This window comes from Cupressus sempervirens, chromosome 11, assembly GCF_028749045.1.
Source record: "Cupressus sempervirens isolate cs-2001-9-10 chromosome 11, ASM2874904v1, whole genome shotgun sequence".
NCBI lineage: Eukaryota > Viridiplantae > Streptophyta > Pinopsida > Cupressales > Cupressaceae > Cupressus > Cupressus sempervirens.
In genome coordinates this window covers 442,024,374-442,168,552 of record NC_143128.1, presented here as the reverse complement: position 1 = coordinate 442,168,552, position 144,179 = coordinate 442,024,374, and the positions used below count along the sequence as shown (strand labels likewise).

General features: G+C 33.1%; 3 pseudogenes; all 3 read left to right on the top strand.

Annotated features, from left to right (window-relative positions):
* The first annotated feature begins 10,201 nt into the window (after positions 1-10,201).
* Positions 10,202-10,979, top strand: LOC149530324 (putative polyol transporter 2 pseudogene; annotated as a pseudogene).
* LOC149530323 (putative polyol transporter 4) lies at positions 10,978-11,464 on the top strand (annotated as a pseudogene).
* Positions 11,465-56,693: 45,229 nt separating this feature from the next.
* On the top strand, positions 56,694-128,151 carry LOC149530322 (polyol transporter 5-like; annotated as a pseudogene).
* Positions 128,152-144,179: the final 16,028 nt, after the last annotated feature.

Genomic DNA, 144,179 nt, shown 5'->3' with positions numbered 1-144,179 from the left:
CTAATCAGTTTACCATTTGTGTCATATATCTTAGCAGTCTTGTTCAATTCAACCTTGCATCCCAAATTATTCAATTCTGACACACTCAACAAGTTATAGTTTAGTCTTTCAACATAGTAAGCATTGTCACATGGAATCTTATCTATGAGTTTGATAGAACCTTTTCCTTTTATTAAGCATGGTGCATCATTACCAAATCTTACACTATTAAATCATAAAAATTCAAGGTAATGAACTTACTTTTGTCTCTAGTGATGTGATGTGAGCATCCACTTTCAATGATCCATCTATCATTTTTGTTCACGCAAGTCATAAGTTTAGTTACCTCATCTTCATCAGATTTGTCCTTCATTACAACATACAACACTTCATCATCATGTTCATCAGAATCATCCCTTGTTTCCTCTTTAGCAATGTAGCATGACTTCTTGCCTTTGTCTTTGTAATCTTTGTTGTTATCTTCTCTTCTGATTTTGTACTTATCACCACCTTTGTATTTTTTCTTCTATGTACATCTTGCAACAATATAAGCAACCTCATTACAATTGAAACAAATGATGGATAACTTACCTTTGAACTTTCCTTTACCTCTATGAAATATTTTTGCTAGTAGTGCTTCCAATTGTTCAACATCCTCCTCATCTATATCACTGTCATTGGATGCATATTTTATCTTTCTCTTCTTCTTCTTTTGCTTCACTTCATCAAAATCCTTCAATAACAACTTAACTTTGAAAGAAGATTCAAGACTCTCAAGTTTGTAATTATCAAAACTAGATATCTAAAAAGCAGTGAGTCTACCTACTAGACCTTCAAGAGTTAGATCATTTCTTGGATACATCTTAGTTTTTGAAATGTAGAAACTCTAATAGCATAAATAGGTAGTAGTGTTCTCAAGACTTTTCTTAACATAGTATCATCATCTAGATGACTAGTAGTTCCTCTTATTGCACTAACAAATTCTTTTATTCTAGCAATATATTGAGCAATATTTTCACCTTCTTTCGTTCTCATATCATCAAACTTACCTCTGAGAGTCTTAGATTTGGCTCTTTGAATATTTTTGTCTCCTCCATAGATGATGTCTAGGGTATCCCACATTTTATTTGCAGTATCAAGACATTTGATATCATCAAATTTAGCATAGCTTAGGGCGGAGGCAATTTCCAACATCGCCTAATTTTGTTCTTTCTTCTTCTTCATATCTTTAGTAGTTAGAACTTCAACTGGATCAACATGTTCCACATGAATGGTAGATTTTGCATGATCTCCAAGTCCTCCAAGGTGTAGTTTCATCAAACTTTTCCATCCAATAAAGTTATCTCTATTGGTCTTGGGTACTTCTCTTTTAGACATCTCAATCTTTGTGCTTCTAGTACCTTAAAACTAGTCCTCTTAAGTAGATGGCTTTGATACCAATTGTTGGAATACTTTAGAATAACTGAGAGGAGGGGGGGGGGGGGGGGCTGTGGGGGGGGCAGGGTGAATCAATTATCCAGGGTCTAGATGTATAAATAAAACTTTTTACAACTTAGTGAACCCATAAAACATTCATATCCATGCATGCATTCAACTAGATTGTGCAATCACTAAAACTTGTAGGTTACTATCAAATCAACTTGCAGAAATGTAAAGCATGAAACATAGTAGACTCATCAACACACTTGACATAATGATTTACATGGAAACCCAATTTGGGAAAAACCACCAGTAACCTGCTACTCTTTTTCACTCTTTTGAAGTGATGCTCTGTGAAAGGCCAACCCTGTTAAAGGTTACAATACAGACTATTAAATGCGACCCGGTTAAAGGCTTTCAATCATCCTATTAGAAGTGAGCCTTTTTAGAGGACTTTAGGCCATTCACTTGGAATTCCACCCAATTGAAGGATTTACAAATGATTGTTAGGTCAACCTTAATCCAAAGGATTTACCCTAGATTAATACAATTGTTAGAGAGTAACAGTAGAGCTTTGATCTTATACAACTTACAACTTTCTTGTAGATTACAGATCTCTTATTCAGTCCTCAATTCTTCTTGGCCTTCATACTTTTCAACTTTGAAAGGTTTTTCACCCTCCAAGCATTCATCTCCTTAAGCCTTCTTGCTTAACATGCCATTGCAAATTCTCCTCTTAGGTCACTTGATGAAGCAAAACCCCTTAACTCATTCTCTTCCTTAGGTTCTTGCACATGATAACTTTTGCTTCATGACTAGACATTCCTATAAATAGGAAATTAGGATATTTTTCTACTCATTTTCCATCATTAAATTTAGGGTGGATGGATTAAGTAGGATACAATTTACTACCCCATATCTTGTATTTCTTCTAGAAACTTCTCCTAGAATCCATTTGAATTTTTCTCAAAAATAGTTTACATCAAGTTTTGTGCCACCAACTCATCAACCTTATCTCCCTCCTAGTTCACAAGTTTCAAGAAAATAAACTTGTCATCTTAGATTTAGTGAAACTTTGATCTTTAACATAATGCAACAGCTCGACATTATCAACCTTCTAATGCTTGCCACATACTGTGTTGCTCAGAATCAACTGTAAAATCACTTAGCATCAACTAAAGTTTATTGATGCTCAGAATCAACTAAACTTTACTCATCATCAACTATCTTGCTCACCTTTTACTAATTTTGTTCAGCACCTACTATCCACTCAGTCAAGCTTGGCAAACACACTTTGTGTAACTTGTTCTTCTAAACTTTCTTAGTGTAGCCAACATTTGTAACCTTAAGTAGATTATAAATACATCATGTCATCACTATCTTAACTAATCCTTGTACTTCATTATATAATCATAACTCAACCTTTCCTCTAGGTGCTATTGTTACATCTTATTGATCAAATCCTCTTAATTAATCAACTAAGTGATAATACTTAAACCTTATAAGTAGTTGTCTTACCAACAAATAGTAGGTTTGACATCAATGACAAAACAATGATTGAAATACATAGTCTTCTTCAACAATCTCCCTCTTTCAATAATTTCTCTCAACAATGATATTTTCAATCAGATGTCAACAATACAATGCTCAGTTTATTCACAACACTTAACTTCAAACTTGTACAAAAAAGAGAAGATTGGTAATGTTTAAAAAAAAACTCGTACCTTCAAAATTGTGCACACAATAGAAGATCAATAACATTTTTTAAAGTAAAATTTACAATTTGCACAAAACATGAAAAATAAAGCATGTTTAGACATTTCTAAATGTACATAGGAATACTACATACCATGGATACATGAATGAAAATTAACACATGTGCAAAGAAATTTTTAACCAAATCCTCCGAAAAACTACATGTACCTTGTCAAAATGGAAACCTAAATCCTTAATGTGCAATTATATGTTTGTTGACAACACTTTTCTTCAAACTTGTACACACAGGAGTAGATCAGTAGTTTTAAAAAAAATTTAAAAATAAATGTGTTACACAAAACACACAAAATGAAACATCTCAATATATTTATAAAGGCATTGATTTGGATGCAAGTCTACATTTAGGACTAATATATACATTTTTTTATAAATCAAGACTACTATATATCATTGATACCTTATCCAACATAAAATATAGTAAAGATAACTTATAGAATAAGTGTTATAACAAATTGCCCTTGTGAAAATGGAAACCAAAATCCTTAATGTGCAATTGACAACCATGTAGCTTCAAACCTATGCACACAATACCATATCAGTAAAAAAAATTTTGAAAAATGAGAGTCATGAATTAAGAAAACATGCATAATGAAACATGTTTATACATTTCTAAATGTTGTTTACTAGGTTTTCATTTTTCCTTTTCAATTTGGATTTGTTTTGAAAAGAAATGGGATGTCATGAGAAACTTTTTAATTATTCAATGCTTGACTGGATTGATATCTTGAGTTTGCAACCGTCAATGGATTTTTAGGTGCACAGGAGAAGATTTTGGCTAGTCCAAGTTTTTTTTATGTGGTCCATGCATAGAAATTTATGGATTTCAATGTAGAGGTTTTAAGGTATATTTTTTATTAAGTAAAATAGGTTTTACAAGGATCTTGAAACCCAAATGTTTTACATAATATCTAAAATATAAATATAAAGTAAAGTCCAACTAGTATGCATCTACTTATAAAAAGCCAAAACCAAAAGACAGGCCCGCTGTCAAGAAATAAAAAACTAGTAAACCTAGATAAGGATGAAAGAAAAAATAAAAACTAAAACTATTAGTTCTCCCTATCTAGAACTTGTAGAGTCTCTGCAGCTTCATTGGCCTTCCAGTTGTCTGTGCCTACTTGGTCCTGGTTCTAATCATCCACTGATCCCCTAGTGTCTTTCTTTTCTTCCTTTTTTTTCCAATAGTCCATACTAGCCTTATCTTCTTTTTCCCTACCAAAGCCAACTTCCTTTGGATAATCATAAAAACTATTGATATTCTCATTCAAGGTGTTCAAGGTTGCAATCACCTAATTAGCCAAATTCTTATTAGAAATCTCCATCCTTATGACTCTTTTGTCAACCATTGAGATATGGTCCTCCTAGTCAGCTTGGTGTCCCTGGTCACTGCTTCTCAATCTTCATGAGTTTCTTCCTTTCATCCTCATCCTTTAAAAAGTCCTTGACTACATTGGCCAACATTTTCTTGTCTCTAAAGAATTTTATCCCCTCCAAGGAGATTTTTGCAACTTGGGCAATTAGTTCCTCATTAACCTGATGTGAAACCCCATCAATTTTAACTTGTCCATCCTTCCAAGATTTCACCATAGTCTTGGTGACCTCATTATCAAAACCATGGAGTTTTTCCATGAATCTCATAATTCCACCCTTCTCTAGCTTATGCCAAACCTTCAAGTTATTCCTCTAGTTATCCACCTCCCCCATTGGCTCCTTCCTACTTCTCTCCCCAACCATAATTTCCTCTGGTTCAAAAAACTTGCACCTGCTTCTTGTTCTCTTGCAAAATTTAACTTCCTTCTATTTTTGAACCCCAAAAAATAGTTTACATTTGGAAAATAAAATGATAGAAGGAAAATCGATCCAAAAAGTGTGCCACACGTACTTGATCTAATGGAAAATTAAAAACTTTGCATGATTCTCATTTATGCCTTGTCTGACATGCAATCTCACAAATCTTTCCATAATTATAATTAGATTTCCTTCGTACTTCCTTGGATATGTTCCAGAGATATTATTTCTTTTACGGCCCCCCAAAAAGCTTTTGTCATTATGCCACATCATCGATGTGTTTTTTATTACTGTTTCATTTGCAAACCAGTCTATGGCTGAGTTGGCCTTCCTATACACATGGCTTATATGGACCTTTTTAAATTTGCCCAGGTCAGATTTGATCTCCTCCACCACATTTGCAATAGTCCAAGAGGGTAATGATTGATCGGTTAAACAATCAATAATATTTAAAGAGTCCCCCTCCAACCAAAGGTTCTCAATCCCAGAAGTCAGGGCCAATTTAACAATGTGGCATGCTGCATTGACCTTAGCAAAATGGTTCAACTAAGTCCCAAGAGGATAAGAAAAAGCTACGACACCACCCCCATGACTGTTTCTGATGATTCCTCCACAACTAGCAGGATCAGGATCCCCTTTGGCTACCCCATCAAAGTTGGCTTTATGCCACTCTTCAGGGGGAAGAAGCCACCTTACCTCCTATCTTTTCCTATCCGTATCCTTTTTCTTTTCTATGTTGTTACCTCCTTCTTCTATATCTCCTCCCTTTCTGATTGCAAAGTTCTCCTTCATTAAACCTTCTATTTTTTTTGCAATAATAAAAGCTGGGGATTCCCTGTCTCTGAAGATATGATTATTTTATTCTTTCCATATTCCCCAACAGAAATGTGAAAGAGACCAAGAGCATAACATCTGAGTCTTTATTCCGATATGCACACTTTTCCATTATCCAAAGAGCTCTTGGATGTTAGTCGGTATGCATGTTAGATAGATAGTTGTGGAGATTATTCTTTTGGAGTCTTTGGAAATTATGTGATGGCTCTTTTGTCCATTTGGAACTTCATTTGAGGGTCATGTAAAGTGTTTCAAGATGCTAAATATATCGAAATTGGTTTCATTTCACTAGGCTCCTAAATAGAAGAGTTCAGATATACAAAAAATGTTCAAAGATTCCTTAACCATTTTCCATAAGGAAAGAAAATGAAATAAAATCCCACTACTATTATTGTTACCAAGCTTCTCCTACCATTATTTGGCATATTTTGTTTGTGAACCCCATTGAAATCAAAATTACAAATAGAAAAAAATAATCATAGGCATATAGTTTTCCTATGCTCTTTGGTTGTGATGTTATAATCAAAATAAGGAAGCAATAGAACATTATGCAACAATTGGATATGCCTCTGCACTTCTTTAAAATTTTCAATGCTTGTCACACCTTAAAATAAAGAAAAGTAGGAAAAGGAGAAAGTAGGTATTTTAGTGCATTGAAAAATGAGATTTTGATGACAAATGGAGGGTTTTTCTCTATATGCCCATGAACAAAACTTTTTCCATGTAGGAAAAACCCCAAATAAAACAAAAAAAAATTATTAGACATTAGTGCAATTTTAAAAAAAAGTCGTAAGCCTCAACAAAAAAAGAAAACCATAAACTATAAAGGGGAAAAATTAATAGCAGAAAAATAGAAGATAGAGTTGGGAATTTCAAAAACAATGGAAGCCGCCCTAGAAGTGATGTTTGAAAAGCATATTGTTCTAATGTTAAAAAAATGCATAGGTATGTTTGATTATGTATTTTTTGAAACAGTTATAGTGTTTGAGTTGTGTAGAACTATTTTGAAATGGGTTAGTAGAGATATTAAATTTCTAATTGGCAACCTTGACCCTATCATTAGAGATGACATAAAGACCACCTGATTATATTACATTATAAAAAAATGCAACCACATCATTAAAACATGTGACATGTATCACAATGTTTTCTTTGTCAATAAAGATGAATCTAAATACTTTTCAATCACGTCCACCATTTTTAAATTTATGAATGGGATTTTTACTCAGTATCCTCCCCTAGATTGTTATTTTTAATGATACAAGCTCAATTCTTTAATGGGGGTTACTGTTGATGCTAACCAACTTTGTTCAGTTGTAGAGCTTGCATCTATTCTATCCTAAGGAATTTCTTTTGGAATTATCTCTATTGGACTTTGGTTTCTCTATGATAGTATTTTTTTGGTTTCTTTAAGAAGAGAATTTGGTGTTCTAGTTATTGTTTCAGAAGTTGCTATTACTTTAAAACTAGTTACCAAAATTGAACTGCAATTAAAAAAAAGTGTACATGATTTAGTTTGAACATGAAAAGAGAAATTACAACTTAAGACCATATAGTGAATCTTGTAATGTATGTTAAATTTAAAACCTTTTTGCATTTGTAATATGTAAGGCAGCTAGTTGATCCTTTTTACAAAGTGTGGTCTTCAACAAGATTGTTGAATTGTTGAGGAATTAGGCAAGGATGTGTGTGTATGCCATCAGAGAGGTATAGATGGTAAGTAACAATCATGGAACATTTTTGCTCCATTGACTATATAGTTGCAACTTGTAAAAAAGGGTCTTGAATTTGCATTTCAGCTAGAATATCAAGAATTTAGGATAGCTTATATTTAGATAATTTAACATTTGTAAAGAGAGAAAAATAACACAATAAAATCTTTTTTTAATTTTCAAATTCAAAATTAATATTTATATACATCATTATTTACAAGTATACACTCTTATTGGCCATTTAAGTGTGATGGTAGATAGACTGCAACATGGAGTATGCAGTATTCTAGTTGCTTGTTAACTACAAAGTAAGTTTCTCTTTGTTATCTAGTAGCATTAAAATAAATATTTTCAAGTTCAAATTTTTCTTTTATGTACATCATTATTTATAACTATATGCTCTATTCACAACTACAATCACTTCTTGTCATGGGCTCTTATTGGCCCTTTAAGTCTAATGTTATTAGCCCGTATCCTGGAGTGGGTATGGGATCTTTTAGTTTTTTGTTTGTTATAGTTTATATTTTTGTATTTGGTGGAATACAATGACATTCATTTCATTTTCATGTTTCAATTGATGGTGCATTTAGGGATGAAATAGTAATTGTCAACTTTGGTAAGAAGCCAAACAAAATAGATGTAGTAACTATTTTTCTACAATCTCTAGTCCACTTCTTCATTTTTCTCTTCATGTGAACCAACGATTCTACCAAAATTTTATTTTCACAAGGCATATCACACTCTTGCAATTATTGTCTTCACTATTTGAAGTCCATTGTATATTTGAATTGCACATGTTTATAAATTGATAGCTAAAATATAGTTACAATGAAGTGGACAATCAAAATAAATTACCAATAACCTTGTACTACTAATAAACTATAAACATTAATATCAAAATACTTCAATCCTTTCAAAGATTTATGTTGATATCAAATATCTAGGTGCAATATTTTAGACAATAGTTAATTCTATTTCATATTTTTATTTCTATTGATAATTTATGTAATTTCTCAAACCTTTTGTAATATAATCAAATTTAAGAAACTCATAGTATTTGTGTACCTTTAGGATATTGAGAACTTGTGTTTGTTGTATCAAAAAATTTCTTTTTTGATGACTATGTGAGTTGGAACCTTTGTGCAAGATATCAAATCACAAAATATTTGGTAAATATTCATGATTCATGAGGTGAAGTAAATGTAATATCACATTATAAAAATATCACTCTTTTACATATGTAGTATTAATGACACAAATAAAATATAATCTACACAACATCTGATCACAAATTTTTCATTAAGCTTTCATTAACACAAATTAAAAAGTGTGTGTTTATACTAAGAAAAGACATATCATTTAGGTGAACTTATATTGTGTGTATGTGTACCTTTTAGTGATTGAAAATCTCAATCTGTAATATCAACAACTGTTTTTTTAGTGGTATGTGGGTTGGAACCTCTGCACAAGATATCAAAGTACAAACTATTTGGTCAATATTCATGAATCATGAGGTCAAGTAAATGTAATTTCATATTCTACAATTATTACTCTTTTACCATATGTAGTATTCATGACAAAAAAAAACATAATCTACACCACATCAGATTGGAATATTTATATTCAATTTTCATTAAGACAAATTAAAGTGTGTTATGAAAAGACATAACATTTAGGTGAACATGTATATCAATGCTATTATTATAGAAAATCATATATTTTTTAGTAAATAAAACTAACCAAATTCTCACAAAAGCTTTATGTACTTTGTAGTTTCAATCATGTGCACACAATAGTAGATAAGTAGTGTTTTGTTGAAAAATATTGTATGTCACTATTTATTGAAAACATGTGACAAACTTAAAATATACAAATGTTAAATGTCAAAGTAAGTAGACCAACACAAAAAATTTTGGGTGTCATTTGATCCACAAAGATGTTAATACTACATTTGTACATGTATTTAAAAATTGTAACTTTGAGCACAAACAATGCTTTGACTTTCTTAGAGAAACCTTAAAGTCATAAGAGACATGGAAATGAAAGAGTTCAAAAATGATTCCATCCACAACACTTTCTTATTTCTACCAATTTCTTTGTTCACTGAACAAGGAAACTCAATGTAGTCATTTGAGAAGGAAGGGCCCTATCAATTCCACATATGTATTCTCCAACCAATATAATCTCTATGTGATATTCCATCACTCAGTTTCATAGATAAGATGTATGTACTACCTCTAATTGATGACATTAAAACATTTTTGAATGGGTGGCTTTCATAGTATAAGGTATACTCCAAATTATATTATGCTAGAAACAATTTAGGAACAAATAATCTTCAACAAGTTTTGGTTACATATGAGTTTATATTAACTTGTAGTTGGGAAATTTTTCATCATTCATACACATAAATAAGATAAATATTTTAGCTTCTTATGAAGAAACCTCACTAGATTATGTAAGTTTTTCATTTGGTTATGGTAGAGTATTTCAATCTTGTTCATACTTGGGTTTAGAAGAAAGAAGTATACCCTTTTCTCTTTTCATTTACTTCTTCTTGATTACATAGTATACATAAAGGTAATTGATACTCCATTTTCTATTATCTTCTTGTTTCAATTGTTAGATTTTTTGATAATTCCCAAAGCTGATAAATTAGACAAGTCTTTTGATGCAATGTAGATGTTGGAGATATGAGTGGAGTGATTCTATGTATTCAAGAAGATTTATGCATGGAGGAAGAACAAACAAATTTTTCTTGTTGGATCTTTGAGCATGATTTCTCTTCTAGGAGTTGTAGCTGTAAGTGGGACCTCAAATGCCATAGGAAGGAGAAGTATGATTTTGATAGGTCTCATATGCATGGTGGGTGGAGGCATAAGTTTTTAAGCTCTCTCTTTTTGCATTTTGATGGTCGGCAAATTTCTTGGTGGAATTGGGGTCAGATTTGGCTTAATGATTTCCCTAGTATACACTACAAAGGTTTCCCTTGCATCAAGCCGAGGGGCTCTTACATCCTTTTCTAATATTTTTATCAATATTGGAATTCTTCTTGGTTATTTTTCTAATTATCTTCTCTTCAGATTACCATCTCATATAAGTTGGAGGTTGATGCTTGGAGTGGTATTGGTTCTATCTGTTTTCCTTTTATTAGGTGTCCTTAGTATGCTAGAGTCCCTTAGATGGATTGTCATGCAAAATAAGATTGAAGAAGTTTCTTTTATATTGGAAAGGATCGCAAATGATCAAGATGGGGAAATTTGAGACTAGAAGATATTATGGAAGCAACATGTATTGGAGGTAACCAATCTAATGATAATGTTGAGAAATTGGGGGAAGAAGATGAAAAATATAGATGTACTAAATTTTCAAGTTCTCCAAAAGAAACACCATAGGGAAGGAGTTTGGAGAGAAATTTTATGGCACACTCCTCCATTGAAAAGGATGTTTATCATATATTTAGGGGTTTAGTGTATCTCTAATAACCTTAGCATCAATTTTTTCCTTGATAGAAAATGCATTAGGTAACCACCAAGGATTTTCTATTTTTGGATATGTTGGCAGTCTACTCGAATGTGGCATTTTTTTTCCATTTGGATTAGGGCCAATATGTTGTGTTTTTTTAGTAGATATGTTCTCATTTAGAATAATGGCACAAGCAGGTAGTCTAGGTGTGGTAGTAAATAAATTTGGAGGTGGAATAATCTCTATGATGTTCTCAAGTTTGTCTCATTCAATCACCATAGCTTGAATATTTTTACTCTTTTTTTTGTGTCTCACTCCTTTTTGTAGGTTTTGTATATATGTATATACCTAAGACAAAAGGAAAAACTCTTGAAAAGATTATGTCTTTTTTTGACAAGGAAGAATTGGAAAGAATTTCACCACGTAGTGAGTTGGAGCTAGGGAACACAATAATGCTAGTTGAGAAATCTAAAATACCAATAGCCTATTGAGTTTTAGCTATAAATGAATTTAAGGAATTATAATCTACATGTGAATGAAGAGAGGTATAATGAGTTACTATCAGAAGATGGCTAAAGAAAGAGAAATTACTAATTTGCATTGCATAGGTGTAAGTTGTGCAGAGGTTATAACTTCTACACACTAAAATAAATGTTTTATGATTTATTTATTATTCAATATATGAAGTGAAATTCATGTTTGACAAGAATGTATGTATTTTCACTTTTCACTATGGCTCATAGTTCTAGATTTTGTTGAAAATTCACAATTTAGAATTTCTAAAATGATAACTTGAAAATTAAAATTCCTTAGAGAATCACTTTGAGGGTCCATTGTTATCATTCTTCACAATCTAGTCTTATTTTTTCTTGCACATTGAAGATGCCTCAATTCTCTAGGGTGTAGATATGGGCATGGATTTGCAATTTTGAGGATAATAGCCTTCTAAACTTTCGGGATACAATAGTTTCAAAATTATAAATCATAACAACCTAAAAGAATAAAATATATTACATAATCACAAATTTTCTAGTTCTAAAATAACATTGACTTGATTTTAGAACCTTCAAGTGGTTGGGAATGGGTGATAAAGATTACTTGATTATTATAAATCCTACAAGGAGATGAAGGAAAAACATGCATATGGGAAAAAAGGACATCAAAGACTGTAGAGGAATGGATGTCTGGGATAAATGCCATGTACAGTTTCAACCAAGTGAAAAACATGTGTTATATAGCCATGTAGAAACAAAAGAGGATGTATAAATATTTTAACAACCATTCGAAAGGTTTATTTTTGTCAAGAATGTTGAGTCATTTTTCCTACTTTTAGAGGTTCTAATTTTTTCAATGAAATTATGAGAAGAAGAAAAAAAGTTTTGCATAATGTTCTTTAGCCTTGAAAATTAGATGTCCTTTTCCAAGAGACATATTAATGTCATTTGATCATCAAGATGAGGAGTGCAAGAGAATAGAGAAAAAAATGAAATAGTTTTGTTTTTGAAGATCCTTTTACTTCACTTGCAACTCATGATGGATGTATTTTTTGTGAGATGGTTCCTCTTCTAGATTGAATTAGAAAGGTGTTAAGTGTGATACTTGTGTGCTTAAGGGAGTGAAATTTTCTAATGATGCTTTGATTCTTGTAAACAAGATAATAATAAACAATTGGCAAAAGTAGCAAGTGTAGTGGGAAGAAAGTTGTGCATTAAAGAAAATAAAATTTAGATAATTAGACAAAGGGTTACAAAGCAACATGAGGAAAGTATAAGGGAGCTATGTTTATTCCATTCTCTCAAAAGTAAGGCCTTCAAGTGACATGTAATACAAAACATTTGAGTTTATTTGCTTACTATTACTCTAAGTTTTCCAAATATATTATTTTTAAATTAAAGTGGGTGATTTTGTGAGTTGTTTTCTTAAATTTGTGTAGATATCATGTTTATAAAATATTTCCTTCATTAGTGACTAAATATTGTTTGTAGATTAATTATTTAGAAGAAATCTATAGAAAAGAATTACAACTGCTTTCTAAAGATATAACAAGAAGAGAGCAGGTGTTAGAGAAGATGCAAGAGGATTTTAGTAAAGCATATATGGATCATTTCCATGAACTTGAAGTTGATTATGTCAATCTTCCCCAACATATGAAAATTGGGAAGTTGATTTTCCATTTGTCAATCCAATACAATTCTAAAAAATGTGACAAGTTTTTTAAGCTAGTGTTTAACTATAGTAGAGCACAAAATTGCAAATGTAATATTTAACTACACTGGACCAAAGAACTACAATAGTCATATCTATTTTTTCAAACAATATGATTCTCACAAAAAAAAAATTATTTTTGGTAAGTCAATTGTTTATCTAGAATAATTGATAGAGATGCATATTGATAAAACGACTCAAGAATTCAATTGAATACCACTTTTAAGGACTTCAAACAAAACTTTTATGTCAAAAATTTAGAGTAGGCTTGAACTGAATTTACTCTATATGAAATGCCTACTAGCATTAAGTACTAATTTATTGAGAAGCAACATATGCTCCAAAGGCAAATCAGTTTCACATTAGTAACCCAATTTTGCAAAGTCTTTAGAAGAGAAAATTGCAAAAGAATATTGTGCTAATGAAAGAGGAAGAAGATACCACAATCTTTCTCTTATATTAATCATAATTTAAGACATAGAAAGCATCTAAGAAGTAAGGATAAAGATAATATAGATCAATATTGATATAAATAGCATATATAGTGATATGGATTATTAATGATAACTCACCATTCGTGTATGATAAAAATATTAATTATGGATAATTTTCATCTATTAGTTCTAGAAAAAGAGGATGATCTTTTAAGATAATACATGTAGCAAATACAAGGAGATTAGCTTAGGCATCATGAGATTATGGTTTCAAACTCATGTTTTAAAGGTCATGGTGAAATGTGTATCTTTGACTGAAATAATTAACTTTTAGACTATAAACCACAAAATAAAGACTTAATAAGAATCATAAAAAACATGATAGTGATTTCAAGTAAAGGGCCAATTTGTTATAGAATAGTATGATGATAGAACTGGTGTGTAATAAAGGAAATAAGATTAGTTGTGGATAATGATGATTATGATAGTATATGGGACAACCCTTTACCACATGCTTTATTAGTTCAAGCACATGGTATATGAAGATAGTTCCATCATCTAGCAAATGGGAACTAAACTCCAAATAATGATAATAATCACTCCATTACCATATATACTATTGAGAGAAAAAATATTCTACACAACATCTGATCAAAAAACTTTTATTCAATTTTGGTGAACAAAAAATAATGCATGTGAAGAACTTTCTAACCAAATCTTCTAAAAAGCTTCGTGTACCTTATCAAAGTGGAAACTTGAATCCTAAATGTACAATGTTATGTTTTTTACAACATTTGCATTCAAACTTGTGCACAAAAGAGCATATTAGTAATGTTTAAAAAAACCATATGCCTTCAAACCTATACACACAATAGCATATCAATAACATTTATTTGAAAAAAAAAGAGCGAAAATCATGATTTACACAAAACATGCAGAATGGAACAAGTCTAGACATTTCTAAATGCATACAAGACTACTACATACCCTATAGCTTCAAACTTGTGCACACAATACCATATCAGTAACATTTAAAAATAAAAATTGAAAGTCATGATTTACACAAAACATGCAAAATGCAACATGTTCATACATTTCTAAACATTGTTTACTTGGTTTACATTTTTTTCTTGTCAATTTGTGTTTGTTCTTGAAAAGCAATGGGGTGGTATCAACAATTATTTTGATTGTTCAATGCTTAACACAATTGATATCTCAAGTTTGCAACTATGAATGGGTTTTTAGGTGTACAAGGGAAGATTTTGGCAAGTTGAGGTTTTTTTATGTGGTCCATGCATAGAAATTTATGAATTTTGACATAGGGGTTTTAAGGTATGTTAGATAGGTAGTTGTGGGGATTATTCTTTTGGAACCTTTGGTATTTCTATGATGGCTCTTGTGTCCATTAAGAACATCATCTAAGGGTTGCCTAAAGTGTTTTAGGATGTTAAAGATATTGAGATTGGTTTCATTTCTCTAGGTTCCTAAAAAGTCGAGTTTAGAGATACAAAAAATGTTGAAAGATTCCTTAACCATTTTCCATAAGGAAAGAAGATGAAAGGAAACCCCAACACTATTGTTGCTACCAAGATTTCCTTGTCATTATTCGGCATATTCTCCTTGCAAACCCCACTAAAATCAAAAGAAAAAAATGAAAAAACCACCCGCATATAGTTTTCCTATCCTCTTTGGTTGTGATGTTAAAATAAAAAAAGGATGCAACAAAAGATAATGAAACAATGTGATATGTCTTTGCACTTCTTTTAATTTTTCAACACTTGTCACACCTCAAAATAAATCAATGTAGACAAAGGAGAACATAGGCATTGTAGTGCATTGAAAAATAAGATTTTGATGACAAATGGAGGGTTTTTCTCTATATGTCCATGAGAAAAATTATTTCCATGAAGGAGAAACACCCGACATAACAACAAAGTATTTATTATCAGACATTGGTGTAATTAAAAATAAATAAATTTGTAATCCTGAACAAACAGAGAAAGCTAGAAACTAAAAAGGGAAAAAATTAATAGCAAAAAAATAGAAGATAGAGCTAGGAATTTAAAAGCAATGGAAGCCTCCCCAGAAGTGGTGTTCAAATCACACAACTCACATGTCATAGGTCTCTCTATCAATGTGAAAAAGTACATGCTAGACATATGTAACCCACTCATTCTCCTTCTGGCAATGAAATCTTAGTTTTGATGGCAGTTTTAACCTTGTAGTATGAGTGGGGCAACATTTAATTCACTAGAGCCATGCTTTCTATGTCTTTGGTGACAGAGATAATTTTTTCAAAATCAACTAGTTTAATTCTTCATCAAACATGGTAAAATATAAATAACTTATCTCAATGTTTATATGCACATGTAAATTTTACATTAATTTTATTATAAATGTTTACATTATTGTCAAATGATATTTATAAGTCTAATTTCTAATTGATTTAAAATTATTATTTTATTTATAATTTATTCTTTTATAATAACTCTTAAGTATGTATTATTATTAGTTCCCATCAATACTTACACATTCATTCAATGTGATTTGTTTATATAACTAGATTAACCAACTACTCACAATCAAGTATTAAATTTTTTTGATGTGATGATGAATGTAGTAGCATTCTTAAATGATGTGATGGTCATAGCCAATGAATTAAAGAAGGCATAAAATTTTGTAGGACTCAGAATTATTTCTCTTGTTCAAACATTTAATTTATTATTTTGTATCTAATGTAAGAGCATCCTAGGTTATCTTTCTTATTCGGCTTGATTCATTTAGAGCTACTCAGTTACTTCTTTTTACTTACACAATAGTTGGTGTTTTAGTTGGCTTGGTGGATTCAGTATATCTTCTTTCACCAAGTTATCTTGGCTTGGCTTGTCTTAGTGCTCATGTTGCCAAGTGATCCTTTTCGCCATTCATTGAGTCATTCTTTTCTTCATTCACTAAGTGTTCTTGATGAATTGTATGAGTTTTTTTGTTGATGCTTTGTTCCTTTGTTCAATGATTTATCTATTTCGTTCTTCTTTGAGAGATTACATGTGTATTTCATTTGTGTTCTAAATTTAATGTATGGGATAATCATTGGGAAGCATGTGGACCTATTTTGGGGTTTTATTTTTATCTAATGCAAATTTAGAAACTTTTATAAGCCATTATGGCAAGTATAAATAGAGATATGAGTCTTAAGCTTAGGTAGCCTTCTGAAGGATGGTAGAAGTTAGAGTCTGCAAGATCAAAGATAATAGATCATATGTAATGCATGAAGAATCTATTTTAGTACTTGAATATTTCTAATTGGTCTCTAGCCTTTCTAAAGTTTCAAAACTTCATTTTCAAAGTGATGGCATAAGATATCTAAAAGACTTGCAAGAGAATTGAAGAAACAATGATCATTGATTAATTTTGGTTACACTAACTTAAATTATGCAATCTCTCACGTTTTAAAAAGTTGTGAAAAGGTAGTCATTTATCCAAATTTATGTTTGTTTGATAAGAATTAATCTAAAGACTCTTGTCAAATCTCATTAAACGTGTCAAAATTTAGAGGACACATCTTCTATAATGCACAATTATCAAGTTATCTTATGGATCTAAGAATTTGTGTGATGGTTATTTATCTCTGTATGCAGGGCCTCTATCCTCTTTTATCCTAGGGTGACATTCACCAACTCCACATCAACATATTTATATTGGTAATTTTTTTAGATACCTATAATTGTCTTTTGAGATGGAAGTGTTATCACAAAAGTTTGCACCATTGCCTAAAGTTTGACATAAAGGAAACCTTGTGAAACATGGAAATAATCTCCAAGTTGTGGGACTTCAACAATGATATTGAGTCTCCAGAGAAGGTTGGTTTCCTTACTTTCAAGATGCACCTAACTACTTCTTTGAAGGAAAAGGGAGAATAAAATGCATGAAATTAAACTACCTAGTCTAATCTAGAGGGGTGATACACCAAATAATATGTTCAGTCTTATCTCTACCTAGAACTACATAGTTCATCAATATAATCCCAAAGTACATAGATTCAATCTTTTCTTTAACTCAAAAATCACATACAAATAAAAAACCAATGGAATTTTATAAGGAAGGAACTTCACTCTATATCATTCAAAGGAAATATAGATACAACATACAACTTGAAGAATGAAAGCAATACATTAACAAAAGGCAAGAAGTTTTTGTACATGTACTAATGGAAGAAAGAGGTACAATAAAGAAGTATATTCACTCAAAGGAAAAGGATATTATAGTATCAGAGTATGCAATAAAACTGATACAGAATTAGAGAAAAATATTGACCCTTTGAAAGAGTTAGAAAAGTTTCCTTTATAGCTTAGGCATACTGAGAAGACTTTAACTAAAACCCTAAAACTCAACCATTGTCTTCAAGTTGCAAAAAAAAATAACTACTAATCTAAGGAACATTTTATTGAATTCACATCCATATGTAGAAAATTTTATCCTTATGTGAAAACTTGAGCCCTGAAGAGACAGGAACGATGACCAATAATTGATTTGACTGGTAGATGGATAACCAAGGTGTTGGTAGAATGAAACTTGCATTTATCAAGTGTTGAGAACACCAAAAAGACGGTTGTAGGTGATCAAAGGATTTTTTTTGCCATCAATAAGTCACTTTGATAGTGTTTACAATAGGGTTAGGCTAGCTATAACATCAAGTCAACTGGCTTCAATAGTCAACCTCTCCACATGGCCTTATATCTTTGAAGTGTTTCCAAGAAAAGGGAGAAAGTTTTTTCATGTCTCACTTTGAGGGCTTCTAATCTTATGATCAACTTTAGCATCCAAACCCTTCATATCATCTTAGGCAAGGAAATTGGTCTTTATAATCTTACGATCACCTACTTATCACATGATCAAGGATTCCCTTCAATTCTTCTTTGATCTCATGACAATAGTTTGTCGCAAGATCAAGGCATTAGTTGGAATTATGATCTTATGCTTAGCATTTGTAACCTTTTCATAGAATCGCCAACATCTATCTTATCCCCTTCAACCATATGACACAACTTTGCATAGCATCAAGCCTTTCCTTTTCTTTCCTTACAATCTCTTGGTTGTAGCTAACTAACCTTGTCATCACTTCAGAAGTTTTCTCTTAATTGTTGCCTTTGACTCCTAATCACACACTATTTATTTTCTCTCCTTTGTCATAACTTCAGAGACTCTTGGATTCACTTTATGTTATGCCTTAAAACCATATGCTACCTACATTTCATGGCATCAAAAGCCTTTTTTTTTCCTCCTACAATCTTATGATCTACAATTTGTTGTATCTTCAGAAGATTCAATTACCACATGTTGCTACGTCACTTTCTTGGTTTGGATAAACTTGACATAGGAGAATCCTAGGTGTAAGAGCAATCTTGCATCACCCAAAAAATTTTCTTTTTAGTCTTTTCTATTTTAACAAGGACTAGTATATAGGGGGTTGCTATTTCTAGGAACTTGCTATTTTTAGTAATTTTGTCATACAATCTTAGAATATTCTCATTTTTTACATGAAGGTCCATTTTAGAGTTATAAGCCTACCATAAAAATCTCATTGATCTAGCTTAAGTATTGGAGAATTTATTGTGGATTTTCAGTGGAAAATTTAGGAGAAAAATATTCAAGGTCACTATTGGAGGCCTTAGAGTGCTCGGATGAGGTCTAAAAACTCAACGAAAGGGCATTTGTGCAATTCCAAGCCTATAGATTGGGAGCTGACATTTTTGAAAAGTGATTATAATAGGCTATCAGAGAAATGGTTTGAGAGTTATGCCCTTTCAAATTTGGGCTACCCAAATTTCTAAAATAACTGTCAAAGATGTATTTATCTGACTCTATATGTATTGCTAAGGTCTTTTAGCCCTAGGTTTTAAGTTATAATGTCTAGAACCTTCCTAGGAAGCATAAAATTGCCTATTTAAGAAAGGCTTGATCATTTTCTAGGAAAACTCTAGGTGGTAGTTTGTCGCTTAATCTTGCAGATTACTCTAATGAAGGTGTCCATGTAGCTTAGCATATTGTACTTGTGAATTCTGTAATTCCACATTTGCAACAATAATAAGAAGTCCATTTTTTTCTTGCATTTGTTGTTATTTCTTTGTTTCTATTATGGTTTTATGGTATTAAGGGGAGAACCCTTCATCGAGTGGTATCAGAGCTAGAGGTCTTGAGTGTATGGATAGATCACCGACTATGAGGTAGTTAATACCAAGATTGTGGTTTGGGCTGAACATCTAGACAGATTGTCGATTGTGAGGTAGTTTGCACTAGGGTTTTAGAGAAAGCATGAAAAATGCCTCTACAAAGAGAGCATGGTAGAAGAGTTGTAGGTGTTACACCTAAGGATTTTAGAGCCCTCCAAATACAAATGTAAGAATTGGAAGAACAAATGCACAAAGGAATAGATATTCTTGTAAGAGATGAAAGCGAGGATGAGGATGAAGAAGAAGAAAATGTTGAACCAAAGGAAATTCTAAACCTAAAGGAGCTGATTAATTGGATCAATGAATTAGAGGAGTACTTTGAGTATGAAGATATTGAGGATCCTAATAGATTCAAGTTTGCAAAGGCAAAATTGAAGGGACATGCAAAGATTTGGTGGCAGGAGGTTCAGTTGGAATGAAATAGAAAGGGAAAGGAAAAAATCACTAGATGGGAATAGATTATAGCTAAACTAAAGTGACAATTCATTCTTTTGGATTATGAGCTTTATCTGTTGAAGAAAATACAAGGGTTGAAGCAAGTGGGAAAATATTTTCAAGAGTATACTGAAGAGTTCTATTGAGTTCTCATTAGAACTGACCATGCAAAAGATGATAAGGAGAAAGTGTTCTGTTATCTTAATGGGTTAAGGCCAAGTATTTATGATAAGCTGAGTTTGGTTCAAATGAACTGTACTAAGGAGGCATACTAGTTTTCCCTAAGAGTTGAGGAGAAATAGAGCAAGAAGTTTGACAACAAGAATAGTGGAAGAGGTCACGATGGAAGATCTAGCGGATGATCTTATGGAGGCCATAATGATGATTAGAAGAACAAGAATGAGGCTAGAAGTAGTAGTTAGAACCATAGAAAAAATAATTCCAATCATTTCCATGATCATAAAAATAGAGATTAGAGAGGAAGAGCTAAAGGAAAATGATCTGGAAGAGGAGGCTTATGTGAAATGTTTTCACTATGAAGAAGAAGGGCATAGAGCATTTGAATGTTCCCAATGCCAAGGAAGGACATATCAAAGAACAAAAGGCTAGGCAAAAGTTGCACATATTGATGAAGATTCCAAATAATCACATTCTAAATATTTTGAAAGAGAAGTCCTAATTAACAAAAGTGTCCTACTTGGTGGTGAGAATGAACCTAATCAAAGAAGGATCTTGTTTTGCACAAGGTGCAGATGTGAAGATAAGTGTTGTGATGTGATCATTGATGGTGGAAGTACTAACAATCTGGTGTCATAAACAATGGTGACAAAGTTGAAGCTGAAGAGATAGAAACACTCATGTCCATAACATATTTCTTGGGTGCAAGATGACCACAAGGTCATGGTCAATGAGAAGTGCTCATTGAGTTTCAAGATTGGAAGATACCAGGATGAGGTATTATGTGATATCATACCTATGGACATATGTCATATGTGGTTGGGTAGGTCATGGTAGTTTGATAGGCATGTTGTACACAATGGGTGAGCAAATATCTAAACTCTAACCAAGGATGGAGTGAAACATAAGTTGAAGCTATTGAAAGAGAAAGAAGAAAAGGTGTGTAGTGCTTCCAAAATATGTTTTGTTGATGGAAAAGACTTTCTCAAAGGTATGAAGTGTGAGCATATGTGTTTTTCTATAATTCTAAATGATAGTAAAGAAGAAGTAGAGGAGGTACCTAAAGAAGTTATAGATATGTTGGGATATTTTTATGATATTGTGTTGAATAATGTACCTAATGGATTTCCCCCAATGAGGAAGATTAGTCACCAGAAGAATTTGGTTCTAGGAGCTAGTTTTCCAAACAAGGTAGTGCACAGAATAACACTAGCAAAAAGTGAAGAGTTGAATAGACAAGTTAATGAGTTGTTGCAGAAGGGATTGATTCAAGAGAGTCTAAGTCCATGTGTTGTACCTACTATATTGGCACCAAAGAAGAATGGAGAATGGAGGATGTGCAAAGATTCTCACACTTTCAACAAGATCACAATCAAGTATAGATTTCCATTGCCAAGGATGGATGATATTATGGACTATTTATGTGGGGCTAAGTATTTCACAAAGATAGATCTAAAGAGTGGGTACCATCATATTCATATCAAAGAAGATGATGAGAGGAAGACTGCTTTCAAGAAAAAACAAGGACTGTACAAGTGGTTAGTCATGCCTTTTGGGCTAACCAATGCACCAAGCACTTTCATGTGGCTCATATATGAGGCACTAAAGGAGATGTTGGGTAAGTTTGTCATTGTTTACCTAGATGATATTTTGATCTTTAGTAAGACATTGGAGGAGCATTTGAACCATATTTTGCAAGGTGTTTGATAAGTTGAGGAAAGAAAATTTTTTGATAGATGTAAAGAAATGTAGTTTTGTAAAGGAGTTGGTTTACATCAGATTTGCAGTCTTAGCAGAAGGTCTAAAAATGGACCCAGAGAAAGTGAAGGCTATCCTTGAATGGCCTACTCCAAGAAGTGTGATAGAGGTAAGATCTATTCATTGACTAGCTAGTTTTTATAGAAAGTTCATAAGAGGTTTTAGCAATATTTGTGGACCCTTGATTGAAACAATGAGAGGGGATAGGAAAGAATTTAAGTGGACTATAGGAGCAGATAAAAATTTTAATCTGTTGAGATAGAAAGTTAGTGAGCAGCCTATTTTAGCACTTCCTAATTTTAACAACATGTTTCAAGTAGACTATGATGCTAGTGGTACTGTAATAGGAGTTGGTTTGAGCCAAGAAGGTAGACCTGTTGCTTATTTTAGTGAGAAGTTGAATGATACAAAAAGAAAATATTATGTTTATGATCAAGAATTTTATGCTATAGTTCAAGCATTGAAGAAGCAGATACACTATCTTCTTCCTAAGGAGTCTATTTTGTATACTAATCATCAAGCTTTTCAATATTTGAATAGTCAAGGAAAATTAAACCAAAGGCATTTGAAGTGGGTTGAGTTTTTTTAGAGTTATACATTTTTTTTGAAACACAAGAGTAGGAAGTCAAAAAAAGTTGCAAATTCTCTTAGTAGAAGACAACTTTTACTAATAGAAATGCAGATTTAGGTGGTTGGGTTCAAGGAACTCAGTACTCTGTATCTAGATGATCCTAATTTTGGTGAAGAGTGGAAGGCTTGTACAAAACTTGTTACACTTGATAAGATAAAGTGGTTTTATTTCATGATCTAGGATAGTATGTTGTGCAAAATAAGCTAGTTTTGCATTACCATACGTTCAATGAGAGAGAATATCATCAAGGAGAAGCATAGTGGGGGATTGGTTGTATATTTTGGCAGAGATAAAATCATAGCTTTAGTTGTTGAGAATTATTACTGGCCATAGTTGCAACAAGATGTGAAGAAGTTTGTATAGAGTTGTAAAGTATGTCAGATGGTGAAAGCAATGAAGTAGAATACAGGATTGTATCAGCCATTATCTATACTAGAGAAGTCATGGGAGGATGTCAGAATGGATTTTGTTCTTGGATTACCAAGGATGCAGTAAGGGCATGATTTTATTTTTGTGGTGGTCGACAGGTTTTCAAACATGGCACATTTTATTCCTTGCAAGAAGACTAGTGATGTTGTTCATATGGTAAAGTTTTTTTTCAAAGAAATGGAGAGACTACATGGTCTGCTAGTGAGTATAGTTTTAGATCAAGATACCAAATTTGTCGAATACTTTTGGTGTACATTGTGGAATAAATTAAAGATGGGGTTAAAGTTTAGTTCATCACATCATCCACAAACTGATGGACAAATAGAAGTTGCAAATCATAGTTTGGCAAACTTGTTGAGATGTTTGGTTGGAGACAAACCGAAAGAATGGGATCTAATTTTACCACAGGAAGAATTTACATATAATAATGATATCAATAGGAGTATTGATAAATCACCATTTTAGATTGTATATGGGAGTAGTCCCAGAAATGTTTCTAAATTATGGTAGTTGGATAAAGGAGCAATAAGTAGTGTTGAAGTAGAAGAATTTGTTGAACATTTGAAGAACATCCATGAGGAGGTGAGGAAACACATCATAAAGATGAATACACAGTACAACAGTAAGGAAGATGTGAAAAGGAAGTATAAGGAATTTTAGATTGGAGATGTATTCATGGTTTATTTGGGAAAGGATCAATTTCTAGTGGGAACATAAAATAAGCTAAAGATGAAGAAGTTTAGACTGTACAAGATAGTAAAAAGACATGATTCTAGAAATTCTTATGAAGTGGAGTTGCCTGTTGAATTGAATGTTCCACCAATATTTTAGATTTTAGATTTGATAGAGTATTATGAAGGAGGTGATTGATATAAAGTTGTAGAAGCGTAGTGGAGTATTCCAACAGTTAGTTTGGCTACAAAGGAGATTGAGGAGATATTGGATAGTTGTGTTGGAAAAAATTACAAGAAACAAAACTTATGAGGAATACCTAGTAAAATGGAAAGAAGGGCCAGTAGAGGATTCATCATGGCTAGCAAGGGAGGAGGTTAATTGTCTTGGTTTTTCTCTCAACACCTGAGATGTGATGGGGTCACTTCTCAAATCACCCTGGGTGTCTGATGCAGGAGCATCTTGGGTGTAAGAGCAATCTTGCATCACCCAAAAATATTTTATTTTTAGTCTTTTCTATTTTAATAAGGACTAGTAGAAAGGGGGTTGATATTTTTGGGAACTTGCTATTTTTAGTAAGTTTTTCATTTTCTACATGAAGATTCACTTTAGAGTTATAAGCCTACCATAGAAATCTCATTGCTCCAAGTTAAGTATCAGATAAGTTATTGCATATTTTTGATGGAAAATTTTAGAGAAAAATCTTTAGGGTCACCATTGGATCCCTTAGAGTGCCCAAAAGAGTTCCAAAAACTCAACAAAAGGGAACTTACACAATTTGGAGATTGTAGATCAAGAGCTGGCATTTCTCAAAAGTGGTTATAATAGCCAATTGAAGCAACGGTTTGAGAGTTATGGCCTTCCGAAGTTGGGCTACCCAAAATTTCTAAAATAATTGTCAAAGATGTATTTGGCTGACTATATATGTATTGTTAGGGTCTGTTGGCCCTAGGTATTAAGTTTCAATGTCTAGAACCTTACTGAGCATCATAAAATTTCCTATTTAAGAAAGGCCCAAACATTATCTAAGATAGCTCACGGTGGTAATTTGCAACTTAGTGTTGCAAATTACTATAAAGAAGGATCCCATGTGGGTTTGCAGATTACACTTGTGAATTCTATAATTCTGCATTTGCGGTGATAATAAGAAGTCCATATTTAATTCTTACATTTTCTATTGTTTCTTTGTTTCTATTATGAGTTTATGGTATTAAGTGTAGCACCCTTCATACTTAGGTATTTTTCCAATCTTGGAGATGGCCATAAAAAGCCTCTCTTCCTTTGGATTTAGAACTGCCTCTAGTTTGTCATTTTCTTTTTCATCGTCCTCATCCTTGCTTTCATCTCTTATAGGAAGATTTATTCCTCTACGCATTTGTTCTTCCAATGCTTGCATTTGTCTTTGGTGGGCTCTAAAACCCTTAGGTGTAATACCTATAGCTCTTCTACCATGCTCTCTTCATGGAGGTATTTTTGTGCTTTCACTAAAACCCTAGTACAAACTGCCTCACAATTGATGATTTGTCTACATGCTTAGCCCAAACCACAATCCTAGTGCAAACTACCTCACAATCGACAATTTTTCCACACACTCAAGAACTTGGCTCTAATACCACTTGATGAAAGGTGTTCCCCTTAATACCATAAATGCATAACAAAAATAAAGAAACAACAACAAATATGAGAACAAAATATGGACTTTTTATTATTACCACAAATGTAAAATTATAGAATTCACAAGTACAATATGCTAACGCACATGGGCATCTTCATTATAGTAATCTGCAAGACTAAGCTTCGAACTACCACCCAAAGTTCTCCTAGACAATGTTTGGGTTTTTCTTAAATAGGCAATTTTATGCCACCCGAGAAGGTTCTAGACATTGAAACTTAATACCTAGGACTAATAGACCCTAACAATACATATAGAGTTGTTTAAATACATCTTTGACAATTATTTTAGAAATTTCAAGTAGCCCAACTTTGGAAGGCCATAACTCTCAAACTGTTGCTCCAATTGGCTATTGTAACAACTTTTCAAAAATGCCAGCTCCTTATCTACAGGCTAAAAATTGAGCAAATGCCCTTTCGTCACAGACCTCATTTGAACACTCTAAGGCTTCCAATGGTGACCCAAAAGATTTTTCTCTTAAAATTTCCATCGAAAATCCACAATAAATTCTCTCATACTTAAGCTAAAGCAACGAGATTTTTATGGTAGGCTTATAACTCTAAAATGAACCTTCATGTAGAAAATGATAACATTCGGAGCTTGTATGACAAACTTACTAAAAATAGCAAGTTCTTAGAAATAGAAACCTCCATGTCTTCTAGTTCTTATAATTAAAATAGAAAAGACTACAAATAAAATATTTTTGGGTGATGCGAGATTGCTCTTACACCCAGGATGCTCCTACATCAAAACTTCATGCATCTCTATAAAGAAAGAAAGTGACAACCATTGATCTAATAAGATTATTTCTATATAACTAAAGTTCTTTTGTCATAGTCAACACCTTTAACCAACTAGAACATTCCACTCTAGCACTTGCTCTAACACATTCCCTTTCATGGATGTAGTTGTGTCCAGTCCCACTACATCCACATGTTGAATGATCGCTTTCTTGCTTTGGCTATTCTTCACACAACTTCAGAAAGAGAGAATATGACAAGCATTGATATGCTTCTAGATCAACGGTCATGATATATCACAAGATTTTGAGACATTTCTTCCTTTCTTACAATCTTATGATACTTACCTTTGTAGCTTCGAAAGTCCTTTTGGGAACACTTACACTTACATGATCTTCCCCTTATCATAAGATCATAACCCTTCATAACCTCAACAACTTATGTTCTTATGATCTCACAATCTCTTTGCTCTTGTATGGTCATGGGTTCCCTTTTAGGCCTTTATGCTTATATGCCCTTTAGCTTGTTGTAACATCGTATCACTTGCCATCTTACCATAAAACACTTGCGATCACATGATATGGGATGATCATAAGATCACAAACTTCAAAACACACACCTGCAATGCTATGATATATGGGATATCATAAGATCAAGAGACTCAACATTTTCCTTTATGATACCCCACTATCATTTGCCTTTACAATCCCCCACTATCCTTTACTTTATAACATCAAAAGAGGGAAAATTCAAGGCTTATGAATAGACACTAAAAACCTTGATCATAAGATCATAACACTCAATGGAAAATATGAAAATGACATAAGATCTCCCACTTAAATAGTACAATCATAACATTGAAGGGGATAACTAGGGTTTTAGTTAGGTTTTAGCCACATGCCTGGCATAGTGTACAATCTTGATGCCATGAATAGATATCTCTGATCAGATTTCAATGATGATGACAAGGGATCAAAGGGGGGGGGGGCGCTAAAATGGATAATCAAAAGATAAATGAATTTTCAAATATCAATATAAGAGATCACCCAAAAAAATGTCTCAATCGAGATAGATTCTACTTTTCCTTTTATTTGCTAATGTAGTGTGTTCATTGCTTTATGTTTTTGTAGCCTTTGATAGAAAACTATATGGTTTTAGTTATTCTTGTAAGATGAAGATAGTAGGATGATCCTTCTTCCTAAGGTATGTAACTTTGGCACCATTTTAATATATCAACAAAGTTCACATATCCTCATTGTTGGGGTTATTCACCAGGGATTTACAATTTAAGATTAAAGGGCTAGCAAATACTTAAATTAAAGGTTGTGATGCTACAGATATATTTGACTCTCACATTATAGATGTGTATTATGCTTATGCAGAGTCCACACTATGACACACATGCATATGTCAAGTGTGTTTTATCTTCTATAAGGTGAATAACAATGCCCTATATGAGATGAAAGTAGTGGTATGTCCCTACCAAATGAAAATAAAGCTTTCGATAAATTACACCTCTCTTTGCATCTCCTACATCTCGAAAATAACAACTTGTAAAGAAATGGATGGAAATTCTCTTTTAATAAAAAGGTCTTGGTGGGGGAAATAATAACTTGTGCGAGAGTGGATGACAATGATGTTAAAATACCAAGGACTTGACTCTGAGAGGAACATTAAAAAACCTACATTTGTCAATAGCGATGAAAATATTAGGAGATATTATAATGCATATATCAATTAGGTATTATATATCAAACTACTATCCAACATCCCCTATCACGTCACACAATTTTCTAAACTTTTCTTGTATTTTATACAAAAAAATGGCTTTTTTGTGGTATCTTGGATGATAGATATTTAGTTTTCCCTTGGCCTCATCCATTGTCATTATAATTCCTCAAACTTTTTTTCAAATGAGGGATATGTGATATTTAGATTCAAACTACACATTAGAGGCATACTTCTTAGTTTTGGAATCCTTAAAACCATAATGTACACATACTATTTTAACTTTTTTGTTTATGAATTATGTCACTTTATTTTGTCTAGACTAGGTTAATCATTATTTTCAATCACTTATTCAAGTTATTGTATTTATGGATTCATTATTTAATGTGAAGTAAGTAGATTAGTTACTCATAGTTTTACCCTTGGTGGTGTCTCATCTTGATTGCCTCCATGCTAACCATTTTAAATATAAAAGTAGAAACTCTACACTAGTAAACCTAGAAAGATGATAAGAACAATGATTTCACCACTAGTTCTAGTTCCACAAGGTCCTCAAGTAATGATTGGATATGTCCATAGGATCAATGACCATTTCTTTCTTTTTGGCTTGAAGTAGAAATCTATACTTTTTATGCCTTTAACTATAAAATAATGGTGTATGCTAAACAAAAATATATCATTTGAATAGTGTCTCAAATTGATTATTTTATCATATATTATTTTTTCAGAAGAGTAATCACATAGACAAGATTTTATTTCTCAAGGTTCTTAAATGATAGTCCTGATCTATGGTTTTCTTTTTAATTTGTACCCTATATTTTTATTTTATCACATACAAACTAGTCATGTACTATTGTATTGAGGTGCCAATAATGGCATATGCATGCCTACAAGGTATGGATACTAATGCATTTAGGTTTCTTATCTTCTTCCACTAGAACATACATTGACAAACTTAGAGCTTCCTTTCTCCATGAAATTCCTTCATAGTTTGTAGCAAGAAGTAATTTTACCGAGCTTCATATCTCAATCTAATTCTTTTGCATTATATAACTCTATTGTGGCTCTTAATATATTGTAGAATAGGCAGTTGTGAGGTCATCCCCTGAATTAGGTTTTTCTTGGAGACCTACAATTGGTTATCCTTGTGGAAAACAAAATATCATTTATGTTATACAATCTAAACATCTTTAAACATTGAGGTAGGGTGGAACTCATTACTTCTTAAAGGAGCATAAATTTTTCATCATAACCACCTTCTAGAAAAAATAGTTGTTAGTGATTGGAAAGAAAAAGTAGTCAGATGAATTATACTATTAAATTATTATTTTTTGTATAATCAAGGCCAACATATTTTTCCAAATGTTATGAGAGTCTAGACCTATCTGATTCTATAATAATATTCTTACCTAACCAATTATGAGGACTTCTTGAAATTTTAAAAAGCCTATACATAGTTCTAGACATGCTTTATTACCTCCTTTGGATTGCATTTGGGTTTTATAATGCTCCAGCGGCCTCTAAAAAAATACTAAAGATAAATCTTCCTTACCCTTTCTTTTACACAATAGATTTTAGTTTCTTCTTCATGTATGTCTCTTACTTTCTAACAAAACTAGATAATGTTCAACATTCAGGACTAAGGCATTGTGACTTTATGTTGTAATGCATACTCTTTCTCTTTCAATTATATGCAACTTTTGTCTTTCTCAGATACAATATTAGCACAATGCATTTCTTGCTCAAAAAGTAGAATATGTTTTATTTTTATTTTTATTTTTAAATCTTTGGTTCTCTTCTTCTATTGCCAATTGATTTCCTATAATAGACATGCATATGATTGTCACTAATTAAACTCATCATATGACTCATAATTAGATTGTTTACCACTTAGCAAGAACTTCCATAGAGCATGGTTGGTCAAGTCCACCCTTATGTAAGGTAAGGATTTTTTTTAATGAATCCTTGTTTAGGCAATGGGGTTTCTACATATGTAAAGAGACCCTTTTTCTTTTGCACTCATTATTCATGCCATAATCCTACATAACTAATATCTACAACACATCTCATTTTTGGTAATATGGATTATATTCCACCATAACCTAATACTATATATAAGAAGTGTTCTCTATTTATTTCTAAGAGGGAAAGCATATCATGTAGAGGTTGTATAAACATAGGTGCTCATTCTATGAAATGATAACTGAATATTGTTGAGATGGTACAAATGTAAGGGTTTTTCTTTTTAATAATACTTGAACATTTTGATCCAAATGTGTACTATGTTCAATTCTATATTAGTGTTCCAACTAGAATGTCATAATTAGGAAGTAGACTCTCTCCAATCTAAAGTGTATTATTGAGATTACTGATCCCAAGTATAATTTAATAAGAAGGAACTAGTGTGTACTATCAAAATCAAGTTTGATTCTCTTTCAACATGGGTGTTCATTCATTCTCTCCACTTCAACATGACTATAAAGATTTTTATGGTATTAAGTTTTTGGCAAAGCCTAAGATTCTACTTCTTGGAGGGGTTTTCTTGTTTGTCTCCTCCTATTATGTTGATGTATTCCTCTGGTATTCTCAATGCATGTGTACTTCTTTGAAATAAAAATATTATTAATGATATAATATCTAGTATGCTTTACTTTGGGTCTCATAGCCATGATGGTAGAAAATTATCAAGTACACATATGAACTCCTTATTGTGCCTTTAATAAAGAGCAATTACTGACAAATGAAAACTACTAGTTGTATTGATCTACACATTAATTTTTTTATATGATAAACCATGTTTTAATAAGTTGGATTGGGTTTCCTATAATAATGAAATAATTCTTAATGGAACCCTAACTCTAATTTTACTTCCTTTTATAGTTAATTATTTTAAAACATATCGATATTAAATTTTCTTGATACTACTAACCCAAGTCAAGCCAAATTGGTGAAAGAAGATAGATTGAATCCATTGAGCCACCTATAACAATAGCTATTGAGTAGATAAAAAGGAGTAATCAAGCACCTTTGTGTTAATCAAGGAGGATAACTAAAAAAACCTAGTTTGCTCCTAGATCATACACTCGAGGCTGAAATAAATGATTCTCTAAATCATAAAGGTGTCACAAATTGAGATAAATTCAACTCAAATTGAGAAATCCATGCAACATATTTAATAGGTTTGTGTTTCCACTCGACCAAATACTCCATGTAATCCTTTCCTTTTGTGCTCTTACCAACTCTCATGTTCAAGATCTATTCAATCTCTTCTATCTATTTCTTGGGACAATCACTTAGTACCATAGCTTCTTCATTAGGTTCATGATAATCATACAAATCAAAAATATTAAATATAGTTGATATATCTATGTCAATAGTGTTTAATATAATTATTTAATTATATGTTGTCTTTAATGTTATACAAATTTCAAGTTTTGTTCCTTTTAATTTGATCAATCTCTTCATTCATTGCCTCAATCCATCTTTCATTTTCTTATGCATCTTTGAAAGTTCTAGGTTTAAATTTAGTAAGAAAATATGTACCATTTAATTTGCTCCTTGACATTGTGCCTTTTGACTAATCTCCAACAATTTACTTGAGTGCATAATGCCTTCTGACATATCTAGCAAGTCTACGCTCCTCTCAAAATTCACTTAGTTCACCATGATCTTTTAAATCATGCTCAAGTCCCACTGTCTATGGCTTGGGTCCATTAGATGACTTAGTTTGCACTGGATGTAACTCAAGTCCTTCTAACTATGACCCAGGTCCTTTAGACTATGACTCAGGTTGCACTTGCTACAATTTGGGTTGAACTGAGAATTTTTAGGATCTGGTGGTGAAGATTGTTGATTTTCTTGAACTTCAGGAAAAGTATCAAGTTCATAATAATAATAAAATCTATAGTTTTTAGATCTCTGTTCTGGCTTCAATACTTCATCCTTCTTGATCAAAATGTTCTTCCCAACTTGGTCAACTTGGATACTCTAATATCCTTCCAATTTGCTTCCTTGATTTATCTTTTCAATCCCATTCTTCTTCACAATTCAATCCTCAACTTGGACATATATTTATATGTTTTACCTTATTAAGTCAACTTGAATACAATTTCAAACAAAAGAAATCCATCCTATGAGTTGGCTAGAACTAATCAACAAAGTGTCAGATCAAATATACTGATACAAAAAAATCCTTCATTAGTTGACCCAATATGATCAACACTAACTCATAAATGACTTTCCTTTGGACTTCCTTTAGTAACCAAGTGAGCTCAGTTAACATTGGTTCCATGCCAACTTCCTTAATTTGGTAACCGAGTGAACTTGGTTAACATTGGTTTTGTGATGTCATCTCTAGAATGCTCGACATACAAAAGAAACTTCCTTCAATGCCTGAGTGAACTCGATTGACACTAATTTCTTGGTAAAAGATTTGACATTTGTGTAACATCAAAGCTAACATATAATTAAATAATTGTATTCAATAATCTCCCTCTTTAGTATTGATGGCAGCACAAAGAAATTTTTAGACCAAAATATAAGTAAGGATAATATTCTTAGTTTCATTCTGATTCTCATCCATGAGTACTTCCTCTATTAGTGTGAACTCCCTCTGACATCAATCTCATGAATTTCTTTGATTGAAATGAGTATAATTTCTCCTTCTCACAACAAACTCTCTTCTTTGACATCTGACTCAAAATTTCTCTAAATTTTGATATGACAAACTCTTCCCCTTTATTGATAGAAAAAAATCTCTTATATGAAAAAATCTCCCTCTTTGACATCTCATGCCAAAGAAAATGATCATTGTAGTTTTTATGTACTTGATATACTGATTCATATGCAATCTACTTAGTCAATACTGCATCAACTTGTCTGATCTTCAAAGTGCTTGGTTGATGCATCACTAAAATCTAATTAGTGAGCTTCAAGTAGGAGAATGACCCCTATCTTACCTCTTAGATACAAAAGTACATCCTTAGGTATTCACATATTCCAATCTCACCTCCTTGTCTTGCACCAATTCTATTAAGAAATAATATTTTATTGCAATGTACTTGGTCTTGGTATGCATCACTAGATTCTTAGATATATTGAATGCACTGGTGTTATCATAGAAGATAACAACTAGGTCCTTTATCTCCTCCTTCATACCTAACAATAGTTGTTTGAACCACACAATTTTGGAATAATTGATTGCTATAACAAAATAATTTGTTTCTGTTGTAGATTGAGAGATACAATTGTTCCTCTTGCTTATCCAAGATACTAGCCTCATTCCTAGAAATAATGCTCCACCACTAGTGCTCTTCCTATCATCAAAATTTCCTACCCAATCAGAAAAAATGAATGCTTTCAATTAGAATTTTCCTCCTTTCTTATACCAAAAAACATAATCTTTAGTACCTTTTAGATATGTTATGATTCTTTTTGTTACCATCATATGATTTTCTTTAGGATTAGCAGAGAATCTAGCCATCATACCAACTACTAATGCTATATTAGGTCTTGTGTGCACTACATACTGAAGTTTTCCAATCATTGATCTACATGTAGTCTAGTCTACCTCCTTGGAATCATCATTTTTGTAAATCTCATGTCCAATAGACATAGGTATTCCAACTGGTCTAGAATCCTCCATTCCAAATTTCTTCAGTATCTCCTTGATTTATTTTGACTAGGTAATCTAAATACCATCCTTCATCTATTGAATTTTCAAGCCAAGAAAAAATTTAATCTCTCCAAACATTGACATTTCAAATTATTTACTCATCTCCACAGAAAAATATTTGCATAAGTCATTATTTCCAGTAAATAATGTATCATCCACAAAGATTTTTTCCAACACTATCTTCTTATCTAGTCCATCTTTGATGTATAGGTTGTTGTTATCATTAGTCCTTTGAAAATTAATCCTTATGAGATAATTATTCAGTATTTCATACCAGGCTTTGGGGAGCTTGTTTGAGGCCATACAAGAATTTGTGTAATTTGCAAACCATGTCCCTTTTGCTAGGATCAGTGAAACCTTCTAGTTGCTCAATCTAGACTCCCTCTTCTAAGATTCCATTCAAGAATGTTGATTTTACATCCATCTAATATAATTTGAATCCTTTGTGTGTTGCATATCTAAGTAATGTTCTAATACCTTCTAGTCTGGCAATAGGAGAAAAATTCTCTCCATAATCAATACCTTCTTCTTGAGCATAACCCTTACAAACTAACCTTTCCTTGTTTCTTGAAACTTCTCCATTCACATTCAACTTATTGCTGAATACCCATTTTGTGTCAATTACATTCTTGTCCTTGGGTCTAGGAACAAGGGTCCAAGTTTTGATCCTTTCAATCTCTTCATTCATTGCCTCAATCCATCTTTCATTTTATAATGCATCTTTAATTGTTCTAGGTTCAAACTCAATAAGCAAACATGTACCTTTTAATTTGTTCCTATTCATTGTGTCTTCTAACTAATCTCCATTGATTTTCTTAGGTACATGATGTCTTCTAACATATACATCAAGTCTAGGCTCCTTATTTCTGAATTCACTTAGTTCACCATGATCTTCTGAATCATGCTCGAGTCCCACTATTTGTGACTCGGGTCTATTAGATGACTCAGTTTGCACTAGCTACAACTCAAGTCCTCTGACAGTAACTCGGGTCCTTTTGACTATGACTTAGGTTGCATTGGTTGCAACTTGGGTTGAATTGGGGATTTTGGGGGCTTGGGTGGTGAAGACTGCTGATTTTCTTTAACTTCAACTAAAGTATCAAATTCATAGTAAACAAAATTTCTATAGTTTTTAGGTTCTTTTTTTCTTTTTTCTTCACACTCTTCTACAAATTCATCAATCTTTATATGTGCACTTTCTATAAATTTGTGAGTAGATATATTCAAACATTTGTATGCTTTTCTCTTATTGGAGTATCCCAATAATATGACTTCATCACTTTTCACATCAAATTCTCCTTTTCTTGACTTTGCTTCCAAATACTTTGAAATAAAAAACATTAGGTTTATAGCTATACCATAATCTGTAAGGTGTTTGATTTGAGTCCTTCTTCAGCTAAACTTGGTTCAAGGTATAAACTATTGTGTTGACTACTTGTAGTATTTGATAGCAACATTCTTCTCTATAATTAGTTTTCTTGCACAATCCATAATTGATCTATTCCTATTGGAAATAACAATGGGAAAGTAAACTCTGAGAGGGGGCAAGGGGTGAATCAGTATTTTAAAACTTTAACCATAAAACATTCACAATACATCCATCTTACAATTTAGAATGCAAATTAAAATAGCTAACTACACATGTTCATCCATAACATGAAACAAATTACATATATCACAATAAGTTTGTTACCTAGAAACCTTCCAATGAGAACGTAAAACTAGAGTGGGAATGACATCCACAAATCTTTACTACTACAACTGTAAAGCATAGCCAATGAAGCTTATAAGAAGTTTGACCATAAACTATGATCTACCCCATGAAAGGTATTACGTACTAAAGGCTTAAAAAGATAGTGAGGACTCACCCTATTAAAGTATTTAAACACCTTGCTAAAAGTGTATCTTGTCAGAGGACTTAAACTTGCAATAAAACAAGCACTCAGTTAAGAGATTTACACAAGCCTATTAGGAGATTTTCTCTACATCACTTACTAGAATGATTCAACACCATTATCCTTTGGTTAGCACTCTCTTGCTAGATGTTAGATCTTCTCTTTCTTGGTGTCTAATCGATCCTTCTGATGAGATATGTCTCATCCATCCTCTCTTTGCTTTCCTCTATACTTCTCTAACTAATTCTACAATTCATGACATTGTCACAACCTCCATAACCATCATGAATGCTCTCTATACTTAGAATTCATCTCTCTTGTGTCTTCTTCTCTTTCTTCATGCAATAAAAACTATTTAGGGTTTGTCTCCTTAAGTAAACACAAGTTGGATAGGGTTAGGTTGGGATCAATGGCAATGGTTGATCCATTTTTTCGCTTAGAACATCCCTCAATTTTATTGGTTGCATGTACTTCATAGAGATTCATAATATAAAACTATATACATCTTCTAGAATCATAAAATAATCAGTAAGTTGGCCCAAAAATGGTTTACATAGAAGTTTGTGCCATTAAAAACAACTATGTCCAAAATTGTTCACTCAACAATTGAAGTCTCTGATGCTCAACATTCAATGTATCTTCATTAATGTAACTTGGTTCTTAAATTACTATACATACTCTATTTTCTTGGCTTTGAGTGACTCGACACTCACTATCTACTCAACACATACTAGTGCTTGACACTAACTATGTATATTACTTAGCATGTATTGTGTGGCACCTTATGCTTGGCATGCTTTGATCACTCGACTTGTACTGATTACTCGACTTGCTTTGATCACTTAACTTTATTTTTAATTATGCTAAATAATGACTAAGTGTGTTGTCACTACCTTGTCAAAACCAATCTAATATTGACAATCTCACCCTTTGACATGAGTGGTAAAAACATGTTGTCATGCATATACAATTTATATTATGAGCATAACTCAAACAATATATATTTGTGACTTGGTTCTCATACAAAATTTCAAAACTTCAAAATTTTGCAAAAGGGATGACTAATAGTCATGCCTCATTCTCCATTACTCCCCTTGAGTAAATATTTCCTTTCTGTATTTGAATCTTATACTCCTGAGTATATTTGTTGTACCTTGTTTTTGCACTATATTATCCCTTATATTCATTTCCCTCTTTTTTGACACTTATGTCATGGGTGGTGATGAGGCTAATTATTGCCTCTATTTTATGTTAATTTTAATACTCTATTTTAATACTTCCAAGACATTTGTGAACTTATGCTTAGTTGAACTTATGATAAAATCCAGATAGAACCGTTAACCCATAGGTAGATAGTTATGTCATGTTTTGCCAATATTATACATATAATGTAGTATTTCATATAACCATCAAAATGTGTGTTCTAATATTTTGATTTAATTTGGTTATGCTTATTTGCAATTATTTTTGCATCATAGCTAAATTGTTAAGGAAGAAGTTGGTGGATGGTCGACAACATTCAAGGAGGAGCATTAAGGCCCAACCATGGTGGAAGAATCATAATGGTATAAAGAGACATAGCTAGTACAAAGGAAGAGCTATTATTCCAAATATGTAGTGATGAAGTGTTGCTATATTCCCTCTACGTTTACTATTGTGTTGAATTGGTTATCCAAAATTTATTGCTCATACCGTAAGCTGTTATATTTCCTTCTTCTTCTCTGGCAGATTTTTAGTCAATTTTTTTCCTTTCTTGTTTTAGAATAAGTATAGATCCTCTATTTATAGGGACTAGATCTATAGTTTTTCTATTAGAGAAAAGTTTATGGAAAAAAATTGTTGACTCCCATAGTGAGTTGTTTTATAGTTTTATGCATTGTTCTTATGTAAGGAGTTTTGGAATATAATAAAGTAATTCTTGGTTTACATTTTGTGTTAGTAGATTAGTAGAAGCCAACCAAGGGGGCCCATTTGGGAGGTGGATTAAATTAGAATAGTGTACATTTACTTCTAGCATTTCTAGTATTTTAGGTAGAAGTTATAAGTTTCTTCCTGTAGCATCATACATTGTGAGTGTTCCTGCAACATCTACAAGAGTAGTTATAGTAGATGATCTGAGTTGAAATATAGGTTAGCATATAGTTGTATTTCCAATATTCATTTTAGTAAAGAGTTAAGTGTGTTACTTTCCTACAACACTAGTGTAGGTTTTTTTTTTCATTTTACTTTCCTACAGCATAAGCATAATGAATCCTTAAGAAACTTAGAGCACATACCATGTTGGCCATTTCAAGTATACATCTCTGGGTTGACAAACTAAATGCACCTCATGGTGGTGGAAGTAATCCTTAGATTGAATAAACTATTCCTAAGTAAGGCATTGGGCATGATTATCACACACCTATTTTGAGGTGGACCATTTCTAGCACCATTACCGGGGATGGTGTCAAGCTAGGAACATCTTTTGGGGTCATAGTTTTTTTATAAGTTTTTAGAGGTTTGTAGTCCTAAAAGTTTCTTCATAAGTGTGAAGAATTCAATTGCATGCATCAAAGAGGAAGACAATGAAATGAATATGGTAGATTGCTTCCACAAGAGTCTTTTAATTTGAATGAAAAAATTGAAGAAGATGTTGAGTTTCCTTTTGAGGACACAAGCCTTGATTTTTCTCTAGGATCTTCCTCTAGAGCAGAACCTTTGGACACAAGCAATCTTCAGCCTTTTGCTAAAATCTTGACTAGCGTTCTTGAAATTTCTTGTCCAAATCCACTTGTTGTTAACAATTTCATAGCCAATACTCCTTTTAGTAGCAACTCCATAATCAAATACCTCCAGGAATGGCACACCCTCCTTTTCCATTTCCTCTCCCAAGCCTCATAACTAATGCTAATCTTAAAAATATACCCGCAACTTCTCTTCCAAAGTCTTATGGCCTTGTAACTAAGGATCTTAATACTTTCTTGTTTGAATTTGACATACTTTGTCATAGATTTGACTATAACACTAATGCCCACAAGCTCAAGTTGTTTCTAGTAACATTGAAAGAATTAGCCTTACAATGGTTCATGGGCTTAGGAGCCAATGCAGCATGTACTTAGGATGAAATGTAAACTCTATTTCTAGAGAAGTACAAAGAATACTACAAGGGAAATGATCCAAGAGGAGATGACATTTTTAGAATATCACAAAAGGAGGGTGAACATTGGAAGACTATGTTTCACCTTTCTTGTATATAATGTAGAAGAACCCCCAACATGTGCTGGCAGAGGATTCATAGAAACTAGTCTTCTTAAGAGGGGTAAATGATAATTGTCTAGAAGCACTAGACCTGATGGCTGGTGGTGATGTGTACCAATCTTCTTGGGATGAACTCAAGAAAATCTATCTTAACTACTCAAGGTCAACTATGAAGAAAGGTAGGTAGAGGATATCGGTCCACAACCACTAAAGGGATCAATCAAGGTATTTCAAAGCTTTAAATGTCTAATCTACTATCAGATTTCAAGTAAGACATCAAAAATGATGTTGCTACACATCTTGATATAATGACTGCAAAGAAGAAGAATGCAAAACATGAATCATGATTGGTGGAGTACTATCTCACTGCCACAAATGGAAGCAAGACCGTGCACATAAATTGGTGGCAAACCTAGAGAATCTACATTTTCTAATGGAATACATGCAGATAGATAGGGATAATGATCAAGTGTTCTCCATTTCTCAATGTCAACCATGGTCTTCAAGACAAGGCATGCAAATCCCTTACAAATTTTAAATCCTTACAATAGTCAATGGAAAAACCAAAGCTATCAGAATCCTTCTTAGTACTCCCAACCTTCCTGGAAAAACTAGTGGCCTAACCAAAAAAACCAATGGCAAAAACAAAAAAATAACCAATGGAGGGGGCGACCTCCATAATGGCTTAGCCAAAATCTTGGTAGCCTGCAATTATTGCCTCTAGTCCAAAAACTTACAATAATGCCACGTCCTATGGTAAATAATACTAATCCTAAGCTTACCCAATTGCTGCTTAGTCTCAACCAAATCCAAACAACAAGCAACAACAATAGAAAATGTACACTATGGATACTCAACAGTGCCCTACATATTCACTAGAGGTATCTAATATCCATTTGAGATTAGGTACAACTTTGCCTACACCAGAATATCCTATTATCACGAAAGTTGCAAACACTCCTATAGCACCCCTTCCAGAAGCTACATTGCCAAATACCAACTTGCCAACTGATGTACCTAGTAGGACTACTAACCATACCACTATGAATCATCCCTTTCCACATAGGCTAAATAAAGAGAAACCTATATCCCAAGAGGAAGAGACATTTGACATTGTTGATCAGCTAAAGAACATACATATCCAAATTCCTCTATTCCAAGCTATCAAAGATGTCCCTCTTTATGGAAAGGCTATTAAGGAAGCATGCCTTAAGAAGTTGGGGGCAAAAAAGAAATATCCTCAAATAGTCCATGTTGTTAGGCAACTGGCAAATATCATGTTAGGAAAGGTAGTGATACCAAAGTATTCAGATCATGGTAGTCCAATAGTTAACCTCATCATAAATGGATAGGCTATGAAAAATGCTTTAGCTGATCTAGGAGCAGCAATAAATGTGATGAGTAAAGATACAATGCATAGGTTATGTATGGAAGGCTTAAGAACAACACCCACAATGTTACAACTTGTAGACAATTCAACTGCCACTCTAGATGGTCTCGTAGAAGATGTGATAGTGACCTTAGATTCATGGGAATACCCTACTAATTTTCTTATCTTATCACCTAAAGTAAGACTTTCTTGCTATCTTATCATATTAAGGAGACCCTAGTTAGCCACCACTAATGCTAAAATTAGTTGTAGATCAGGTAGTATGACAATTTCAAATGGTCAAACTACAAGGGAGCTAGAGCTATATCTACCTACCCAACCCCAACCAAACTTGGGAGAACCTATTTGGCTAGATTTAGAGAATGAAGAGGACGAACTAAATTTTGTAGCTCAACTCATGATGTTGCATAAGAAATCTTTTTTGAAAATTCAAGAAGAATGTGATGTAATACAAAGCATTCTTACCAATGAGTGTATAGTGGCTAGAGACATTGTTGAAAGTTCTATCTTAAAGCTATGTACCTATGAAGATTTTGTCTACCTAGAAAACCCTAAAATAATTGACCAATTACTACCAAGTGAAGTAGCTACAAGTCCAATACCAGAAGTGACAATGGTAGAATTAAAAACTATTGTAAAACTCTCTCTTGCCCATAATCTCCATGTAAACAACAAGTTGTCCCTATCACAATTAGAATTGTTAACCAAGCTCCTAAATTAGCATGAAAAATCCTTTACTTTAGATTATAAGGATATAGTAGGATTGAGACCTAAAATTTGCACCCATAGGGTATACATCAATGATGGAAGCTTGCTACTCTGTCAGCCTTAGAAGAGAATAAATCCAACATTGCACAAAATAGTTAAGATTGAGTTACAAAAGTTGTTGGATGTTGTATTCATCGATCCAATCTCTAATAGAAAATGGATATCACCATTAGTTATTGTACCTAAGAAAGGAAGAAATTGGTGGATATGTGTAGATTATAGATAATTAAATAATGCCACAAAGAAGGATCACTTTCCTTTACCCTTTATTGATTAGGTTTTGGATACTTTGGCTAGAAAGAAATACTTCTCATTTCTAGATGGATACAATGGATACTATCATATAAGTATTGCTCTAGAAGATCAAGAGAATACCACATTTACATGTCCTTGGGGGTACCTATGCCTATTCTATATTACCATTTGGCTTATGCAATGCACCTGCTACTTTTCAGAGAGTTGTAATCAACATCTTTGCTAACATATCACATGATTACATGGAGATATAAATGCATGACTTCACTACATTTGGTGTTACATTTGAGGAAGCTTTGAAGAACTTGGAGAAAGTACTAATCCAATGTGGGGAGCACAAATTGTCTCTCAATAATGAGAAATTCTTTTTGATGATGCAAGAAGGTATGGTATTGGGACATTTTATCTCTAAAGTTGGAATTCAGGTAGACCTTGTGAAAGTAGAGGTAATTCTCACACTCCCTACTCCCACAAAAAAAAAAAAAAAGTTAGATCTTTCCTAGGAAATGCTAGCTATTATAGGAGGCTTATCAAGAATTTTAGTTAGATAGCTAGTCCTCTTTATACTTTGCTTACCAAAGAGGTTGAATTTTCTCAGACAAAGGAATGTGATGACTCCTTACAAAAGTTCAAGTCATTATTGACAACTGCACCAATACTTAGGGGTCCAGATTGGACTTTTCCCTTTCAAATACATACAAATGCTTCTGACTATACCATAGGTGTAGTCCTAGGGAAAAAATCTCAACATCTTGAAAATACAATCTACTATATTAGTAGGAGCCTTCATGGACCAGAGTTAAACTAGACAATGACTGAAAAAGAACTGTTAGTCTATACTATGAACAAATTCTAGCATTACATAACTGGTTATCTCATATTTGTTCATACTGACCATGCAACAATTAAGTATCTCATGAACAAACCTACTATTACAGGCAGCTTAGCAAGATTGCTACTTCTTTTGTAGGAATTTGATATCACAATCATTGAGAAACCTAGAAAAGAAAATGTGATAGTTAATTATCTATCTAGAATCCACCATGATCAAGAAGATACTACTTTGATAGATGATGCATTTCCAGATGATCATCTATTTCATATTGTTGTCCAAACCCCATGGTATGCAGACATTACTAATTACATTATAGCTAATAAAATGCCAACACATTTATCTTACAAGGAAAAGAGGTTCCTTGTAGAGAAAAGCTTCCATTTCTCTTGTATTGATAATATGCCACTTTACACTAGACTTGATCAAGTTATGAGGAGATGTGTGAGAGAAGATGAGACATATGACATTCTACATGCATGTCATAATGAACCATGTGGAGGGTAATTTGCAGCAAAAAGAACAATGTTGAATATTTTAACAACTAATTACTATTGGCCTACACTTCATAAGGATACAACCAATTATAGACAAAAAGTATGATAAATATTAGAGGATGGGCTGACCAACAAAAATAGATGAAATGCCTCTCAATCCACAAATGGTGTTAACATCATTTGACAAGTGGGGCATGGACTTCATTAGTCCAATAGACCCTCCATCCAATGGAAATCATATATCCTTATATGCACTAACTACTTGAAAAAATGGTTAAAGTCAAAGCCATGAAGCATGCCTGTGACCATAAAGTTTCCAAATTTCTATATAAAGAAATCTTTACTCAATATGGCATACATAGAGAACTTGTTACTGACTAGGGTGCTCAATTCACTTCCAATCTAAACTCAGAATTCATGAAGGAATATAATATTAGATACTAAAAATCAAGCCCCTATCACCCTTAAACTAATGGACAAGTAGAAGTTACAAATTGGGAGATAGAAGCCATCTTGACAAAGATAGTTCATTTGCGCTATAGGGATTGGAGCAACAGACTACTAGAAGTTTTCTAGGCATACCAAACAACATGAAAGACCACCATAGGATTCACACTATGTGAACTATTATACAGAAAAATAGCAATGCTATCCATTGAGTTTGAACACAAAACTTTAAGAATAGCACTAGAGTTAAACATTGACCTTCCTATAGCACAAAGAGAGCACCTACAACATCTTAATTATTTGGATGAAATTCACAAGTCTACCTTAGGATACACAAAAATATACAAAAGAAAAGGAAACAATGGCATGACTCCCACATTAAGAATAAGCAATTTCAAATTGGTGATTGCTCTATGATTCTAGATTTAAAGACATGCCAGGCAAGCTATAGATACAATGGATAGGTCCCTATGAAACAAGCCATGTGTTTACAAATGGAGCCATTTAATTAACCATAATTGATCCAGTACACTTTAAGTCATTAGTTAATGGACATCAGCTAAAGTTGTATAAATATCCCCAAACAAAAGAAGACTTCCTGCAACAATTTCAATAGTCGATTTCAAATGCACAATAGGCAACACTTCCTATAGCAAAAGGTGCTGACCCTCTACCTATAGCTCTTCAATAACAATTCCTTTGAGAATTCCCATAATAAAAAATTTATGTCCACATAAAGTTCAAATTCTCAAATCACTTTCTAATTTCTTCTCTTCAACTCATCTCATTTCTTTCTCTACCATCCACCCATCTTCCACGTCATTATTTTACAATGCTTTCAATAAAATGGTGAGTTTACTGACGTATGCTATCACTAATGACCTTTGACTCTCACCACCTTTATATAGAATGTGCAATGATCAAATTGCATATATTTTGTTGGTTATATCTATTACTGCATTAAATATATTGTTGTGGCATTATGCTAGTTCTATAGCTTGTGCCAAGTATGACAAGTGAGGAAAATTGTCCATATTTTGTAGAGGGTAGGAAAGGTTACTAATTCCTAATGATATTTCTATTTATTCATTAAAATATCCTCAAATCTATACTCTCTCTTTGTTTGATTAAAATCTAGTTGCCATAGTACTCAAGTGTCAAGTGGCATACCTTATTCTTGAATAATTTCTCATTGTCAGACTAAGATGTGACCCAAATTCAATTTCAAAGTGATTCTCATATATCTATGATTTATTTCCATTAAAGACACATTATTATTTCTCATGACATATTGTTCATGATCGAAATTCATAGAAAAGAATGTGAAAAAGGTCTGTGATTTTCAAAAAAAAAAAGTCTCTAAATTCACAGAAGGGAAGAAGATAATTGTGCAAATAGAGTAGAGGTTGAAATTAGTAAGCACAAATGGGAGGACAATTAAAATTATGAGAACTAGTGGAACATAGTGTTTTACTTTCTAATGTAGAAGCAGTAAGAATGTTTAATGCATGTGGTTGGCTAGGTTATTTCTTGAAACTAATAGAGTTTGATGAAGAAGCAGCTACTAAATTTATATGTACATTTCAGGAAAGTGAAGCAATAGTATGGGGATTGATAGTTGTTGCCACAGAGGAGTAGATAGCGAAAGTAATCAAGCTACCAGTAGTAGGAGAAAATTACCCCAATGCACATGATGCTAGATTAGCTAGGGCCTAGTTTTTCATACCCAGTGACCCTCCATTGGATATAACTAAGTAGGGTTGCAAAAGAATGTCTCTTCCACCACCATATAATGAGTTGGCCATACATATTACCAGGTATTTTACCTGTGAAGGAAGATTTTCATATTTTCATGCACATCATTTTAAATTAATTAGTTAGGTAAGACATAATTTTCTAGTAAATGTCCCCAATTTCTTGTATAATATGTTATGTATTAGTGCTAAGGAAACCCAAAAAGGAAAGGAAAATTGTGTTACTCACCATGCCCTAATCAAATTTCTTATAGAGAGATGTCTTAGAGATGTCTCTCCCATGTCATGTTATAATTTTTCCAATATAAATCCCTACAACCTCATACTGCCCCTAATGAATAGCCCAACAAAGATAATATAGTCCCTACTGAGCAAAGAACCCAAGGTGCATAAACCAAAAATGTGCAAGAAAATGTGCCTTTACCCATTCAAATGAGAAATGTACCTACCTATACCTAAGCAAAGAGAAAATAGAAATTACCAGAAGAAACCTTGGCTTTAGCAGTAGCAAAACAAAACCCTACAATCTCAAAGCAAAAGAAAACAAAGTTAGCTCCTATAGCAGAGACACTAAAAAGGGTTAGTAGGAAAAGGTTTTGGTTCCTAAAGAAACCCTTGTCCAAAGAAGCCCAAGAATGAGAGGGAAAACTCCTAAAGTGACCACAAGAACCTAGTCCACTTCACCCAAACTATCTAATGAAGAATCCCTAGTACAAGTTGTCCTAGATGATTCCCCCGATCAACTTGAAATTCCAGACATCCCTCAAAACCATGATGAGGAATGTAAGGTTGAGATGAATGAAAGCCAAAATAATCCTCCAACAAGTCAACAAGATATTCCAAGCCGTAAAGAAGAAAAATCCCCAATAGTGCATCAGTTAGCCTCTTCAAAAATTGCCCTAGTTCCCTATAAGAAAATATGGTTTACAAATTTTTTGGAATAGTCATGGAGGGAACAAAGGAAGAAAAATAACTGGGAAGAGAAAAGTGGCCCAATTACCTTGCAAATGCTTCTTCTTTGGTTATATAATAAATATGCGTTAACAATAGCCCTATGGAAAGAGGAAAAAAAGGAAATGAAGAAGGTAATAATAGACCAAGGTGAAGAAATTGCAAACTTAAAAGAGCAATTGGTAAAATAGAAGCAAAAGATGGATCATGCCCTTAAATTTGTTGATCAAATAATTACTTGTAGGCCACCACCTAGGATCTATGCCATTTGTTTAAAAGAATCATTCATTTTATTCTAGCTCATGATGACCCTCAGAGATATAAATACAAAATTTAGGTTAGCTTAGGAATTCTACGGTTTGTACCAAAATCTTCCATCATCGTAGAAAAATTTACTCTGTAAATTATATGTGCACAATTTCATTATCCCTACAAAAACTCAATGGAATCGTTTACTTTACATAGGGGATATATGAACCCTTTACTTTACATAGGGGATATATACCTTAGGGACCTAATGTCTTGGATGCTCAATGACACTAATTATGATAGATAGTTAAAAATTATAGAGATGAGGAGAGAACAGAATCCCTACCATTAAGAGCAGAGAGTAGTAAACTAGAAGAAATTCTTAGGGATTGGTTCAGGCTGACCTATGGGGATGTTCACAAGGAGATAAGAAAGAAAATATTTGAGGCTAGAACAAAGGTATACATCAAATATGATAAAATGCCTTACTTTTTATTTCAAAGAGCCATTGTTGGTGTTAAAAGAAAATGGGGTAGATTACCTAAGGGAGTCAAAAAATTAGAGCCACATAGTCCTATCAACCTAGAGGAAACCCTTCATCGAGCTCCAAAATACATATAGCTGGGAAGGAAAACTAGACCATAACTTTGGTGTCCATTAACAATGTAGTCACCCATGCTTCTTTGGCCCCTGTATGACATCAACTCTGAATGACTTGACAAGTTACAATAGGATCATAGAAGGGAAGTCTAGGAAAGAATAAGAGGATTTTACTACACCTTTAGGAGTAGCAGGTGAGGGAGGACTAAAGTTGGAGACTTCTAATCAATGGCTAGAAGATGCAATTCTTGAGGATAAACATTAAACTTACTAGGGGGAAAATGATGAGGCTAATTATTGCCTCTATTTTATGTGAATTTTAATACTCTATTTTAATACTACCAAGACATTTGTGAACTTATTCTTAGTTGAACTTATGATAAAGTCTAGATAGAACCATTAGCCCATGGGTAGATAGTTATGTTATATTTTTCCAATATTATACATATAATGTAGTATTTCATATAACCATTGGAATGTGTTCTAATATTTGGATTTAATTTGATTATACTTATTTGCAATTATTTATGCATCATAACTAACTTGTTAAGGAAGAAGCCGGAGGCTGGTCTATAGCATTCAAGGAGGAGCATTAAGGGCTAGCCATGGTGGAAGAATCATAATGGTACTAGGAGACATGACTACTACAAAGGAGGAGCTATTATTCTAGAAATGCAGGGATGAAGTTTTGCTATATTCCCTCTGCATTTACTATTGTGTTGAATTGGTTATCTAAACTTTATTGCTCATACCACGAGTTGTTATATTTCCTTCTTCTTCTCTAGTAGATTTGTAGTTAGTTGGTTTTCTTTTCTATTTTAGAATAAGTACCAATCCTCTATTTATAGGGATTGGATCAATCATTTTGGTGTTAGAGAAAATTTTATGGAAAGACATTGTTGACTCATGTAGTGATTTTTTTTACAGTTTTATGCATTGTTCTTATGTAAGGAGTTTTGGAATATAATGAAGTAATTCTTCATTTATATTCTATGTTAGTAGATTAATAGAATCCAACCAAGGGGGCCCACTTGGGAGGTAGATTAAATTAGAATAGTGTAGATTTACTTCTAGCATTTCCAATGTTTCAAGTAGAAGTTATAAGTTTTTTTCTGTAGCATCATACATTGTGAGTGTTCCTACAGCATCTACAAGAGCAGTTATAGTGGATGATCTAAGTTGAAATATAGGTTAGCATATAGTTGTATTTCCAATTTCATTTCAGCAAAGAGTTAACGGTGTTACTTTCCTGATAGTGTGCTTATCCAAAAATGATTTATGGATCTCCATTATGATTTTTAATGTTGCATGCTACCTCTAGAGATTGATATTGGATGTCTAGCTTAGTAGCATGGTCAACTAGACCATCATGTGTTGAAAGTTGATTATCTTTCTTCATCAATGTTTCAACATAAGTTAGTTCCTTGTGTAAAAATTCCATCTATGGGGTCAACGTGGCTTGGATGCTAATCAAGGTAGCACAATTGTTAGCATCTTAGTCTGGCTTTGACCAAAAGATAGTTTCAATATTGTATCTATGGATTGTAGATCTCCTTGCAGTTGGTCAATAGCCCTCTATACTTCTTGTATGAATAAATTCACATCACAAAGCTTTGTATATAGAGAAAAGATATTCCCTAACACCTTTTTCACATCCTCCATTTTGGTTTCTAAATCAACCTATCATAGTGAAAGGGCACTAGATATCTTTTCAAGTACCTTAGTGTGAAATTTTCTTTCAGACCATTCTAGAAGTTTAACATTGCAATCTTGATCTTCATCACTATTCTTATCCACAATATGTACCAGTTGCTTAATAATTAGTTTATCTTCATTTGTAGCTAGGAGACTAAAAGCATCAAGAAATATGTCTTTGATGTCATAAAGCACTTGCTTTTTCTTATCCTCCCTTCTTAGAAACTCTTACTGTTTCTTCCTATGTAGATCTTCTTATATAATGCTCATTTGCTCAATAATGATTGTGTTAAGATCAAACTTGGGTATATAAATCACCACATCTAGGCTCACATCTTCATAAGATATTTCTTCTAAGATCCTTGATGTTTTTGTACTAGGCCTTGATATCTACAATGGTGTGGCATTAGTGCTTAGCCTCTGAAGATCTTGACTACTAGTAGAAGTCACAAAAATTGGTAAGGTAACTAGTGTCTAGATGGTAATTTGTTCCTTTGTAGTAGTCACCTTCAATAATTTAGACCTATCAAATTTCATCACTTCCTATTTATCTTCACCTTGAATTTGTGGAGGAGGTACAAGACTGGATTCCTGACCTAATTTGACTTTTGTTACATCTTTCTCAACTATATTAAAGGCTTTCTTAGTTGAAATGAGTGGTACAAGATATAATGTTAGCAGTGTTCTAGTAATAACACTTAGTTCTTTAGTACTTGAATTTGGATCTTCTATCTTTGTAGACGTAGGGTGCACACTAGATGTGTCAATTTGTTTCTCCCCTGGCACTGCCACTTCACAATTATCAATTTCATCAATTATCACCAATACAAGATTTGTGCATAACTATGCTACCATGGTGGAACTCTTCAATATTTTCTTCAAGTCATCATTAGTCAAAGGATTGATGTTCTGAGTAGAATTTTTAGGAACATCCTTGATTTATATTGAGTAATATTGAATCACTTGGTCTTCATGTGGAGGAATAACATTTGACACTTGCACATCTTGTACATTATGTTCCTCTTGTTGCTCTTCTTCAATTTTGGCCTCTCCTATTTCTATTGGTTCCTCAATGCCTTCCACACTACCATCCTTTACTGATATTTCTTGTGCTATTTTTGTCGTCAATTGCTCAACTTGCTTAGGTTCTTACAATTCTTTCTCACCTTTCTCTTTTATTGTAGGAGTAAGTAACCCATAAATAGATCTCCAAATAGATGCTCATTTGGTTATCACGTCCTCAATCTTCTTATTTAGTATATGGAAAGCTCTATATTTTGGGGAAATTTTTTACTTGTATTTTTCCATAGCTTTGGCAATCTTCCTTTTATCCAATTCTAGCATTACTTGGGCTAGAGTGGATTTCCTGATATGTCTCTCTATGTGTAAATTGTATTATCATTTCTGCTCAACATGATCATATAGACTCTTAGGTAGTGAGTCAGAAATCTCAATAGGAATTGATTTGAATGTAGCCATCATCACATATGTAGCTTGCTCTACAATATTTTGTTCAACCTATACTAACTTATCAAAATCTTTGTATGCAAAACTAGATAAATTTACATTTGGTTTTATACTGGCATACAAATTATCTAGGTTAGAGGAGAGATTGTGGCTTACCACTTTGAATTGACTCATGTTATCATATTTTGTCTTTTACTCATTTGACTCAGCTACTCGAGTGTATTTCCTACTTGCATATGTCTTTTTGGTTGGTTGGATCAACTTTGTTGAGGCAATAGCCCTCTTTCCTTTAGGTTTCTTAGCAACCTTGACTTTTTTAGTGGCTTCCCTTGTGCTAGACCTTATAGCAGGTACTGTTGGCTTTTGTTGTGAAAGTTTCACAAGCTTCTTCTTGGGTTTCTCCACTTTAAGCTCCTTATCCTTTCTCTTCTTCTCCTTAGAAGGCTTGGGTGCTTCCTCAACTTCTTCTCCCTTGACACCTTCTTCATCTACTTCCTCATCTTATCCTTGTCCTTGAGTGATTTCCAAAGGGTTTTGGACTATTTCTTCCTCTTCATCTTCTTCTTCTTCTCCTTCTCCCCTTTCCCCAAATCTCTCCTTTAGCTTCTTGGCAAGTTTATTCTTCTTTCTTACCATAGAAGTTGTCTTCAAGTCAATTGTAATTCTAGACTTGGCTTCCTCATATTTTCCAAATGAGGTGACACTTTTATCTATTTCTTCTACCAATAGAAATGTAATAGTTATAGATGCCTCATCAACACTGATCTCATATGGCAAGGGCTTAAGCCATCTAACCCTAGGAATAGTTGCCTGTACACATGTATAATCTACATCCACTAAGAAGCAAACATCATTGTAATATTTCTCCACTAGTGACATAGGAATCCTTAGTCTTTATTTCATGGATTTCTTAAATTCCTCAAAATAACTAGTCATCACTAACTCGAAGTTATCTCCAAGTTGCTCTATGAATTCTGCAATCTAAACTATGATAGACCTATTGGTCTTCTGAGTAACCTTTCCAAATGTAGTAAATGTGTTCTACTCATAAAAGAATATACAAAATATTAAAGAACGAAATTTTCAAGATGCAATCTTTGTTTTCCTTATGGCCTCCAAGTTTTTAGACAGTTGCTAAAGTTATAACTCGGTAAGGTCATAGGTGTGGTCTTTCTTCACTATTTTTGTATCCCAAATCTACTACCATGCAAGACACATTGTTTGGTTTACTATATTGAAAGAACTTATGAGATATTACTCTCATAGAAAAGGTAATTAAGGGGTCTGAGATAGAATCTATAGACATTCCCCTCTTATTCCATATTGCACCTGTGTTCTTCTCAATTATCTCTTTTGAATCACTTCACATGCTCTTAGGTCTGTCTAAGGTAGGATACCCTATCACTTGGTTGATGAACCTTTTAGTGATCTTAATTGGCCCAATTTCCAACCATATAAAGTCATTGTGTATTCTATTGAGCATAAATTTTATCCATTTAGTCTTGAATACATTAGGGACATCTAGGGCACGGGTCAACCCTTTCCTTTCTACAATTTTATTATATTCCCTCAGGACTCCATCATCGCAAAGTTGACTAAAAAAATCTCTCATCTCCATGTCTCTTATACTTCTAAGTTTTCATGTATAACAACACCTGATATCCTAAATCATTAAGACTTTTAGTGGTATCATTGATAGTGCACTAGACAGGTCTCCTTTATATGCAATTTTAGGTATTTCTCAAAAAGGTGGTTGTCTTACATCATTACTAATTAATTGTACATTAAATACTTCATTTCCTTCCTTCCTAACACTTATAAAAGAACTAGCTACCATATTTGATACTTAGGGTTAACAAAAATTCAAATAGAAAAACTCTGCACCAGTAAAATACCTTTATAATCTGATGAATATGTTGAGTTGTAGTTGAATTTAGTTTGCAAATGCAAGAATATCCTATTTCAATTCACCTATGTGCTCTTTGTGCTCTCTTTGATTTTTGGTGAATGAAAATGAGTTTAGAAATTACTATATAACCCTTAAAATTCTACAATAAATTCTTAATGCTTACATAGTTGTATGCTCAGTCAATATAGGGTTTCCAACTCACTCATCTTACACATGATTTTCATTGAACTCAATTCACATAGAAAACTTAGTCAAGACTACCATACCTTTATATCTTGACAAAAGCTAAAATTCCATTCATGCTTGGTAGTAATAGTGAAACCTTTCATGCTCAACAACCACATGAAAACTAAAAAATTATAGATTTCTTCTAGGTTCTCACCAATACATTGCATCTTAATTCATGCTGATATGATCTTTTTAGAACTTAGATTCTTGGAACTGATGTAAAATATATTATTGAAATATCAGTCCCACACATACCTTTTGAATTCCTAGTTAGGGGCAATGTGATCCCTTGATCCATTGGATGAATGAGCCTCACCAGAACTTAATGTGCTGCAATCTTCCCTCTTCTTCCATGTCTTGTTCGTCTACACTTTGACCTTTTCTTTTCCTTTATTGTTTCCATTACTTGGTGTTGGTGATTCGGTTGGACAAATTTTGCTAATATGTTTAGTCTTCAAAAAACTAAAGCATGTAGTTTCATTCAACCATCTATTGTAGTTGCCTTTGAAATGTTTTCTAATGAAATTCTTAGGAACATGTCCATACTCTTGATAATAGTGACAATTGTACCATGTGTTGTAATCCCAATTGTAGGATTTCCATTTTTTTGTACTTTTGTCTTCTTATTTTATGTCCAATTAGCATTGGTTTTGCATTCATATTCTTTATGTCCATACTTCTGACAATTGTTCCAATATCCTTCAAATCTTTTTGTGCTTAAGGTTGTGATCTTACATTCATGTGCCTAATGTCCTTGCTTGTTGTACTTATGATAGTAACCCTTGAATTTTTACTTTGGGTTCTTATTTGCATTGTTGCTCCTATAAACATATTTTGTATGACCTAGCTTTCCACAATTATGACAAGTGGGTTTGTAGTTCTTACCTTTGTTGTTTCTTTGTTCACCAATTTTAGATGATTCTCCTTCCTCAATACTAGTGTATCCTAATCCAATAGTATCATTGTTATATCCAAGAGATCTCATCAGTCTCTCAATGTATTTGATGGTTTGACTAGGTTTTATGAAACTTTCAGCAAATTCCTTTTCTTTTCTTAGTTCATACCTCAGTTGTTCATTTTACAACTTCATGGTTGTGATCTCAATATCCTTACCATTCAATTCATGATTGGAAATCATCACTTGATTCATTATTTATAGTTGTATGTTAGCAACCTTTGTACCTCTAATGTGTTCTCTTCTAGTCTATTGGTTAGCATTCTTTTGTCATCTTCAATCATGACTTTGTCTTCTTCATCTTTCTTTTTCTACTTGGTCACCTCACATAGAAATACTAATTAAACTTCTTGTTTTATCTTAAGATTTTTGACCTCTTCAGTTAGGACACCATTCTTTTCCATCAAATCTACAACTATTGCATCAAACTCACTTGAGTTCTCATTCTCAAATAGTCTAGTAGTGTCTTCCCCTTGGTAATGAGTGTCATTTCCCTCAATAGCTATCACTTTCCTTCTCTTCAATGAATGTTGCAGTTCATCTCTTGCTTCCATGATTTGGTGTATGGCAAGATGGATTTCAATCTTTTGGTTCTCAATAGTCTTTCCCAACTTGTAGACTTCCATCTTCAAGATTTTCCTCAAAGCTACAAATCTTTCCTTTCTAAATAACTAGGCTCTAATACCAATTGTTGGAAATAAAAATAGGAAAGTAAATTCTAAGAGGAGGGTATGGGTGAATTGTTACTTTAAAACTTTAAGTGTAAAACATTCACCATACATCCATCTTACAATTTAGCATGCAAAATTAAATAGCTAAATACACATGTTCATCCATAGCATGAAACAAATAACACATAATAGAATAAGTTTGTTACCCAAAAACCCTCCAATGAGAAGGTAAAACTAGAGTGGGGATGACACCCACAAATATTTATTGTTGCAACTATAAAGTGTAGCCAATAAAGGTTACAAGAATTTTGACAATAAACTATGATCTACCCTATGAAAGGTCTATCCTATTAAATGCTTACAAAGTCTATTAAGTCTCACCATGTTAAAGGATTTAAACACCCTACTAAAAGTGTGCCTTGTTAGAGGACTTAAACTTGCAATAAAACAAGCACTCAATTAAGATATTTACACAAGCCTATTAGGACTACTCTATTAGGAGATTTTCTCTACATCATTTATTAGAATGATTCAACACCATGATCCTTTGGTTAGCACTTTGTTGCTAGATATTATATCTTCTCTTTCCTAGTGTGTACTTGATCCTTTCGATCAGATATGTCTCCTCCATCCTCTCTCTTCTTTCCTTTATTCTTCTCTAAATGATTCTACAATTTATAACATTGTCACAACCTCCATAGCCATCATTAATGCTCTTTGTACTTAGCATTCATTTCTCTTGCATCTCCTTCTATTTCTTCATGCAATATAAACTATTTACGATTTGTCTCCTTAAGTAAGCACAAGTTGGCTAGGGTTAGGTTAGAGTCAATGACTTTGGTTGATCCATTTTGCCACTTAATACATCCCTTAATTTTATTGGTTGCATGTACTACATAGGGATTCATAATATACAACTGTATACATCTTCTAGAATCATAAAATAATCATTAAGTCAACCCAAAAATGGTTTACATAGAAGTTTGTGCCATTACAAACAACTAAGTCCAAAATTTTTCACTCGGTAATTGAAGTCTCTAATGCTCGACATTCATTGTATCTTCAATGTTGTAACTTGATTCCTAAATAACTTAGCATACACTTTTTACTCAACTCCTGAGTGACTCAACACTCACTATCTGCTCCACACATACCAATGATTAGCATGCCTTGATCACTCAAATCATACTGATTGCTTGGTTTGCTCTGATCACTCAACTTACACTGTAATTCTATAAAATAATGACTAAGTGTTTTGTCACTACCTTGTCAAAACTAATCTAAGATTAACAAGTCCTTTTCTCTGCTATGCCATTCTACTGAGGTGTACCAAGTGTAGATAGCTATCCTTTTATTTCTCTTTCATTGCATAACTCATTGAATTCATTTGAGATTAATTCACCTCCTCTATTTGACCTTAGACACTTCAGTTTTGTTCTTGTTTCTTTCTCAACTCTTGCGAGATACCATTTGAACTTTTGAAAAGCTTCTAATTTATCCTTTACATACATAATTTTATCATCCTAGAATAATCATCAACAAACAAAATAAATTACTTATCTCCAAAGTAGTTTTGTATCCTAATAGGTCCACAAGGTCTATATGAACTAGCTCCAAGACTTCTTCAGAAAGATAATTCTTACTTTTAAACCTTGTCTTTCTCATATTTCATGTTTGACAATTTTTGCACATGCCCATATCAAGTTTCTTTAAGCATGGAACACCTCTAACCCTTTTATTATTTCTTATGTTGACCAAGTTATCAAAATTTACATGACACAACCTTTTATGCCATAACCATCTTTCTTCTACTTGAGCTATGAAATATGAATTTTCAATTAGATCTAGGTAGAATAGATTACCTCTTTTTTTATTACCAGCCCCAACTAGATATTATTTTCCATCCAACAACATGTCTTTCCTATTCATGAATTCTATCTTGAATCCAATGTTATTCAATTATACGACACTGAGGAGATTATGCTTTAGTCCTTCAACCCAATAAGCATTATCACATCTAAGATCATTGGTTAGTGCAATACAACCTTTTCCCTTCACATATCAAGGTTCATCATTTCCAAATATGACACTCCCACCATCATAGTATTCCAAGTGCTCAAATTTAGATTTATCACCAGCCATGTGGTGAGAAAAACCACTATTAATAATCCATGTATTATTTTGACTAACCTAAGAAATGATGGTCATCTTATCATTCTCCTCATCTGATTCATCTTTTACAACAATGTAAACCATTTCATCTTCATCACTACTATGAGAATCTTTAGCCATGTAACAAGATTTTTTACCTTTATCCTTGTAGTCTTTGTAGATTTTGAAATATGTCTTGCTTGTTAGAGTAAATAATTATTTATTTATTCTATTTACTTAAGTTTACTTAGGTTTACTTAGGTTAATGCATTTATTTAATATTTAGTAGTTAATAGTTTTAGAGATGAGTTGTTGACAACACAAGAGTTTGTTCCCTTCTAGCATGTTCCACCTTTTTGTGGATGCTTGGTTGTCAACCTTATCTTCTACCACTTTTTAGCTTGTTCTACAAGCTTCCATGAGGCCTTTATATTCAGGCTCTCTCTTTGTATTTTCTCATTCCATTTTTCATTGTAAATACATTTTTGTTGTTTTGCAATGTTCTCTCTCAAGTCTGTTTAGGTTTTTTCCAAGCTCCACCTCTTCCTTCTTAGTTTCTCTTCAATAGGTTATTTGCACGTTGGTGATCTTGGTGAGCTATGGAGTTGGATTTCATCAACTCTTACATGGTATCAGAGCCTCCCTGCTATTTCTTGCTGGAAGAATTTTTGAAGCCATGATTCGAAGACACAAACCCTAGTTTGTTTGTGCTTTTTTCTTTAAATTGGGGGGAGAGCATTTTTTTCGAAGCATCTTGGGCCCAAACGGACATTGCCATTCGTTCAAAAGGTGCTTTTCAATTAGGATCCATATAAAAAAATTTGATTTTGGAGACCAGGCTCCGGGGGGGAAATTCTTTTTAGTTTGAGGGGGCTTTCGTACGATCATATGGATGATAGGCATCAAAAAAAATTTTAAAAAAAATATAAAAGGTAGGTGTTGCTACCATGCCACCACAGGGCTGCCACCCGCACACTGCCTACAATGGCTATAGCTAGTAGTGCTGCCCCGAGCTCCACTTTGGCCAGTGCTCCACCCACCCATCACCTCTATCGGTGCGTTCAGCTAATGCGCAACCTCCCCTAGTGTTTCCCTCTGCCACTCCTACTTTGTTAGCACATAGTTTTTTGCATAGTCATCAGTACCGGTACACTTTGCTGATGTGTGGAGGCACAGTCATAGGTAGTGAGGACATTTAGGTACAGTCAACACTGAATCTGCATGTGACATGTGGTAGGGTTACCACATGGCACTTTGCTACGTGGCCCCTACCATGTTAGCCTCTGCCACATTAGCGTCTACCATGTGGCACCTTTTTTGTATTGACAGCTGGGAAGCACTCAATTTTAAAGAAGTCTTTTGCTGACATCACTGCATCATCCTCTTGCACCTCTCCAGGGTCCTTTTTGACATACCTTCAATTTTTTGGCCATAACTTGAGCATACAGAGGTATTTTTTCAATCTGAAAGAAGTGCCCAAAATCTAGTTTTGAGATGGAGACATTGGTGTAAGTATTTTTAGGTTTTGATGCAGTTCTTTTACCTATTTTTAAGTCAAAGTCCAAAGTTCTATTTTTGACTCCAACATGCATATCTTTTGTGTCCCATGTTAGTTTTTTGGAAACATTATATTTTTGGAAAGTTGGTTTTGTCATCTTTTCAAAAATGCTATCATTTCCTTTAGACTCTAGCCCATGCTCTTTCTATTATATTTTTGGCATTTTTTCTCTATGGTGGATATCTTGGGTGTTTCAGGTCTGAGGATTGTTTTCCTGGCATGGTTTGTTTTGTTTTGGGTTGTATTATCTTTTGTGTCAGCTTTTTTCCTTTTATGATCATTGTAGACATCATTTATAAGCACTTTTATGTATACGCATTGAGATTAAGTGCCACTTTTGCATTTTGGGTTCATAAACATTATTTTTGAGATAGTTGTACTTGCAATCTTTTTATAAAGCACCATGGGATGGATAGTTGTTTGCTATTTTAGGCCTTCTTCCTTTTCTTTTTCTATGTAGCATCAGAGTGACCATGTCTTTATAGGTGTTTGTACCTCTTCCTCTCTCATCGTTCTTGGTTCTGTCTGCAGAGGATTTTTTCCCATCTTCTCAATTGCTTGTCATCTCACCCCATTTGCATTAAGGGGGGGTTATGTTGTTGTTCTAATGCATCCGTGGTTCAATGGTTTGATAGTGTGAGCTATGTATTCAGTGGTTGATCCTATATACGAGGCGATTGCAGTGGCTGGCTACCTATGCATTTCAGTGAAATGGATCATCTACCATATAGACATGCTCAGTTCATGCCTTGTTCTTCCATGGATGTTCTTCAGATTAGTAGTTTTTTTTTTTATGGAAGATTTTGTGGCTTCTTCATGCTTTAGTGATGCTCTTCATGATCACTCTTTGTTCCTATTTTAGGGGACATTCCCCTAGTTGGAGGCTTCTTCAATTCTTCATTAGGTTCTTACCTCTTTTTGGGGAGGGTTTTTTCCACGTAGTTTTCTCTCTTTCCCCCTTTTCAGAGGTTGCATTATACATGGATACCTAACATGGCCTTGTTGTCGAGACCCATTCTGCATTTCATCTTAGTTTTGTGAGCTTAAGGCATTCCCCTAAGTTGCACTTAAGGGGGGGTGTTAGAGTAAATAATTATTTATTTATTCTATTTCCTTAAGCTTACTTAGTTTAATGCATTTATTTAATATTTAGTAGTTAATAGTTGTAGAGATGAGTTGTTGACAACACAGGAGTTTGTTCCCTTCTAGCATGTTCCACCTTTTTGTGGATGCTTGGTTGTCAACCTTATCTTCTACCACTTTCTAGCTTGTTTTAAAAGCTTCCATGAGGCCTTTATATTCGGACTCTCTCTTTGTATTTTCTCATTCCATTTTTCATTGTAAATACATTTTCATTATTTTACAATGTTCTCTCTCAAGTCTGTTTAGGGTTTTTCCAAGCTCCACCTCTTCCTTCTTGGTTTCCCTTCGATGGGTTATTTGCATGTAGGTGATCTTGGTGAGCTATGGAGTTGCATTTCATCAACTCCTACATTGCCTTTGTACTTTTCATTCTTCTTTTCTTCTTTTCCTTCTTTATTTGGACATCTTGTAGCAATGTGACCAACTTCACAAGAAAAATAGATCAAAGGAATTTTTCCCTTGTACTTTCCTTTTCCTTTGAGAAATATTCTTGCAAGAAATGCTTCAATGATTTAAAGATCATCATCAGAACCATCTTCTTCTTCACCAATAGACTAACCTCCAATATTGTATGCCTTAGCTCTCCTTACATTATCATCAACTCCATAGATATCTTTCATATTGGTCCACATTTCATGAGAAGTAGCACAATCTTTGATTTTTCTGATAAAAAAGGATCAAGTATTCAAGTCAAAATAGAGATCTAAAATCAACAAAGGAAGTTGCATCAACAATCAAGTCAATTCATTGTTACTCTCTAATAATTGTAGTAGTGAACCAAATCTTCTAATAGAGTTAGCCTAACAACTATTTTCCAAATCTTATAACAAGGTGGCATTTCTAGTTTGAAGTGTCTAAAGACCTTTAACAGAGCCACTCCTAATAGGTTGAACAAAATCCTTCAATAGGGTCACAACTAACAATGTGTTTTGTAACCTTTAACAAGGTTGGCTCCTAATAGGGCTCACTTTAGAAGAGTGAAATATAGTAAATAGTTGCAATTGATGGTTTTCCCAAATTGGGTTTCCATGTTAAATTTTGGTGTCTCTTGTGCTCATGTTATTTTCTTTATGATTCTACAACTAAGTTAAATAAGGTTAAAAGCACTAAACATCTTAAGAATTTATTATTTTAGTGTTTACTGAGTGATAGTAATTCTTAGTGTAAACCAAGTGTTCCTATATAAACCCAGTTACATTAGTATTTCAGTTTCAATAGAGTATTGGTTTTTTGAATTGTACCAACATCTTAAGGGATCTATGATTTATTTTTGTGGTAACTGATTCACCCCTCCCCTCTTAGTTACTCATCTTATATTTCCAACAAATAGGTAACTCTACTTCATAAGAATTACCACTATTAAATCTCCTTAAGATATTACAAGGACCAAACTTCTTCATCTTCAACTTATTGTATGTGTCAATAGGAATTCTACCCTTCAAATAAATCATCACCTCATCAACAACTTCAAAAATATTGTCTCCTTGATCTATTTTCATTATCCTTGTATTTATGATTACTCAAGTCCAACTTATTTTTCACTTCCTAATTCAAAGGCTTCATAACTTCCAAATTCCTCTCCTTCAGCACTCTTCTTCTCTTCTCCAATAATATCCCTAAAATCTTATATACCTCTAGGCTACATGTTAGTAACAATCTCAAAAGGTGTCTTTCTAGTACTCATATTCATAAAATTATTATATGAAAATTGTTCTTGTGTCAACACCAAATCCCATTTACTTGATTTATCTCCAACTAAGAATCTCAAAAAAATACCCAAACTCTTGTTTATAACTTATGTCTATCCATCAATTTGTCGATGAAATGTAGAACTAAACTTCAACTTAGTATCCAGCTTCTTCCACAAGATCTTAGAAATAACCTAAAAACTTACTATCCTAATTAGATATGATGTTCCTTAGTAATCCATGCAATTTGACAATATGCTTAAAGAAAATATCCTTAAAATGCACAACATATAATGTCTTCTTACAAGGTATGAATTGTGCCATCTTGGAAAATCTATCTAGAGAAACAACTACAAAATGATTCCCTCTTATTGTCCTCTATATGCCAAGCTTAAAATCTATGCTGATATCACTCCAAGGTTTCTCAAGTATTAAAATAGGTGTATACAATCCAATATTCTAATTACTCCATTTTCAACTTGAAAAACTCCACAACTCCTTAAAAACTTTTCAACATCTTTACACAATTGAGGCCAATAATACTTCTCCCCTAAGAAAACTAAATGTCTTATAAATACCAAAATGTCCATCCAAGCCACTACTATTTTTTTCCTTCATCAAATTAATTATAATAGATCTCCTCATTATACATAACTAAATTCCTTTGAACAACTTACCTTTCTAAATGAAATAATCTTCATTCTTTCTTAGTTGATATTAGGATCAATTTCATACAAAGATTTCATCTCATAAAAATTAATAATTTCAATCTTTATCTCATTCAAAAAATATCTCCTTTTATTCAATGCATCTACAACTCGATTTGTGACTCTACTTTTATGTTTTTGATTATAAATGTAAAATTTTGCAAATACTCAGGCCACTTCACATGCCTTTGATTCACTCTATGTTGACTTCCCAAATATTGTAAATCCTTATAATTAATATCGAAAATAAATTCCTTAGGTACCAAATAATATCTCCACATTTTCAAAGCTTGAAAAATAGCATAGAATTCCTTATCATACAAAAATTACTTCTTTTTAGCATCACTCAAATTCTCACTAAAGAAATCAATATGTTTACCTTCCCAACTCAACACAACTCCAATTGCTAGCATGCGTAAATCAGCAATGTCCTATTTCAAAGTCTCCAAACTCCTATCATATCTATGTGTCAACTAGAATTATTTCTTATCTCCTCACATTGTTTCAATCATAGCGTTACAAATTGAAGTAAAATTTCTAATGAATTTCCTATATAAACTCACCAATCCATGAAATTATTGAACTCCCCCAACATTCTTAGGTGTAGGAAAATCAAAATTTTCTTTTACCTGTTTAGGATCCATCTTCAAACCAACAATATAAATCATAAAACCCAAATATATAATTTCCTCCTTCATGAATGAACACTTTTTCAAATTAATTGAAAACATCTCTTCTGTCAGTCTCTCCAACACTTGCCTAATATGCAACAAATGTTATTCTCTAGTCTTAGTGAAAATCAAAATATCATCAACATATATGATCACAAACTTGCCCATGAATTTCTTTAAAACCTCATTCATCAACCACATTAAAGTACTTGGTGCATTAGTTAAACCAAAAGGCATAACCAAGCACTTATATAAACCTTCTTTTGTTTTAAAAGAAGTCTTCCATTCATCACCTTCATATTCTAATCTAATGATATCCACTCTTCAAATCAATCTTGGTAAAGTACCTTGCACCACTTAAACAATCCATTATAGGATCTATCCTTGACATAGGAAAACTATACTTCATTGTTATCTTATTGACTTCTCTAGAATCATTACACATTCTCTATTATCCATTATTTATAGGTGGCAATACAGTAGGTATTGTACAAGGACTCAAACTCTCTCTGATCAAACCTTTTTTTAATAATTCAAGTACTTGCCTATTAAATTCTCAATTCTTATATGGTGTCAATCTATAGGGTGCTTTGTTTAGAAAACTAGCTCTATGAATTAGGTGCATATAATGACTTATACTTCTTATTGGTGGTAAACCATCAAGTACATTCTATGAAATAATCTCCTTGCACTCGATGAGTAACTCTTTAACCTCTACTAGAACTTGGTCAATACTACCACTACTCAGTGTATTTGGGATCACACCAAAGAAAACATTATGTGTCTTCACATCTCTAACAAATTGATTTCCATTCACTAAGAAAACCCTAATGGTTGTATAGTGATCTTCATCTAATTTCTCTATCAAAGGCAATAACACTTGTCTCTTTCCATTAGCCAAAATGGTATACTGATTCAATCTCCCTTTATGCATTACTTGTCTATCATACAACCATGATCTAGACCCAAAAGAATATGGAAACAATCCATGTATGATATCACATAGGACTTCATCATAATATCTCTCAATATTAAACTTCACAAGGCATTATTCACTTACCAACAACTTATGCCCATTGTTGATCTAACCAACATGGTATGGTTTAGGATGTCTCAACCTTTGAAATTGCAAATTATTAGCTAAATCTTTAGATGTCAAATTTTCTAAATTTCCACTATCATTGATTACCTTGCAACATATTCCTATAATCTTGCATTTTTTCTTGAATATACTTCTTCTTACAATAGGTTCCTCGTCATCTTTTTCATTCCACAAGGTTCTCCTCATCATCAAGTTTCTTCCATTTTTAGATTCATTAGGTTGACTCAAATATTCTTCTTGAGCCAAAGAATTATAGCTAATACATTTTTTCTTCTTTTTAGAGTGAGTACAATCAAAGGCTCTATGACCCTTTTCTCCACACTTAAAATTAGTTCCATAAAATCCTTCTCAACTATAACCACTTTGGTAAGAACTACCTCTTCCTTGATGTGAACTACCACCTTTCCAATTGGTTTTTGACTTTATCTTCCTCTTTCCATTTACTTTTTCCCTTTATCCTATAGTGTACCATCAGATCTCTTAGTTTCTCCATAAGATTTTACTCTATCTCTCTAAAATATTCCTCCTCTTCCACTTTGTCTTTGTGAATGTCTCTTTGTCCAAACTTCTTCAACTTTCAAAGAATACTAGTATGCTTCTTCCCCACTATCCATCTTTACACAATTGATCTCATCTTGAATTGCAATCTTCAATCCATTCAGGTATCTAGCAACTTTCTCAGCCTTGTCATCCATATGTCTAGATCTAATGTCCAACTTATAAAATTCTTTAGTATAAGCCTTTACAATCATGTCTTTCTATCTCAAATTCTACTTTCTCCTTAAAAAATTAACTTGGTAATTAGAAGGAATGAACTTCTTCTTCATTTTACCTATCATCTTTACCTATGTCTTGATCTTCTCTTTCCCCATCTTTGTCTATCTATTTGCAAATGTTCCCACCAAAGTGAAGCATGACCCTTCAACTTGGTGACTGCTATCTTCACTTTTCTATTTTCTAGGGTTCCTTCATACTCAAAGAACTTCTTCATCTTAGAGATCCAATCTGGCAAGGCATTGGTATCAATTTTCCCATCATAACTAATAATTCCATCAATAGGTTTAGAATTTTCCCTTGAGAAACCCCTTAAAATCCTTTCTTTATCTTATTCTACTTTAGGTTCAGGATTAGATGCTACCACAATTTCATCATCAATAACATCATCAAGTTGTACCTCTCTCCTTTGGGTTATCTCAATAGCATCCAATCTAGCTACAATTTGTCTCAATGTGTCCATCCACCATTTTAAAATTTATGAATGGGTGTTTTAGTTAGTGCCCTCCCCTTGACTATCCATTTTTTATGATATGGGCTCAATGCTTTAATGGGGGGTTACTATTGATGTCGGCCAACTTTGTTTAGTTGTAGATCTCACATCTCTGCTAGTAAAAGGAATTTCTTTTGGACTTCTCTCAATTGGACTTTGGTTTCATTGTGACAAGATGTTTTTGGTTCCTTTTAGAAGAGGAGTTGGTATTCTAATTATTGTTTCAAAAAAAAAATTACTTTCAAACTAGTTACCAAAATTTCATTACAATAAAAAAGTGTACACAACTTAGTTTGGACATGCAAGGAGAAATCACAACTTAAGACCAAACAGTGAAGCTTAGAACGTACATGAAATTCAAAAATGTTTTACATTTTTAATATGTAAGGAAGATGATTGATCCTTGTTGTAAAGTTTTTTCTTCAACAATCTTGTTAAATTATTGAGGAATTATTCAAGGATGCATGTGTATGCCATCAGAGAGGTGTAGATAGTAAGTAATAGTCATGTATTATTTCTACTTCATTGAATGTATAGTTACAACTTGTAAAATAGGGTCTTAATTGGCATTTTAGCTAGAATATCAGCAATATCATTCACAAATATTATTATCATTTTGTCAACATTATTTCACTGACAAAAATTTGTCTTAGTGAGAAATGTTTTTTTTAGGATATCTTATATTTAGATCATTTAACATTTGTAAAGTGGGAAAAACAATCAATACATTGACAATAACAAGAGAAGTACAACACAACAAAAGATCTATTTTATTTTCAAATTCAAAATTATATTTTATATACATCATTATTTACATGTATATTCTCTATCAAGATCTACAATAACTTCCTGATGTGGGCTCTTCTTGGCCCTTTAACTATGATGGTAAATAGATAGTTACTTGAAGTAAGTATGCAATAATCTAGTTGCTTGTTAGAGTATGTTGCTATTTGTTATATTACAAAAAAACAAAAATATTTTTGAGTTCAAAATTATCTTTTATGTACATCATTATTTACAACTATATTATCTATTCACAACTACAATCATTTCCTATTATAGACTCTTCTTGGTCCTCTAAGACTAATGGTATTAGCCTATATCCTCGAGTGGGTATGTGATGCTCTAATTGTTTGTTTGTTATAGTTTTTGTTATTGTTTGTGGTGTAAAATAATGTTGTTCATTTAATTTTCATGTTTCAATTGATGGTTCATTTATGGCTAAAATAGTAATTGTTGGCTTTAGTAAGAAGCAAGAGAAAATATATGCAGTAACTATTTTTCTACTATTTATGGTTCACTTCTTTCTGTGTCTCTTTATGTGAACTAATTCTTCTGTTAGTGTAATTAGTTCTAACAATGCAGTTGTCTTCTATTTAATTCATCATGGTATCAGAGCTAGATCAAGATAATACTCTCTTTGTAGGGATCTTGCCTTACTTTTCTCTCTAATGACACACTATTGTTGTGGATTTGTCATGCCTCTTGGTGGGAATGCTTCCTTTGCTTCCATACTTGATTAGATTTATAGATAATTGGCAACTATATTATCAATCAAAAATTTATTCTCACATGGTTGAGTAGTGTCGTTAGGGTCACTTGAACATAATCATGTGTTAGTTACATTCTTATATGATAGATGTTTTGCCTCTATTTTCCATCTATACTTTTTTTGAGGGAGATATGCAGATTTTTGTCTACTATATCTGTGATTTGATTAATAGATCATTTGCCTATTTTTCATCTATTCATTTTTTGAGTAGTGTCATTAGGGGCACTCATATAGGTTGATTTTGATCATGATCATGGTTTCAAAGAAGATTCTTCATTTTGCACCTTGACAGTTATGATTTGATAGATGTTCGCAATATTTTTCATGTCAAGGAAGAATTTATCTATGTAGATTTTGAGGGGGGGGTTTATACACACTTGGTTTTCCCTCTTTCCTCATTTCTCCATTAGCTCTATTCTCCTTGGTTAGAATTAAGGGGGGTGTTAGATTAATTAATTCTAACGATGTGACATCTTCTATTCAGTTTATTATTTATGCATGATTCAGGTTGTTATTGCACTAATCAAGGGTGATTACTTTGATTGTAATAGCTTCTTATTGCATGTTCATTGTAAATTTTCTTCTTAAAATAGTTTAGAATTGTATAAATCATGTGCCATATGCATAATTAAATGAATATTGAATACAATGTTATCAATACTTTTTAAATTCTTGCCAGCTCTATATTTCTTCAATATTTTTTCCTTCATGTTGTTTCAATTCCTAACTAGATCTATTGCAAAATTTATCAACTTCTACCAAAGTTATTGTTGTCGAGGCCAGGTGTTGAGGCTTTTTCTTTTTTTTAGTTATTGTTTTCACCATCTAAAGTCCATTGTGAATATAAAATGTGTATGTTTGTAAATTGATGGCTAAAATATAGTTGTAATAAAATGGACAACTAAAATAAATTACCAATAACATTAAACTACTAATAAACTATAAACATTAATGTCAAAATACTTGAATCCTTTCAATGTTTTTTGTAGATATCAAATATCTAGGTGCAATACTTTGGAATGTACTTAATTTTATTTCATATTTTTATTGCTACTGATAATGTATGTAATTTCTCAAACCCTTTTAAATATAGTTTAATTTTGAAAATTTGTAGTTCTTGTGTACCTTTTGATGATTAAAAACTTCAATTTGTAATATCAACAACTTTTCTTTTTTAGAACTATGTGAGTTGGAACCTCTACACAAGATATCGAAGCATAAAATATTTGGTCAATATTCACGAATCATGGGGACAAGTGAATGTAATGTCACATTCTACAAATATCACTCTTTTACCATATGTAGAATTCATGACAAAAATACATAATCTAAACTGCATCATATCATGATATTTGGATTCAATTTTCATTAACACAAATTAAAGTGTGTGTTAAGAAAAGAGATAACATTTAGGTGAACATGTATTTCAATTCTATTATTACATAAAATCATACATTTTATAGTAAGTAAAACTAACCAAATCCTCCCAAAAACTTTATGTACTCTTCAATCCTGTGCGCACAATAGTAGATGAGTAACGTTTTACTGGAAAAAATTGTAAGTCATTATTTATTGAAAACATGTGACATGCTTCATATATACCAATGTTAAATGTCAAAGTAAGTAAACTAACACGACAAATTTTGGGTTTTATTTTCTCTACAAAGATGTTAATACTACATTCATACATGTATTTAAAAATTGTAATAGCAATTTTGAGCACAAACAATGTTTAGAATTTCTTAGAGAAACCTTAAAGTCACAATAGACATGGTAATGAAAGAGTCCAAAAATTATTCCGTCTCCAGCACTTTCATATTTCCACTAATTTATTTTTTCTTTGAATAGAGAAACTCAATGATGTCATTTGAAAAGGAAAGGCCCTACCAATTCCACATATTTTTTCTCCAACCAATATAATCTCTATGTGCTATTACATCACTCAATTTCATAGATAATATGTACTTGCTACCCCTAATTGATGACATTAAAACATTTTTGAATGAGTGGATTTTTCTTATAAGGTGCATTCTAAAGTATATTATACTAGAAAAGCTTTTAGGAATAGATAATTTGTAGTAGTTTTTGGTTACATATAAGTTTATATTAACTTGCAACTAGGCACTTTCTCACTGTTCAAAAACATTTTAAATATGATACATACCTTAGTTGCTTACAAAGCAAGCTTACTAGATTATGTAACATGTTAATTTGGTTATAGTAGAGTATTTCAATCTTCTTTATACTTGGATTTGGAAGAAAGAAGTGTCCTCGTTTATCTTTCCATTTGCTTCTTCTTGATTGCATAGCATACATAAAGACAACTAATACTCCATCTTTTGTTATCTACTTGTTTCAATTGTTGGATGTTTTGATAGTTGCCAAAGATGACAAATTAGACATGTCTTCCGATGTGGTGCGAATGTTGGAGTTATGAATGGAGAAATTATATTTATTCAAAAGTATTTTCACATAAAGGAAGAACAAAAAAAGGTTCTTATTGTATCTTTGAGCATAGTCTCTCTTCTATGAGTTGCAGTTGTAGGAAAGACCTCAGATGTTGTAGGAAGAAGATGGAGTATGGTTTTGACAGGTCTCATATGATAGGTGTAATGGGTTTAGCTCCTTCTTTTTCCATTTTTATGTTTAAAAAGTTCCTTGGTGAGATCAAGGTTGGATTTGGCTTAATGATTTCCCCAGTATACATTGCAAAGGTTTCCCCTACATTAAGCCAAGGGGCTCTTACATTCCTTCTGGAGATTTTTATCAATATTTCAATTCTTCTTGGTTATATTTCCAATTATCTTCTCTGTGGATTACCAACTCATATAAGCTAGAGGTTGATGCTTGGAGTGGGATTGGTTCCATTGATTTTCATTTCATTGGGGGTCCTTGATATGCTAGAGTCCCCTAGATGGCTTGTTATGCAAAATAGGATTGAGGAAGTTCTTTCTATACTAGAAAAGACCTCATATGATCAAGCTGAGGCAAATTTGAGATTGGAAAAAATTATAGAACCAACAAGCATTAGATGTAACCTATCTAATGATAATTTTGACAAATGGGCAGAACAAGATGAAAATATAGATGTACCAAATTTTCAAGTTCCCGAAAAGAAACATCATAGGGAAGGAGTTCCAAGAGAGATTTTATGGCCCACTCCTCCACTATAGAGGATGTTAATGATAGCTTTAGGGATTCAGTGTATCTCTAGTAGCCCTAGCATCAAGCTTTTCCCTTATAACACATCAGGTAACCACAAAGGATTTTCTTTTTTGGTTATGTTAGAAGTGTTCTCAAATGTGGAATTTGTTTGCATTGTATTAGGGCCAATATGTTGGTTTTTGTTTGTTAGAGATATTCCCATTTAGAATTCTAGCACAAGCAACTAGTTTGGGTATGGTAGTAAGAAAGGTTACAAGTGGAATAATATCTATGATGTTCTTAAGTCTCTCTCATTCAATCACCATAGCTGGAACATTTTTACTTTTTCTAGTGTCTCACTACTTTGTGCAGGGTTTGTATATATGTACATACCTCAAACAAAAGGAAAAACTCTACAAGAGATTATGTCATTTTTCAACGAGGAAGAGTTGGAAAGAATTTTGCAAGGTGGTCTAGAGGACACAATAATGCTAGTTGAGAAATCTAAAATACCAATGTCCTATTGAGTTTTAGCTATAAATGAATTTAAGGAATCAAAATCAGCATGAAAATGAAGAGATGCATAATGAGTTACTATCACAAGATGGCTATAGCAAAAGTAAATGCTAATTTGCATTGCACAGTACAATTTGTGTAGAGGTTATAACTTCTACACATTGAAGTATATGTTTTCATGATTTATATATTATTCAATATATGAAGTGAAATTCATGTTTGACAAGAATGTACGTATTTTTAACTTGTCCATATGGCTCTAAGTTCTAAATTTTTTATAAATTTGTAGTTTAGAATTTCTAAAAATATAACTTGAAAATTAAATTTTTTAGAGAATAACTTTGAGGGTGCACCATTATCATTATTTTCAATTTTATTTTATTTTATTGCACATCAAGATGCCTCAATTCATTAGGGTGTAGAAATGGGCTTCAATTTTCATTTTTGAAGATGAGAGTCTACTAAATTTTTGGGGTATATTAGTTTCAATATTATAAATCATAATAGCCTGAAACAGTAAAACATATTTCACAATCATGAATTTTCCAATTCCAAAATAGCATTGACTTAATTTTAGAACCCTCAAGTGGCTGGGAATGGGTAATAATTAATTACTTGAATATTTTAAAACCTACAAGGTGATGAAGACAAAGCATGAATATGGGCAAAAAGGACATTGAGGAAGGTAGAGGAAAGGATGCCTACAACAAATGTCATGTATAGTTTCAACTAGGGGAAAACCATGTGTTACATGGCCACATAGTAATAAAAGAGGACATAGAAATCTTTAACAAGCATTCCAAAAATTTATTTTTGTTAAGAATATTGAATCATTTTTTCTACTTTTAAAGGTTCTCATTTTTTCAATGAAGTTAAGAGAAGAAAAAAAGTTTTGCATAATCTTCTTTAGCCTTCAAAATCATATGTCCATTTCCAAGAGATATATAGTTTAAGTTTGAAATAGTTTTGTTATTGAATATCCATTTACTTGACTTGCAAATCATGATAGATTTATTTTTTGTGAGAAGGTTCCTCTTCTAGATTGACTTAGAAAGGCATTAAGTGTCAAACTTGTATGCTTAAGGGAGTAAATTTTTCTTATGATGCTTCTATTCTTGTAAAAAATAGCATAATAAATATTTGGAAGAAATGGTTGGTATACTAGGAAGAAATTTATGCATTAAAGAAAATGAAATTTAGATCATTAGAAAAAGTGCTACAAAGAAACATGAGGAAAGCACAAGAGAGGTATGTTTATTTCATTCACTGAAAATTAAGGCCCTCAGGTAACATATAATACAAGCCATTTGAGTTTATTTACCTACTACTATTCTAAGTTTTCCAAATATCTTATTTTTCAATTGAAGTGGATAATTTTTTGAGTTGTGCTCTTAAATTTGTATAGAAATCATGTTTTTAAAATATTTCCTTTATTAGTGACTAAAAATTGTTTGTAGCTTATTTTTTTAGAAGAAAGCTATAGCAAAGAATTAGAACACACTTTTAAAGATATAACAAGAAGAGAGAAGGTACTAGAAAATATGCAAGAGGATTTCAAGAGAGCATATATGTATTTTTTCCATGAACTTGAAGTTGAATGTGTCAATCTTGTCAAGCATATGAAAATTAGGAAGTTGATTTTCCATTTGTTAATCCAATATAATTCTTTAAAATGTCATAATTTTTTTAGCTAATGTTTAACTAAAGTGGAGAAAAGAATTGCAAAGGTAATATTTAATTACAATGGATCAAAGAATTGCATACACTCATATCTAGTTTTGTAAATAATAAAAGTGTCACAAAAAAAATCAGGTAGGTTAATTGTTTATCTAAATGAACTGGCACAGATGTTTATTGATAAAATGACCTGAGAATTCAATGACACATAACTTCTAAGGAGCCAAACACAAATTTTATGCCAAATATTTAGAATAGTTTTCACCTATGTTTATTTTGTGCAATACGCACCAGCATTAAATACTAATTTATTGAGAAGCAACATATGCTTCAAAGGAAAATCCCTTTCATAGTAGTCACCCAATTTTGCAAAGTTTTTGGAAGGGACAAAATTGTAAGAGAATATTGTGTTGATAAAAGAGGAATAAGATATCACAATATTTCTCTTATGAAGTCATGATTTAAGACATAGAAATCATCTAACAAGTAAGGGTAAAGATAATATCCAACAACTTTGATATAAATAACATATATAGTGATATGGATCATTAATGATACCTCATAATTCATGTATGATAAGAACATAAATTTTGTACAATTTGAATCTACCATGTCTAGACAACAACGATGATTTTTTAAGATAGTTAATGCAATGGAACTAGTAGTGGGTTTCAACAAGGTTCCTAGAATCCTCTTCACTAAAGGTTATGAAACAATTAATGTCTTTACAATGCCAAAATACCCCAAACACTTATCACAATTGTTACACAAGATGGATAAGTTTATCACAACCCAAAACCACTCCTCGGCAATCCCAATCACAAGGAAGACCTACCACAAAGACAACTAATCACTAGTTTCTCTTAAGGGCATTAAAAGTCATGTTTTGACACAATACTCCCCAAAAAATATATAAGGACTAGGGGTGACCCTAAAGCCTATACCTGGTCTATTTAGGTCCTAAGAAACATGAATCAAACATTAAATTCAAACTATGCAACAATTATTGAATAATTGCTTCACAAACCTAAGGCAAGGCTTGTAGCCCTTAGAAAACTAAAAACTTGATTTAAATCCAAAAATATCCACACAAACATGGATTTAATCATATATTAAGATACCCTTTTGGGGTTCATCTAACACTTCAAGGCACTAGGATACCAAGATGAGAAAGATGCAAGTAAAACTTGAAGTCTCGCTTGGTGTAATTAAGTAATTAGGCCTCCAATAACAAAGGAAGTACCAAAAATCCTAATCAAACCCCAAATAAAAAAATTGTAACATGAGGGGGTTCATATGACATGATCACAAACCAAATCACAAGCCTCTAAACCTTCAAGTTATGCGAGATGTTACTATGAATTCCTAGCATGCACATGAATCTTGCATGCCTAGGGCATCAAGTTTCTCTCTCATGTCTACCTCTTTTTTCCTAAAACCAAAAGAATCTTAAAATAAATTATCTTAATTTGGATTCCACCTAGGGATTTTAAATTCCCATGGTGGAATCTCAAGATATTAGAGAAAATTAGTGAAACCCTAGGTAGATAAGCAAAACTATGATAACAGTCAATAAATTCAAGATATCTAGAGTTATACAAGGAGTTAGGACCTCATTCCAAAATAAAATGAAATATTATTCACCAAGATATCCAACCATGTTATAATTCCATATGTATGTGTCAAAGGACATTCGTACAACTTGCTATAGAATCAAAATTGGCAAAAAACTTTGGTATTTTATTGATTTAGAGAAAAATTAAACGCTATGTGTCTACCACCCACATAAAATGGATATGTAGAATCTACCAGTGGTTATAAAAAACCATTTGAACCAAATATGGCTGTTGGGAGTTCAATTTATAACTTTTGCAAAAAGTTACTAATGGTTGTTTGATAACTTTTTAGCAACTTTGCAATTTTAATGCAACTTTTGCCTATAACAACCAAATTGGTTTCAAACTAATCCAACATGGATAAAAACATGTTAAAAAATAAAAACTTAATCTATCCTAATATCTTATGCCATTTGACACCTTTTACCATAGTTGACCAAGGGCTTATAGGGCATCAATCTTGGAACTAGATCTCACAAATGGGTCAATATGAAAAGCCAATAATCCTAATCAATCCTAAGGATTCAAAAGACTTCAAAATATTCCTATCAATGCATTTTATTAGGGTGCCCCTGCACCAATAGTACATGCAACAAATACAAGGAGATGAGCTCAGGCATCATGAGATTATGGTACTAAACTCATGTTTTAAAGATCATCAAGAAATGTGTCTCTTTGACTATAATAATTTCCTTTTAGACTAATCAAATTATTAAGATGAAAATATTGGAAAATTGAGAAACCAAAAAATAAGGACTTATGAATAATTACAAAACGTATGATGATGATTTCATGTAAAGAACTTGTTAATTATGAAAAAGTATGATGATATAACTATTGGTATCTCTAAGTTTTTTTGTCTATTAGTGTCAAACACTTAGTCATATATAAGGTAGAGTAAGTTGTTCATCACTATGACCAAGATACTCTATATAGGTTGATTCATGTAAATACTTGTAAATAATCATGTATAAGCCAAGCTCTATAGGAGTCAAGAAAGTCTTTGGTCATCGAGTACTTCTATATAAGCTAAGTTTAGTGAATGTTGAGAACACATTGCACATATGTTGAATCATACAAAAGGAGTTAAGTAAGTTAAGATCAAGCAATAGTAGGTAGAATAATTACAAATGAGCATCAGAGACAATATGTGTCGGGTAACACATAATGAATAAATTATAGGGTAAACTTTAAGAAATCCCCCTCCAGAAAAAGATATAAATTATTGGTGAATCTTTCATTATTTTGAATTATTTTTATCAATGAATCTCTCAATTGTTTTATTTTTAATATTATTTAAATTGGTGATTATTTTGGAATCACAATTTTTGAGTAGAAAATATTGGTGAATTTAAATAATAATAGAAATTTTGCTAATTATCATGGAATATTACAAATCAAAATTGATTATGTTTTATCTCATAGAAATTATGAGGATAATTACATTATATTTTAAATCAATAGTGAAAACTAAATATTGGTAAGATATCCATAAAGTAACTAATAATTATGAGAGGATCAATGGTGAGCAGAGTGAAGCAAGGTGAAATTTTGAATCGAAAGTTGGACAGGAACATGGAGAAGACAAGAAATGGTGATTAGATTGCAAGGTCAGAGCAGGAAAAGGATGGGAAAGATGTTGATGCTACAAAGGATGGGGACCCATGTGATTTGCAGTTGCATCTAGGAAAGAATAATAATTTTCATCCTTTTCCTAGGTCTTTAGGAGGGGCCCTGAGAACATGGGGTCGATGGACAAATCTCTTTGGATTCAAACCTTCAGTAAGTCAATTTTCTCCTAGGTCATTGATAAATCCAATAAGGAAAAGGGGATCTTTTGTCTAGAAGTACCCATCAAAATTATTGACCACAACATCCTAAGCATGGAGACTACCCTAGTGGGTAAATTTATTGGACCCAGACCAAACATTGATCTAGTTAGGATTTTTGCAAGGAATAGATGGGAGCTGAAAGGGTAAGTTGAAGTAATGGCCATGACTAAAGGTTTTATGTCTTTTGAGTTCTCTTGCCCAGAGGATTACTCCAAAATTTTGTGTGCAAGAAACTAGTTGATGGGTAAGTCTTCTCTCATCCTTCAAAAGTGGACTTTCAACCTTGACCTAAAAAATGACTTCCTCACCTAGGGCTTGATTTGGATAAGGTTGCTAGAGCTGCCCTTAGAATATTGGCATGAGGATGTTTTTGATGGCATAGCTAGATCTTTTGGAGAACTTCTTTCAATTGATCTTGTTACTGTAGCCAAAAAAAAATTACATATGCTAGAACATGTGTTAGGGTGGCTAAGGGTTAAGATAGGCCCCAAGTGATTGAATTTCAGTCTCAACTAGGAAGAAGGGTTCAGCAGATTGACTATAAAAATGTTCATTTTTCTTGATTCCATTGCAAAAAGGTAGGACACAAAGCAAAGACTTGCCCAATATTCAAAGAGAAGGTTAAGGTTGGTAAAGCCTAGAACAAACTAGGTAAGAAAAAAGTAGGTGCACCTAAAAAAGTGTGGAAGGAAAAAGCCTTAGAAGTAAAGAACCCAGGGGGAGATGAAGGTAAAGAAAAGGGGGATTTAACAAAGGATAGGAATGATCTGGCGAATGTCAAACAACCTGAGGAGTTGGATCACTCTATGAATAGCAATGGCTTATTTTTTATTCCTAAATCAATTAACTCTATCATGTAGAAGGGTGGGATCCCCTCTCCTAAGATGGGTGGGAAGTGCTCTACTTTGGATACCAAAGAGAAGGAGATTGATATCTCTGTTGTTCCATATTCTCAGGCAGGGCCTATTGGAGAGCTGCAAGATCGTCCTCTCTCTCAAGAATCAAATATTAGCCCTAATAAAGGGGCTTCCCTAGTAACTATGAGCAGAATCCTTGAAAGGTTGTCAGCTACTACCCTTGGGAACCTCTCTTAGTTAGAGGCTCTCTTTCAAAGTTGTAATAAGGTAAATGAGGCCCTTTAGATATCTGTCAAGAAGAAAAAGAAGCACATTAGGGATCCTTTCCCAGTCTCTCTAGCTACTACTAGGAGCAGGGTGAAAGTTGATCTTGAAAAAAAATCCAATACCCCAAGAAGAAAAAGCAAGAACTAAATCAAAAAGGAAGAAACAAGGAGGAATCTGATGGATGGGACACAAAGAACCATCTAAGAATCATGCACCTCAATCAAAGCATGAAGATCATTTCCTGGAACATTCGTGGGTTCAATGGAACTCTCAAATAGGAAATTGTCAGAAATATGGTAAGGGACCATAGACTAGATTTTTTTTAATCTAGGAAACCAAAATGAAGAAGGAAAAGACTGAGATGATTTCCTTTGTGAAAGGTATGAAAAATGTGGCTACAAACTCAAAGGGGGCTTCTGGGGGCTGCTTACCATATGGAAGGACTCTTTAGAGGCTAGTATCTTATTTAATGAAGGTAATATTTTGCTCATGATTTTTTTTAATCCTAAAAATTATATGAGGTGGTTTTTGTTGAATCTCTATGCTCCTAATACCAAGAATAGCAGAAGGATTTTTTGGATCAAAATTTGGGATTTGGTTAGTAATTTAAATGATACCAAAAGCATTATTATGGGGGATTTTAACACTCCTCTCTTAGCTACTGATAAGTTAGGAGGGCTTTTGCCTAATGTTGAAAGTAGAAAACACTTGGCTAATTTCATTAGGGATCTAGCTCTTCTGGATGTGGACCTTAGGGGATGTGAGTTCACCTAGTCCAATAGGAGAATTGGCCAAGATTACATTTAGGTAAGGTTTAGATTTGTTGGGAAACTTCCACTATAAGCTCTTTGGTCTTGTGAGGCTTGGTTCAAACCATTCTCCTATTTTTCTTATTCTAGACAAAATCAATAGAAAGAAGGCCTCCCCCTTTAGATTTGAAAAAATGTGGTCGACTCACCCTAGGTTGCATAACAAAATCAAAGAGTGGTGGGATATTGAGGTGGATGGGACTGCCATGTTTAAGGTTGCTAAGAAACTTAGGCTCATTAAATCTGAGATTCACAAATGGAACAAATTTGATTTCGGTAATTTTTTTAGGATAAGGAGAGGATCATGGGGAACCTAGCTGAGGTTTAGAACAATATCTAGACTTGGGGTTATGATGATATCTTTCTTAACTCTAAGAAGGAAATCCTAGCTGAACTACACAACATTTTTGGGAAAGAGGAAATTTTCTGGAGGTAGAGGTCAAGGTCAGTATGGCTCAAGGAATGGGACAAAAATTCTAGATTTTCCCAATTGTCCACTATGAAACACTAAGCTGCAAATAGAATTAGTGAGATAAAAAAGGGTAATGATACTTTAAAATAAGATAATGAAATTGCAAAGGAGGTTATCAAGAATTTCTCTGCAATACTCATGAAAGATCTCAACTTGGATGGTGAGGATTAGAATGAGGTTGTTAGCTCCATCTCCAAGATCATTGGTAATGCTCAAAACTAGGCCTTATTGGCTATACCTAAGTATGATGAAATTATAAAGGTAGTTTTTTATCTTTTGGTTGAGAAGGCCCCTGGCCCTAATGGTTTCCCCACTTTCTTCTTTTAGTTGTACTGGGATATTATTCATGTTGATATTGTTAAAGTTGTCTAGGAATTCTTTGGTGCTAAAGACCTTCTGAAAGAAGTTAATGCTACTTTTCTAATTCTAATTCCTAAACTTATTGGGGTGGATTCCTTTGGCTCTTTTAGGTCAATCTTTGCAACTCTTTTTATAAGATATTTGCAAAAGTTCTTGCTAATAGACTTATCAGTCTTCTTCCAGAGATCATCTCACCCCAACAGTCGAGCTTTGTTCCTAGTAGGAAAATTATGGATTCCATCATGGAAGTCCATGAAGTTATCCATTCTTTGGAGGTGGGGAAGCAAGAAGGATTTATTTTCAAGCTAGACCTTTCCAAGGCTTACGACAGGGTGGACTAGGGATTTTTGGATAGAATTCTTGATGCTTTTGGTTTTAATGCTAAAGTGAGGAAGTTATTATCCCAACCGGTTTCCACTCCCACCTTTGTGGTCCTTGTGAATGTGGCCCCCTCTGATTTTTTTAAACCCTCCAAGGGTCTTCACTAGGGAGACCCTTTATCCCCTCTCCTCTTCATCATTCTAGCTAAAGGCCTTGGCAGACTCATAAACTCTAGTAGGGGCAGAGGGGCTCCAGTGGGTTTGAAACCATCTTTTAGTCCTTCGATGTTTACACACTAGTAGTTTGTTGATGATACTATTATGGGGGGTGAGTCCTCAATGAGGGAAGCTAGATCTATTAAAAAATTACTCCAGGGCCTTTGGGCAGCTCATTAACTAGGAAAAGAGCTCAGTTTTGTTCTTCAATACCCCAATTAGAAGAGAGAAGAAAATAGTGGAGATTCTAGGGTGCAAGGTTGGATCTCTTCCTTCCACTTTTTAGGGATTTCTTTGGGACTTAAAGCTCCATAAACCTTCTAGGATAATCTAGTGGATAGATTCAACAAGAAGCTTGCTGGTTGGAAAAGTATTACTTTGAGCCAAACGGGTAAGGTGACTCTAATTAAATCTACTTTATAGAATTTACCTACTTATCCTCTTAGCATTTTTTTCTATTCCTTCCAAGGTGGTCGACCACCTTGAAGCTATACCAAGGAACTTTATGTGGTCAAGCACTGATGAGAGCAAGAAATACCCGTTGGTGGCATGGGATTTCATTTGCAAATCTAAGAAGCAAGGGGGGTTGGGGACTTGTAACCTGAAATAGTTCATCTTAGCTCTTCAAGAGAAATAGATTTGGAGAATTTTCAACAACAAAGGTGAATGGAGAGATATTTTGATGTCCAAATATGCCAATGATCTAAATCTTAAATAGTTCATTAATAGGGATATTAAGGTCCTCTCTAGGAAAATGAGGCTTTTAGCAGATGGGATAATTTTTCATTGAAAGATTTAGGAGCAAGGTTAGTGACTACAAAAAATTCACAATGGGTGGATTAACCTGGTAGAGGTGTCTGAGGAGTTGAAACCACTAATGGATATGGTTAAACATATTCCTCTTTCCCACAATAAAGATGTCATTGTCTAGGGGGAGACTGTGCATGGTCTTTATACTATGGCCTTTGGCTATGAGACACTGCAATTTCAGGGTCAGGCCCCAGTATGGGCCAAAGCATGGTATCTGGGACTTATCCCAAAGATCAACATTTTATTTTGGATCTTGCTCCAAAATCATATTCTCACAGTGGATAACCTCACCAAAAGAGGTAACATGATGCCCAATAGATGTATCTTATGCAAAAATAATAGTGAGAGTATTGACCATATGTTTATTCATTGTCCTTTTATTTATTCTATCTAGTCTATTTTCCTATCTTTTTTCAATCTATCCTAGTGTTTTCCATCCAATATTCTGTAGCTCTTTGTTCAGTGGCAATTTGGGATGGCTAAGAAGGATTCCAAGACTTTATGGTCTTGGGCCTTACCTCATGTGTGTTGGGGATTTGGAAAGAGTAGAAAAATCAAATCTTCAGGGATAAGGAGTCTAATGCCAAAGTGGTTTTTCAAAAATGTCTCAATGCTTTAATGAAAAATTACACCAACACTAAAGGCCCCATTCACCCTATAAATACAATGGTCAAAGACAAAAGGGAGGGTTGTAGCTAGTCTTTCCTACTTGAGGGTTTGCTTAAGGCCAATTTTGATGGGGCAAAAAAAGGTAACCTAGGAAAGTTTAGGGTTGGTGGCATCATAAGAAATGAGCATGGGAAAGGGATTGTTGCTTTTTCCACCCCCCTTGGGATTCACACTAATCATTAATTGAAGGCCATTGTGGTGCACTAGACAATCAAGCTAGCAAAATAAATTGGAATGAATTTCCTTTGGCTGGAAGGAGACTCTAAAAAAATAATTGATTGCCTCAATGGGAGGAACAAGTCTACTTGGACTACTGCAAATATTATTGATGAATGCATCTAGTACCTACAAACTTTTGAAAAAACCTATGTGGCACATGATTATTGTGAGGCCAACAATGTGATAGCCAAGTTGGAAAATTGGGCAGTCAAGTATAATGAGGTGGTTAAGTGGATGAATGGACATGATATCTTGTCAAAGTTTAATGAGTTCATGAAAAGGAATTGTATCCCAAGTAGATTGGGTATAATTAAATTCCATAATAAAAGTTAGTTAGTTGCAGGCTATGGTCAATAATAACATGTGTGGATTTATTATGATAATAATTTATTTATGGGGAATATACAGAGTTGTGAGGTGGAAGTATGATATTTCTTGTACTTCTCATATCTACAATATCCATCAACCTATGTCAAGTATTGATTGTGGGAAGAAAATTCACAAGGTGAAAAGAAGGTGTAAGAAAATGAGGAGAGCCGAAGGCTTATAGGTTTTGAAGGGTTCTGATATTGACTACAGAGACTACATTGAGAAGAACACCATGGTTGGAGAAAGACACGGGAGGGAACCAGAGGATGAAGCCCAAAAGTGGAGAAGAAGATCCAAGGTGTGGAACATCCTAAGGAGAGGAAAAATAAAAAATTATATTGAATGCCTCCATAGATGGAAAACCTCTATAACCAAAACTATGGTTAGAAACTGGAATGAGGGCATAGTTAAAATCGATGGGATTGAGTTCTCTATTATAATAAACAACTATCTCCTAGATAAGTGGCATCCCTATTATTAGGAAGAAATTTTATAGAGACCATAAAATTAATGTGCAAGCAGTGGTGGAGTTTACTAAGAACCAAGAAGAGAAGGATGTGTTGGTGAAGAAAGGTATCCATTATCTCCTAAGCTCCATCAAGCCTTTGTGAAGATTTGTGCTCTGTGTCATTATCAAATATATCACTCTAGATACCAAGTTTGATCGCAAATGCACTTACCATTTCATGCTCCTCAATCATTTTAGGTATGGGGAAAAAATATCTATCCCCTTCTACCTTTACTCATCCATGAATGATAATATTAATGAGCATAAAGAAAAGAAAACTATAAATCTAGCACTTTATGAGGGGTTATTGTTGTTAATCTATGAATACTTTAAATCTAGGACTATTCGTAAACAAATCAAAGACAAGAAAGAGGGCAAAAAAATAAAAGGGGATTCTAATGAGTCTAAGGAGACTTATTCACCTACAGATATAGAGGAAAGCCTTGAGATGCACATGGATTCAAAGGACTTTGAGTCTTTGCAATGTGGCTCAAGGAAAAAAGCCCTCAAAACTGAAAGCAAGGATAAAATTGTGTACCCTAAGCCCACACAAGACATTGACACTTCTTCAGACAAGATTTATAATGAATGAGCTAGAGGGATGTACACAAGTGAAGAAAGTGTTGGGGAAGAGGAGAGAATAAGGGAAGGGGAAGGTAAGGAATGAAAGAAGAGTAAAAGGATCATCACTATCAAAGTGCCAACAAGAAAAGAGAAGGAGGCCATGGTGTCAGGGAATTAGAAAAGGAAAACCCCAGATGACAACAAAGACAAATAGGGGGAGGAGAGTGAGAAGGTGGAAGGGGACACCATTGATAGGAAGGGACTCAAACAAGGTTATGAGGAATTTGGCACTAGTACCTATAGATGCTTAGTCATGGGGAAGGATAGAAAGGTGGTGTGGAGGAACTTTGACTCTGCTTTGGCCAATATGGGCATTAAATGGGAGCTAATCAGAACTCAGGATAAGGAAAATGAAGAGGGTAGAATCTAACTGGAGGAGTTGATCGATCCTACTCTGGTTATCCTTAGTGACATCACTAAGGAGAACCTTGACATGGATGTCCTTAACAATGCAAAGAATAGCATGGTGGATATCTTTCAAACCATTAAGTGACTTTTCCATGAAATCCTTGACCTCAAACATAGAATGAGCACTCTGGAAAGGGAGACCTATAGCTTAAATAATAGGGTCAATGAGGATGAAGAAAGCATGGAAAAAATGGCGGAGGAAGTCAAAAATATAACTCATGTGATGGATAGGAAAATGCAAGGTATAGTTGAGAAGAACTCTAGCATCCTCAAGGACAATGAGAACATCAAGAAGTTCATCCACTATGCGAATGATTAGAGCATCAGTAAGGAGCAGGACCCTAAAACCCATAGCTTAAAGGATAGGACTTTGAATGAAGGTGCAAGGAAGAAAACCAGATCTAGCATTAGGAAAAAAGATACCCTGGCCCCAGATCAGGAGCTTTCTGAGATGAAGGAGGCATTAGGCAAGCTATCGAAGCTGGAGATCAATGTAGTTGAAATTTTGAGAGACATCATCTGAGCACCTTGACCTTTTTTGGGCTGCCCTAGTTTTTGGCATCTCTCCCTAGCTTTATTTCTATTTGTATCTTGGTTTAGGGAGATGCTCTTTCTTTTTTCCTTCAGTCTTGATTTGTAGCCTTTTGCACTCTGTTGTAGAATGATATTTTATGTTAAATTTTTAGGGCCCTTTTAAAGCCTATTTTCCTTAATCAAAAACTAATAATTATGAAAAAATTGGTAAAATTCACAAAATTACAAATATTCACCACTAAAAAACACATTACAACAAAATGTTTGGAATGGTAAAAAATTTGAGGTAAATTATTTTGAGATAAAATGTAAATAACATTTAGTTTTCATAGAGTTTGTTGTGGTGATTGCTACCCTTTCTCACATGGATCATCAACCCCTATGAGGAATGAGCAACCAATTAGATGAAGAAACAAATAAGGGAAACATCTAGATCATTGATCTTATTGTAGAAGACTCTACAGATGTCTTTAAAAGGGTAGATCCAAATCCTATTTCGCTATAGTGGATAATAATGCAAAGTGTGTGAAGGAAGTGATGTATTGTGAAAATGAATTAGGTTTTGGATGCTACATGAAAAAGTTGTAAAGAAATAGAGTTAGCATCATAATGAAGTAGTGAAGGACAAAGTAAAGACATATTAGATAAGAGATCAATTCAAATATTGGAAGGAGGAGATCCATAATTAGCAATTATAAGTGCAGATTGAAGGATAAAGTATTGAATCAGTTTTGAAAGATTGAAGCAAGAAAAATCTCTTAATAGTGGTTTTAACTTACCTTTCTAAATCTCTTAACTAATTCCTTGCTTAATTGTAAGCATTAAATCCTTTAATAAAGGTAGACCTAATAATCATGTAAATTTTCTAATAGGGAAGACCCCTCATAGGGTAGATCATCATAAGTGATCAAATTTATAGTCCTAACAAGCTAACTTTGTTACTGCAGTACTGAATATTTGTGGGTGTCATCTCCACCCTAGTTTTACCTTCACCTTGGAGGATTCCTGGGTTATCGAAATCTTTTGTGTTATTTTTTTACATTTCATGGATGTGATACTTAGCTAGATTTATTTCAGCATTTGATTTTTCAAGTTATGATATGCATAAACTAGGTATGAGATGGTTAATGTGGTGAATAGAGTCAATTTTTTTTGAAAGATAAAATTTTCATAGATCTTGATTCCTCCCTCCTCACCCCCCTCAATATCTTAGTTTCCTAATAAGACAAAAAATTGGTATCAAAGCATAGTTCTCTTGAAATAATTTTAACAGCTTAGGAGATCAGATCTTAGAGATAGAGGCTTACAAATTGGGAAAGATTATTTATAATCAAGTGATTGAAATCCAACTCATTCTATAGAAACTTGAAGTAGCAAGAGTAGAATTGAGGAAATCCCTAAGAAAGAGAAAAGATATAGCTATTCAACAAAATGACACACTTTACCAAGAAGTTGATTCTCATGAACTACTTGATGATGGAAATTCCAATGAAAGTGATGCAACCATTGAAGATCTATTGGAGAAGAACAATATTCTAAATAAAGAAGACAAAGGATTTAAAAGAGAACATGAAATCCAGTCAACAAGGCTATGTGAAGTGACCAAATGAAAGAATAAAGTTGAAGTAGACAAAATTGTGACTAAAGAAGAAAAAAGACAAATGACAATCAAACTTGAAGAAATATCATCTGATTTACAAAATCTTACAAACACTTAGCTAGATATGATGAATTAAATTATGCTTGCAAATAAGGAGCTAAACAGGAAAAACATGGAGATAGAAAATCTAAATCATAGAGTGACCTACTAAGGAATTAGTTAAGATCTAAAAGAACTTGTGCAAAGGATGAACAAGGCCAATGAAGAAATAAGACATTTTGAAGAACTAATGAGATCGCCTAGGTCTTCTAGCAGCACTTCTAGATTGGAAAATATAAAGAAATATTCATCTATTGAAAAAGAAGAATCATCCAAGAGTGGAGAGATAAGGAATGCAAAGTTAAAATGCAAACCTACATGTTATCATTGCAATAAACTTGGACATACTACAAACATTTACAGAGGCAACAATGGTATGCAATACCCTAAACCTAATTTTATTGGTTACTATTTGTATTATAAGAAGCAAGGACATAAAATATATGAATGTAGATAAAGGATGAAAAATACATCTACTTCGCCTAGATTTGAGGGATATTTTTATAGTTGTCAAAAGTTTGGACATAAAGAATATGAATGTAGATCATAGCCAAAACCTAACTAGACAACTAGAAGGTAGGTCAATGCACCTAAGAAATTTTATTCTAATTGCCACAAGGTTGACATGTGAATAAGAACTATAGGACCCAAGCACCAGTACTAAGTAATGAACACATCAAAGGTAAAGGTGAAGTGGATGTTGAAAAAAAAAATAAGGAAATGAATCAAACCTAGAAGAAAAAGGTAGAAACTGGAAGCGATGGAAAAAGTGAAGTCTAGATCACCTAATCCAATAGAGAAGGTGATCACACCACCTCAAGCTGCTCAAGAAAGGTATCTAAGGAGCTATGTACTTAATGACTTATCTTACATCAGTTCCTAACATAAATTTGCAAAAGTTCATATCTACATTAGATAAGATGCATTATAACATATTTATGAAAAAGATAGTGCAATAGAATCACTTACATTCTAGGTGTCGAACATTAGTAAAACTATTTGTATTGATTGAGTATTGCAATATGGACCTATGACCCCCAATAACCAAACTAATGTACATGTTGAGTTGGATGGAATTGACCAAGTTGTATAATTGAGATTGAGTTCAAAAGGTTAATGAAAATTGAGAGAACTATATTCCACCTAACAAGAGGACATACCACTAATAGAAGCCCTAATTTGAATTAATGGAGGTATGTATTGAGAATTTGAAGACATTTTACACACCTTGCATTCAAATGTTGAGAGCACAGATTGATTTGCGCAACTTGAAAATTGACTTTTAGGTGATTGAAAGAAAATTGAAAGTGGAAGTGTGATCGAGTGTTGATTTTCAATTGTGTTGAGTTGTTCAAGAAAAAAAAAATTTAAAACCCTAACACAAAAAAAATGGCATCTTCATCATCATTTGAAAACAAGAATCAAAAAGAAGAGGCAAGCAATGTTAAATTAGTGAAGAGTGACACTTGTCCTCCACTTAAGTATCATGTTATTCCTAAAATTACTATGAAAGGAGATTCAATGGGTGTGTTATCATCAATACAACCTAAGGTTATTATGATCCATGATGTACAAATTTTTTATATGTACAAAATTGGTGAAGTTAGAGACTATGAGATTTGTGTAGCATATCAAAAATTGTATGATGAAGGAATATTAAAGGATGGTTTTAAATTTGTTGAAAGGAAAGCATTAACTTCTACCCTAGATTTCTAATAAATTTTAAGATTGAATGGATCAAGGTGGTTCTGAGAAGAATTCATGACATGGAGTTATGGTTAGAGAATGGGTTGATCAAGATTACAAAGAAGATAATTCATGTTGTTACAGGTTATCTAATATTTGACAAAAAGAAGACAATTCATTGTCAAAGAAAAGAAGTTGTCGAGGCAAATACTAAAGCTAAGTGGAATGGATGCAGCATGTCTATTTCAACCATCATTAATCCATTGATCAAGTTTACAATGAGAGTGATTTCTCATAAAATTTATCAGTCAAATTGATTGAATAGTGTGTCATTTATGGCAGTTAATCAAGCATGGAAGATTGTGATAAAAAATCATCAATATGATCTTATTAAGTTACAACTATTGCAATTGGCAAAAAACCTAACATCAATTAGGAAAGCAAAGAATTCAATGTGTAAGTTTGGATCATTGATTAAGTGTATTTTCATTTACACTCAAAATTATTTTCTGACTATTCAAAATGTTGTATGGGAACTGTAATCACCTAAAAATGGTCATCTAGACTATTAGTCCCCTTTTCAATATTTTGACTAAATTAATTTATTCATTTACCTAGACCAAATTGCTAATAATCAATTTATTTGATTATAACCTATAGTTTGACTATGCTATCCTAAGTTCATTATTTGATTAAAAGAACATGTCGCCTTTTAATTAAATAAAAGACCCCATTCTTCTAACCCACTTAAAGTGCACACATAAAGTCCTTTTTCTATTTTTCAATTAAAAGAAAAGGATTTGTGACTTTTGTCTTATATGACAAGTCAACTTATATTCTATTGGTTCACTTGTGTGTGCACAAGAATCACTCCTCTTTCAAATTCCACCGTTGATCATCCACCATCTTCATCTTGATCTCTACCATCCATACAACTTTAAAAGGAAGAGAGATTTCCCCCTCAAAGGATCAATCCTCATTTTGAATATTGTTATGTTGCAGGTTTTCTAATAGGTTTCTTTGGAGCTTTGTGGAGAACTTCTCTTTCTTGTCTACATTCTCTCATCCATGGTATTCTAGCTTAGCTTAGCTTTCATTTTCACATTTAGCTTAAATCATATAGTCTAATAGTTGGATTGTAACACTCTCGTACATTTTTTAGCATAGCTACATTTTGCATTTTCATCTTAGCTTAGTTTCCATATTTGCATTACATTCATGAGGAACTCCTTGAGATATTTGCATTCTTGCATCTTGTCTTTGGAACCTCCCATTGCATGGTTTACTAGCAAGAAGAGTATTCCTAAGGCTTAGCTGAGAGCCCTTGAACTTGAAATACACTCTCTTGCACTCTGTGGATAGGGAGCTCTAAGCCGGCATCTAAGCATTCCAAACTCATGGAATCGTTTGGATAGAATGGTTTAGAGTGTGACACATTTCTAGTGTACATTTTTGGCGCCCACCGTGGGGCTTGAATCAAGTTTCTAGCTCCATTTGCTTTCAGTTCTTATCTCTAGTTTTTTACAGCAACATATTGGATCTAATCAAGTGCTTTTGTAGAATTATCACTTTGGTTTTAAGGCCAACCCATAAGTAGATTGGTTTGAAGGCCAAAAATCTAGTTGGTTTAAAGATTTGATCATATCTTTTAAACCAATTTGAGTTTGGTTTTGATTTTTTTTTTGCAAGTTGGGTATGTGTCCATCATGTCTGAGTCTAATTTTTAGAGAATTTTGACATGATTTATGGGAGCTAATTTTTTTTCTTTGTTTTTCATAAAACGTCATTTCTGATCTCAAATCAGCACATTTTTTGAAAAAAAACATACATTTTTAGAAAGGTTTGAATTCTAAGAGGGGTAATTTCTTTGTGTTTTGACTTTTGAGGTCGTATTAGGGATCAAAAATCTGATTTGATAAATCTAGCCTATTTTGACAAAATGGGTCCTTAGGGTACAAATAAAGAGATTTTTTGAATTTCTTACATTTTTGGAAATTTCTCTGATTTTTATTAGGGGTATCTTCTTTTAATTAATGTTTTTGAATCCAAAATCATAGCAAAAAATTCTAATCTTGTTGACTAGGTCAAAAGCAAAGAGTAAAAATGAGAGCATTTGTGATTAGTTTGCACTTTCTTTGCATACACTTGATTGGAAGATAACTTGGATATTTGAGGCAACTAACCACTTTTTATTGCATTATTTTATGTTATTTCACACTAACTTGTGGTGCTAACAAGTTTTGATTGAACTTTGCTATCCTTATGAAAAAAATTGAAACATTGCATAAAAAGAACGCATGTCAAAGCTTCAAATGCACAAGGGCTACTAATGATTGTTTGTAGGGCTTCCCAACGCATAAAAACCCAATTTTCCTTGTTTTTTACTTTTACATGTGTGGCATATACTAGTTGTTTATTTTTAGGCACATTAAAACTTACAATTGAGATCTTTTAGTGATAGGAGAGTATGCTCTTCACCCTTGTGGTGAATCAAAAATCTTGACTTACCATTTGGTTTCAAGAGTAAGAGGCAACTGAATCTTCTTGGCATGTTTGGGAGAAAATGATTGGAATAGGAGAGTATGCTCTTCACCCTTGTGGTGAATTAGAAATCTTGACTTCCAAAAGTTGATCTACTCTTTATGTAGTTTAGAATCCTTTAGAGGGCCTACTCTCAAACAACTTGAGAGGAACAACCCAAGTGGGGACAAGCAGATTACTCAGATCTTCCAACCCACTATAAACTCAAGGCTATCAAAGACACAAAACCTTGGTAGACATAGTGTTTTTCTTTTCTTATTGTAATCACTTATGGGATTTTGACCATAGGGAGATCACTAGGCAAGAATGCTTAAGGTACTCTTGTGGTTGCGAGATCAATTACTCATCGCAAGGTGAGGTGTCCCATAATTGGGAGCAAGAGGAACACTATGAACGGAAGCCCTATCTAAACACCCTAAGTTAGTAACTACCTTTTTTATCCGCTCAACTTCTTGGTGCAAGGATCGATCCTAGTGGACTACTTGGATCACCCCAAGATTTTACACTCACCATCTCTGTTCCCTTGGTTATGCTTATGGCATTTCCATGACAAAGCCAATATATCTTGTGGGCAAAAACTTGGTGTGAGGCAAAGGAGCATCAAGCGTGGGCCAAGTTTTTGAGTAATGAACCATGTCCTTTAGGTAGATATTGCTTGATTTGTTCTCGAATGTGCTAGACCTATGAAAATCTTTTGAACATACACATGACGATAGTTCTAGGGATTTCTTTTAAGACGTCACATATTCTTGTATCATGCAAGGTTGCTTTGTCCCTTGCTTGATTGTTTGAAGAATACTCCATGTGTCACTATCTTTCTTGGAAAAAAATTGCTTTTGAACATCACATTTGCTATGCTATCAATTATTGTCAAACTTTGTCAACCAAGTCAAAGCATCAAGTCTTAACATTTTTCTTGTATTTCTTGCTAAGGGGAGTCTCATCATTTGATTTTAATTTTCTATGTCTCTAGTTCTTGAACATGCTTAAAGTGGCTCTTTGGTCTTAGTGCTCTTGGTCTTTTTGTCTTCATGGTCTATGTCTGCTTGATAGTTATCCTTTTGCTGAAATGGTTACCTTGATTTCTTGACTACACTCTTGGGTTGGAAAAGTTGTTCACTTGTCAACCCACTTGCTCTATCTACTTGGATATTGGCTTCTTGCCTAGCTCTTGACTTGATTCACTAGTTTCATAAGTAACTTGGACATTTTCTTGACAAGTCATTTTACTCTATCTTTACTATATTGGCAAGTGAATAATCTACCTCTCTAGTTTGGACATCAAGTTATCTTGTGTCACCTTATTAGCTTCCTCTAGTCTCCTTCATCTTCTAGATCTAAAGACCTCTTTAGAGAACAAGCAAGTGATACATCCTTTGAGCCTATGCTAAAATTTCATGATGGACCTATCTTTGACCAAGATAATGATGAAGACATGGATGCATAACATTCACTTGAGAAACAACAAAAGGACTCTAGACATACTTCTAATAGAACTTTTTCTCCCTTGGAAGATTCTTATGATGACACTTTGCAAAAAATTCTTGGCAATAATATCATCATGTTACCTAAGTCTAGCTCATATGGAAACCCATTATTGGACATCTATTGTGCTTATCATCAACGTAATGACCATGCTACTTCTGATTGTATAGAGCTTAAACATAAAATCCAAGATCTCATTGATGATGAGATTGTTGATCTTGGAACCTCTAGTGACTCATGTGCTGAGGATACTTTTCTTGAGAAAGATCATATTAATGAACCTATGTCTAGTGATGGTTTCCTTGATACCTCCACTTCTTCCAAAACTCATGCATCTCCCAACGCTTCAAAGCTTTCCAACATGCCTCCATCAAACAAAAAACCTAGCGCTTTCCATATGCAATATGTGTACCCTCAAGGGCTACCTCTAAAAGAAACTCAAGCTAACCTTCACTTGGCTGCAAACCTTTTCCATGCTACCAATCCTAAACATCCTCAACCTTCATGCACTACTATGCCTAATCCAAGCATTACTCCATTCACTCTTCATTCTCCCTTGTCCTTAGAAGTGGCTCCATTTCAAGAGGACTCTCAAAAAGAAAAAGCTATAAATGTTAAGAAAGATCAAGATCAAGCACCCTTTCATCTCTTTCAAGATTTTTCCCCTCCATATCCTATATCTTGTCCACCTCCTAAGTATGATGAAGATACCACTTCCATTATCTCCCTTGAGCTGACTGAAAATTATGAGAAAAGTTCTCTTCATATGCTATCCAAAGCTACTTGTCAAGATCAAAGCATCCCCTCATATTCTACTTCTCCACATCCACTTCAAAATTGTACTCAAGCTTCAAGTGCTTCTATTAAAAATGTTGTTCCTATGAAAGGTACTCATGAGTCTATTGATGGCTTTGACCATGTTGCTCACTCTAAAGATGTTGATATCCCTTTCCACTATCCCTCTGCATCTTCTAAATCTATCCTTGGTCCATATCCATCTAAGCTAAAGCATTCAAACCTTCCATCCATATTGGGGTGTTGTGTTCCTCCATCTCCTACATTCACTCCTAACTCATTTCCTAGCTCTCCTATAATACCTCAAGATCAACAAAGACACTCATCCTTGATGAATTTTCACCCATCTATACATCTAAACCAGTCATATCATCCTTATTCATCCACAAATCCCAAGTCCTTTGGAAGTGAGAATAAACATAAGAATCCATTAAAAAATAAAGATCACTATGTCCCATCTAATCGACATGTGAATGCTAAGAAGGAGAATGCACAAAAGAGACTACAAAGGTCCACTATTAAAAAAGCTAAATCAAAGAAAATATGGGTTCCTAAACCCATTATTGAAGAAATGTGTTTTGAAGTATCCAAAGGAAAATCTAAAGCTATATGGATTCCCAAGTCTCTTTTAAAAGACTTGAATATTGAAAATACTTCAAAGTTGACATTCAAGCTTCCAAAGGCTTCCATTCCATCTTCTTCCAAAAATATTTCTAAAAATATTCCAAATCCTTCCACTCCACTTTTTTCCAAATCTCTTCTACCACCTCATACATCTAAACCTCAAGCTACTTCATCCATGATTCCTCCATCATTCCAATACCCTTCAAGGTGTGTGTCAACGTTGATCTTGTCTAATATTTCAGCTACCCTCATGAAATCTTCTAAAACTTACACTTGCTATCCATGCTTGTTCATTTCTCTCAAGACATGAACCCTTATCCTTCATATACTCCTACTATCATCTCCCTTTCATCACCCTATCAACATCTTTGAGCATACCTTTCTATGGTCTTGGCTTATCATGGCTTATCTTTCCTATAGGAGCACTATCTAAATTGACAAAGCTTGAGCTCTTTCTAAAAATTCAAAAAAAAAAAAGAAAAAAAATGAAAATGTGCCTTGGTGAAAACTACTTCTTGTGGCACCTTGGTAGCAAAAGTAAAGAGAAATAAATGCATCCTATGGTAAAAAATACTTCTTGTGGCACCTTGGATAAGTACCATGATGAAAACTTAGTAGATAGGCATCATGCATAATTCTTCTATCATCCACCTATCCCCTCTTCTCTCTTTGATCTTGACAATGTTGAGCTATCTTTGCATATTGGCTATCTTATCCAAAAGATTTTCTATTGTTCTCTTCCATTCACTCATAGCCTCCATCTTGAGCTTTATTCTTATAGCTCTATCCCATTACTAGCCTATCTAGTTGACCTCATGAGTCTTGATCACAATATATAAAACATGGTTCTCGTAGGCCTCTTGACATGTCTACTTTCTTGGATTGCACGCTTTCATGTTATCTTACTCATTGGATTCCATCGCTTATCTTATATGCTATTGCACTTGTTGGCTTCACTGCTTATCCTACATGCTATCTTTCTCATTGGCTTCCATCACTTATCTTATATGCTATCACACTTTTTGGCTTCACCGCTTATCCTACACGCTATCTTGCTCATTTCTTCCATTGCTTATCCAAAATCTACTTTATATGGCTATCTTTCCCTAGCTTGGGTACTCTTGAGGAGTGTGTCCTTGAGGATCACTTTCACTTGCTTCACACTCCTTCCTTATCCATCTCTGCTTATCCACTAGCTTGTTTCTCCATCATGTCCTATACCTTGCTAGACATCGGGAGAAAATGATGTGATCTTGCTTGAGAACTAGTGATCTCTAAATTATTCTAAAAAATCCAAAAAAATCATATATGATGCTAAAAAAATCCTAAAAATCAGAAAATGTCCTAAAAAAATTATCATCTTGGTGAAAACCTAGCAATAGGTACTTTGATGTATCACCAAAAAAAAATTAAATTAAATTAAATACAAAAAAACTGAAAAAAGTCCTGAAAAAATCTTTCAAGTGGTGAAAAGCTAGAAATAGGCACTACTTGAAACCCTTGCACCTATGTCTATCAGTCTCAATCACCTACTTCGCTACACATTTCCTAGCTTGGAATTATTTCTTGTCCTCATCTTGGGGGCACAACTACTTAGCCTATTGAGGTATTCTCGTGCATTAGGGTTTCTTTGACAACTCACAAAATAGTGTTTCTCAACACTTCCCCCACCTTGACATCAAGTGTTTTTCAACACTTTTTAGATAGTCTACCTACGATCTCCGATGTCATGATATTTCTCACTATCAGAATCAAATCTTGAAGAAATGGCCAAGTGACTTACACACACACACTTTAACACTTAAATGACTAAGCTATGCTAATCTTTATCCACTTTGTGTGTTGTCTATGATGATTTCTTTATGTTTCATCCCTAATAGTCTTTCAAGGATGTCATTGACTAGAAGACTGGGGGGATGAGGCATGTTTTCTTGATTTTTGCTTGTGGGTATACTTTGTTTGTCTATAGTGTTATAAGAATTTATGCTTGACCTATTCAACATTTTGACTTACAAAAGTATCATCCTTGACTGTTTCGCAAGACCGCACTTGGGGTTTATCCTGGCGCTTATGCCTTGATACAGGTGTAATCTTGCTAAATTAAACTTAGGGAATATAATCACGTAGTTATCTTGACTTACATGTCTCTGATGCTTAGATTGGATTTCCACATACCTATCTAATATCGATCATATTCATATCCCCACAGTTATACTAGTGATGGTTGTATGATCTCATGATGTCCCTAATAAATGCTCATGATGAAATTAAGAGTCTAAATTCTATACACTTCTTGTTGGTAAGCCACTTTTCATATTTCTTTACTTTCTTCTTGTTCATGTCTTTTCACCTTCTTAATCTTTCACTTCATCTCTTTTCTATCTTATCATCACACTATATAAATTTTTGACCTCTTAATTAATTTCAACGTCCTAGATTCATTTTCGAGATCGAAATCCAAATTTCAATTCATCTTGATGGTCAAAATTGTCTTTTAAAATTCTACTTTCTTCTGAGCAGTTAGCTGACCTTTTGAGGTCTAATCTCTGAATCATCACTATGGCATCTTCATTTCTTCATATCTTCGTCATTTCCATACTTCATATCTACTTCAATTCAATATTTCATGTCTAAAATCACCTTTCTACTCATTTTGACCTAATTTTTATGCTATATCCTTCAAGGTCAACTCTAGTCAAACTGGGGCATTTTATCAGTTTTTTTATAGTCATTCTTTGGTTCTAATCATCTATCTGTCATCTTGGACATTGCTATATTCTAATTTTCTCATGTTTAGATAGTTTTTGTATCCCCTTACCTCATTTCAATTTTGATCCCGAGGGGGCAGAAATAATCTGTCACTGATTACTACAACTATCCATTTCTTAGGAGCATTTGTTTGATCTTCTCACTTGTTCTCGATCTATCTACTTTGCTAAGTGTTAGCATTCTTCTTGAATTCTGACATCATCTTTTCCTAGTGTTCAGTACTACCACTATCAGGCTGCACATTTAGGACTTGCTATCTTTTTCTACATTTCGTTCTTCAAAATCAGATATATATATCTATCACCACCTACTTGGCTTTCTATTTTCTTTGACATAATGTGTTCCCAGATCGATCACACATTAGTCAAAGAGGGGCAAGTGTAATCACCTAAAAATGGTCATCTAAACTATTAGCCCCCTTTTCAATATTTTGGCTAAATTAATTTAATCATTTACCTAGACCAAATTACTAATAATCAATTTATTTGATTATAACCTATAGTTTGACTATGTTATCCTAAGTTCATTATTTGATTAAAAGAACATGTCCCCTTTTAATTAAATAAAAGACCCCATTCTTCTAACCCACTTAAAGTGCACACATAAAGTCCTTTTTCTATTTTGCAATTAAAAGAAAAGGCTTTTTGACTTTTGTCTTATATGACACGTCAACTTCTATTCTATTGTTTGACTTGTGTGTGCACATGGATCACTGCTCTTTTCAAATTCCACCGTTGATCATCCACCATCTTCATCTTGATCTCTACCATCCGTATGACTTTAAAAGGGAGAGAGCTTTCCCCCTCAAAGGATCAATCCTCATTTTGAATATTGTTATGCTGCAAGTTTTCTAACAGATTTCTTTGGAGCTTTGTGGAGAACTTCTCTTTCTTGTCTACATTCTCTCATCCATGGCATTCTAGCTTAGCTTAGCTTTCATTTTCACATTTAGCTTAAATCATATAGTCTAATAGTTGGATTGTAACACTCTCATACATGTTTTAGCATAGATACATTTTTCATTTTCATCTTAGCTTAGTTTCCATATTTGCATTGCATTCATGAGGAACTCCTTAAGATATTTGCATTCTTGCATCTTGTCTTTGGAACCTCCCATTGCATGGTTTACTAGTGAGAAGAGTATTCCTAAGGCTTAGCTGAGAGCCCTTGAACTTGAAATACACTCTCTTGCACTCTGTGGATAGGGAGCTCTAAGCCGGCATCCAAGCATTCCAAACTCATGGAATCATTTGGATAGAAGGGTTTAGAGTGGGACACTTTCAAGTGTACAGGAACAAGATAAACCTGCTAGAAGGAAGATTAGTGAGTATATAAAAAGTTTGGGAGAAAATTTTGAGAATTTTCTAGATGGATATTTTGAAGAATTAAAATGCAAGATGAGAAAAAGATTAAGGATTCTTGCATCCTTAGTTGTAAAGCATTATAATGATGTGTGTTTTCTAGTAGATACGGATTACACATATGAACAAGTAGTTAAGTTGGGGTAGCCTAGCTTAAACCTTTTGGTTATGAAATAGAGATTGATGATGTGAGTGTACCCATTACTGTAGTACTTAATGAATAAATTGATACAAAATTTGAGTCCTTTGGAAAATATGAAGAAGAAAAAGCCTAATAATTGACATTAAGATTGCTTCTTCTGATAAGAACGGGGAGAAAATTATTGAAGACCTAGAAGTAAATATAGGCACACACAAAAAAAGCAAATAACCTTTAATTCTAACTCAAGGTCTTAGAGAAGATCAATATAATGAAATTAATATAGAGGAAGAGGAAGAAAGTGCAAAGAAATAGGGTAAATCCCTAGCACTTGTCACCCCACCAATGAAAAAGGCCAAATGAATGAAAACTATTAAGCCTAAGGTGAGGAAGAATGCAAAGAAGGTAACATCTAAGCCCCTCTCTCCTCCTACACCACAAATATTGAGGACCAAAGTAGTAGTAGTAGCCAATGTTGAGCCACCATTAAAGAAAGGAGTGGTAAAGCTCACAAAATCAAGTGGCACAAGTGCACTGAAGAAGAAAGTGCCAACCACTAAAGGTCAACAGAACAGAAGAAGGTTGATTAAGAAAAAAGATACTAAAGAGGAAGATGTAGAGAGAACTAAATCTAATGAACCTGTCACCACTGGGTCATTATTCCTACAAAGCCTAGAACTATTGACAAGGTATGTGCCAACATCAAAAACTTTGCAGGCTTATCAATTTTTAGATATGTAAAGTATGAGACATTGAGTAATGATGATAAATCCAAGGTAGAAGAGGCCATATTGGAAATGATGACTAACAATAACGTAGCACCTATAGAATTTGAAAATAAGAATCCAAATGATTTGTATAGTAGACTTGATGGCAAGTGGGAACAAGCAACTAAAATTAAGAAGAAAATTAGAGAAGGTGCATTAGCCAAATTTATGCCTAAGTTGACAAATAAGCAAAAGAAAAAAAAATTGAAGAAGTATAGGAGCTAATTTGTTCCTAAATTTAGAGAATTTATGATTTTACAAAATAAAATTGAGGTTTTTGTACCTCAAAATGAATTATTGCAGAAAGGCATTTTTGAACTAACCACAAGAGGTGTTGAATAGGAGAAAGAAGTGGAAACTTTAACTATTGAAGATTATCAAAGTGTTGAAGACAGTTCAGGTGTGTCACGCGCACATAGCAATGTATCACCTATTCATGATACTTCACCTAACACTCTTGTATTACAACAAATGAAGGACTATCTTAAGGTAGGAGAAAAGCCAATCCAAATTGTCAATTTTAATGAACAAATAAAATAGATGGAGCAACAACAATAGGCTTCTCAAACTAAAACATTGATAATAGATGTTGAAGATTCAGTAAAAGAGAAGCAAGTACAAATGAAACCAAAAAAGGAAACAAATGTAGAGCCATACACTACAGGTCAAACAAGACCACACATCTCAGGACCTTAAGATGAGGGAAATAAGGAGACTATACAAAAGTAGTAGACAAAGAAAAAGAGAATGTAGCATTGAGTTATACTATTGTTGTTCCCAGCACTGAAATACAAGTTAGATCGAGTGATCACACCCCCTCACCTAGTCTATCTCTAAATGTATCAAGAAAAAAAACTCCAAAGAAAGGAAAAGGAAAGAATAAAAATAATACTTCTCTAGGTAATATTGCTACTTTGGATGAAGTTATTGAAATGCCAAAATGGGATCTAAACAATCTCACATTCAAACAAATCATCATCTTGAAAGATATTTTAGCAAGAAAGAAAAGACAAGAAGAAATAAAAAGAGAATAGAAACATAAACAAGTGTTGCATGACATCAAAGATATATTTTTGATGTCTTTGGTATACAAGTCATTGACGAATAGGCCCCCATTATCTTGTAGCTAGTGCAAATTATTGAGAAAGTCAACACTAAGGATATTGAAGCAAATGAAAAATGAATGGCCTAGTTTAAAAAGAAGTTTGAAAAGAAAGTGTTAGAGAAAGTTTCTATTGTCATTGTAGTAAGAAAAGTACAGTTGCAAGAACTAGTACCAAATCTAGAAGAACTTATAAAGAAGGTACAATATCTATACAATATTCTTTGTGATGTGCCAAGATTTACTAATGACTTTCAAGAAAACATTTACAAAATTCAAGTTGATATGAAGCTATCAGGAAGTTCTATCCCTCAGTCAGCTTAATCCAGCTTAATTCATTATAATAGATTATTGTTTACACAAGTCAAATTGGTTGAGATACATATAGCGGATATCAGAATGAGGGCCAAATTTATCTCCATCTAGTCCATGTTGATACCTCACTTGGAGGTTATGCAATGTGAGTTTTCTTTAGCAAAGGATCTAGTTCAAAGAGATCATAATCTTTCTATTGTTGATAGCTTAACTTAGTTGTCAATTTGGAGATAAAGATTCATGTTTTCAAATTAGTGAGAACCACATGGGATCATACTCTTTCCATGATCATTCAAACTCACAAACTATTTATCAAAAAATATGGTTTGATTTCACCTACTCAACCCTAGCAAAAAATGCACCAATAATAGACATAAGCATCCAAAACAAGGGGGAAAATACAAGAATGAAATGAAATAAGTTACAAGGAGTAATGTTAAAATAAAAGAATGGTAAAGATATAGAGATATGAAGCTCATAAAGAGAAAAGTTAGACAAGGTATGACAAGATACATCAAACTATTTTGAGTCATGTAAAATATGTATTGTGTAATTGTATTGTAAAAGAAAGTTTTGAAGTTATATAAGAACCAAGTCATAGGCTTAGGGGGAGTACTATTATTTTTATACTATAAAGATGTAATCATGACAAAGTGATTTTTCCACTAATGTTAGAGGGGGAGATTGTTGGTATCTCTAACTTTTGTTGTCTATTAGTGTCAAACACTTAGTCATATATAAGGTTGAGTTAGTGGGTCATCACTAAGACCGAGTTACTCTATATAGGTCAGTTCATGTAAAGACTTGTAAATAATCATGTATAACTCAAGCTCCATAAGAGCAGAGAAAATATTTGGTCATCGAGTACTTCTATATAAGCTGAGTTTAGTGAATGTTGAGCAAACAATGCACGTAGATGTTGAGTCATACAAAAGGAACTGAGTAAGTTAAGGTCAAGCAATAGTAGGTAGAATAGTTGTAACTGAGCATTAGAGATAATATGTGCTGAGTAATATAGAGTGAACAAAAATATCTAGAATGGTAAAAAATTTGAGATAAACCATTTTGAGCTGACATGTAAATAATATTTAACGATTGTAGACTTTGTTATGATGGTTGTTATATGTTCTAACATGGATCATTGATCCCTATGAGGGATGAACAACCAATTAGATGAAGAGGAAAATAAGGGAAACATCTAGATCATTGATCTTATTCTATAAAACTCTACAAATGTCTTTAAAAGTGCATAACCAAAGCCTATTTTGATATAGCAGATGATAATGTGAAGTGTGTAAAGGAAGTGAAGTATTGTGCAAAGTAATTAGGTTTTGGATGTTGTATGCAAAATTTGTAAAGAAATAGAGTTAGTGACCTAATGAAGCAATGATCTAGGTGGATCTTGAAGACCTAAAAAATTCAACCCACTCAAAATCCCCCAAGATTGGCTATAATGGATAAAGCATGATGAAACGTTCCTAGCACAACTTGAAGTGTGTCCAAAGGAGTCTGTTTGCTCAAGATATACTTGGTCAAAGTTTGGGTCAAACTAGTGAGCAAAGGGTTGACCAAAAAGGTGAAATTGGACCATCTCAAAAGTGGTCAACAATGGGTCTTAAATTAAAGAGCTCATTGAGAGCTTTCCAACGGCGTTCATTTTGTTCAAAGTGGAGTTCATAGGTGAAAGTTACAGTCATTTGAAATAGGAGGAAAAATGCAAATTTTGATGATGTCATCATGATATCATCATCCTCATTTTACGCTCTTAATAATATAAAAAAATTTAAAATAACATATGAATATAATATGTGGTTAATATGAACCATATATTATTATGATTATTATTTTATAGAAAAAGGGGGATATATATTGTTATTTGTTAAGGGGTTGGTTTATTTTGTATGGCTTAAAATTATAAAAGCCAAAAAGGGAGAGGTTATTTACTTTTCTTTTCTTTATTTTGGGGTAAATGCTTTGACCTTGAGCTATGAACCACTGAGGCCACAAATGGAGGAACTCATCCTTGTGAGATTTGAACCTTGATGGCAAGGATAACAACTCAACTACTTAACCATCACAACATGACACTATTGGCAAGGGAGGTTATTTACTTGGATATGATTTTGGATGGGTTATTATATTTTGGATATTATATTGTAAGTCCAAAATCATAAGGGCCATTCTTTTCAAGGATAGTAGTAAAATTGGGAGGTTTGAGTTATTTGGTTATTTTAAATAAGGAAATTAGTAATTATATTGGTTATATGGTTTTAAGCCAAATATAGCCAATATCAAGTATAAAAGGGGAATTATTTTCCTTTGAAAGACAAGCCAAAAGAGGAGAAAACTCTAAGGAGAAAATTCTTGTAAGAAGCGAGAGTATTCTTATTTCTTAAATTCTTGGAGAGTTATTATACTCTTGATAAAGAGTTTTGGGGAAGTGAGAGTTTTTCTTGTAAGTAAGCTAAGTGGTCTCTTGAGAGATAAAATCTTGGTGAGTTCCTTGAGAGATTTTTCATGACTTTTAAAGTCATTTTTGTAAAGGCTTAATGCCCATTGAGAGAGAGCTGCAGTTTTATTGCTTAGCATTGTAAAATGTGGCGAAGGAGTTATGCATGAACATGTTGCTAGCAAGTTCCTATCATTGTAGTGTGGAAGCGAGAAGCAGATTGTAACTCCATGGAAGACCATGGTGATGTATGAGCTTTTCATCATAATAATGGCATCAATCTTGTGAGTTTGCAAATTTGGAGACGTACACAAAGTCCAGTGAACTTTGAAATCAAATCTTTTGTCTCTTGTTCCTTCTGATGCAATTTTTGTCTAATTAGTTATTTTCCACATTTCTAAGTATTATTTTCTTAGTTCACAAGAAAAATCAGTTATGATCTTTCTATTATATTTGTATCCTATTGAATCTTGAAATTCTAAGTGATTCATAACAAGGAGTTTACAGATCAAGTTTGGTATCAGAGCTAGTTTGACAACTTGCAGGTTGTGAGATACTTGGAGTAAATTCAAACAAAGTGAGGCAAGATGGCTTCACATAAGGAAAATCATTTTCCTTTTGTATTTGATGCATAATTTTACAAGCTATTCATGGTGATGAAAGCCAAGGTTGATGAGATGTACGAGGAATGGAAGTCTAAAAAAGAAGGCTTCTCAAAGGAAGCTAAAGATGTAGACTCGATGGAATCTCCCCATTCTTCATATTCTCTTCATTGTTCTCTTGGTGATTCTCATAAACAATCTCAAAATGGTGGATTGAGGTTGTTAACAAAGATGGGCAACAAAGGAAAGGGCCTTGGAATTCATGAACAAAGTATTGTTGAACATGTGAAGGTGAAAACTAGACCTCTTGATGCAAAATTTGGGGTTGGTGAAGGAGAATGCTCCCATGTAGTGGATGCAAGAAATTCTCTAAAAGAATAATAGTCTAATGGAGGCAGTGGCACATTATCTTCAGGCAGTGGTGACACATGCAAGATGTCCAAGAGAAGAGTGAACACAGATTCTTATCGGCATGCATTTACCAAAGTTGACCATGAAATGTATAGAAAGCCTAGTAAATCCAATGTTTCTTTTGATTTTAAGAAAGTTGGCAATGTAAATAGTTTATGGTTTAGAAAACTATGCACATTTTTTGGGTTGAATAACCATAGTGTTGCCAAGTGTTGGAAAAGAATGACTTTATACAAGAAGGTCAAGTCAACAAGTAAAGAGACAGTGCATCAAGAACCATCTCCAAATCACAAGAAGGAGAAGGGTAAGAAAGGTTGGATGTCAAAAATACCTTTCTCTTATTGCAATAAAGGTGAACATCAAAAATATCATTGTTGGAAGCTTCATCCAGAGCTTTGTCCAAAGAAGGACAAGAAGAAGGTTGTAGTTGATTCTCTATTGGTGAACACTAGGCATATGAAGAGGCTCATTTATGTGAGAAAAACTTCTTCACTCATGTCTATAAAGGTGGGAAAGCAAGGTCATTCAAAGCATGAAAATGATATAATTGCTTGTATGCCTAACCATCATGTGCTTCAAGGATCATCAATACCACAACATGAGGATTTGTCATGGAAACCTATTAAGAGGATCAAGAGTATTGTTAGCTCATTATCATTATCATCTTTGTATTTGTTATTGTTGCTAATGTGTTATACATGGATAGTAGTTGGGGTAATGAATATAGAAAGATGTGGGAAAATGCAAATGGGTAGCAACGTGATTGTAGTTTTCATAATTATTGTACAGCTTTTTGGTGAAGCAGGTGCACAAATAAGGTGGATAGATACTGGATAAGAGGAAGAGTATTTTTCTCACTTATTATCTGGTTAAGAACCTTTTGGAGGTCCAAAAGTTCCTTTAGTGGGGAGGAATGATCCAGGTGGATCTTGAAGACCTTAAAAATTCAACCCACTCAAAATCCCCCAAGATTGGCTATAATGGATAAAGCATGATGAAAGGTTGCTGGCACAACTCGAAGTGTGTCAAAAGGAGTTTGTTTTCTCAAGATATGCTTGGTCAAAGTTTGGGTCAAACTAGTGAACCAAGGGTTGACCAAAAAGGTGAAATTAGACCATCTCAAAAATGGTCAATAGTGGGTCTTAAATTAAAGAGCTCATTGAGAGCTTTCCAATGGTGTTTGTTTTGTCGAAAGTGGAGTTCATATGTGAAAGTTATAGTCATTTGAAATAGGAGGAAAAATAAAAAATTTGATGATGTCATCATGATATCATCATCCTCATTTTATGCTCTTAATAATATAACAAGTTTTAAAATAACGTATGAATATAATATGTGGTTAATATGAACCATATATTATTATGATTATTATTTTATAAAAAAAGGGGGGGGATATTTATTGTTATTTGTTAACGGGTTGGTTTATTTTGTATGACTTAAAATTATAAAAGCCAAAAAGGGAGGTTATTTACTTGGATATGATTTTGGATGGGTTATTATATTTTGGATATTATAATGTAAGTCCAAAATTATAAGGGCCATTCTTTTCAAGGATAGTAGTAAAATTGGGAGGTTTGGGTTATTTGGTTATTTTAAATAAGGAAATTAGTAATTATATTGGTTATATGGTTTTAAGAAAAATATAGCCAATATCAAGTATAAAAGGGGAATTATTTTCCTTTGAAAGACAAGCCAAAAGAGGAGAAAATTCTTGTAAGAAGAGAGAGTATTCTTATTTCTTAAGTTCTTGGAGAGTTATTTTACTTTTAATAAAGAGTTTTGGGGAAGTGAGAGTGTTTCTTGTAAGTAAGCTAAGTGGTCTCTTGAGAGATAAAAACTTGGTGAGTTCCTTGAGAGAGTTTTCATGACTCTTAAAGTCATTTTTGTAAAGGCTTAATTCCCATTGAGAGAGAGTTGTAGTTTTATTGCTTAGCATTGTAAAAAGTGATGAAAGAGCTATGCACGAACATGTTGCTAGTAAGTTCATGTCATTGCAGTGCGGAAGAAAGAAGAAGATTGTAACTCCATGGAAGACCATGGTAATGTATGAGTTTTGCATCATAATAATGGCATCGATCTTGCGAGTTTGCAGATCTCGAGATGTACCCAGAGTTTGGTGAACTCCAAAATTAAATCTTTTGTTTCTTGTTCTTTCTGATGCATGTTTTGTCTAATTAGTTATTTTCTACATTTCTAAGTATTATTTTCTTAGTTAACAAGAAACATTAGTTATGATCTTTCTATTATATATGTATCCTAGTGAATCTTGAAATTCTAAGTGATTCAGAACAAGGAGTTTACATATGAAGTTTAGTATCAGAGCTAGTCTGACAAGTTGCAAGTTGTAAGATACTTGGAGAAAATTCAAACAAAGTCAAGCAAGATGGCTTCAATTAAGGAAAATCATTTTCCTTTTTTTTTTTGATGAAAAATAGTACAAGGCATTCATGGTGATGACAGCCAAAGTTAATGAGATGTACGAGGAATGGAAGTCTAAAAAAGAAGGCTTCTCGAAGGAAGCTAAAGATGCAGACTCTGTAGAATCTCCCCATTCTTCATATTATCTTCATTGTTCTCTTGGTGATTCTCATAAACAATCTCAAAATGGTGGATTCAGGTTGTTAACCAAGATGGGAAACAAAGGAAAGGGCCTTGGAATTCATGAACAAAGTATTGTTGAACCTGTGAAGGTGAAAGCTAGAACTCTTGATGCAAGATTAGGGGTTGGTGAAGGAGAATGCTCCCATGTAGTGATGCAACAAATTCTCTAAAAGAAGAACAATCTCAAGAAAAATTTGAGGGAGGCAATGGCACATTATCTTCAAGCAATGGTGACACATGCAATATGTCCAAGAGAAGAGTGAACATAGATTCTTCTCATCATCCATTTACCAAAGGTGACCATGAAAGGTATAGAAAGCCTAGTAAATCCAATGTTTCTTTTGATTTTAAGAAAGTTGGCAATGTAAAAAATTTATGGTTTAGAAAACCATGCACATTTTGTGGGTTGAATAAACATAGTGTTGCCAAGTGTTGGAAAAGAATGACTTTATACAGGAAGGTCAAGTCAACCAATAAAGAGACGGTGCATCAAGAACCATCTCCAAATCACAAGAAGGAGAAGGGTAAGAAAGGTTGGATGTTAAAAACACCTTGCTCTTATTGCAATAAAGGTGAACATCAAAAATATCATTGTTGGAAGCTTCATCCAGAGCTTTGTCCAAAGAAGGACAAGAAGAAGGTTGCAGTTGATTCTCTATTGGTGAACACTAGGCATATGAAGAGGCTCATTTATGTGAGAAAAACTTCTTCACTCATATCTGTAAAGGTGGGAAAGCAAGGTCATTCAAAGCATGAAAATGATATAATTGCTTGTATGCCTAACCATCATGTGCTTCAGGGATCATCAATACCACAACATGAGGATTTGTCATGGAAACCTATTAAGAGGATCAAGAGTATTGTTAGCTCATTATCATTATCATCTTTGTATTTGTTAGTGTTGCTAATGTGTTGTACATGGATAGTAGTTGGGGTAATGAATATAGAAAGATGTGGGAAAATGCAAATGGGTAGCAACATGATTGCAATTTTCATAATTATTATACAGCTTTTTGGTGAAGCAAGTGCACAAATAAGGTGGATAGATACTGGATAAGTGGGAAAGTATTTTTCTCACTTATTATCTGGTTAAGAACCTTTTGGAGGTCCAAAAGTTCCTTTAGTGGGGAGGAATGATCCAGGTGGATCTTGAAGACCTTAAAAATTCAACCCACTCAAAATCCCCCAAGATTGGCTATAATGGATAAAGCATGATGAAACATTCCTAGCACAACTCGAAGTGTGTCAAAAGGAGTCTGTTTGCTCAAGATATGCTTGGTCAAAGTTTGGGTCAAACTAGTGAACCAAGGGTTGACCAAAAAGGTGAAATTGGACCATCTCAAAAGTGGTCAACAATGGGTCGTAAATTAAAGAGCTCATTGAGAGCTTTCCAATGGTGTTTGTTTTGTCGAAAGTGGAGTTCATATGTGAAAGTTATAGTCATTTGAAATAGGAGGAAAAATACAAATTTTGATGATGTCATCATGATATCATCATCCTCATTTTATGCTCTTAATAATATAACAAGTTTTAAAATAACGTATGAATATAATATGTGGTTAATATGAACCATATATTATTATTATTATTATTTTATAAAAAAAAGGGGGATATATATTGTTATTTGTTAAGGGATTGGTTTATTTTGTATGGCTTAAAATTATAAAAGCCAAAAAGGGAGGTTATTTACTTGGATATGATTTTGGATGGGTTATTATATTTTGGATATTATAATGTAAGTCCAAAATTATAAGGGCCATTCTTTTCAAGGATAGTAGTAAAATTGGGAGGTTTGGGTTATTTGGTTATTTTTAATAAGGAAATTAGTAATTATATTGGTTATATGGTTTTAAGTCAAATATAGCCAATATCAAGTATAAAAGGGGAATTATTTTCCTTTTAAAGACAAGCCACAAGAGGAGAAAACTCTAAGGAGAAAGTTCTTGTAAGAAGAGAGAGTATTCTTATTTCTTAAATTCTTGGAGAGTTATTTTACTTTTGATAAAGAGTTTTTGGGAAGTGAGAGTTTTTCCTGTAAGTAAACTAAGTGGTCTCTTGAGAGATAAAAACTTGGTGAGTTCCTTGAGAGAGTTTTCATGACTTTTAAAGTCACTTTTGTAAAGGCTTAATGCCCATTAAGAGAGAGTTGCAATTTTATTGCTTAGCATTCTAAAAAGTGGGGAAGGAGCTATGCACGAACATGTTGCCAGGAAGTTCCTATCATTGAAGTGTGGAAGCGAGAAGTAGATTGTCACTCTATGGAAGACCATGGTGATGTATGAGTTTTGCATCATAATAATGGCATCGATCTTGAGAGTTTGCAGATTCAGAGACGTACCCAGAGTTCGGTGAACTTTGAAATCAAATATTTTGTCTCTTATTCTTTATGATGCATGTTTTGTCCGATTAGTTATTTTCCACATTTCTAAGTATTATTTACTTAGTTCACAAGCGACGTCAGTTATGATATTTCTATTATATTTGTATCCTAGTGAATCTTGAAATTCTAAGTGATTCATAACAAGAAGTTTACAGATCAAGCAATGAAGGATAGAGTAAAGACATATCATATCAGAGATTAGAAGGAAGAGATTTGTAACTAGTAATTCTTAGTGCAAACTGAAGGATCAGGTACTAAATCAGTTTTGAAAAATTGAATTAGGGAAAATCTCTCTTAACATAGTGGTTTTAACAAACCTTTGTAAATCCCTTAATTGATTCCTTACTTCATTGTAAGTGTTAAATCCTTTAATCAAGGTGGACCTAACAGTCTTGTAAAGTTTTTAATAGGGCAGACCCCTCAGAGGTTAGATCATCAGAAGTGGTCAAATTTGTAGTTGTAATAGGCTAACTTTGTTACTACAGTAGTGAAGATTTGGAGGTGTCTCCCCCACCCCAATTTTACCTTCACCTTGGAGGGTTTCTAGGTTACCGAAATTTTTTGTGTTATGTGTTTACATTTCCTGGATGTGATACTTAGCTAGAATTATTTTAGCATTTAATATTTCTAGTTATGATATGCATAAACTAGATATGAGATGGTTAATGTGGTGTGTTGACACCTAAATTTTCAGGTGTCAAATTTGAAAGGGAAGTACGTTTTTCTGCTAGAAAGCTTGATTATTTCATTAGAAACTATATTTAAAAATTTAAAATAATGTTTTCCCTTTTCATACATATGAAATGTCTTATTAGGGTAAAGTAAAATAGAAGACAGAAAATATACTTTTTATGAAAAAGTCAAATATTATTTAGATGCATATTTGATTAATTATTCTCTTTTTTAAATAAAAAATATTTTTATGAAAAGGATGGGGAGAGGGAAAGGAACTATAGTGCTCTCATGTTTGCAGTCTATACCTTGTTATATTTTGATCCGAGAGATACTTGTTACTCATGTTATTTTTGCATTTGAGATGACCTAAGGGTCGGATGTTATACTTTAATTTCCAGTATCATAGATGCTAGATTACTATGTTGTTCAGTTGATCATATATGCATGATGATGTTATTTTGAGATGACAATAGGTTTTATGATGATATCTGATTATCCAATATTTGGATATATCTCTAATTATATTTATGTGTTGGATTTAATGTTATGATAATTTACTTCATTCTTGCTTTGTTATGCTTTATGTGAATGTGAGTGATGTAAATGGATTATTTAGGTATAACTAAATAAATGATTAAATTAAGATATTTAATTTGCTTATTTCTTTGGCTAGATGTTATTAGATGCAATTCCACTTGATCATGTATTTTTGTGTGCAGGATTATATCCCTAGTAGTGACACATGGATTTAGTGATCTAGTTGTTCATTTTAGCCAATGTCATCCCTATATGGTTGACATAACTTATTTAAGTTTTTAAACTAAACCTTTGAGTGATTGTTAAATCTAAACTCATTTTCATTATGTGACTAGACCTATGAACGTATCTGTGCATCTAGAGGTTCGCATTTGTCTTGAAAGTTAGTAAGATTTTAATGTGATTTTGTTTTAAGGGTTTTCGGGCTTTATTTTAATTGATTTTAATTTTTGATAGCTTTTCCATAGATGAATTATACTTACATGGAATAGCATATTTTCATTTGGGTTGATTCAAGGTTTAACTAGGTTACCTTGTTATTTACCCTAATTGATTATTCACTCAGAAAGTGAACAAATATCCAAAGAGGAAATTTATTCCTCACTTCTCACCTTTGGAAATTGGAGATTTGAGAGTTTTTCCAAAATCCTCTTCTAGACGATTGTGTTTTTGTTTGTTTTGAGAGCTATGGGTGTGGGATCTTCACAAGATCAGTCTTGTTGGATCTATCTTGGGGAGACCTTAGTTTTCCATGACTTTCAACAGCTTCCATGAGATATTTATTTTATTTGGCTAATTCCCATTTTAGCCCTTTTGCCTGTCAAGTAGGGCTCTCCCATTTTCATGTTTCAACTTCATTTCTATTTCCATTTCTGGTAGTTCTATGTTAGGAGACTGAGAACTAATGTTTCCCTCCATTTTTATTGCTAGTACTGTCTGGTTGGTCAGGTATGAATGTTTAATGATTTTCAAGATGAGGGTTTGGGGTTTTGCATAGTTATGCTAGTCATTTTTGCATATAGTGTCTAAACCTGAATTTTATTGGATTTTCATGGCTTGTATGCCCTAAGAAAAAATGGATTTTAATTTTGAAGTTTTTGAGATTTGAGGTTTTTACCTCAATTTGTGTGTCGCTGAATTTTCTTGGGCTTTATTGGCATGATGTGCATTGTGGACTTGGATTATCCATAGGATGTCAATCAAACCATTGTTACACTTTTATGTTGCATTTGGATGTACGCTACATCTTTCATCCTGAGCTTGTATTCAGTTGAGTGTTATTTTTCTTGTGTTATCATTTAATCCTTGTGTTATGACCTTCATGATGGTGGTGCGCCACACAAAAGCATGTGCGCTTGCATTTTGTCGGGTGACTTATGAGGCCCAAACTCTCATTCATACCTTGCTAGAGTTATGTTCATTTGGCATTGGGTTGGGAATATGAATGCCTATGGGCACTCATTGTTGGATGAGTATGGGTAGGGTAGGGTAGCAAGGAGGGGGCTTCTATCTCGTAGCCTAGTGACTATTTCCTAGAGGGTTGACGTGAAGAAGTTCTAACAAGTGATAACTAAATAAATTAACTAGGTAAATAATTTAATATAATAAAATAATATATGAGCACCCTGTATTAGTCTGAGGATATAGTGTGTGCACCTTCCATTGGGGAGTTGAGGAAAAAATTTTAAGTAAAATCAAAAATCTTTAAAATAAAAAATAATATTTTCTTGATATTAGGGCATTATATTTTTACCCTAAATTAAATAAAAATGGATTTGCATTAGGGTAAAATTTTGTTTTGAATCATACATAAAGATTTTATATTTCTAATGTAATTTACTAACAATTTTTTTTGTACAGGAAAAATACATAACATTCTTGACATTAAAAGAAGCATTCTCTTAATCAAATCAAAGAAGCATTATGGAAATGAAATGATTATCAAGGAGGTGATTTTGGATAAGAATCTCACAATACTCGAGAAATATCAAGTACATGAGGAGGAATGTCAAGAATACCGAGAGGATTAACACATTTATTTATGTTGAGAGTTTAGTATAAAGTCGTAGTGTTTCATAATGTATCGAACATCACAGCTTTTCAAAGTTGTAATTGTTTCAGGGTGTCTACTTATATGCGGTCTGAAATCAAAGAATATTATCATTCACGGTCACCATATTTATAATCTACATTTTTTCAATTGAGAAGGGATTCTTTTGAGCATTCTGGATTTAGTTGTTATCTATATGCACAAGAAACACAAAATTTTGTGGTGAATAATATAAAAAGCAATACAAATATTTGATATGCTTGTTTGATCTTTTGGTGATATTGTCTATCTATTATTTAATTCCTTAGATAAATTTTAGATTTTTCTTTAATTGCCTTCTGATTTGTATGTTTTTTTTTAAGTTCTTCAAATTTTTTTAAACAAAGTTACTATGTTGATTGTTCAGTATGTAACTTTTTCTTATTGGGTTCCTGAGGGGAATTAAATTCAATAGGACTTAGTATTGAAGCTATTCTAATCCATTCGTCAATTTGAAGCATTATAATGATAATAGTTGTCTTAAAGGGATCATTGATTTCTCTAAGGGTTACTTTAACATTTTAAGTAATTGATACTAATGTGATGAATATTTCATTGGTTAAGGCATTGGTTTGTTGATTGCTAATTAATTTTTTGTGTTGATTACAGAAAGGGCATAGATCCACTGACGAACATCCCTGACCATTACACATTAGACACATATATATACAACATAAATAAATTTGTATTCACCTTTAAACTTCATTTATCTTTTGTTTAACTTTTTAATCAACACACTAGATCCTCAAATTATATGCTCTAAAAAGCCTCTAGGGTGTGAGGTATAGGCCTACTAGCATTGGTTCTACATAACCAAATTGTAGAGGCTCGCATCCATTTGAGTGGAACCTGTCATTTAGAAAATTTCTATTAGGAATTCCCATAATTGGATCATCATTCCATAGGAAGCTTAATCTACTAGTTTAGGCCCCAACAAATTGGTGACTCTACTATGGAGCTATCTACACAATCAAGGGTTTGTGAAGTAACCTAGAAAATATTAGGTTTTAGAAGATTAGATATATAGAACAAGGATTCGATGCACTCTATTGGAGGTAGAACTCAAAATATCATCAAATTGATATATTCCTCTTTAAATGAGGTTGCAACTCTACTTTAAAATATTTTAGTTGGCAGCTCTAATGAGGGAAAAGACTCGGAAGGAAATGGTTTAAATTATATTGTGATCTAGAAATAGATTTGTATTACACCGTAAAGGAAGTACACAAGCACTTTTGGGATGCATTTTTTGATTTGGAAATATATGAAGGAGAATCCTCAGCACATTTATTTATAAAGATGGCCAATATTTTTTGGAAACCACCTTCAGGTGTCATGCCTTTATCCAAGGAATTAGCAAGAAGATTTAGTGAATTGGGAATCTCAATATGATTTAAACCTTATTTTTCAAATATTACATGAATATGATGAAGGACCAAATTATATATCTCCTTTGGATGTATTTTGGGACTTAGAAAAATAAGAGGATGAATCTATAGTACAATTCTTTATAAGGATGTTCAATAACTATCAAGAAATATCTTCAGAATGTAGACCTCCATCCTCTGCTCTTATCAACAAAATACAAGAAATATGTATCTTATGTGATCAACAACACATTACCTCTCTCAAATTGAATAGTGAACTAGATGTAGAGGATAGTGAATATATGACTGAAGCAATATATGAGTCAAATAAAGTTTCAGATCAGGATGGAGATGAAAATATTGGACATTATGAAAAGTAATATGTGTCTAAATATATTTGTATGACAACAGATGATAGTGAAGTATGAAAATAAGGAGGTTTATTCTCTTAGTATGGAAGAAATCTTAGCCTTGCTAGATATGGAATACATAAAATATGTTGAGATAAATGGCTCAAGTTATTTCTCAATCCAAATGATGAACAAGTTGATGGATCAACATATACTTAGGAGATTCCAAATGAAAACAATAATTTGCAGGAATCATGTAGTAAAGATGAAATGAAACTACTTACAACATGTAAACATGAAGAAGTTTCAGAAGAAAGATTTCACAGAGATATGTGTTGAAATCTTTATGTTCCTAAATCCTTTGTTTGAAGAAGAAACTTGTGAAGATGTGTATGAGTTTTCTATATTCCTGAACCCATTATTTGAAGATGAATCCTTATGCAATCAAATCCATAATTATCATGATGAAGATATTAGGTTTAATGATAATGTTGAAGTTAATGAAATTCATACATGTTCTTAGAAAATGATGTTTGCACCAGTTCATCATGTGAGTAGGAGTTATTTCAAACTTTTGAAAATGGCATGTGTTATCAACATCAAATTGAGATAGGTATTCATGAAAAAAAAAAATTAGAAATGCCTTTGAGTAAAATGTTAAATGAAAAAATTATAATAAGTTTAACATTGATTCCTCTATTTTTTCAAGTTTAGTGGATACAAAAAAAAATACCATATCAAATTTTTTTTTAAAAGAAAAGATTATTCTTAGATTTTAAGGAGATAGGGATAGATAAGTTTGATAGTTTTAATCCTAATAAAATATTTCTTTGGAATATTAGAGTAGATAATATTAATTTAAGAATGACTTCTAATAAAAATTTGAAGTTTTTGGATAGGTTATTTTTTAAACATGAATATGACTTTTTTAAGTTTCAAGAGACATTACTAGAAAATTTTGAAAATTTTATATTTAAAGAAGATTATAATAACTTAGATGGATTTGGAAATCTTAGAGAATATTTGATGATTAATATCAAGTGACCTAAATATTTTTGAATTTATTATTTTGTTGCATGATCAAAATAAGGCTTTTATAGAAGGAAAACTAGACATTTCCTCTTGGGGGGCCTAGAGCCTCCTTGTTTTGTTCTACAATAGATTAGATTTCATGGTCTTCTTCCAAGTATGAATAAGGAGAGATAAAGACATCTCAGGCATCACATTTCTCTACCATAAGTATAATATCCCATGACCTATTTTTAAATAAAAAATTTAATATGGGCATATTATTTCTTATAAAAGAAAAAGTATATGATGATTTATTTGACAATGTTTTTCTGTTGATTATTTTAAAGCATAAAATGATATTAGGGTTGTATTAAAGATTAAAGATATTAGTTTGCCCTAACATTTTGACTGCAATGTTCTTTTGTAAAGAATCAATAACAATAATGTCAAAATAGTATATTTGATTCTTTATATGTTCAATATATTCAATGTTCTGGAAGGCAAGATGCAAATCTAAATTTTAAAAAGAATATAATTCATGAATTATGCCTAATGTATATGTTGAAAACCTATTATGACAAATCATTGTATTGACTTTTTAACTTAATATTTTACCTGTACATAATAGATTTTCCACTTTACAATGATATTAAGATTGAGCTTGTGAAGAGGAGAATTAGGGCAAGGAGAGGCATTGGCTACAAAAAGATAGAGGTTCACGATATGTGCAAAGTTGGCGAAACCAAGAATATGATAGCTTGTACCACTGGCAATGCGATTCGATTTATTTTTCGCGGTTGTATGAATAATCATAACTTGGATGCCCTCATTAGATAATCATATTTGAGCAGCACGCTAGATATGTGATGTCACCTGTGGATTACAAAATGGCATTTCGTTCTCAGCATACTTGTTAATAATATGAATCTTCAGATTGTCACATATGGAAATCATCCACCACAAAGTCAGCTAGCACAATTCTCGCACTCCAATGATATCGGATTATGATATTTATAGTCGTTGATGCCTTTGGTAGAGCCATATGACTGCAGTTGGGACTGAATGTTAGATTGGACAGAGCGGTGATGAAATTATGCTGATGGAGAGAATAGGAAAGCATAAGAGATTATGCAATGACAGGCAAATGGGTTCAAACATCTCCAAATTCCTCTATTGTTCTCTTTCAGGAAAGCTCACATCTGACCTAGTTAGAATAGGCTTTATAGAAGCATTGAAGAATGGCTTGCCAAATATAACATCCATTGTCCCATCGCGGGAAGACAAATCTCCTGCAATCTCATTTCCAACAAAAAGCTATAGCTTCGGATAAACCAATGGAAGAGATTTTATTGTGATGACATGTAACAGACTACGCATTATCTCAAGTTGTGTGAATTATAGACACAATTGGTAACTTTGAGAATTGGATCCTTACAAGGATCTTGCAGGATGTGTAGCTCAGAATGTGTACAATTTTAATACCGATAAAGTGCAAGAAATGGAAAAATTTTGGGAACCTATCCCTCCTCTATACTTACAGCTTGACATATCGGCTTTATTTCACAATGACAATTTAAATGCACAAATTATCACTGAGGAATGTAGGAGTGGTGCAAGTTAGCTGATGTATGTGCCTTCCTAAAAGATGAGTACATGATTGTTGATAAATAGAAATAAGCATGGCCACTATAAAAGTTCTGATAGATGATGCGATAAGATTTCCATTAATTATAAGTGTCTCCCAGCCTGATCTACAACAATGTCAGTAAGAATACATGTCTTCATCCTTCCCAATTAATTCATACAGTCCATTGCTTCTGAGACAATGTCTTTGGAGTATCAAAACTCTATTAGAAGTCCCAATGGATATGGCACAAGAAGTAGTGATTTCTTCCGGAACAAGAGCCTGATGGTTGAGCACGTACCTCAATGTGAGAGATAGTTTGATTAAACTTTTAAATTCATAATATCACCTGTGCATTTTTATAAGAAGGGATTGTGCGTAGCATCGCAATATTGGTAAACGTTGTGCTCGGCATAGTATAGATTTTTAAATAATTACCCCTTATCCAATATGAATTGCACTCCATATTGTAAAGTATGTGTGAGATCTGATGATAGGAAGGATAGAAATTGACTCCTACAAAATGGTTGTCAGAGTGTATAATGTGTGCGAGGGCAGGGAGTGGCATGAAGGTGACTCTCAAGTCTTCGGCCTCCAAGACTTTCCCAGGTCTCTCTATCGCTGACTCATGTGAAGGGAGGAAGAATATATTAAAATGTGGTCAGAGATATTTTCCCAGTAGAGCAATGATGATGTACTTTATTCTAAATTTCATTTACGTTGGCAGCACATCTTACATGAATTAGTAACATATGCCATCGATTTCATGAATCCTGGGCAATAAAAAATGTATGATATCAATGGAAGAATGCAATGGGAGCAATACCAGATATGAAAAATGTAACAACTAATGATCCTTAGTCACTAGATAAAAGAATTTGGAAATAAAATGAAGTTGTGGAAACCCTAAAACTAATGCTATCACGGATCACAAATGGGGAAAAAGAGATATAGCGATGAGCGATGGAGGAGATGATCACTATATTATGCAGTGATAAGGTAGTAATGTTTTAAAAGGGTATCACCATATACTATAGCAATGGATTGGGAACGATTGTGGATCGCATTTTTAGTAATAGAGATATAGCGATTACCAGTAAGCTTTCATATATCTCTATGTGTTATAGTGAAAGGATAATCACATCCATCAGATATCGCATATAGAGTGTTTTTCATATAGTGATGAGTGATATGAAAAGGTTGGATCGTTGTAGCAATAATGGTAAGGTTTGAGGTGAGGAAAGGTATGTAGTTTACGTTTGATTTTATTTATTTTTATAAAGAAGCTTTATTGCAATTAAATTATTATCTTTTATATCAAATATTAAGAGATTATAAAGCTTTAATTGGAGTTTTGGTATGATTTTATTGGATATATTGCCAAATTATTGATCCAAATATTATAAAAACATTTATAAATTTCTCTTAAATTGTGGGATAAATCTTATAACATCACATCCATCGAGGATCGCTATAACACGTTTCAAGCTTTCTCAGTAATGGTTTCTATGCCAATGAGAAGTCAAGTAGGGCCCTAGCTTTTATTCTTTTTATTCTTTGTAGGACCAAGGAAATATGAGGGTAAAAAAAAAACTATTCAGGGAAGTATTTTTCTCCTTATATTATGTTCTTATTTTTCTAATTTTTTTCTTAAATACATTAAATTTTTACATGTTGTTAATCTATTTTATGCTTTTTTACGTGGTCTTCTTCTTCTAGAGAATGTTGGATTCTCTTTGTGCCCACGCATGCACACACACACCTAAATTTATAGGTGTCAAATTTGAAAGGGAAGTACTTTTTGTGCTAGAAGGCTTGATTATTTCATTAGAAATTATATTCTTATATTTAAAAATTAAAAATAATATTTTCCTTTGTCATGCATATGAAATGTCTTATTAGGTTAAAGTACAATAAAAGAGGAAAACATACGTTTTATGAAAAAGTCAAATATTATTTAGATGCATATTTGATTAATTAAGTATTCATTTTTTGAAATAAAAAATATTTTTAGGAGAAGGAGACCTTGTCCTCTTTCCTATCCTAACTACCCTTTCTACCCTAACCAATTGTTCTGTTATAGTCCTTGAGAATGGTTGTTAGAAAGGAAAAATATAATTGAAATTATTTTTTCAAGTAAATAAAAGGGATAATTAATCTTTTTTATGGGTTATTTTAGACAAGTGAAAATATTTACATTAATACTTATTTTAAAGGGAAATTAAGTGAAAGTTTAATGTAAATGATCATTATGGTGTATTTTGCTTACCTTTTATCCAAGTATTATTTCTAGGGAGATATATTGATAAAGTATTATTATAAATAATATTTAAAATCTTATATTTATTCCTAGATCTTTAATATAAGATATTACCATTTCATGTTTCATGTTAAGGAAAGTTTTTAAAGTAAAATCAAAATTCTTTGAAATAAAAAATATTTTTTTTTTTTATATGAGGGCATTATATTTTTACCCTAAATTAAATAAAAATGGATTAGCATTAGGGTAAAATTATGTTTTGAATCATATATAAAGATTATATATTTATAATGTAATTTATTGACAAAGATTTTCGCACAGGAAAAATACAAACCATTCTTGACATTAAAAGAGGCATTCTCTTAATCAAATCAAAGAAGCATTATGGAAAAGAAATGATTATCAAGGAGGCGATTACACATAAGAATCTCACAATACTTGAGCAATATCAAATACATATGGAGGAATGTCAAGAATACTTGGAGGATTAACATATTCATTTATGTTGAGAGTTTAATATAAAGTCATATTGTTTCAGAATGTACCAAGGAGTCACATATTTTCAAAATAGTAATTGTTTCGATGTCTACTTATATGTGGCCCAAAATCAAAGAATATTATCATTCACGGTCACCATATTTATAACCTACATTTTGTCAATTGAGAAGGGGTTCTTTTGATCATTCTAGATTTTGTTGTTATATGTGTGCACAAGCAACACAAAATTTTATGATGAATAATATTAAAAGAAATACAAAGATTTAATATACTCATTTAATCTTTTGGTGATATCATCTATCTATTATTTAGTTTGTTCCTTGGACAAAATTTAGAATTTTCTTTAATTGCCTTCATATTGTATGAATTTTTTAAAGTTCTTCAATATTTTTAAAACAAAGTTTTTGTGTTGATTGTTCAATCTATATCTTTATCTTATTGGTTCTTGAGGGAAATTAAATTCAATAGGACTTATTATTGAAGCTAATTTAATTCATTTGTCAAATGGAAGCATTAAAGTGATAACAGTTGTCTAAAAGGGATCGATGATTGTCTCTAAGGGTTACTTTAACATTATAAGTAATTGATAGTAATGTGATAAGTATTCCATTGGTTAAGGCACTAGTCTATTGATTATTGGTTAAGTTTTCATGCTGATTGCAAAAAGGGCATAGATCCAGGTGACGAAGATCCCTAATCATTACACATCACACATATAGATAACATATATAAACTTTTAGTTACCTTTAACCTTCATTTATCTTTTGTTCAAATTTTTAATCAACACACAAGATCCTCATATTATCTACTCTAAAAAGCCTCTAGGGTGTGAGGTATATGCCTGCCAGCATTGGTTCTACAGAGCCAAAATTGTAGAGGTTTGCATTTGTTTTAGGATTTCCCATAATTGGATCATCATTCCATAGGAAACCTAATCTACTAATTTGAGCACCAACATGCTGAATATAGTCAAGTTAATTTGAAGGACAAAATTTTCATATATCTTCATTCACACCCCCCACCCCCCGTAATGCCCCGCCAAGGGATCCAAAGAATTAACCTAGAATTTCACTAAGTTTGGTAGCATTTTTTTTTTAACATGAAAGTAAATACCACATATAACTCATGCACCAAAACGGAAGCAATAGCAATGTCCATCTAAAAATAAACATAACATACACAACTGATTACATTCTTTAAGATCCCTTAATGTTGAATTACATCTAAACAACTAACATTAATAAATCCATCTAGTACAACATCCACATGAAATAATAATGATAAGTCCAATTTTTATACATTACATTTCAAATGCTCAATCATCCACTCTACATGTCACAGGGTATGAAAAAGCTCAAAAGAATATACATATGTAGAATAAAGTACATCATCCTATTCCAATCCATGATACATCAAAGTAAAGATAATCACATGATATACATGATACATCATCATAGAAGATATACATCCATCATAAAGATCAAACATAACAAACTAAGTGCACGGTTCCTCCCAACCGTTAATAGCATCATTAGACCATCATGGGCCCTAGCCATCCCTCCGTGTGTAACATTCCAAATCACCGAAGAGATCATCGGTATTAACATAGTAGGAATGTCACTCCTAACATATGTTATATCATATGCAGAAAGAAATCTAACATGCAAATAAAAGCATAAGATAACATCATCTAACATATGCTAATCATCAATGAAAGGATACATATCCACCATCATGAAGGACGCATCAGCCACAATGTCTCAATGAATCTCAAATGATAAGAGTGGAAAATACACTACCACCTGACCGTGTGGTACCTAAGTGGTCCACTCCCATCGTGCTAAGGAGATAATCTCAAGTCCCAAACAGGCTATCCAAAACACATAACATAAATCTCTGCAAGTCCAGGAATCCTAAAAGTATACTAACTCAAAGGCTCCAAGCACAAAAATTGGCATCTAATCCCAGAGGCACACAATGACATGTAGGAACCTACTATGCAAGTGGGAAAGTGTCATCGCATTTATCACGTACAAGTGACCCTGGCAGTTAGCTAAACTCCACGGGTCCATACTGATCTCATGCGGCCACTAGTATCCTCTCATACTGACGAGGCATACTATGGAATGCAAGGTCACAACCATGCATTCTCACTACTCCCATCCTAGCCTGTACAAGCACTCAAGGCATGGGCGAGAACCAAAACACTTATCTTTTTAGGTTCATTCAGTTAGTATTAGGTGTGAATGTTATCACTTATTAATCCAACTTACAATGAGTTACCCTGGCAGCCTCTTAGGGCCCCGGCCCCCATTGCAAGCCACTTCCCGACACTACATGTAGATATCCTACCCTAAGCTCATGGAATCATAAATCTCAAAATCACAAAAGATAATCCATAATGAAATCATCAAATATGCATAAAAGCAAATATCCATAGAAAATCATGAATACAACAGCTCTCTATTGGCAACTGAAGTTTCACTAATAATTAAAAGTATCCAATGGTTCTCAATAACCAAAATATATCTCAATCATACTGATCGAAGACTCCAAAATTTTTGAGTCAACACATGTCACAACATGACATCATAAAAAAGAAATCCATATTTCAGTCCCATCATGGTGACTAGAAAATAACCAAGGATAACTAATCGATGACCAAAAATGGTTAAGTCAAGTGTCTCATACATAAGAATCTCAACTATAACAATCAATAATTACAACCAATACATAGAGCATTCCATCACATAACCATGGTTGGGTTTATAAAGATCGAGATTAAAATATCATCATGACATCACAATCACATAACCCCCAAGCCTCTAGTAGATGTCCTATATTGGTCAACACTAGTCAACCCAAAACCCAAAACAATAGTATAAAGAATACCCAATGCAAACACATGTTTTGGTTTTGCTAAATTTACAAACTTGAATTTAAATGTAGAGGTCTCAGTTTATGTTTCCAAGTTTAGAGAATAAATGGAGGAACATTTTATACATGTATTATTTTAGATGAATAAAAGTTTCCCCTAAAATCCATTTTTCAATTATAATCTTTTTTTGAAAACGTCCCCCACCAAATTATTAATTAAATTACATATTCTTTCTTTAATAATTTATAACAATTAATTAAATCTTATAATTATAATATTATAAAATAACTCATCGTTATAAAAGATGAACCTTTAATATAAATAATAATTTAAATTTATTAATTAACATATTTACATACTTACATATATATATATATATATATATATATATTTATTTATTTATTTATTTATATTTAAATATATATATATACATATATACATATATATAAATATATATAATTGTTGCATTTAAAAAAAAATGAAATATAAAATCGAATTACAAAATTTTGATTGATGTCATATTAAAACTTTAATCTCATACTATTGTTTAATAACAGTCACCGACAGCTATAACAGCCGTGCGGCCACCATGCCTGCCGTCATAGGCCTGCGACAACAATCACAGTACCTGCGACCGCAGGTATGATGTCGCTGCCCAACGTACAGGGTATGGGTCATATACCCGCCCAAAGACATGTTTAATATTGTTTTTTAATAGCATTTTTAAAATGCTTTTCTCAGAGATGAATCATGATGCAATTTTTTGAAACATTCGCTCACTGTGAAATATATGTGATTCGACTTTTAATTAAATATATATATATACATATGTATGTATATATATAAGTATATATATGTATATATGTGTGTGTGTGTATATGTATGTATGTATATATATGTGTGTGTGTGTGTGTGTGTGTGTGTATATATATATATATATATACACACACACATACAGAGTTTAATCAAATATCACAGCGCACACACACACACACACACACATATATATATATGTATGCAGATTTAAAAATATAAACATTTATATCCACAAAATATAAATTCCAATTCATAGAATTTTCCTATAATCCTTGATCTCAAACTTGTTCCATTAATTAATCCAATGGGTTTGACTATGAATCTAAACCCTAGCCCCGTGTTCTTTTCAGATCTATGCATATAAAATTCTCAAATAAATTTAACTACCCATATTGAGAATGCATACAATTAAAATAGGAAAATCCTCAGAAGACATATGGAAGACACGAAGAAGACAGGGAACGCAAGATGCGGAAATAGCATAAGTAAAATCACAAGAATCTACCCGAATTCTAATGCTAATTTGCTCTTCCTCAAAAAACCTGCAGAGCAAGCTCCTCCCTTCTTCAAAGTTCTCGAGTCCTCCAATGCTCCAATTGCTCTCCAACACTATCTCTAAGCTTCTAGGAATGCCTAAATATAAAGAGCTCTCAAGAAACCTCTAGAATGCTTCTAGAAACAGTTAGAAGGTGTCACCAACTAAGCATGGGTCTTTTCCAACCTTCTAGATGAGCCATAGGGTTGTAGACACCATGTGCTTAATTGATGCACTAACCTCCGTGTTGTTGACATATACGAAATGAAAAGGTGTGTTAATTCCCATGCAAGCTTATAACTCCAATTTACTTTTTATATAATTTCTATTTAAATATTTATAACTTTCATTTTTAATTTTTTTTATAACTTTTATTATTATTATTTATTTATTACTTTATTATTATTATTTTATTATTATTAATTGTAATTTCTAATTTTATTTTATTTTATTCTTTTTTCCTCAATTAATTCACATTTAATTAATTATAATCAAAATATCAAAGATCATGATATTTTATATTTATTTTCTCAAATAATTAATTTATTAATTAAATCTATTTATTAAGACTTAATTAATAGAAAATTCACCATAGACCTCCAAGATAAAATATGAAAACTCATCATAGAACAATTCACACAAAATCAGTCTACAGGGTTAAAAATCATGAATTATGTCATCTGACACATTCGGTGGGTAAAATATCCAAATACTTGTCCTACCTTACTAGGACAATTGGTTTAAGGGTTTGGGATTTGGACTTGAGAATTTATCTCCCTTCTCTTATCATTGAGATAGTGTAATAGGGTACACTCATCTTGGCAATTCAAGGAAGTCGATACCTGGTACCTGCAACCTGCAGAAAAACTATGCATGTACATACAATATATATAATGCTAAGCTAAACAGACAATGGCAGGAAGTGGTGCATCATGTAGATCCCGACTAAGCAAGTGACTACGACTCCCTTCCTTAACCATATTAGAAACGCCATACAATAAAAAAACACACACACCATACACATGCAAGTATGGGGTAAGTATCCATAATAAAGCACATGAAATAATAAACCATCTAACTAATCATCAACAATAACTGAAAGCAATGTAATGGTCATCATGCATACATGAAATGTAAAGTCTAAATGATCTGATCATATATCCACTAAATCCATAACATAATGTCTGATAGTCTCAAAACAATACCACTAATCCATCAACATAAAACTAGTCTAACATAGTCTGATAATAACAACAACAATGTCCAGAAAAGATGTGAACGAGGGTAGTCACTACATCCACCGCCCCTTGGATTAGGCTTACTCCTGGAAGCCTACAAACAAGTAGGGATATAACTCCTGTAATCTAGCTGCATCCTCCCAAGTAGCTGAAGAATCATCAATAGGGTCCCATTGGACCCTTACCTACTCGATGGTTTGACCCCTGAGGGTCAACTCTCATTGCTCCAGAATATGAACCGGCTCCAAAGCCAGCTGCCCGTCCTCTACCTGCAACGCATTCCAATCAAGAACATGTACAATATCAGGAATATATTGTCGAAGCACTTAAACATGGAAAACATCATGAATGCGAGCTAGGTTGGGCGGTAGAGCAAGGTGGTAAGCAACCGGACCAATCCTCTCTAGAATCTCGAATGGTCCCACAAAGCGAGGTGCTAGCTTGGAACCCTTTCCGTATCAGATCGGACTCTTTCGCAGATGCACTCTCAAGAAAACCTTATCACCCACAGCAAACTGCTTATCAGTCCTATGAGCATTAGCATACTTCTTCTGTCTATCCTGTAACGTAGTTAGGTGCTCACAGATACGCACTACCTGTTGCTTCATATCACGAAGCATCTTAGGACCCAACAGGATGTGATCCTCAAGGCTATCCTAACTCAATGGTGTATGATAAGGATGTCTATATAATGCCTGAAACGGTACCATGCCAATAGAACTATAATACCCGTTGTTGTAAGAAAACTCCACTAGGTAGAGATAGTCCTCCCAATGTGTTTGCCTATCCATCACATACATCCGTAACATATCCTCCAAAACTTGATTCACCCTCTATGTCTGACCATCAGTCTTCGGATGATATGCCGAACTGAAGTTTAATTGCACTCCAAGCTCATGTTGCAACGATGTCTAGAATGCGGATGTGAATACAGGATCCCTGTCAGAAATGATCTTTCTAGGAATACCATGTAATCTCATAATGTCACGCATGAAGACATTAGCTACAGAAGCTGCTGTGTAGGAAGACCTGATCGATGAGAAATGCGCCACCTTAGTCAACCAATCAAAAGTGACCATGATAGCATCATGACAACGAATAGTCATAGGTAATCCTACAATGAAATCCATGGAGATGATATCCCACTTCCAAGAAGGAATGAGATTTGGCTGCAAAAGTCTAGCCGAGTGCTGATGTTCTGCCTTAACTCTCTGACACTTAAGGCACCTAGCCACAAAATCAGCAATCTCTCACTTCATCCCCGACCAAAAGAACAAACGTCTCAAATCAACATGCATCTTCTTGACACCTGGATGTGCTGAGTAAGGTGTACGATGGGCTTCTGCTAGAATCAAGGTGTGAAGCTCATCCAGTAATGGCACATAAATCCTCCACATATGTCTTAAAAGACCATCTGATTCTCGAACGTAACTTGCAAACTTACCTTCCAAAGGTCTTACTGAATCAATCTCTCTGCACACTTCCTAATACCAAGAATCCGTAGGAAGTGCCTGAAGAATCTGACTCCTCAAATCCACACTAAAAGTCATAGATAATACCACATGTCTCTTGTGACTCAAAGCATCCACCACCACATTCTCCTTACCCTGAATGTACTTAACCTCAAAATTATACTCGCAAAGAAATTCCATCCATCGCCTCTGGCGAGCATTCAAATTAGGCTGAGTGAAAAAGTACTGAAGACTACGATGATCGCTATGTAGCTGAAATCTATGCCCCAACAAGAAATGTCTCCACCTTGTCAAAGCATGAACTACTATTGCCAACTCAAGATCATGCGTAGGATAATTTAACTCATGATCCTTGAGCTTACGTGATTCATATGCAATCACTCGTCCATTCTGCATCAACACTACCCCAATCCCTTCAATAGAAGCATCTGTACACACCATGAAATCACCTTCCGAATTTGGTACTACTAAAATCAGTGCACTTGTCAAAAGCTCCTTGAGCTTCTAGAAATCTTCCTCACATTTCTCTGTCCATACAAACTTCTTTCCTTTCCTCTGAAGAGAAGTGATAGGATGTGCTATCCTAGAGAAGTTTTGGACAAATCTACGATAATAACCAGCTAAACCCAAGAAACTATGAATCTCTAACACATTAGTCGATGTCGGCCAATCTATTATCACTTAAATCTTTGCAGGATCCACTGAAATACCATTGCCTAAAATAACATCTCCTAAATATTGAATCTCTGACTTGAAGAATTCACACTTAGCTGCATTGGCATAAAGTTGATTGTCTCTCAAACACTGCAATACCAACCGTAGGTGTTCCTCATGCTCCTTCGAAGTCTTAGAATATATCAATATGTCATCAAGAAAGGGTAAAAGCACAAACCTGTGTCACCCTTTATGAAGAAAAGTGATATGAGAATGCGAGAGTTCAACATTAATGATAAAAAAATGGTATTTGTGTTTAGAATTTGAAAATGATGTAAACTAATGAAATGTGTAGAATTGGATGAACTTTATGCCTATCATTTTTTTAAAAATTTCTGAGTAAGAATTTATTCATTTCTTTTATTTTGAAGTCCCTTTTTTAACTATAAAAAATATAGGGTGTAGTTCCTGTCAAAAGAAAATATGCAAATCATCTTTTTTTGTTTTGATTTGAAAATATCTTATATATAACATGTATATCTAGTGCACAAAAAGAGAAATAATTAGTTTTTATCTATATTTTCTTTGTTATAAGTACTCAAGCTTGACCTTCTCAAAAGCCAACAATTTTTTCCTCCCGTCAAAACTTCCCAATCAAATCTACACTTTCTTGAGAAAAAATTACATATTCATGAAGAGGACTCTCTCCTCTAGAGATAAATGTAATTTTTTTGTTTTTTTGGTATGATTTACTATTTTTTTCCATTTTTTAAGTGAGCATATTCTGAAATGTTGAAATATTGACTTATAATATTTTGAAATTTTAACATATTATAACTAATCAAAACACTCAAAAATTTATATAATGATGATATTGAATCTAAGATCTATAAAAGGGTATTTTTAGTTTTTGAATAAAATTGAGTTTTGATAGAGAAATGAAATTTGACCAAAACAGGTTTTGATATCACAAATGGTGACACAGATCTATGCTTTTACCCGAAACACAAGTACAAACCTGTCCAGATAAGATCGGAACACACCATTCATCAAACTCATGAAAACTGATGGAGCATTAGTCAACCCAAAAGGTACCACTGTGAACTCATAATGCCCATAGCGAGTTCGAAAAGCGATCTTGTGAATATTAGCCTCCTTGATGCAAAGTTGGCGGTATCCTGACTTAAGGTCAATCTTGGAGAATACTGTAGCTCCATTGATCTGATCAAATAAGTCATCAATCCTAGGAAGAGGATACATGTTCTTAATCGTCACCTTATTCAACTATTTATGATTATGAAATTCATCTGCCCTTTGCCGTTTCCATTCCTCTGGTAGGAATCGTTCACGAAAACTCTCTAAGAATAGTTCCCATGTAACACTGCTCATATCGATTCCCAGCTTCTTCTCCTTAATTTTCCACCAAGTGGCCCCAAAATTCTCTAAATTAGTGATCACAAATCTTGCCTTAACATTGCTGTCGAAATCTTGCATGGCAAAAATTCTGTCGAGGGAAATAAGCCACTGCTTGATGACATAACCAGAACCTTGCCCATTGAAAGGCCTAACCTTGGATTTTGAAAGATCCTTCATCTGAGTGGACACAATAGACCTCTGATGATCCTTTCGAGGACTCCTAGACCTGGGTCTATGCTCTTGTTTTGTTTGATGCCCTTTGGGCTATTCTTGAATAGGAGGTAGACGTTCTAGAATATTTTGCATCATCTATCTCAAACCAACCTCTTCAGACTTAGCTTGGTCCTCTCTACGGCTCTCTTAATGCTGCCTACTAGTGTGCTCTTCCCTGCTCTCTACATGAGCCGATCCCTCATGGGCAGACTCATGGACACTGATAGCTCTGCCATGACCACAGCCTCTACCATGGCCTCTAACAGAAGACCTAGTCCCAGATACCATCCTACAGCAATACAAAGCACTATTACAATCAAAGGCACATGTTTACAATAGACTAAGTTCAATTTCTATGTTTAGGTTTAAGTAAAATTTTCAATTTTGAAACTAAGTGTTGAAGTATAAAAAATATACAAGTAATAGTTCAAGTTCTATTTCAGTTCACCTGGTTTCAAGTTTGAAAAGATACACTTAATAGTTCAAAGTTTTTTAGTTGTTCCAAAATACCTAGAGCTCCCAATGTAGAAACTCGAGCTCTGATACCAAATGTAATGCCCCGCCAAGGGATCCAAAGAATTAACCTAAAATTTCACTAAGTTTGGTAGCATTTTTTTTTTTAACATGAAAGTAAATACCACATATAACTCATGCACCATAACGGGAGCAATAGCAACATCCATCTAAAAATAAACATAACATACACAACTGATTACATTCTTTAAGATCCCTTAATGTTGAATTACATCTAAACAACTAACATTAATGAATCCATCTAGTACAACATCCACATGAAATAATAATGATAAGTCCAATGTTTATACATTACATTTCAAATGCTCAATCATCCACTGTACATGTCACAGGGTATGAAAAACCTCAAAAGAATATACATATGTAGAATAAGGTACATCATCCTATTCCAATCCATGATACATCAAAGTAAAGATAATCACATGATATACATGATACATCATCATAGAAGATATACATCCATCATAAAGATCAAACATAACAAACTAAGTGTACGGTTCCTCCCAACCGTTAATAGCATCATTAGACCATCGTGGGCCCTAGCCATCCCTCCGTGTGTAACATTCCAAATCACCGAAGAGATCATCAATATTAACATAGTAGGAATTTCACTCCTAACATATATTATATCATATGCAGAAAGAAATCTAACATGCAAATAAAAGCATAAGATAACATCATCTAACATATGCTAATCATCAATGAAAGGATACATATCCACCATCATGAAGGATGCATCAGCCACAATGTCTCAATGAATCTCAAATGATAAGAGTGGAAAATACACTACCACCCGACCGCATGGTACCTAAGTGGTCCACTCCCACCATGCTAAGGAGATAATCTCAAGTCCCAAATAGGCTATCCAAAACACATAACATAAATCTCTGCAAGTCTAGGAATCCTAAAAGTATACTAACTCAAAGGTTCCAAGCACAAAAATTGACATCTAATCCCAGAGGCACACAATGACATGTAGGAACCTACTATGCAAGCGGGAAAGTGTCATCGCATTTATCATGTACAAGTTACCCTGGCAGTTAGCTTAACTCCACGGGTCCATAATAATCTCATGCAGCCACTAGTATCCTCTCATACTGATGAGGCATACTATGGAATGCAAGGTTGCAACCATGTGTTCTCACTATTCCCATCCTAGCCTGTACAAGCACTCAAGGCATGGGCGAGAACCAAAACACTTATCTTTTTAGGTTCATTCAGTTAGTATTAGGTGTGAATGTTATCACTTATTAATCCAACTTACAATGAGTTACCCTGGCAGCCTCTTAGGGCCTCGGCCCCCATTGCAAGCCACTTCCCGACACTACATGTAGATATCCTACCCTAAGCTCATGGAATCATAAATCTCAAAATCACAAAAGATAATCCATAATGAAATCATCAAATATGCATAAAAGCATCAAATCTCCATGAGAAAATATCCATAGAAAATCATGAACACAACAGCTCTCTATTGGCAACTGAAGTTTCACTAATGATCAAAAGTATCCAATGGTTCTCAATAACCAAAATATATCTCAATCATACTAATCGAAGACTCCAAAATGATTGAGTCAAAACATGTCACAACATGATATCATCAAGAATAAATCCATATTTCAGTCCCATCATGGCGACTAGAAAATAACCAAGGATAACTGATCGATGACCAAAAATGGTTAAGTCAAGTGTCTCATACATAAGAATCTCAACTATAACAATCAGCAATTACAACCAATACATAGAGCATTCCATCACATAACCATGGTTGGGTTTATAAAGATCGAGATTAAAACATCATCATGACATCACAATCACATATCCCCCAAGCCTCTGGTAGACATCCTATATTGGTCAACACTAGTCAACCCAAAACTCAAAAAAATAGCATAAAGAATACCCAATGCAAACACATGTTTTGGTTTTGCTAAATTTACAAACTTGAATTTAAATGTAGAGGTCTCAGTTTATGTTTCCAAGTTTAGAGAATAAATGGAGGAACATTTTATAAATGTATTATTTTAGATGAATAAAAGTTTCCCTTAAAATCCATCTTTCAATTATAATCTTTTTTTGAAAACGTCCCCCACCAAATTATTAATTAAATTGCATATTCTTTCTTTAATAATTTAGAACAATTAATTAAATCTTATAATTATAATATTATAAAATAACTCATCGTTATAAAAGATGAACCTTTACTATATATAATAAATTAAATTTAGTAATCAACATATTTACATACATACATACATACATACATACATACATACATACATATATAAATATATATATATATATATATATATATATATATATATATATATATCTATATATATATATATATATATATTTAAATATATATATATACATATATATAAATATATATAATTGTTGCATTTTAAAAAAAATAAAATATAAAATCGAATTACAAAATTTTGATTGATGTCATATTAAAACTTTAATCTCATACTACTATTTAATAGCAGTCACTATCGGCTATAATAGTCGTGCAGCCACCATGCCTATCGTCGCAGGCCTGCAACAGCAGTCGTAGTACTTGCGACCGCAGGTATGATGTCGTTGCCTGATGTACAGGGTACAGGTCATATACCCGCCCAAAGACATGTTTAATATTGTTTTCCAAGAGCATTTTTAAAACGCTTTTCTTAGAGATGAATCGCGATGCAATTTTTTAAAACATTCGCTCGCTGTAAAATATATGTCGTTCAACTTTTAATTAAATATATATATACATATATATGTATATATATATATATAAGTATATATATGTATATATATATATATATGTGTGTGTGTGTGTGTGTGTGTGTGTGTCTGTGTATATGTATATATATATACATACAGAGTTTAATCAAATATCACAGCATATAGACATATGTATATATATATATAATTGTATATATATATATATATATATATATATATATGTATGTATGCAGATTTAAAAATATAAACATTTATATACACAAAATATAAATTCCAATTCATAGAATTTTCCTATAATCCTTGATCTCAAAATTTTTCCATTAATTAATCCAATGGGTTTGACTATGAATCTAAACCCTAGCCCCGTGTTCTTTTCAGATCTATGCATTTAAAATTCTCAAATAAATTTAACTACCCATATTGAGAATGCATACAATTAAAATAGGAAAATCCTCAAAAGACATATGGAAGACACGAAGAAGACAAGGAATGCAAGATGTGGAAATAGCATAAGTAAAATCATAAGAATCTACCCGAATTCTGATGCTAATTCGCTCTTCCTCAAAAAACCTGCAGAGCAAGCTCCTCCCTTCTTTAGAGTTCTCGAGTCCTCCAATGCTCCAATTGCTCTCCAACGCTATCTCTAAGCTTTTAGGAATGCCTAAATATAAAGAGCTCTCAAGAAACCTCTAGAATGCTTCTAGAAACAGCTAGAAGGTGTCACCAACTAAGCATGGGTCTTTTCCAACCTTCTAGATGAGCCATAAGGTTGTAGACACCATGTGCTTGATTGATGCACTAACCACCGTGTTGTTGACATATAAAAAATGAAAAGGTGCGTTAATTCTCATGCAAGCTTATAACTCCAATTTAATTTTTATATAATTTCTATTTAAATATTTATAACTTTCATTTTTAATTTTTTTATAACTTTTATTATTATTATTTATTTATTACTTTATTATTATTTTTTTATTATTATTAATTTTAATTTCTAATTTTCTTTTATTTAATTCTTTTTTCCTCAATTAATTCACATTTAATTAATTATAATCAAAATATCAAAGATCATAATATTTTATATTAATTTTCTCAAATAATTAATTTATTAATTAAATCTATTTATTAAGACTTAATTAATAGAAAATTCACCATAGACCTCCAAGATAAAATATGAAAACTCATCATAAAGCAATTCACACAAAATCAGTCTAAAGGGTTAAACATCATGAATTATGTCATCCGACACATTCGGTGGGTAAAATATCCAGATACTTGTCCTACCTTACTAGGACAATTGGTTTAAGGGTTTGGGATTTGGACTTGAGAATTTATCTCCCTTCTCTTATCATTGAGATAGTGTAATAGGGTATGCTCATTCTGGCAATTCAGGGAAGTCGATACCTGGTACCTGCAACCTACAGGAAAACTATGTATGTACTACAATATATATAATGCTTAGCTAAACAGACAATGGCAAGAAGTGGTGCATCATGTAGATCCCGACTAAGCAGGTGACTATGACTCCCTTCCCTAACCATATCAGAAATGCCATACAATAAGAAAACACGCACACCATACACATGCAAGTATGGGGTAAGTATCCATAATAAAGCACATGAAATAATAAACCATCTGACTAATCATCAACAATAACTGAAAGCAATGTAATGGTCATCATGCATACATGAAATGTAAAGTCTAAATGATCTCATCATATATCCACTGAATCCATAACATAATGTCTGATAGTCTTAAAACAATACCACTAATCCATCAACATAAAACTAGTCTAACATAGTCTGATAATAACAACAACAATGTCCAAAAAAGATGTGAACAAGGGTAGGCACTACACCCCCCTCGTATCTCAGTTTCCCATATGTAATATTGAGGGAAAAGCATATATAAGCCACACGACATCATATCAAAAAAAAATCATCCAATTTTGATGAACAAAAAATAATGTGCATGTGTGAAGAAATATTTAACTAAATCTCCTTTAAAACTTCATGTACCTTGTTAGAGTGGAAACCTGAATCCTTAATGTGGCAATGTTATGTTTGTTGACAAAATTTAACTTCCTATGCACAGAAGAGAAGATTAGTAATTTAAAAAAAACCATGTACCTTCAAACTTGTGCACACAATAGCAAATCAGTATGTTTTTTTTTTTTTTAAGTGAAATTCATGATTTACACAAAACATACAAAATGAAACATGTTTACACATTTCTAAATGCATGCAAGACTGTTACATACCATGGATGCATGAAAAAAAAAATGCATGTGTAAGGAACTTTTCACCAAATCCCCTAAAAAACTTCATGTGCCTTGTTAGAGTGTAAACCAAAATCCTTAATGTGCAATACTATGTTTGTTGACAACACTTTTCTTCAAACCTATGCATAAAGGAGAAGATTAGTAATTTTTTAAAAATAAAAATAAAAGAAATGTGTTACTAATCTGGAGATAAAGATTCATTTTTTTTGAATTAGTGAGAACCACATGGGATCATGCTCTTTCCATGATCATTTAAACTCACAAACCATTCATCAAAAAATATGGTTTGATTCCACCTACTCGACCCCAGCAGAAAATGCACCAACAGTAGACATAGGTGTCCAAAACAAGGGGGAAAATATGAGAATGAAATGAAATAAGTTACAAGGGAGAATGGTAAGATAAAATAATGGTAAAGATACAGAGATATGAAGCTCATAAAGGTAGAATTCAGACAAGAATATTAATATGACAAGATACATTAGACTATTTTGAGTCATGTAAAATATGTATTGTTTAATTGTATTGTAAAAGAAAGTTTTGAAGTTATAAAAGAATCAAGTTTTAGGCTTAGGGGGAGTACTATTATTTTTATAATGTAAAGATGTAATCATGACAAAGTGATTTTTCCACTAATATCAAAGGGGGAGATTGTTGGTATCCCTAAGTTTTGTTGTCTATTAGTGTCAAACACTTAGTCATTTATAAGGTTGAGTCATTTGATCATCACTGTGATTGAGTTACTCTATATAGGTTAAGCCATGTAAAGATTTGTAAATAATCATGTATAAGCTGAGCTCCATAGGAGCTGAAAAAATCTTTGGTCACAGAGTACTTCTATATAAGCTGAGTTTAGTGAATGTTGAGTAGACAGTGTATGTAGATGCCAAGTCATGCAGAAGGAGTTGAGTAAGTTAAGGTTGAGAAACAACAGGTAGAATAGTTGTGACTGACCATCAGAGACAATATGTGCTAAGTAATATAGAGTGAACAAAAATATCTAGAATGGTAAAAATTTGAGGTAAACCATTTCGAGCCAACATGTAAATAACATTTAATAATCATAGAGTTTGTTATGATGGTTGTTACATGTTCTAGCACAGCTCATTGATCCCTATGAGGGATGAACAATTAATTAGATGAAGAGGAAAATAAGGGAAACATCTAGATCATTGATCTTATTCTTTAAGACTCTACAAATGTCTTTAAAAGGGCATATCCAAACCCTATTTTGATATAGTGGATGATAATGTGAAGTGTGCAAAGGAAGTGAAGTATTATGCGAAGGAATTAGGTTTTTGATGTTGTATGTGAAAGTTGTAATGAAATAGAGTTACCAACCTAATCAAGCAATGAAGGACAGAGTACAGACATATCATATCAAAGATTGGAAGGAAGAGATTTGCAACCAACAATTCTAAGTGCAAACTGAAGGATCAGGTACTAAATCAGTTTTGATAGATTGAACTAGGGAAAATCTCTCTTAACATAGTGGTTTTAATAGACCTTTGTAAAATCCCTTAACTGAGTATTTACTTTATTATAAGTGTTAAATCCTTTAATCAAGGTAGACCTAACAGTCTTTTAAATTTTTTAATAGGGCAGACCCCGCAGAGGGTAGATCATCAAAAGTGATCAAATTTGTAGTCCTAATAGGCTAAATTTGTTACTATAGTAGTGAAGATTTATAGGTGTCTCCCCCACCCTAGTTTTACCTTCACCTTGGAGGGTTTATAGGTGACCAAAATCTTTTGTGTTATGTGTTTACATTTCATGGATGTGATACCTAGCTAGAATATTTTAGTATTTAATATTTCTAGTTATGATATGCATAAACTAGATATGAGATGGTTAATGTAGGGTGTTGACACCTAAATTTGCAAGTGTCAAATTTTAAGGGGAAGTACTTTTTGTGCTAGAAAACTTGATTATTTCATTAGAAACTATATTTAAAAATTTAAAATAATGTTTTCCCTTGTCATGCATATGAAATGCCTTATTAGGGTAAAATAAAATAAAAGACAGAAAACATACATTTTATGAAAATGTCAAATATTATTTAGATGCATATTTGATTAATTAATTATTCCCTTTTTTAAATAAAATATATTTTTTTATGAAAAGGATAGGGAGAGGGAGTTGAACTGTAGTGCTCTCATGTTTGCAATCTATACCTTGTTATATTTTAATCCAAGAGATACTTGTTACTCATGTTATTTTTACATTTGAGTTGACTTGAGGGTTGAATGTTATACTTTAATTTCCACTATCATAGATGTTAGATTACTATGTTGTCCAGTTGATCATATATACATGATGATGCCATTTTGAGATGACAGTAGGTTTTATGATGATATTTGGTTATTCGATATTTGGACATAGCTCTAATTATGTTTATGTGTTAGATTTAATGCTATGGTAATTTACTTCATTATCACTTTGTTATGCTTTATGTGAACGTGAGTGATGTAAATGGATTATTTAGGTAAAACTAAATAAATGATTAAATTAGGTTATTTAATGTGTTTATTGCTTTAGCTATGTTATTATATGCAATTGCACTTGATCATGTATTTTGTGCAGGATTATATCCCTAGTAGTGGCACATGGAGTTAGTGATTCAGTTGTTCATTTTAGCCAATCTCATCCCTGTATGGTTGATGTATCTTATTTAAGTGTTTAAACTAAACCTTCCAGTGATTGTTAAATCTAAACTCATTTTCATTATGTGACTAGACCTATGAATGTGTCTGTGCATCTAGAGGTTTGTAATTGTCGCAAAAGTTGGTACGATTTTATGTGATTTTGTTTTAAGGATTTTCAGACTTTATTTTAATTGATTTTAATTTCTAATAGTCTTTCCACAGATGAATTCTAATTACATGGAATAGCATATTTTAATTTGGGTTGATTCAGGGTTTAACTAGGTTACCTTGTTATTTACCCTAATTGATTATTCACTCAAAAAGTGAATAAGTATCCAAAGAGGAAATTTATTTGTCACTTCTCACCTTTGGAAATTAGAGATTTGAGAGCTTTTCCAAAATCTTCTTTTAGAGGATTGTATTTCTATTTTTTGTGAGAGCTATGGGTGTGGGATCTTTGTGAGATTGGTCTCATTGGATCCAGCTCAAGGAGACCTTGGTTTGCCATGACTTTTGATAGCTTCTATGAGATATTAATTTTATCCAGTTGATTCTCATTCTATCCCTTTTTCCTGTCAGGTAAGGCTCTCCCATTTTCATGTTTCAACTTCATTTCTATTTCCATTTTTGGTAGCTATATGTTAGGAAGCTAAGAACTAATGTTCCCCTCCATTTTTTATTACTAGTTCTATCTTGTTGGTCAGATATGAACATTTTACTCATTTTTAGGATGAGGGTTTGGGGTTTTGTACAATTATGCTAGTCATTTTTGCATACAGTGTTTGAACATGAGTTTTATTAGATTTGCATGGCTTTTGTACCCTAAGACAAAATGGGTTTTAATTTTGAAATTTTTGAGTTTTGAGGTTTTTACCTCAATTTGCATGTCACCCAATTTTGTTGGGCTTTCTTGGAATGATGTGTGTCATGAACTTGGATTATCCATAGGATGTCAATCAAACCATTGTTACACTTTTATGTTGCATTCAGATACATGCCACATCTGTCCTCCTGAGCTTGTATTCAGTTGAGTGTTATTTTTCTTGTGTTCTCATTTAGTCCTTGTGTTATGATCTTCGAGATGGTGGTGCGCCACACATGAGCATGTGCGCATGCATTTTTTGGGTGACTTGTGAGGCCCAAACTCTCATGTGTACTTTGTTGGAGTTATGTTCATTTGGCATTGGGTTGAGAATATGCATGCCTACGAACGTTCATTGTTGGATGAGTATGGGTAGGGTAGGGTAGCATGGAGAGGGCTTCTATCTCGCAACCTTGTGACTATTTTCCAAAGGGTTGGTGTGAAGAAGTTCTAACAAGTGATAACTAAATAAATTAATTGGGTAAATAATTTAATATAATAAAATAGTATGTGAGCACTCAGTGTTAGTCTAAGGACACAGTGTGTGCACCTTCCGTTGGGGAGTTGATGTCACATGATAGTAGGTTGGGATACCTGATGCTAATTAATTACCCCCTAGGTGAGTCCCTACATAGTTGGCCCATTAAGTGTCTAAATAGGACCTATTGTACTTACATTATCTCATGATCTTGGTTTCAGTCATCTTTATTGTCTAGCATGAGTGTTAGCCATAGATGCTTTCTTTATGTGTGTTTTTGGTTGGATCATTATCTCCATTAGCATGGTGAGAGTGGACCTATGGGTTCCACATGGTTGGGAGGCATAGCTACCTATACCACTATTGGAGACTAGTGTACAGAGACTATCTATTATTCTAGTGTGAATAGTGCTTGATGTATCACTTGGTATATTTAGAATTTTGGAGTATGCTTCCTTGTGATTTATGGTTTCATTGGAATGCTTGGATATCATTTTTAGATGATGTAATTAATTTTACACATTTCCATATTGTGATGTTTAGCATATGACTAGATGATGTGATTTACTTAGTTGGAGTATCTATAACTTATTGGATTAGCATGTTAGATTTCCTTGTCCTTATGATGTTATTATGTTTTAGTAGTGACGCCCTCATAAGATAGCTCTAACTATCTAGTTGGCAGTTTGGGATGTTACACATAGGGGATGGCTAGGACCTTCGAGGTCTCATGATGATATTATGGTTAGGAGGAACCACACAATAGTGTAGTTGTTTTTGTAAATTGCGATGTTGCTTTCAGTATATTTCATTATACTGCTATGTTTTAGATGGTTAGTTTCTTGTTCCATCTTATTTCTTTTTCGTCTTGTTATTTTTAGGTTTGATTGTCCAAGCCTTGATTTTTAGATCTAGTACTCCCCAGTGTGGAGGAATTTTTATTTCCTACTTGTTCATCTTTAGTTTTCCTTGTTTTCATTATACTTCCTCATGATAGAGTAGTGCTTTCTCATGCAAGAATATGTTCTCTTGCATGAAGTACAAAGGAGGCTCATGCAAAATTATACTCTCTTTCATGTGAGACTTTACACTTCCTCATGTAGATGTGTGCATTCCCATGTACAAACCTCAGCATTAGTGTGGAGGGAATTTTCTAGCAGATCAAAGTGTTCCCTTATGCGAGAGGGTAGATCCTCGTGTGGCATGGTACACTTCCTCACACGAAGGTGTACTTCCTCTTGTGAGACTGTCAATTGTATTTTCTCATGTGGAAAATAAGAGGCATCTCCATTGTTTTGTAGAGAACACAATTTGATGTTTTGAGTACCCTTTTGGATTACTTGTATTTCCAAGCTTCGACAGATCATAGATTTTCTATTTTGTTGTCATCTTTGGTTTTCATCTTCGGTTTGGGTGTGTTAGTTGGTAGTGGCACTTAGAGATTCATTGGTTTTCGAGATTATAGTTATGTCTCTCATTGAGATCTTCATGATCCTTTTATGTGGATTCTCGTGTGCACCCATACTTGTTAAAAAAAATATATCTTGGATTTTATTTATCCTTGTTCCAAGGATCTCTGGGCAAGGCATTACATGAATACTCAACCTCTCAACCCTATCCTCTTTCCTATCCTAACTATCCATTCTACCCTAACCAATTATTCTATTATATTCCTTGAGAATGGTTGTTGGAAAAGAAAAATATAATTGAAATATTTTATTTTTAAAAGTAAATAAAAGGGATAATTAATATTTTTTATGGGTTATTTTAGACAAGTGAAAATATTTATATTAATACTTGTTTTAAAGCAAAAATAAATGAAAGCTTAATGTAAATGATTATTATGATGTATTTATCTTACCTTTTATCCAAGTATTATTTCTAGGGAGATATATTGATAAAGTATTATTATAAATAATATTTAAAATCTTATATTTATCCCTAGATCTTTAATATAAGATATTTCCATTTCATGCTTCATGTTAAGGAAATTTTTTTAAGTAAAATCAAAATTCTTTGAAATAAAACAAAATATTTTCTTGATATTAGGGCATTATATTTTTACCCAAATTAAATTAAAATGGATTAGCATTAGGATAAAATTTTGTTTTGAATCATATATAAAGATTGTATATTTCTAATGTAATTTACTAACAAGTTTTTTGGTACAGGAAAAATACAAAACATTCTTGAAATTAAAAGAGGCATTCTCTTAATCAAATAATCAAAGAAGTGTTATGGAAATAAAATGATTATTAATGAGGTGATTGTGCATAAGAATCTGACAATACTCAAGAGAAATATCAAGTACATAAGGAGGAATACCAAGAATACCTAGAGGATTAACATATTCATTTATGTTGAAAGTTTAATATAAAGTCATAGTGTTTCAAAATGTACCAACAAGTCATAGTGTTTCAAATTTGTAATTGTTTCAGTGTCTACTTATATGTGGCCTGAAATCAAAGAATATTATCATTCACAGTCACCATATTTATAATCTACATTTTGTCAATTGAGAAGGGATTCTTTTTATCATTTTAGATTTTGTTGTTATCTGTATGCACAAGCAACACAAAATTTTGTGGTAAATAATATCAAAGGCAATACAAATATTTGATATGTTTGTTTGATCTTTTCATGATATCATCTATCTATTATTTAATTTGTTCCTTAGATAAAATTTAGAATTTTCTTTAATTGCCTTCTGATTTGTATGAATTTTTTTAAGTTCTTCAATATTTGTTAAACAAAGTTACTATGTTGATTGTTCAATTTGTAACTTTGTCTTATTGGGTTCCTGAGGGGAATTAAATTCAATAGGACTTAGTATTGAAGCTATTCTAATCCATTTGTCAATTTGAAGCATTATAATGATAACAATTGTCTTAAAGGGATCATTGATTGTCTCTAAGGGTTACTTTAACATTTTAAGCAATTGATACTAATGTGATAAATATTCCATTGGTTAAGGCATTGGTCTATTGATTGTTGGTTAAGTTTTCGTGTTGATTGCAGAAAGGGCAGAGATCCAGGTGACGAGCATCCCTAATCATTGCACATTAGACACATATAGATACAACATAAATAAATTTTTATTAACCTTTTAACTTCATTTATCTTTTGTTTAAGTTTTTAATCAACACCCAAGATCCTCAAATTATCTGCTTTAAAAAGCCTCTAGGGTGTGAGGTATAGGTCTGTCAACCTTGGTTCTACAAAGCCAAAATTGTAGAGGTTCTCATTTATTTGAGCGGAACCTGTCATTTGGAAAATTTCTATTAGGAATTCCCATAATTGGATCATCATTTCATAGGAAACTTAATCTACTAATTTGGGCACCAACAAATTGGTGACTCTATTAGGAAGTTGTCTACATAATCAAGGGTTTGTGAAGTAACTTAGAAAATATTAGGTTTTAGAAGATCAAAAAAATAGAATGAGGATTTGGTGCACTCTACTAGAGGAAAAACTTAGAAGATCATCGAATTGATATATTCCTCTCTAAAAGAGGTGGCAACTCTACTTTAAAATATTCCAGTTGGCAGCTCTAATGAGGGAGAAGACTCAAAACGAAATGGTTTAAATTGTACTGTGATCTGGAAACAAATTTGTATTACATCGTGAAGGAAGTACACAAGCACCTTTGGGATACATTTTTAATTTGGAAATATATAAAGGAGAATCCTAGACACATTTATTTATAAGGATGGACAATATTTTTCGAAAAACACCTTCAAGAGTCATGCCTTTATCCAATTAATTAGCAAGAAGATTTAGTGAATTAGGAATCTCAGTAGATGATCCTGATTTAAACCTTATTTTTCAAATATTACATGAATATGATGAAGGACCAAATTATATATCTCCTTTGGATGTATTTTGGAACTTAGAAGAATAAGAGTATGAATCTACAATACAATTCTTTATAAGGATGTTCAATACCTATCAAAAAATATCTTCAAAATGCATATCTCCATCCTCTACTCTTATCAACAAAATACAAGAAATATGTATCTTATGTGATTAAAAACTCCTTACCTTTCTCAAACTGAATAATGAACTGGATGTAGAGGATAGTGAATATATGATTGAAGCAATATATGAGTCAAATGAAGTTTTAGATCGAGATGGAGACCAAAATACTAGACATTATGAAAAATAATATGTGTCTAAAGATATTTGTATGAAAATAGATGATAGTGAGTATGAAAAAAAGGAGGGTTATTCTCTTAGTATGGAAAAAAATCTCAGCCTTGCTAAATATGGAATACATAAAATATGTTGAGAGAAATGGCTGAAGCTTTTCTCAATCCAATATGATGAACAAGTTGATGGATCATCATATACTTAGGAGATTCCAGATGAAAACAATAATGTGCATGAATCATGTAGTAAAGATGAAATGAAACTACTTACAACATGTAAATATGAAGAAGTTTCAGAAGAAAGATTTCATGGAGATATGTTTGAAATCTTTATGTTCCTAAATCCTTTGTTTGAAGAAGAAACTTGTTAAGATGTGTATGATTTTTCTATGTTCCTGAACCCATTATTTGAAGATGAATCCTTATGCAATCAAATCCATAATTATCATGATGAAGATAAAAGGTTTAGTGATAATGTCAGAAAATGATGTTTGCATCAGTTCATCATGTGAGCAGGAGTTGTTTCAAACTTGTGAAAATGGTACGTGTTATCAACAGCAAATTGAGGTAAGTATTCATGAAATAAAATTAGAAATGCTTTTGAGTAAAATGTTAAATGAAAAATCTTATAATACGTTTAACATTGATTCCTCTATTTTTTTCAAGTTTAGTGGATACAAAAAGAAAAATACCATATCAAATTTGTTCTGAAAAGAAAACATTATTCTCAAATTTAAGGAGATAGGGATAGATAAGTTTGATAGTTTTAATCTTAATAAAATATTTCTTTGGAATATTATAGTAGATAATATTAATTTAAGAATGACTTTATATCAAAATTTGAGATTTTTGGACGAGTTATTTTTAAAACATGAATATGACTTTTTTAAGTTTCAAGAGAGATTACTAGAAAAATTGAAAATTTTATACTCAAAGAAGATTATAATAATTTAGATGGATTTGGAAATCTTAGAGAATATTTGATGATTAATATCAAGTGACCTAGATATTTTCAAATCTCTTGTTTTGTTTTTTTTTTATAATCAAAAAGTGACATAGCACTTATATAATATATTTATTAATAAACTAGTTCAAGGCTCATCAGAGAAAGAACCAGCAAGAAAACTCTGAATCATTGCGAAAGTAAAAAAGTGTTAAAATCTGATATGTCATACCAACCTACAACAAAATACGATTTCTCTGCACTAAGCAAGAGTTCCCAAAATATGGTATATATCAATACTCAACAATGACCAATGTCCAATTATGCCAATGAACCTCTCCTGCTGAAAGATTTAACTAAAATCAAGAGAGTATCATTTGTGAACCAAAAAATACCATCCAAATCAAATTCTGGGAGATGAACCATGAAGGCCAACCCTGTACGTTCCATTTACAGCAAAAAGATGAATTCTCATGCACAAAGAATGTGCAAACTAATAGTTGTGAGACGATCAATTATAGTTGTGTGATCAAAATAAGGTTTTTGATAGAGGGAAAACTTCACATTTCCTCTTGGGGGTCTAAGACCTCCTTGTTTTGTTTTGCACTAGATTAGGTTTCATGGTCTGCTTCCAGGTATGAATAAGGAGACATAAAGACATCTCAGGAATCACATTTCTCTATGATAAGTATAATATCCCATGACCTATTTTTAAATAAAAAATTTAATATGGACATATTATTTCTTATAAAAAAGAAAAAGTATATGATGATTTATTTGAGAATGTTTTTTTCTTGATTATTTTAAAGCATAAAATGATATTAGGGTTGTATTAAATATTAAAGATATTATTTTGCCCTAACATTTTGACTGCAATGTTCTTCTGTAAAGAATCAATAACAATAATGTCAAAATAGTATATTTGATTTTTTATTTGTTCAATATATTCAATGTTTTGGAAGGCAAGATGCAAATCTAAATTTTAAAAAGAATATAGTTCATGAATTATGCCTAATGTATATGATGAAAACCTATTATGACAATTCATTGTACTAACTTTTTAACTTAATATTTTACCTATGTGTAATAGATTTTCCACTTTACATTGATATTAAGATTGAGCTTGTGAAGAGGAGAATTAGGGCAAGGAGAGGCACTGGCTACAAAAATATCTAGTTCATGATATGTGCAAAGTTGGAAAAACTAAGAAAATGATAGCTTGTACTAGTGGCAATGGGATTCGATGCATTTTTCGTAGTTGTATGAATGAATCATAACTTGGATTCCCCCATTAGATAATCATATTTGAGCAACAAGCTAGATATGTGATGTCATCTGTGGATTACAAAATGGCATTTCATTCTCAGTAAACTTGTTGATAATATGAATCTTCAAATATGGAAATCATCCACCACAAAGTCAACTAGTACAATGCTCGCACTCCAAAGATACCAGATTATGATATTTATAGTCATTGATGCCTTTGGTCGAGCCATATGACTGCAGTTGGGATTGAATGTTAGATTGGATAGAGTGGTGATGAAATTATGATGATTGAGAGAATAGGAAAGCATAAGAGATTATGCAATGACAGGAAAATGGGCTCAAACATCTCCAAATTCCTCTATTGTTCTCTTTCAGGAAAGCTCACATCTGACCTAGTTAGAATAGGCAATGGTGCAAAATATGGTCATAGAAGCATTGAAGAATGGCTTGCCAAATATAACATCCATTGTCCCATCACGGGAAGACAAATCTCCTGCAATCTCATTTCCAACAAAAAGCTATAGCTTCGCATAAACCAATGGAAGAGATTTTATTGTGATGACATGTAATAGACTATGCATTATCTCAAGTTGTGTGAATTATAGACACAATTGGAAACTTCGAGAATTGGCTCCTTACAAGGATCTTGCAGGATGTGCAGCTCAGAATGTGTACAATTTTACTACCAATAAAGTGCGAGAAATGGAAAAATTTTGGGAACCTACCCCTCCTCTGTACTTATAGCTAGACATATCAACTTTATTTCACAATGAAAATTTAAATGCACAAACTATCACTAAGGAATCCAGGAGCGATGCAAGTCAGCTGATGTATGTGCCTTCCTAAAAAATGAGTGCATGATTGTTGATAAAAAGAAATAAGCATGGACACTATAAAAGTTCTAATAGATGATGCGATAAGATTTCCATTGATTATAAGTGTCTCCCAACCCGATCTACAACAATGTTGTGAAGTTCATTGAAAGTGCAAATTGAAAATGAACAGAACAAGCAAAAGAAAAGAGAAACACAAACACATGATTTATCGTGGTTCACCACAAATTGTGGCTACATCCACACTACAGGGAAGATCTCTATTAATGTAAATATTTGAACTTTACATCACATTTGTTGCTTTAGCTCTTCGAATACAATTCATAAGGATCAACCTCCAAAACATATTTATAAAGTCTCAAAGGAAATGAAGAGACCAACAAATTTGGAGGGAACAATAATAAAATAAGCATAATAAAAAGAGATTGTTGGGCTTCACATATGCACCCAACAAACCCCCACTTGAAGTCCAATAGCGGTAATATATGAGTCTCCCCTGAATTCCCCTATTGTTATTTCTTTACAGTGCCAAGAGAAGTTCGATAGAACTCAAACTTCTCTCGTGGAACAACCTTGGTTAATTCATCAACTAGATTTTCCTTGGTGTTAATCTTCAAGACTTGAAGTTTACCCTCTTCAAGTTTACTTCGAATGAAATGATAGCGAACCTCAATATGCTTGGTCCTGCTGTGAAACATTGCATTTTTAGCTAAGTCAATAGCACTTTTGCTATCACAATGCAAAGCTTAACCTTGTTGAGGACAATCAAAGTCACCAAATAGACATTGCAACCAAATCAACTCCTTTGCTTCTTTAGTGAGAGCAATGTATTTAGCCTCAGTAATGGAAAGTGAGACCACTTGTTGTAACTTTGATGCCCAACTGATCACTGCTCCAACAAATGTAAAGACATAACCAGTAGTAGATCTTCTATTGTCTAAATTTCCAGCCATATCTGAATCCGTATAACCTCTGAGTGAAGTGTCTTTGCCACCAAAACACAGTACAAAATCAGAAGTTCCCTTAAGATATCTCAAGATCCACTTTACCGCGTCCCAATGTTATTTACCCGGATTGCTCATGAACCTGCTGACAACCCCTACTGCTTGGGCAATACCTAGACGAGTGCACACTATTGCATACATAAGACTACTGACTACTGAAGAATAAGGGATGTTCTTCATGTAATCTTGTTCTTCTTGTGTCTTGGGACACATGGTTAAAGACAATTTGAAATGATCAACGAGAGGGGTGCTGACCGATTTGGCATTTACCATGCCAAATCTTTCTAGAACCTTAAGAACATAGTGTTCTTGAGAAAGCTTTATTTCCTTCTTGTGCCTATCACAGATAATGTCCATGCCAAGTATCCATTTCGCTGCCCCTAAATCTTTTATGGCAAACCTTTCTAACATTTTTGCTTTCAATTCTGAAATCAGCTTCATAGATGAACCGGTGACAAGCATGTCATCAACATAGAGAAGTAAAAGAATAAAGGAACCATCAGGTAACTTCTTGTAATAGACACATGTATTAGATTCACACCGAATGAAATTATGTTCAGTCGTGAATCAATAGAACTTGAGGTACCACTACCTCGGAGCTTGCTTGAGACCATACAAGCTCTTCCTCAATCTGCAATATAAGTTTTCTTTACCATGTTTAATAAATCCTTCAGGCTACATCATGTAAATTTCTTCATTCAGATCACCATGGAGAAATGTAGTCTTGACATCCAACTGCTCAAGTTCAAGATCATGAGCAAAAACTAAGCGAAGAATGGCCCGGATCGTAGTCATTTTGACCATGGGAGAAAAGATCTCATTGAAGTCTATGCCCTTTTGCTGATCAAAACCTTTAACAACCAGCCTGGCTTTATACCGCTTCTGATTTTTACCTTCATCTTTCAGTTGATAAATCCATTGATTTTTGAGAGCTTTCCAATTTGGTGGCAAAGGAACCAAATCCCAAGTATTATTTTGCATTAGAGAATCCATCTCTTCCTGCATTGCTACCTCCCATTTATGAGAATTCGATGATTTACGAGCTTCTTTAAAGCTTGCTGGTTCAACTTGGTCTGAAAGCAAGAGTTCTAGCTCTGCTTCTTCAGAGTACAAGAGTTCATAATCAGAGAATCGGGCAGGAATTGTAATATCCTCCCCTGATTTGAACTTTGACTTGCAGAAATTTAACTTAAGGAATATTGTCAAACACTTTGAATGCAAACTCATAAAGCTAATTTCCTCAATAAATTGCTTTCCAATGAGTAGATTTACGAACAACTATGAAGTGACATTAAAATGCATAATACACATCATAACATTTTCACAAACACTTGGCACACATTCAATAGTATATGAAAAAATCTAGAAACTCTTTCAATCTGCTAATAAAGGGTGATTTTTAAATGTAGATGTGCACTTACAGCTGCCTTAAAGGCTGCAACAACTATTCAGACTTGTATTCAACAATTATT